The 140,379-nt window shown below is 36.5% G+C and overlaps 1 protein-coding gene and 1 non-coding gene across 7 annotated transcripts; both read left to right on the top strand.

The window, feature by feature from the left end:
- The first annotated feature begins 77,582 nt into the window (after positions 1–77,582).
- On the top strand, positions 77,583–77,744 carry LOC118580977. The gene has a single exon (XR_004944625.1). It is a non-coding gene; the product is annotated as a U1 spliceosomal RNA (small nuclear RNA).
- Positions 77,745–88,756: 11,012 nt separating this feature from the next.
- On the top strand, positions 88,757–140,179 carry Cd36 (CD36 molecule). 6 transcript variants are annotated; one of them, XM_036181358.1, is made up of 15 exons: positions 88,757–88,863; positions 109,071–109,159; positions 109,643–109,845; positions 121,013–121,173; positions 125,255–125,402; positions 125,814–125,993; positions 127,204–127,295; positions 129,201–129,247; positions 132,586–132,655; positions 133,656–133,843; positions 134,955–135,073; positions 136,088–136,161; positions 136,677–136,731; positions 137,479–137,643; positions 140,001–140,179. In XM_036181358.1, exons 3-14 carry the CDS (start codon positions 109,726–109,728, stop codon positions 137,641–137,643), a joined length of 1,419 nt encoding a protein of 472 aa, XP_036037251.1. In that variant the 5' UTR covers positions 88,757–88,863; positions 109,071–109,159; positions 109,643–109,725; the 3' UTR covers positions 140,001–140,179. The 6 variants fall into 6 exon arrangements, with proteins under 6 accessions (XP_036037251.1, XP_036037253.1, XP_036037256.1 ...); XM_036181360.1 differs by lacking the exon at positions 88,757–88,863 and adding an exon at positions 98,267–98,342; XM_036181363.1 differs by lacking the exon at positions 88,757–88,863 and adding an exon at positions 102,465–102,763 and having other exon boundaries at positions 109,639–109,845.
- Positions 140,180–140,379: the final 200 nt, after the last annotated feature.

Below are 140,379 nucleotides of genomic sequence, written 5' to 3'. Positions count from 1 at the left end.
ATGGGAAACATTTTGGGGAAAATATTCATCAGATAAATATTGTTTACACAAGTTAAGGGGGATGAAGGGTGAAGGAAGTGGAGTGAATGCATGCTAATATCAGTTACTTTTGTTAGAATGCCCATGGAGATTAATCTGCTTTCATGACTGCACCCATTTTCCCCCATTACTGTTCTGGAGAAGGAATACAATCCTATCTCAGCTAAACTATCTTTTCTCCGGTAAACCATCAAATGACCTCTTTTTACTTAGTCCCACTCATATATCTATTAATTTGAACCAACACTCACCAAAAAATGCTTCTTTGAGGGATATTCCTGAAGATTGAACAGCAGGGCAAGAGAATGAGTTTGTGCCACTAGCATATAGTGTGGAATATATTTTTATAATTATCAAATGAATCTCTCTCTTTATCTCCTCTATCCTGTTTCATGCACACAGGAGCAGGCACTCTTACACATGCACATGATTGAAGGAGAGCAGAGGGGAGACATTTACATGGGAATCAAGGTAATGAAGTTGTGGCTTTAGCTAGGCATTCAGGTATAGTTATAATTTCAAGTAGATAAATTTAGAGACATTTACAACATAGCCCAAGATAACTAGAAGTGTGTGGGATTTGTCAGCCACCCATCAGGCAGACACCATTCTCTTTATAGAGATGTAATATTGTGCAAACTTTATAATATTATTTGGCTTTGTTCTCTTATAAAGTGATAGAGGCCTATAGGCAGAAATTTCCACAGACACACAGGGGAGTGAGAGGCTGCAGTGAATTGCCATGGAGAACAGATTGGTATGAAGAGTCTTTGTCTGTGGAAATAAGAGAAGACAAGTACAGAAAAAATACATTTAAATGAAGTCTGTGGCATATTGAATTCCATGTTAAGTAAAGAGTTATTGCACAGTTTGGAAGGACTAATAATAAAAAGAATTATAAAATTATGGACAGGTCAGAAGACAGAAGAGCAACAGGATGCTACTGTAATACCAAAACATTCAAGCACAGGATGGAAGTTATTATGCTGGGTATGAGAATGTAATTTAAAAATAATCCCTAAGAACTAGGAGCAATACTGATAAAACATGCAGTTTACTTTTTGGCAAGAGGAACACAGGATGCAAACCTGTTGCATTTCATTCAAGTTATTTTATAAGTCAGCAAGCTTGGACTTAAATCTAGTCAGCATTTGAAGACTCATTCTTCCGGATCCTAAGCTGACTGTAGAGTATAATTAATGGTATTAGTGAATTTGGTACTAAAATGAGGCATTTTGAAATTTTGAGTTTGAGCAATGACAGCATACATGACATACATAAAAGAAGAATAAATATGAAAAGAAAGTGAGATGGCATTTCACTTGTTTAAATTGAAGCAACAGCAAGATTCCCTCAAGAAAGAGAGATTTGAAAGTCATGACCATACTCAAGAGAGAGGCTATTATTCAACTTGAAAATGGTGGATATTGTATCCATATAAGTAGGAAATCAAGGGATGGGTGACACATCACTGATAGGTTTGTAAGTATATAGCAGTCCTTCATCCCTGAGGTCAGACTATGACAAGCTCTGTCCATATGACAATGGCAGGTTCCCCTAGCTTGGTGTCCTTCACTCTTCATTCACAATAGGTTTAAACACATTGTGCTAAGCTCATTCAGTTTCTACAATAGGTTTAAACACATTGTGCTAAGCTCACTCAGTTTCTACGATAGGTTTAAACACATCGTGCTAAACTCAGTTTCTACGATAGGTAGAAACACATTGTGCTAAGCTCACTCAGTTTCTACAATAGGTTTAAACACATTGTGGTAAGCTCATTCAGTTTCTACAATAGGTTTAAACACATTGTGCTAAGCTCACTCAGTTTCTACGATAGGTTTAAACACATCGTGCTAAACTCAGTTTCTATGATAGGTAGAAACACATTGTGCTAAGCTCACTCAGTTTCTACAATAGGTTTAAACACATTGTGGTAAGCTCATTCAGTTTCTACAATAGGTTTAAACACATTGTGCTAAGCTCACTCAGTTTCTACAATAGGTTTGAACACATTGTACTAAGCTCAATCAGTTTCTAAAATAGGTTTAAACACATTGTGCTAAGTCCCAGAAGCTACTATGGACATTGGAGATTTGATTTTCTTATCTCTCTGGCTCCAATATTTTCATTACTTTTTTGTTTGTTTAAGTTAAAATCTTTGCCCAACTCCCAAGCCCCCCCTCAAAATCATTAAGTAGCATTCATCATAATAAATTCATTGCCTACAAAATCATAATGGTTTTGTGTATCTGATATGTGTCTCAGATACCAGCATACATCCACTTTAAAAAGGACCAGATTTGCTATGTAAACTAAATTTTTTTTTCAAGGAAGCAAGGACTTAAAAGTCAAGGTTTTAGATTCAGATCATATTATATTTTTGACTCAAACTATTTGCCTCAGATGCAAACTAGGTTCCAGATTTACTTCCTCTATCATAGCTTCAACAAATTTGGCAGTGTAACATTCTCCCATTATGAGGAACAGTGAGTCTTTGGCAGATATAGAGGGAAACTTTGAAGAGTGATTACCACAAACCTGAAACTGAAACTCTATAAAATAAAACATCAATTTGCCATATAAGATCTGCTCAACTGTGCAACAGTGGCACAATGTTCATAAGGAAACCAACCACTTTCTTACTGGATTTGAGGCCCATTTCTGAAGAGAACCCATTTCTAATACTATAAGTTCCAATCAAAACTTGATGACTTGGGAATCAATACATCTTATGAAGTGACTTGTCAGTGTTTATAACTAGTTTGACATAGCATGAAACTACATTTTAATTATTTACATTTATACCTACAGATAAAGGTTATTCTCAGGCTTAATCAAAGAAGTATTTCTTTGCAACGAAAGGCAGTGAATGTAGGTGCACATGAGTGTTCATGGTACTGAGGGAGAATGAAGATTGAGTGGGTAGCCATAAACAAGAAACTTATGTTGCCCCCTAAAAGATCTCAGAAGATGGTGATGAAATAATGTAAGAGGAGGAAGATTTGAAGAATGGCTACAAAATGCTACCTTTTGGGCATGAAGTGACTGTCTGTCAGGAGCTCTATAAAACTGCCACTGCTTTTGCCTCCACTGAGCCTGCTCAACACTGTGCTTTCCAATAGCCAATGACAGACAGGGTTGGGGCTCAAAGGGTTCCACTGCACCCCATCTGAACAGTTGCTCCTGATATTTCGTAAGAGATGGGTAGACACCACCATTAGCTGTGTGACCCTGATAAGCCCTGCATGCTCCAGTGGATAGTCCCAATCTCAGGGTCATACAGTTGGCCCAGTTTTTACTCATCGGGTCTCAAAACAAAATACAGCACTTAAATCTGAAAAGTAGGCTTGCAAAATAGAAAGGGAGATAGTAGGGGTTAAGGGGAGAGGGTTGAGGATTATTAGAATGAAATATATACACATATTAAAATATCAAAGAGAAAATTTAACTTAAAAAGAGAAAATATTAAAATCTGCCACAAATAAATGAACCAATGCCTTAGAAAATCTCAGTAGCATTTAGTATAGGACTTTTATTAAAACAGGCACCATTTCTCATTTTGTGCCCAACAGAGTTCTGACTGCACTCACTAATTAACTGGAAGTGATTGTTTTTCTTGCCTAACTTTTGAATAGCCTAGTAATATTTTCAGTGCTGGGCAAAGCCATTCAGCACTGAAGAGTTACTATCCTTTGCCAGAATGTAAGCCAAGTGGTGTTAGTTTTCTCCAGAAATTCCTTTCAACTGATAATGTGTGCCTCCTCAAAGGTTGCACACTGCTGGGGACAATTCTGTATGTCATGACAGGTCTCCCAATTAGACCTCCTTTATAGTTAAAATGCACTGTTGTGCATTATTCAGATTCATGTGCATTACTCTTTTCTTCTACAACTCATCTAAAGAGCCTTCTGATTTAGAATCATTTTAAGGAAAAAAGAGTGTTACACTGTTCTAAAATCACATCTTTTATAAAAAAAAAGAAGTGAAAATTTTCAGAACTATAAACTTCTTACTATATTTAAATTTCCTACCTTGTTGTATTGCCAGGAAATAAAGTAGTTGAGGTTTTACTTAGTGAATGAGCTGCAGAGATCCTGTTAAAATAAGACTTTGAGACAAATTAAAACAGAAGGCTAGGCTTGGGAGCATGGTTAGTTTGCAAGATACTTCTTGCACAGAAGTGATGTAAAAGAGTAATTGGGCATAATGGTTACATTGTGCAATCCTAGTGCTGGGGAGGCAAGAGAGGTATATTTGGGGAGTTTCGTGGCTGTATATAGACTTCTCCTGAGGAATAATAGTCAAGGGTGACTCATGAATACACACACACACACACACACACACACACACAATAAGAATGCACATATATAAACCTGCACACATACATGCATAGATATGCAGGGGGAGAAAAAAATCAGAAATTCATGAGAACTTGGAAGCACACTTTTTGCCAGGATGACACCAAAAGAAATTACATGGATGAAATAACAATTTTTAAAATACAGGAGGTCACAATAGTGACTGTACATTTCCATTTCTGCCAGAATAGCCTTGTAAATGCTTATTTTTCATCTAGCACCATTTGAGTTTTTAACAATAAATCACCTAATAAACAATCTAACAATAAATAATCTAACAATAACAATAATCTAAAAATAATAACAATAATCTAACAATAAATCACCTAGCATGTGCTAACAGTTATCCCAAAGAAGTCATATTAGTCAGCAGAAAGTGAGCCTTGCAAGTTCAGACATATGTTAGTTCTGGGGGAGAAAAGCACATGCATGTGTGTCACTGCAGCTGCTGGATATCACACTGTTCATGGACTTGCATTGCAACAAAAGTAGTTTGCTTGCTAGTACACAGGGCTTGGTGTGACACGTCCTTTCATTTCTCATCACTGCTCCACATCTCCAGTCCAGGCTTCAGTCTCTGAGCCCCTCAGTTATGATATTCTTATGTGTGGAATTTGAGATGTTGTACAAAGTGTTTCCTATGTCATGATTTATTTTTACTCCCTTAAGTTCCCAGTTGGGGTAACTCTTCCTAACATTTCACAAGTCAGTTCTCCTATTTTGTCCTGTTAAAATGAAATTAAAGAAATCCAAAGAGGGAAAAACCTTTTTACAATCCTTGAACAGTCTAAATGTTCTATATTTTCTCTGTGGCTTACTGTGGCTTGCCAGGGCATAGAGCTGAACTATTTCACTTTCAAATCCGTAAATTCAGGATCAAAAGAATTAGACTAAGGGACAATATGAAAAATTGTTCTTCACTGTAGTCTTCAAATTTGACATGAAGTCTGGCTTATAGCAGGTATAATTTTTGGTTAAAGAATAAGAGTTTTGGGGTGGCATTTTCTTCCAGCTTATTTGGTAGACTCCTTGCTTTCAATGCTGTTAAACAGTTCTGAGTTGTTGCCATTATGTAGGTGTGTATACCGTTTTCTCCTGAAGATAGTGACAGTAGAATATTGTAGCATATTATACCAGTTAAACGAACAAGTCACATTGTACTAAAATGCCAAAAACTTACTTGAAATAACAATTCTGTTTGCTTGGTCACTACTATACTCACCTTCCTTTCTCATAATGTTACAATAGTCCTCAGTGCTAGGCAATGAGATGTGAGAAGGGATAAAGATATTAGGACATAAATCTCTGAATGGACTTTTTTTTATTAAAGGAACCACAAAAACACCTTGCCTTTTCTCAAATGTGAGGATACTACAAGAAGGCCACATCATAAGCAAGTGGATTTGCCACAAGCAGATACATTAGGTCCTCAGCTTGTGATCCTCACCTTCCAGACCCGTGTGAAGCTCATCTTTGCATTTTCAAGATCTCCTCATTGTGTTATTTTGTTACAGCAGCCTGAGTGAACTTAGATATGCACATTTATGAGAGTCTTAGTATTTGAGATGAAGAGAACAGAATTCTGAAGATAAACTTCTGGGAAACATTTAACAAAGAGAAAATTTATGGGTTGCAGCACATGATGTCACAATTCTTATCAATTTCTGTGACCCATTGCATTCATGATTACCTATGTGAATATTCTCTGTAATAAGTAAACTTAAGTGTTTTACAAAGAAATCTGGTTGTTTATATTGTTTGAATATTCCTTTAATCAAAACATTCTTTACCATTATTCTTATTGAGCATTGCAAATACAGAGACAGATCCTTGGCCATCACATGATTGATAAGGTTTGAATTTTTTTTTTAATCTTCTCTTCAATTACACCCGTAATTTGCCACTTATCTGTCTCCCTTGCTCCAGGCTTTTGGATATTGACTAATTTTTACAACAAGCCAAAATTTTAAGGCAAACACAAAAGAAAAGGGCACAGCCAGCTTCTTCTACCTCCTAAGAAAGGCTTTCTGAGTACAAATTTATATTTTTATTTCTCTTATATAAAAGTCTCACAAAGGAGAGTTCACAGAATAAAAAATTTGAGAATTTTGGGTTTTGGAATGTTGGAAATCCTTTAAGTCTTCCTGAGAGTCTACCTCCTATGAAGACTTTCTCTTCTGATATTGCCACCTCCCTTCTGTGAGCTTCCTCTTCTTTTTCAAGACATTTTAAGTTTAAAATATAATTATATCATTTCTCCCTCACTACTCTTTCCAGTTTCTTCAATGTCCTTATCCCTTTCAAATTCATATTTCTACTCTTTTATTATTATTACATATGTTGTATGAATAAATGCATAAATGTAACCTGTTGAATCTTTTCAGTGTTCTTTGTATATACATTTCAGTGTTGTTTGTATATACATTATTTCAGTGTTGTTGTATATACATTTCAGGGTTGTTTGTATATACATTTCAGTGTTGTTTGTATATACATTTCAGTGTTGTTTGTATATACATTTCAGTGTTGTTTGTATATACATTTCAGTGTTGTTGTATATACATTTCAGTGTTGTTTGTATATACATTTCAGTGTTGTTTGTATATACATTTCAGTGTTGTTTGTTTGTATATACATTTCAGTGTTGTTGTATATATATTTCAGTGTTGTTTGTATATACATTTCAGTGTTGTTGTATATACATTTCAGTGTTGTTTGTATATACATTTCAGTGTTGTTTTATATACATTTCAGTGTTGTTTTATATACATTTCAGTGTTGTTGTATTTTAGGGCTGAATATTTGAGATTGGGTAACCATCTGAGTGCTCATTTCTATGAAGACTAATTTCCCCTCTCACATCATTTCTTAATTGCCTTAGCTCTTCATTTAGTGATGAAGTCTGTGAAGTTTCCCTCAATCACCTTGAAATGGCAAGAAGATTCAGTCTTTCAGCAGACTTGCAGAACCTCTGTTTCTTACAATCTTTCAGATCTCCTTTCCATGTTGTTCCTTTGGGTCTTAGGTGTAGAAGCTGTGTTGTAGATGTACTCAGTGGGCCTGGGATCCCCGTTCAGTTGTGAATTTTTGACTAGGGGTAACTTTCTATAGTGGTTTCTATCTGCTGTGAATAAAAACTTCTTAGGCAAAAGGAGAGAGCCACACTTATGTGTATTTAGAATGTATTTAGGAATTATACTAGTTTATGAAAGTAACAATAGTGGCTTCTCCTTGGATGTCTATGACCTCACTAGCTGTGGTGATTGTCTAATTTTTTAATATCAGGCATGGTTTCTCTTACGTTGAGCAGGACTTAAGTCTAATCAGACAATTTTTGGTTAGAGTCAAGATATATGCATCACTAGAATACCTGTAGACAGAGCTTGCTATACTAATCTATTGGTGAAATTATTAAGGCCATGCCACATAGTTAAAAGGGAGGTTTATTTTGTTGGGTAACTTACAAATGAAGGGATAGGTAGGTGGTAGAGCCTGGCAAAGGTGTGGTGCAGTCCGGCGGTGTTCTCTGGAGAACTCTGCTCAGTCTACCTCCAGCGTCCAGGGTCCAGGCACTAAAGAGATCCCTCCCATCTCGATCCTGGGTCTTCAGCATCCTCTCTCAGCACCCCCTTGTAGGTGTGACCATTACTGAAGCCTCAACGGGAGTTGGAACTTCCAGACCAAGGCTGGAATGGCTACCCACTACATCTCCCCCTTTTGTCTAAATAAGAAGGTTCTAACCTAATACAAGACTATATACAAAGAAATGGTTATCAAATATTGCCCAGGATTAATGAGGAATAATGACCTAGATAAGATGGACTACAATCAATATCAAGCAAAAAACACATACTAAAATCCAGGGAAGTCTAGAGTGTGGGTAGGTGGCATGTTACAAAGATCATTCCAAAACGTGTCCTATCCTAAGAGTCTAATACTTAATATATTCTATCTAAGGTTTTATATATATATATATATATATATAAAGTTGTAACTATAACTGCTCATCTTCACTCTCATCAAAGACCTGAGAAGGAATATAATAATACCTGAGAAATGGAAGATGGATGCAAGCAACTTTCAGGAATCTTGCAAGAGTAGACAGAGACAGCTGGCAGCCTGGACAGTCACCTAATGTTTCTCGGTATCATTGGTGCATTCAAGTTGGCTACAGGCCTAGAGTATCTGACAGACCATTTTCAGAAGCAGGAATTCTGAAAGACCATCTTACCCTGTCTTGGAAGAGTACAGTGGTTGCTTTCATTGTGTCCCGCTTGTCCAGAAAGGACAGCATTTGTACTGTCAGCAGTTGAGGCAAGGGCAGTTCTTTCCCAGTAGGCCATTTGGTGCCAAGAAGACAAACTTCCAAATGGAAATTTCTTAGAAGCCCAACATTCTCTTGGGTTCAAATTGGTGCTGCCAGGAGCAATTATGTCTCATGTCAACAGAATTCTAAGTTATTTAAAAGCCATATTCTCTAGGTCCATGTAGGGTTTGAAGATTACCTGTCCATCTGACCTATGTTTTTATAAATCTGGATAACCTAACTAACATAACTATAGAGATGACAAGCATAGGTGACAATAAATCTATAAGTCTTATCTACCTAAACAACCTAAGGACTAAGGCTTCATGTAAACAAGGCAAACAGTCTGTAAGCAAATGTACAGTAAAAGGACAATGACTTCAAAATTGTGACAATACACAAAATATCTTTAACAGAGGTAGGAATGTATAGTGCAACATGCAATATGACAATAATCCTAAATATGTACCAGTCTACAGAATATCTTAAACAGAAGTAGAACATACATACAGTATGACAGATATAAATTTATATTGGTATCAATATAAAAATATTTTAAATAAGAGTAAAAATACATTATAACAAACATAGTTCTGTATTTGTATCAATACAAATTATCTTAAACAGGAATATAAAAATAGTTTATATTTGTATCAACATATAAAAATCCATATCATAACAGAAAGGAAACTTAACTAGAAAATCTGAGCATGGGATGTCCTTTTCTTAAATATATATTTTTATCTTAGTCTTTCTAAGAGTGCTCTAAGTACAAAACTCCCTGGGATATATGAATTGGCTTTCTGACTGACTGACTGAGCACAGAGCCACACCAAAATAAATGAATGCATCCACAGCTATTGTTACAGGAAGTATTCAGTCTTTTAGCTGTCTTTTTCATTCAAGTTTCTTCAATATGACAGTTGTAATTTGCTATTTGCTTTGTCTTCATTGTATTTTGAATTTTTAAGTATAATTCTTAGCATTATTTGGATTTACAGCCCAAGAATAGTTAGTATTTTTAACTACCTAAATTCAAGTTTAAATTACTTGAAACCACTCTGCCTTTCTAAATAGTGGGAACAACGGGGTTTTTGTTGTTGTTGTTTATTTGTTTGTTTTTCTTTCCTTTTACCTTATTTTGCTTTGAAAACATTGGGTTTGAAAATAGTACAATATCTTCCAAACCAGATCATGTTTTCAAAGGAAATAGAGTCCACTTCCTTGTGAGTCCTTCTTTATATTATCTGACAGAGCTTTCAAAAGGCAATGCCCAGAAACTATTATCTTTGAGAAAATTGAGCAATTGAAAATTGAGTTGTAGAACTATTATGAAACAGAAGGAAAAGTTATCATTTTTATATCTATAGATAATAAAAAATGAAAGAAACTATAATGTATTTGTCAGTGGTACAAATAAAAACACAGGGAAGAAAGTTAAAAATAAAATGGAGTTTTTACTATAAAAAGAATAAACAAAATACAATAAGAACATTAGACAGAGATTATGTCAATGTGTTAGTGACAAATAGTTCAGAGAAGCATAGAAGTTTATGAAAGAGGAGACAGAGAAACCTAGAATCTTGTAGTTGGGTGATACTCAATGAACATGTAAAAATATACATTGTAAAGTTTTCACATTATGGATCAAAGATCTGAATGAATCTCTCAAAGAAATAAGCCAGTTTAGGGTCAAGATAGATTTAGAATCCAGAGTTCCTCCAAGTCTAGACTTAGAGAAGACGTGGTGTATTGAGAAACAACATTTTGTTATTGTTGTTGAGGCAATGCTTTCCTGGAAAATCAATGTAAGGACCAGAAGGACCTTAATAATGGTCACCAGTAAAGATGACTTTTCAGAGAAAGTTTATTTAATAAGGGGAAGAAGAAAAACTTCAGTCAGTAAATATTTCCCTTGATAATATGACCAAGAATCCAAAATCTAGAGAAAAACCAGATATATCAGAAATGTTTTCCAAGATTCTCACTTGATTCTTAACGACAATAATGAAGAAAGAGCCCATTGCTGAAGGGACAGTTGGGATAGTAACATTATGGCATCCTTTAGAATAAAGACAGTAAAAAGAGACACATTTCACTATTCCATGTCTTCCTCCAAAAATGCAGAAGAGTAAGAATTAATAGTTAGCAGTTAGTTAGTAGTGATACTCATTTGCTTCCCTGAAGTGATTAACGAGTACTTCTGGTCTCATCCCTCAGCAGATGAAGTCTTCCTCCTCTCAGGAAAACCAAGAGACATTTGGAGTCTTTTCCCTTTTTACCAGAGCCTGCTGTTCACTTGAAGTTGTGCTGCTAGTTCAGAAGACCCAACTGGAACTCTTCACACACTATACACACCTCTCTGAGCAAGTCTGGGCCCCATTAGTATGTATAAGAAATCTTTTAAAGCACTAGGTGGCACAAATCATAGGCTGTTTCCATGGCTTTACTAAGATAAAGGTGATCACCCCATTAAGAAGACAATAGTCCTACCTGGGAAGAATTCTTGTGCCTTCCCACACTTCTACTAATAATGATTTCTATTCTTTGAATATCTACTTTATTTTCCTCTTCAAGGAATTGAACTCAGGCCTCAATCAAGCTAAGTGGCAAGTACTTTAACAGTGACACATATCTCTAGTCCTCTTATTACTGGTTTTTTTTTTTTTTTGGAGGGGGGGCGTAAAACTGTCACATTAAAATTCCAAGGCTGTTTGTTCTTCAACTTACTCTGTAACACAGGTTTTAGACTTATGATCCTTCTTCCCAATCCTAATGACTACCTGAACTTACAAGCACATAACACTAGGATTCACTCCCTTACATCTTTTAAAGAAAATACAGAAACATGAGGTTCTGTTCGTGTATAGTGTAGCTTCATGTAGCAATCTGACATTTTGTGAGAAAAAAAAAACATTGGACCTCCATAAAATCTATTCCTGCCAAACAATCCTTTCTATAGAACAACCTGCTTAGTTTTTCCTCCTACCTGCTCTATAAGGATAGAATACTAAACCATTTGCTGTAGATTTGTAGGCTGATAGGGCTTCCATGAGTGGTAAATATTTATAAACCCAGTTGGGCATCAGTAAAAACTATGTCAAGAGAAGTAATGGCTACTCAAAAATGAGAAGACAAAAATACTCTTTTGTCGTGATGCCGAGAAGTGAGAGATGCACAAATACACTGAAGAGTATTTAAAGATCTGTGAAAGGAGCACTGAGGTTTGGTTTTCAATCTTCCCTTCCACTTCCTCAGAGCACCTACTAGGGAATGAAAGCAAAATGTTCAACTGATTTTTTGGATGTGGAAGATATTTTCTTGTTCTTTTCTTTTCTTTTTTTTCAAGACAGGGTTTCTCTGTAGCTTTGGAGCCTGTCCTGGACTATTTCTGTAGACCAGGCTGGCCTCAAACTCACAGAGATCCACCTGCCTCTGCCTCCCGAGTGCTGGGATTACAGGTGTGCGCCACCAGGGCCCGACAGAGGATATTTTCAAAAGTACATTATTTTAGATACTGGCTGAATTAAGTGACTTGTGTTCAGTGTTTGGCTTCCCTTCCCCAAAATGAACCAAATTAATAATATGTGAATTTTGAGTTGATTGAAGAGCACTGTAACATGGTGAGGGAGATTAGAAACTTTATTAAGACATGAGGACCTGGCCTTTTGGAATACAAATGTATAAAATACTATGGCAACTGTAATCTTGTTTTCCTGACTGGAAACATTTCCTAATTTAGGTAACAGCTGAGAGGGCCCCCTGGTTGCTGTCAAACAACTATAGAAAGGCTCCTCTGTTCTTGTGGATATCAGAATTTGAGTATTAGCTATCTCCCACAAACAAACAGTATTGGGTTGAAGGGTTGGTCCCAGCTGGTAACACTATGGAGGTTTTGGGCACTTCATTTGGTAAGGCCTAGCTAAAAGCATAGACATTTGGAAGATGTTTGAGTTACTATAACTTGTCTTTGGCTGGCCTCCCCTAACTTTCTCCCCTTCCTGCTCATTATGTTGTGAATTGTTCTGTACTCTAATGCCTTCCCTGACACTATGAACTTGGACCTCTGTAATCATCACCTAAAATAAGTAATCCCTTCCTGTGAGTTTTTTATGTCAGGTGTTTGAGCTAAGTGGTGAGTGAGATGAAACCAAAGGCTTGGACGTGCTTTGTAGAAGCTACTTGAAACCTGTATTAGAGTGTTGGATCAGAGAAAGAACTTGCACTATCCCTTTCCCAATGCTTGGTTCTGGCATACAGAGCTATAAAACCAAGGGGTTGTAGGTAGATAAAACTGAAAAGAAGAGAGGACATGTACTCAATGCCCCACTTGTTCCCCACTGCATTCATTGTTGCGGCAACTGACCCACATATGACTTCTGCATCCCCTGTGCCAAACTACACACATGGTGACTCTTGTCCTCCTTTCCATCCTTTAAGAAACTTCCCTTGTATTCTGCACTGCCAGAGCAGCCCATTTCCCCCTTTCCCAAAGTGGCCTTCAGAGAAAAGGGATTCTCTCAGCCACTGCTGCACACACTGTGTTCAAAGAAATTGATTATAGGCGAATAAGCTAAAGGAAGGGTAAAATGTGGCACACAACCAGAACACAGCACCCATAGCCTACAAGCCGGCACCATAAGACACATGCGTGACAAAGCCATTCACTAAGAAAAACACTTCATAAAACTAATAGGGACACTGGGTCTACCAAATGCATAGACATCAATATTGTGATGTAAGGTCATAAGAAGTATGAAAATCAAGGTCCTATGGTCTATAACAAAACATGGTAACTATAGCAACAGACTCCAAAGAAAGAAATAGAAACACATGCCTTGTAATTAATACAAAATCATGAGCATTAAATACACATGAACCTTATGAGAATACAGAAAAATAATTCAATAAAGTTATAGACATGATTAATATAAAAAAATGAACACACAGAGAGAGATCCTTAAACTAAACAGAAACCTAGAAAATGAATTAAATAGAAAAAAAATACGGACAAAGCTATATGTGGTGCTACACATGTGTAATCCCAACATGTGGGGGGAAATGATAAGGGAATCCTGAGGCTACACTGAAGACCCTGCTGCCTAAATGAACAAAAATACCCCACACTATGTTTGTGTGTGGTGGGGGGGTGCGGGGTGGGAGGGGGTCTAGATCAATCACAAGAAAACAAAATCTTTGAAGTATTCCAGAAAGCCTTATAAAATTTTATAAAAGTAAAAATGAATTGACAAACCATTGTTGAGATGCATGAGATTCCATTAAACAAACAGATATTAGAATTTTTTGAGTTCCTGAAGGCCAAAGGAAGGAGAAAGTAGCAACCCTGCATAAGGAAATATTTGCTGAAACTCTGAGTTGGGAGATGAATGGGCATCCAGATTCAGGGGCTTATAAGGCCTAAACTAAACTGGGCATATTGCAAATATAGAGGTATCATATTACACATGAACTATTAGAAATATCGAGCAAAGAGAATACTAAAAGCTGTAAGAGAGAACTGTCAACTACATTCAAAGGAACATTTATTAAATTAACAGTAAAACCAGGAAGGAATGGTATTACATATTTCTTATTTTGAAGAGAAAATAAAACTTGCAGCCAGGAACATGTACCCAGAAAAGTATTACCCAATTGTTCTGTCTATACACAGAAGAGGCAGTAACTGCCAGTGTTTGTGTGGAAGATTCCCAGAAAGGAAGGTTATGAATATAGCTCGTGTCTTAGTTAGGGGTTACTATTGCTGTGAAGAAACACCGTGACGGCATAACTCTTATAAAGGAAACATTTAATTGAGGGTAGTTTGCTTACAGTTTCAGAGGTTCTGTCCATTATGATCATGAAGGGGAGCGTGGCAGTGTGTAGGCAGATGTGCTGCTGGAGCAGCTGAGAGTGCCACCAGAAGGTCACACTGAGGGAAGCTTGAGCAACCCACAGTGACACACTTCTCCAACAAGGCCACACCTCCTACAGTGCTCCTTCCTTCAGTGGAAGAGCTTAATAGACAAAATGGAATGGTTGTCCCTGCACGTTTCCCCGTCATGAGCCTGATGCACTTGCTCATAGAATCCCTCCTCTCTCTCTCCAACTGGACTCCTGGAGCTCTGTGTAGTGATTGGCTGTGGATCTCTGCGTCTGCTTCCATCAGTCATTGGAGAAAAGCTCTGTGATGACAGTCAGGGTATTTACCAGTCTGATCTCTGGGGCAAGCCAGTTCAGTTCAGGAACCCTTTCCACTATTGCTAGTAGCCCAGGCTGGGGTCATCCTTGGAGATTCCCGGGAACTTCCCTAGCACCGGATTTTTCTCTATCCCCATGATGTCTCTCTCTATCATGTCCCCCTTTTGTCTAAATAAGAAGGTTCTAACCTAATACAAGACTATATACAAAGGAATGGTTATCAAATGTTGTCCAGGAGTAATGAGGGATAATGACCTAGATAAGATGGAACTACAGAAAGAGAAAGGCATGCAGGACTGGTTTCTGATCTTCCCTCACTCTCACACTCCTTTGGTGAATTTGAAGATGTATACTAGAGCTGCAGCTACAAGACTTGGAAATAGAGATGATTTCAAAGTAAGGCACCTGAATTATGTTTGAAATCTCTACAGTGTTTGAGGGGTGTTGGTTGTGCCTTTACCCTACCTACCAAAATTTGAAGTAAAAGTAAATATACAACCTTATCCCAACAAAATTATAGCGCATATATGGAAAGGTACTTTATAAACTAATATTTCTGCCTGAATTATAGTAAGGCCAATTCTAATCTCACTTTAAACCTGAAAAGACTTGGGTATTAATGAAGGGAGTATGGAATAGCTGAGGGTAAAGTAATGAATAAGTGAATTAAAAATAAAAGGAACACAATATTAACTTGAAATAGGCCCATTAACAATGACATTATTATGTAGCTCAACTGTACCAGATATCAGTTTTCTGAGAAATATGGTTAAGGAAACAGATGAAAAAAAATGAAAGACTGCATGCATCAGAGCTCACACACTGAAACAAGTTCACTGAGTATAATGGTAGATTGGACTAATTATTTATGACTGAACACAGCTCTAGAAATGGGAATAAAATTTTGACTTACACATTCTTTGATGCAAAACACTCATGTTTCTTCATAAAAGAAGCAACTAATGGTATCATGATATACTTACATCCTATGACTTACTGTCCTAGCAGTGGATCAGAAAATCTTATCCTTCTCATCCCAGGGAAATTTTGGCCAACAGCATACAAAAAATATGCTGCATAGAAAAAGCCAAGAAGTATCTGGACAGGCATTTTCCCATCAAGTCTATTAATAATTCTCCCAAAGGAGCAAGTATCTAGTGTCAGAAGTCATCTGCATTGTGAGTGTGTAGTAGAAGAAACAGTCAGTTTGGATTTGGGGTTTATTGGTTCGTTCAAATACATCAAGAGATTAGTCAAGAGAAAAATACAAACACAAAGAAATTGGAAAGGAAAATGATGTGATTCTATGTATATAAACCCCTGAAAATTTCACTTGATAGTTAGAAACAAATAACAGATTCTGTAAATATCAGAATACAAATCAATATGCAAAATCTAGCTGTACTTTTATAAATGAGTAACAATCTTGCTGAGAGATAAATCAAAAGTGAATTACATCCATTATAGCTCCAAACACACACACACACACACACACACACACACACACACACACACACACACACATTCACCCCCATGAATGAATTTTTATGCCTCAAGTTGAAATAATTAATAGTGTTTAAATGTTCATACTCTTCAACATTACTTGGAAATTCAGTTCAATTTCTACTGAAATGTCAATGGAATCCTTAAAACCTAGAAAAACAAACCAATTCTAAAATTGACATGGGAAATAAAGACTCCATATAATCAAGAAGGAAAAGAAGCAATTGGATGCATCCTGATTCCTAATTTCATGACACACTGCAGAGCTAATGTCATTAAAGAACATGGTTGAGTCCTAATAACAGACTTAAAGAGCAATGGAACAAAGAAAGGGCGGGGAAGTAAGGCCAGAGGCTACAGATAATTTATCCTTGAAAAAGGTGACAAAACATATGTTGGAGTATGAAGAGCTCCTTCACTAATTGTTGCAGAGAGAACAACTTGTTGATACGTTGAAGGTTGAAACTTGGCTCTTATCTCTTACTCTTTACAAAACTTAAAATGGATCAAAGGTCTCAATTAAGACCTGAAACTGTGAAATTGCTAAAAGAAAACATAGGAGAAAACATTTTGGGACATTGATATAGTTAGTAATCATTGCACAAGGCCACAAAAGCACAGCAAGCAATGTATAAAAAAGACAAAGGGGATTATAGCAACCTAAGAAGCTTGTGTATAACTAAGCAAAACATAGACTGAGGAGAGATACTCTAGAACAGGAGAAAACGCACATTTGTCATTGGTCAAATGATTAATATCCAGATTATGAAAAGAACTCAATAAACCCAGCTACAAAAAAATAGTCTACGTGAAAATGGAAAAGTGGCCTAAACAAATGCTTCTCAAAGAAGAAATGTAAGTGGTTAATAACAGTAGGAAAATGTATGATGCCCTTAGCACTTAGGAAATGCCTATCAAAAACACGCTGGGATATCATTTCATCTCGATTAGAATGACTATTATCAAAAGGTAATATTTATAAATAAATAAACAAATCCTGACAAGGGTGTGAAGATAAGGGTTCTCTTAAATGCTGTTAGTATTTTAAGCCTCTACAACCACAATGGAAAATAGTACAAGAGTTCCTCAGAAACCTAAAAGTGAACAACTACCACAGTAATAATCAATCTGTAGTATTACTATCTACAAGAAACGAAGTCAGTGTGTTAGCATAAGAGATGCCTGCATGCTCAAGTTTATTGTAGAATTTCTCACAGTAGATAAACATGGAATCTGCATGGGTTATTCAGTGAGGAATGCATGAAGAAAGTGCACTGTGTATGCACATGGCATATACTACACAGCAGTGCAAAAGAACCCTGTAATTTCAAGCAAAATATATGAGACTATAAGATAGTTTGTTGCATAAAGTAAGCCATACACTGGACGAAACGCACTGGATGTTCTTTCTTGTATGTGGAAGTGAATGGCAGGAGCCTTGGCAGCCGAACTTCAGCTGATGCTGGAGTGCCTATTGCATGGGAGGTACAGCAGAGGGTGAACTTGCTCCTGCGGGAGAGGAGAGTTTCAGGAAAGATTTTCCTGAATTGGTGGCACGTTATTTTGGATTGGTTTGGTTTATAGGTATTCTATACATGGGCATGGACTGAATGAGGGTCTGTGTCAATGTCCTTCTGTCTGTCTCCGACCTCGTCCCCTCCCCCTTCCTTACTCCTTTCCCCTCATACTTCATGCTTCCACCTTCAAAGGAAAGTTTGTCATGAATGTGACCAGCAGCTTCTCAACTGCCACTTGGGTCACTGTCAAGCCCTTAGCATTGGCAGAGAGCTTGAGTTCACCTTCAAGTGTCGGCCGGCTGGCTGTTTGCTTGGTAATTAATACCGTTTACTTCTGTGAGTTCTCTTCTTTGCCATGCACTTCTTTCAGCTCCCCAGGACTCTTCTGGAATTCCTGTTCTGTACTGAAGGGAGTTGGCTTTTGGAAGCATCCCAGAGCCTTTGACCTGTGATCTACATCATTTACTTAATGACACGAAAGAAAACAAACAAAAGAACATTTTGGAACATCCCCCAGAGACTTTCCCCACTGCCGTTTAATTTTAGAAGGTTTCAGTTCCTGCTGGTGGAGGTCCTGGAAACTGCTGCTTCGCACACTCCCATCAAGTTACAGAACATGTAGCCCATATGGGCCCACTGCTGTGTTTGTCATGCTCTGCAGTTTAACCTTTCCCTTTAAAACTTAATCGGCATGAGAGGAAATAAGCACTTTTGTCCCCATTGTACACTGGGAGTGACATCTTCCTCTATTTTCCCAATGATAACCAGGTTCCAGATGGCTGCCTTTACTGTGGAGAATCAGGTCGACTCCCAAAAGGAGCATGCCAATGATTTCTACCAGGCAGAAGGTGACAGCTTCTCAGCTCAAACCAAAGGCTGAGCCCTAATTTAGGACTATTTGTAGGATTCACAAGCCAGTTTAGGAATAAAATAACTCATGACAAAGAACTAGTAGTTGGTATATTAACTGAAATATAATTCAGAAGGAAAATGTTATTCTGAGAGGGAGAATTTTAGAATTTGTTTTGAACAATGTATGATGATACAGTTAGAGAAGAAGTGAACTAATTATCCCAACCTACTATTCTTGCAAAGCTTCCTTCTGTTCTATGTGCAAACAACAACCAAATGCTGTTCTTCTGGAAACAGCTTTGAGAAATTTCATGCCTTCTCTTTGCTCATTAAAGGAACCTAACATCACTAAATGACAATGACACTTCTCTATCCAGATTGCATATGAAATGACATTGTCCAGACATGTATTTAGTCTATATACTACACATGTTTATTGGATCTACATTTGGTGACAAGGGAACTCAAATCAGAAGTTTCCCTTATTAACCTAAGAGGAGAAATTAGCAGGAGAAAGTGATTGTTTCAAGGACTCTACTCTGTGCATGGATGGGTAATAATATCATATATTCTCTCCTCTCCTCCTCCTCCTCCTCCTCCTCCTCCTCCTCCTCCTCCTCCTCTTCCTCCTCCTTCTTCCTCCCTTTCTCTCTCTCTCTCTCTCTCTCTCTCTCTCTCTCTCTCTCTCTCTCTGAAATTCATATCAACACCTAGTTCAAAAAGGATCTCAACTAAGGCTGGTATAATTACTCTTTAATTATATGTGGAGATGTTTCTTTTAGATCCAAACTTTTTATCAATGACTAAATTCATTTTAAAGGAAGTTTAGCAAATGGGACACTCTATTCTTTAAGACTTATATTTAATCATATGTAAAATATTTGGGCAATTTTGTGCATAGCATTTTCATGGTTACTGAGTTTTATTCATGCATGTAGGAATACATTAAGTGTTTGCACATTAGAATCTTCAACAGAGATGTCTCAAATTTTCCTACTTGTTTTTTTGTGATGTGTCTGAAATAAAGAATTGGTGAATAAAAGTGCTTTGAAAATGTAATTGCTGACTACATACTAATCTATGAATGGATTCAATACTATTTAATATAATATTAAAATGATGTTTAATATGAAATTACTATATTAATATGTCACTTAACAAAATAGTCCTGTAAGGTAGCTTATTCTTAAAAATCAAATCCTGAAGTAATAAAACATTCTTGAGAAAATTTCACTAGAGTGTCCATTGTCATCTTTGCTACTATATTCTTATGACCAAGACAAGAGATGCCTCTGCCTTTTTAACAAATAGCCAGTGACCAAGGAATTGCTGGTATCCAAATCAGGAGGAAAGGTCAGTCATCCTGCTGTTTCCTGCCATTCAATGAAGTGTATAGGCAGACCTTCGTTACCTCTTCCTGCTCTCTCAGCAGAAACTGCTATCCTACTGGCCCAGAGACAACCTTTCCTGACAATGTTTCTTTATCAAGAATGAATCAATAAAGATTTCTTCTTCAGAGAGCCAAATTCTAAGAAAACAGGAACTATTTACATTGATTTTCCTCAATTGCCTATTTTAAAATGACTATTATGAGTATGGTCTTGTATTAAATAATCTCTCAGCACACATATTATATCCATAATATAAAAGTGAGCCACCAATGAAAACAGCTCCATGAGTAAATGTCCATTTTCCTTTCTTTTGCACATGCTGGTGTCAAGCTGATGTAGTCTGGCTAACTTGGGACTAACTGATGAAGTGCAAATTATTAGTTCAAGATGACAATGCTGATTTTTAAATTTAAATTTTAGAGAACTGGCTTTGAAATATCTTCCATGCTAAAAAATCTACAATTCAACCTCATTGCGTTCATTGCTCAGTAATAATTTATTTATGAATAAAACATATCATTATACCCTTCATTATTTATCTAAGGGGATGTAACTCAGTAATAAAACACTTGTCCAGCACACCTGAAGCTCTGGGTTCAATCCCTAATATCAGCCAAAGAATAAGTAAATAAGCAAAAAGGAACCACATATGTGCTGCATAATTTTTATCATGTGAGCAAAAACAGCAAAACATAAACATTCTAGTGTAGAGAGTTCTTTAAACTTGAGGATCACATTACATTTCAACAATAACAAATCAATAGTTACAGTGAACATATTTTCAACTCCTTATATTTAATTATTTTTAACTTTTTGACATATTTATTAAAATTTAGACTTGGATGGCAGAAATGATGGGTAACTATACAGATAAAATTGATTTTATACCAGAAAGAGGCTATTAATAAGAATGAAGGCATTTAGTAGAAATGAGGAATCAGATGAACTGATGATACTGGTATCTGGATCATTTGAACATGAGTCCAAATATAAGCATGGCTGAAGGGGCCAGGAAAGGTCTTTCTTTGTTTAAAATGGTACATCCTTTCTCTATCTTATTTCGTATAAGGTATCTTTGATTTTTTTCTATATGTGGAATATCTATGACTGTCAAGTGTCTTTTTGGAAGGAAATTCTAGCACGTTGGGTTACTTTTCTTCAGGAATGGGAGAGTGGGAGTGTAGAAGGTATTATGAAAGCTGGAATAACTCCAGTGGTATTAACAATGTAAATGTGTGAACAGGACATGGAAAAGAGTACGTATCAAGAGCCGACAGCAGACTTGCTTTGGATCAGGAGGGCAAAGGCAGTAGTCAATGTGCCAAATGACTGAGAACTGCATTCGTTCACGGGAAGCTTATAAACCTAAGTCAAATAACATTAATTGGCCTATTAATAAAAGAGAAAGAAACTGTATAATTAAGGCATTAGAAAATATTTATTCGGAGCTGGAGAGATGGCTCAGAGGTTAAGAGCACTGACTACCCTTCCAGAGGTCCCAAGTTCAATTCCCAGCAACCACATGGTGGCTCACAATCATCTGTAATGAGATCTGGCGCCCTCTTCTCTATACATAATAAATAAATAAATAAATTTAAAAAAAGAAAATATTTATTCATTAGAAAATCTTGCAAGTATAATACTGCATTCTGCGCCCAGTCTTATTTGACGTGATGACCTCTAATTTTCCTTTGTAACTTCCTCAGTTTTTTAAGAGTGGAGTAACAACTGCTGGTGAATAAAGGATAGCATAATGCTGTAGGTAGTGGTGACAAGGAGAGAAGCTGTTCATGAAGAATGCTAGTGTGCTTGGTTTGATGAGTCAAAGAAATTTCACTGTCCTTCCACCCATATTTCCCACAGTAAGTATCTTTCGATGTTAAAGAGTAAAGAATTGCCTGGAAACAAAAGAATGGTCTAGTAGTTTCTTCTGCACACAGAGGAAGCCGTGCAGATTCCAGCCAGTGGGAGTAGGTGAAGTGTTGAGGGTAGCATCCAAAGAATGTTCCTGAGGAACAATTTCCACTTCCTACCTGACAGATGGTAGGCAAAGGCCATCACTGTCTCTACAACAGGAAGCTTCGACCTCAAGCAAGAGAGACACCCATGGTCAGTACCACTGAAAGATCCTGGATTCTTTCCATGTGGGTAAAAAATGAAATACCTGTTTACATCATGATCATGTTGAGGTTCATGCCATGTGAAGTATGATCACATCCTACTTACTAGACACAAATATTCTGACTTTGATACATTCAGCATCTTAAAGTATTTGGTGATCTTTATTTAATTTTGTAAAATTTCATCCCTAAAATGTATGAATTCCTTTTTTTACAGTTTTAATTTTTTACCATCTCAGATACAATAGGTTATTATTGATTGTCTTTTACTATGGTAAATGTTTTGCACATTTGGGAAGGGCTTACATATTAAATACTATTTAGATTTTATTCTCACACTGAAGACTACAACTAGATACATAGTCAATCTTATTCAGTCTATCAGATTGTAAGTATTTTTTACTGAAAAGTAAAAATGATATCCATCTAAAATTTTGTAATAAAAATAAACACATGAATTAGTATTTTATAAAAATACTAAGCAAAATCTTGGTTTCCCTCTAAGTTGTAAATGAATTTGGCATACCAAAGATGTTGCTCACTGAATGAATTCCAGAGTTGTAGAAGAAATCCCAGAATTAATGTAGTTTAACTATGAAGTGAATACAATATTGTGTACATACACTAAGTACTGCCTTAGTTTAATACATAAGGGAAGACTGATTTGTATTGTTCATTGAAATGGCTCCAAAGAGAAGTTGGAGCTGGTTGGCAGTCCCCCAAAAGAGACAAAGAGTAGAAAACAAACAACAACCAAAGTATATTATATTTAAAAACACTACATGAAATGTCCTCAAATTCTAGAGTTCTTATACAATACAAAAGTAACATACACATTTGTCATTTGAATTTGATAAAATATAATACTCTTTAAGAATTCTAATTCTTGTTGAATTCCAGTGGGTATTATTGATCATGGGACACAGGACTAAGTCATAAAACTGTAACTTGTTTGCAGAGGGTTTGTTTCTCATCACAGATGGAACCTTGGGTTCCAGATCTAAAACTAGAAAAAGAGAGTCATTCATTTTAATTTTTAAAAAAAGTTTAAAAATAATTTTAGTTGTCGGATTTGTGTCACCATATAAACAATGCAAGTAAAGGAACAGTATACTAACAGGAAAGCCTTAATGAGAAATAATCAAGTTTGCAATTATCGTTGAGTTTTATGAGGATTTCCTTCCTTTGTTATTAAATTACTAGGTTAAATTTCCAGTATTTCTTTTGAGAATAAGCTGTTAAGAATCTCACTTATCACCAGAGGTGAGTGCCTGGGGTTATAGTCAGAGAGGCACCTGCCTCTAGGTCCCACACCTGGGCACCAGCCATCACAGGAAGACCTGTCCAACTTGGCCCCAGTTTCTGGCCATTAGGCAGGCCCTGCGAGAAGGCTCCCCTTTTCCAAGATTGCAGGCAGACCCTGAAATCTCCACACCCTGCCCACACACCCATCTGCCCCAGACCCCAGCCACTTCCTGAGACTCAGAGACCAGCTCCCAGCTCCCATCCTGCCCCAGAACTCCCATCTGGAACAGACAGCCTTCAGCTACCATCTGCCCCAGAACTACCATCTGGACCAGGGCTTCTATCTTGCCCCAGAACTCCCACCTGGACAAGAGGAGCTCCCATCTGGACAAGATAAGGAGACCCCAGGGACTTCCTGAGACTCAGAGTCCAGCCCCCAGCTCCCATTTGGCCAGCACTCTCATCACGACCAGAGCTCCCATCTGGCCCAGAGTTTCCATCTGGACCAGAGAGAGGCTCCCTAAATCTGTCAGCTCTGTCTAGACCAAGTGCACTGATAAGACCAAGAATGAATCCATGAGGAGATGGGCAGACGTCAAAGCAGAAGTACATACAACAAAATAAAGAGCAATACAGCATCAACAGAACCTAGCCCTTCTCCAACAGCTAGACCTGAACATCACAGAATGGAAGAAGCAGAAGAAAACAACCTTATAAGTAATATCATGAAGAGGCTACAGCCTTATATAGAAGAAATCAAAAATAAAGTGGAGAAACAGACAAACAAAAAATGGGAAGAACACTATAAAAAAGCTACATGAAAGGACAAATAAAGCAGAAGAAAACAATAAGTCCCTGAAAGAAAATCATGAAAAAGCAATGAAACAGATGAAGGAAACAGTCCAAGACCTGAAGAAGGAAATAGAAAAAATAAAGAAGACACTAGCAGAAGGAATGCTGGAAATAGAAAATCTGAGTAAACAAACAGGAACTTCAGATGCAAATATAACCAACAGAATGCAAGATATGGAAGAGAGGATCTCTGGTGTTGAAGATACGGTAGAAGAAATAGATTCATCAGTCAAAGAAAACACTAAAACCAACAAAGTCTTGACCCAAAATGTCCAAGTAATTTGGGACACCATGAAAAGACCAAACCTACGAATAATAGGGATAGAGGAAGGAGAAGAATACCAACTCAAAGGCACGGAAAATATATTTAACAAGCTCATAGAAGAAAATTTTCCCAACTTAAAGAAGGAAATGCCTATGAAGATACAAGAAGCCTATAGAACACCAAACAGACTAGACCCCCCCCCCCAAAACGCCCCTTGCCACATAATAATTAAACAACTAAACATACAGAATAAAGAAGGAATATTAAGGGCAGCAAAGGAAAAAGGCCAAGTTACTTATAAAGGCAAACCCATCAGAATAACACCCGCTTTCTCAATGGAGACTTTGAAAGCCAGAAGGACCTGGACAGATATAATGCAGACACTAAGAGACCATGGATGCCAGCCTAGACTAATATACCCAGCAAAACTTACAATCATAATAGATGGAGTGAACAAGACCTTCCAAGACAAAACCAGTTATAAACAATACTTATCCACAAACCCAGCCTTACAGAAAGCGCTAGAAGGAAAATTCGAACCTAGGAAGGCAGAAACACCCTCAAAAACACAGGCAAAAATAACACCACAGCAGTAAACACCAAAGAAGAGAAGTACACACACACTACCACCAAAAAATAAAAATAATAACAGGAATGAACAATCACTGGTCATTAATATCACTTAATATCAATGGACTTAATTCACCTATAAAAAGACACAGACTAACAGAATGGATAGGAAAACAGGACCCATCTTTCTGCTGCATACAAGGAACACACCTCAAATTCAAAGATAGACACCTCCTAAGAATAAAAGGCTGGGAAAAGACTTTGCAATCTAATGGTATTAAGAAGCAAGCTGGTGTAGCCATCCTAATATCCAGCAAAATAGACTTCAAACTAAAATCAGTCAGAAGAGACCATGAAGGAAATTACATACTCATCACAGGAAAGATCCACCAAGATGAGGTTTCAATTCTGAACATTTATGCCCCAAACACAAAGGCACCCACATATGTAAAAGAAACATTACTAAAGCTTAAATCACATATAAAACCCCACACATTAATAGTGGGAGACTTCAACACCCCACTTTCACCTCTGGACAGATCGGCCAAATTGAAACTTAACAGAGAAATAATGGACTTCTGATGCTATGACTCACATAAACTGAATCGATATCTACAGAACATTCCACCCGAACAAAAAAGAATATGCCTTCTTCTCAGCACCCCATGGAACCTTCTCTAAAATTGACCACATACTTGGCCACAAAGCAAATCTCAACAGATACAAAACAATTGGAATAACCTCCTACATTCTATCGGACAACCATGGTTTAAAGCTAGATGTCAACAACAAAAAACTACAGAAAACCTACAATCCCATGGAAACTGAATAATGCTCAACTGAATCACCAATAGGTTAAGGAAGGAATAAAGAAAGAAATTAAAGACTTCCTAGAGATCAATGAAAATGAATACACCACATACCCAAACTTATGGGACACTATGAAAGCAGTGCTAAGAGGGAAATTCATAGCACTGAATGCCCACATAAAGAAGCTGGAGAAATCTCACCCTAGTGACTTGACAGCACACCTGGAAGCTCTTTTTTTTCTGGTAAACACTTTGAACTTTATTTTTGTTTCAGTTACATGATACACTTTGCAGTCCACACCATTTTTGTTATCATATATCAACTGCTCTGAGTTAATTATCTCAAGAAAGATTCAATAATGATATTTCTATGCAGCAAATAATGCACTCTGATCACATCCACCACTTTGATACCCTTCCTTCTACACTCCTTTTCCTCCCCTCCTTGTCTTTCATATTCTATCTGTCACCCAATATTCTACATGTGACCGAAAGCATGGCTTCCTTCAATTTGAGAATTGGGCTTATTTCACTTAAGACCTCTCAAATTCTACCCATTTGACTGAATATGGGATGATTCTCTACTCTATGGCCAAATCAAATTTCACTGCACATATATACCATATTTTAAAATCAATTTATCTCAGTACCAAGATATTTTTATTACTATAGCTTTTTTTTTCTCTTTATTACTATGTGTTTTAAATTTTATACATCAGCCATGGGTTCCCCTGTCCTCCCACCTCCTGCACCCACCGCCACCTTCCCCCCAGCCCCTCCCCTCCATTCCCATGTCCTCCAGGGCCAAGACACCCCTGGGGATTCATTTAAACCTGGTGGATTCAGTACAGGCAGCTCCAGTCCCCTCCTTCCAGACTGAGCAAAGTGTCCCTGTATAAGCCCCAGGTTCCAAACAGCCAGCTCATGCACTAAGGACAGGTCCTGGTCCGCAGCCTGGATGCCTCCCAAACAGTTCAAGCTATTCAATTGTCTCACTTATCCAGAGGGCCTGATGCAGCTGGGGGATCTGCAGCCTTTGGTTCATAATTCATGTGCTTCCATTCGTTTGGCTATTTGTCCCTGTGCCTTTTGCAATCTTGGATTCAACAATTCACGCTCTTGCAGACCCTCCTCTTTCTTGACAGTTGGACACCTGGAGCTCCACCTGGGGCCTGGCTGAGGATCTCTGCATCCACTTCCATCAGTTATTGGATGAGAGTTCCAGCATGACAGTTAGGGTGTTTAGCCATCTGATCACCATACTAGATCAGTTCGGGCTTTCTCTCGACCATAGCCAGCAGTCTATAGAGGATGTATCATTGTGGATTTTTTGGGACCTCTCCAGTACTCTGCCTATTCCTGTTCTCATGTGGTCTTCATTTATCATGGTCTGGTATTCCTCATTCTCCCTTTCTGTTCTTGATCCAGCTGGGATCTCCTGCTCCCCTAAGCTTTCTTTCCCTCAAATCTTGCCCTTCATTACTCCCACTGTCGTCCAGGTTGTTCATGTAGATCTCATCCATTTCTCTGTCATTGGGTGATCCTTGGGTCTTTCCTAGGGTCCCATTTTCTAGGTAGCCTCCCTGGAGTTGTGTAGCAGTCTAGTCATCTTTGTTTTACATCTAGTATCCTCCTATGAGTGAGTACATACCGTGTTTGGCCTTCCAAGTCTGGGTTACCTTACTCAGGATGATTTTTTTAGACCCATCCATTTGCCTGCCAACCTCATGATGTCATTTTTCTCTGCTGAGTAATACTCCATTGTGGATATGTACCATATTTTCTTTATCCATTCTTCAGTTGAAGAGCATCTAGGTTGTTTCCAGGTTCTGGCTATTACAAACAAAGCTGATACGAACATAGTTGAGCAAATGACCTTGTGGTATGATTGAGCATTCCTTGGGTATATGCCCAAGAGTGCTATAGCTGGGTCTTGGGGGAGATGGATTCCCAATTTTCTAAGGAGGTGCCATAATGATTTCCAAAGTGGCTGTACAAGCTTGCATTCCCACCAGCAGTGGAGGAGAGTTCCCCTTGCTTCACATCCTCTCCAGCATAAGCTGTCTTCTGTGTTTTTGATCTTAGCCATTCTGACAGGTGTAAGGTGGTATCTCAGAGTCGTTTTGATTTGCATTTCCCAGATAATTAGGGATGTTGAACAATTCCTTAAATGTCTTTCAGCCATTTGAACTTCCTCTATTGAGAATTCTCTGTTTAGTTCTATAGCCCACTTCTTAATTGGACTGTTGGGCATTTTGATGTCTAATTTCTTGAGTTCTTTATATATTCTGGATATCAGCCCTCTGTCAGATGTGGGGTTGGTGAAGACCTTTTCCCATTCTGTAGGCTGTCGCTTTGTCTTGTTGACCGTGTCCTTTGCTCTACAAAAGCTTCTCAGTTTCAACAGGTCCCATTGATTGATTGTTTCTCTCAGTGTCTGTGCTACTGGTGTTATATTGAGAAAGTGATTGTTTCTCTCAGTGACTGTGCTACTGGTGTTATATTGAGAAAGTGATCTCCGGTGCCAATGCATTCTAGACTACTTCCTACTTTCTCTACTATCAGGTTTAGAGTAGCTGGATTTATGTTGAGGTCTTTGATCCACTTGGACTTAAGTTTTGTGCATGGTGACAGATATGTATCTATTTGCAGCCTTCTACACATTTACATCCAGGTATGCCAGCACCATTTGTTGAAGATGCTTTCTTTTTTCCATTGTATATTTTTGGCTTCTTTGTCAAAAATTATATGTTCATAGGTGTGCAGGTTAATGTCAGGGTCTTCAATTCAATTCCATTGGTCCACATGTTGGTTTTTATGCCAGTACCAAGCTGTTTTTATTACAGTAGCTCTATCGTAGAGCTTGAGGTCAGGGATTGTGATTCCTACAGAGGTTGTTTTATTGTACAGGATTCTTTTGGCTATCCTGGGTTTTTTGATTTTCCATATGAAGTTGAGTATTATTCTTTGCAGATCTGTGAAGAATTGTGTTGGTAATTTGATGAGTATTGCATTGAATCTGTAGATTGCTTTTGGTAAGTTTGCCATTTTTACTGTGTTAATCCTGCCTATCCATGAGCATGGGAGATCTTTCCATTTTCTGACATCTTCAATTTCTTTTTTCAGGGACTTAAAGTTCTTGTCATATAGGTCCTTTACATGCTTAGTTAGAGTAACCCCAAGGTATTTTATATCATTTGTGGCTATTGTAAAGGGTGATGTATCTCTGATTTCCTTCTCAGCCTGTTTGTCTATTGTATATAGGAGGGATACTGATTTTTTTGAGTTGATCTTGTATCCTGTTATGTTGCTGAAGGTGTTTATAAGCTGTATCAGTTCCTTGGCTGAATTTTTGGGGTCACTCATGTATATTATCCTGTCATCTGCAAATAGGGAAAGCTTGACTTCTTCCTTTCCAATTTGTATCCCCTTAATCTCCTTTTGTTGTCTTGTAGCTCTGGCTAGAACTTCAAGTACTATATTGAATAAGTATGGGGAGAGGGGACAGCCTTACCTTGTTCCTGATTTTAGTGGTATTTCTTTGAGTTTCTCTCCATTTAATTTGATGTTGGCTGTAGATTTGAGGTTGCTGTAGAATGCCTTTATTATGTTTAGGTTTGTTCCCTGTATTCCTGATCGCTCAAGACCTTTATCATGAAGGGGAGTTGGATTTTTTTCAAATGCCTTTTCTATATGTAGTGAGATGATCATGTGTTTTTTTTCTTACACAGCTTTTGTCTTTCCAACTTATTTTCTAAATAACTAATAAATATTAATTGTATGTATAGTAAACAATTAAATAGCAGTTTATGTATTGCTGATATTAGAAGATGGGAGAATGCAAAAGAAATTGTAATATCAGCATCTGGAATTGTATAACTGAGTCTATTTGGGATGTATTAGGGAAATTTAGTTAAAGATATGCATTGATTTGAATTACTTTGACTACCAGAGTATGTTTCTTTGAATCTGGCATGGAATGCTTGGTAGACTAGATTACATTGAGATTGTTATTTAGGTAGTATGGTTGTTTTAACATAGAAAATGGTTTAATTTCTGTATCACAGAAAGTAGTTTCTAACTATGTGTAAAGTAATGAAATTGTCTAGGTCAGCTTGTTCTTCAGTTCCACCTGTGAAGGAGGGTATGGAAGTTGTCACAGGTGACATGCTTGCTAGCAGGTTCTTTACAAGAACCAAGATGCAAAGACTGCAATGTGTACTCAGCAGCCAGCCTCAACCCCTCTGTGTAGTATTATTAGTAGCGTCCTCTAGGATATAAAGCAGTAACAATTACCCATAATAAAAGATGAGTGTTTGGGAATTTTGATAGGTATAAGTACTCCTCTATTGCTCTGTCATATGCAGACTTCTTTAACGGCCTTTAGTTCAGAAGTTAGCATGGGAAATAAATCCCTCACTGATTTGTTAAATGGATGAAACTGCAAATGTAAATTTAACTTATCACCCCACAGAGTATTCAAAGAGTGTCTTCTTTTCAGTCTTACATTTAGGATTAAAATGGTTTGGCATATATTCATATATGAACATAAATATGTATATGTATGTATACAAGAAGATGTATTATAACATGTTTGTGCACATATGTCTTCAAGCAAGTGGTAAAAACTGCAGTAACTTATACTAGCCAAATAACTTATACTAGCCAATTTAGCTTTTGAGTTAAGTGCCATCCAGGCATTATCTAACCTTGTGATTAATAACACATTGTTTCCATAAACTTTAAAAAAGTGTGTTGTAGAATATTATTTTAAGGTGTGTTACTTTTGTTTATGTTGCATTTGTTTAACTCTGTGAAGCTGTGTTACTGTGCCTTGTCTAAAACACCTGATGGTCAAAGAACTGAACGGCCAATAGCAAGAGAGGAGAAAAGATAGGCAGGCAGAGAGAATATAGAGAAGGAGAAATCTTGGGGGAAGAAGAAGTAACCAGAGAAGGAGGAGGACACCAAGAGCCAGCCATCCAGCTACACAGCTAGCCATGGAATAGTAGTGAGAATAAGATTTACAGACGTAAGAGAATGGGTAAAGCCCAGAGGCAAAAAGTAGATGGGATAAGTTGAATATAAGAAATCTGGCAAGAAACAAGCCAAGCTAAGGCTAAGCATTCATAATTAAGAATAAGTCTCCATGTATGATTTATTGGGAGCTGGTTGGCAGTCCCCCAAAAGAGACAAAGAGTAGAAAACAACAACCAAAGTATATACATTATGTCATCCAAAAAAAAAAAAAAACCCACATGTAATCTACAGTCATACAGTATTAGTACAAAACTTGAAACTATGTACATTTGAATTCAGTCTGCACTCTTTGTGTGTGTGGGCGTAAGGGAACAGGATGTCACTCTGTGACCCTGACTGTCCTCTGCCTCCCCAAATGCTGTTGACTAAAGGCTCAAGCCACTGCACCTGGCACAGTCTGTGCTTTTAATCAGCAAGTATATATTGATAAACATATCTACAATATAAAAGGATCATATTTTCCTGTTTTCTCCACAAATTTTCTCTTACAAATTTTTTTAAATTTTCACACCTCTGTGAAATTATCATACATTAACTAATGAAAACTAACTTCTTCAGTTCACTTGTACTACATTTTCTTGTTTTGTGTTACATCAAAGGTGCATGCCAATGCAATCTGTACTCTAGGAAAATATTTTGACTAAATTACGTTGCCATTTGCTGTGTTTTTGTAAGAAATCAGGGACCTGATATTTAATGGTATTATATTACCTGAAACTACTGAAACACAAAACAATATTATATAGACCACATATGTCTCATTATATAAAATATGAAAGATGAATTAATTTTCCTCCTCTATTATATTGGGTAGACTTGATTTCTCAGGAATCTCTGATCTGCTGCCCACAGCAGGTGTTTGGGTTTCAACATTGGATCCTTTAGAACTCTCCCTTGGTCTATTCTGTATTCAAATCTTGCAAGCTTCTACTTTATTGACAGAGCTCCAGCAGTATTCTGAAAAATAAGGCTGCTTCCAAATTCAAATTGAGCACCAGTTCCTTAAATGCAGCAGATTCAGGGTCAAGGAACTTGTCCTTCTCCTTTCAGGGTGTGTCCCTTTGAACTCATAAGGCCTTCAAGGCAACTTTCCTGTGAGCTGCTGATGGTGAATCTTCTCCTCCTTTCAAATGTTTCTTCAAATGAAATTCAACCTTTTCCACAATGAAGATGAATTTTCGACTCTTTAAACACTGCACTTCCAACATTATGTGTGTAATTTATTTTTCTTTCTTTTTTTTCTTACTCCAAGTAATTCTCCTTTTGGGCAGGGTGGAAGTATTACATTAGCATCCTATAATTTACTCAGTTCTGACACTATCAATCTCTATGCAGCATCAGACTTCAAGGCCTAGGGCTCAACCCCATAGGATTGCCCCCATTTCCCAGGCAAATTACAGCCCAGGGTGTCAGCTGTGCCTCTGGTTGACTGGCCATAATAAATAAATAAATAAATAAATAAATAAATAAATAAATAAATAAAAATGGTTCCCATGAACTCCTTTGAATTCAATGACTCACTTAAATGTCTCACAATAGTCACAAAATAGTTACTTACAATAATACTGGTTATCACAAAAGATGCAGTAAAGGACAGAAACATCTGGATATGATTTATAGCCAGGCAAAAAGATGCATAGGGCAAAGTCTTAGGTATCTAAAGCCCAGGCATATCTGCACTTTCAGAGTCTTTGTGTGCCGTAACTTACTGATATATGAATATATTCTGGCTCAATGTGATGGAGAGTTCTTTTAGCTTAACACATACCAGCACCATCTTGGAAAGGCCTATTGACAAACTGGAATTTGTGCATTTGGTGGAACATTGCATTGATTTCTAATTAACGTAGGACGTCTCAAACTACTTTAGGCATGCCATCCTTTGTCAGGTGGTCTGGGATGTCTAAGGAAGCTACAGTTTTCCTTTACTGCTCCTGTTCAAGCTCCTGTGTTGAGTTACTATTTTGGCTTCCTTCACTGATGTCTATAACCTGCTAGCTGAAATGAATCTTTTCTTCACCTAGTTACTTTTGGTTGTAACAGGAATCTTAAAAGGTCTTATTAATGAAATCAAACCTGAGGCCAGTTATTGGCGTAAATGCTGGAAGATCAGAGAAGCAGAACAAGCCACAGTTTCCTCACCTTGCTAGTTCCTCAGGTGATCCTGTTTCCTCAGGCTGGAAGCTTCTGAGTCCTCATCCCAATGGCTCTCAGCTGAACTGTGCTGCTCCAAAGCATGAATGCTAAACCAGCCGAATGCTTAATTAACAAAATGCTTAACTAACTCTGGTGCCTGATTTTCACATCTTATATATCTTTCTACTTTCTGCATCACTCCCTGGTATTAAAGGTTGGGTTTCTGGGATTAAAGGCATGGGTGACCATGTTTAGCTGTTTCTAAAGTGGCCTTGAACACATAGAGATCCACCTGGCTCTGTCTCCCAAGTGCTGGGATTAAAGGTATGCACCACCACCGCCCAACTTCTGTTATGGCTTGCTCTGACCCATTTTCTAGCCACCATTTTTGGCTTTGTTCTAGTGGCTGTCTGCTCTCTGACCCCAGATATGTTTATTTCGGGGAACACACAATATTTCAGACAACACAATACCCACCACATTTGGTCATGTTAGTTACTACAGCAAGAGAAAACAAACTAGAACACTCACAGACCCAGAGACTTTCTAGGCATGCATACCTTTTGAGTTTTTCTGGAGGCTTCATTATTAGGTGTGGTTACTTAGGCTGCTGGCCATCAGGAAATAGCTATGTTTGGGTTGAAAGTTTCAACCCAGTGATCATTTGGGGTTACTTCAGCAAACAGCCTCATGCTCTGAATACCTACGTGTTTTCCAACAGCTACCTCATAATGTAGGCTCAGATGTGCTTTTACACAGCCTGTCGTATTGTCCTGTCACTCTTACCACTTTTATTGATGTGAAAAGGAAAAGTGGACACAAACATCTCCATCCCTCATCCAAAAGCTATCTCCAGTTGATAACAAAAAAGGAACTCAATGGCATCTTTGGAGGTTCTGTCTCAGTGTTGAGTCAGGGCAGTCTTTAATTTTTTCCAGGTGTGTTTCATTCTATTCCAGGACTCTGGGCTGTTGAGACTCTGGTTCCTGGGTCAGGGTGAGCTCCCTCTCATGCCATGATTCTCAAGCAGGACTGACTCATTGGTTGGCCACTCCTACCATTTCTGGACCACCTTAACCTCAGCACATCTTGCAGCCAAAACAAATTGTATATTGAAGGGTTTTTGGCTGGGTTGGTGTCCCAGTCCCTCCACTGGTAGCCTTGCCTGCTTATAGGAGATGGCTAGTTAGTCTCTGATCCCCCACTACTAGGAGCATTAGCTAGGGTCACCCTCATAGATTCCTAGGAGTTTCCATTGCAATAGGTTTCGACCTTGCTCTGGAAGTGTCCCCCCAATTCCAGGCATCACTCCCCATATTCTCTTCTTCCATCCTCCCTCACCTACTCCCTCCTATTTCCATCCCTACCTGATTCAGGCAGAGTTCAGTGACTCCTGTGGAAGAGGGGAAGGAAGGATGGTAAGAAGCAAAGTAGTCAAGAACATTACAGGAGAACCCACAATTAACCTGGGCTCATAGGGATGGAACCAACAACCAAGGAGTCTGTGGTTCTTACCTAGGCCCTTTGCATATGTTATGGTTGTGTAGCTTCATCTTCTTGAGGGATTCCTAATAGTGGGGTGGGGACTGCCTCTGACTCTTTTTCTGGCTTTCAAAATCATATTCCTCATACTGGGTTGCCTTGTTGAGCCTTAATATGATAGGAGGGGCCTAGTATTTATATGTCATGTTTGGTTGACATCCCTGGGAGGCCAACCTTTTTCTGAAGAGAAATGGAGAACGAGGAATGGATGTGGTTGGAGCTGGCAGGAGAGGAGTGAGGGGAAACTCTGCGCAGAATGTAATAAATGAGAGATTTTTGTTTTGTTTTGTTTTGTTTTTGAGACAGGGTTTCTCTGTGTAGTTTTGGCGCCTGTCCTGGATCTCACTCTGCAGACCAGGCTGGCCTGGAACTCACCAAGATCCACCTAGCACTGCCTCCTGAGTGCTGGGATTAAAGGTGTGCACCCAGCTCTTTTTTTTTTTCCTGAGATAGGTTTCTCTGTGTAGTTTTGGTGTCTGTCCTGGATCTCGCTCTGTAGACCAGGCTGGCCTCAAACTCACAGAGATCCATCCACAATATGAGAGAATTCTTAAAAAAGAATATATTGTGTGAAAGAATCTATCTTCAAAACTAAAATAAATAAAAAGAGAATTCTAAAACTTTTAGGAGTGCTTTACAAGTGCTAATACAAAGATCAAATATTTACTGACTACAAATCATGTGAAGTGTCTGTGTAATCCATTCAAACACTTAGGCCTTGGGAATCCCCTAGTCTAAAATCTGCAGAATGTCATACTTTCTTTTTCTTTTGAAATAGATGACATTCTGCAGAATATGATGATAGTCAAGCACCCTGTGTACTATGCTGTAATAAAGACAAAGAGCTAGTAACTATTGCAGTTCCTATACAGGTGCAGACTGATTTTTAGATTGTCTTTATTGATAGAGGTTGAAAAATTGTATGTTGTTAGCTGTTTTTGCTCTTTTGGGGGGCCTTCCACCGAGCTCCCAAATAAATCACTCATGGAGACTTATCCCTAATTATAAACGCCTGGCCTTAGCTCGGGTTGTTTCTTGCCAGCTTTTTTAAAACTTATCCCATCTACATTTTGCTTCTGAGCTTTTGCCTTTATCTTCTGTGTATCTTACTTTCATGCTTACTCCGTGGCTGGCTGAGTGGCTGTGTGGCTGCGTGGCTGGCCCCTAGTGTCCTCCTCTCCTTGTTCTCTTGCTCTTTCTCTTTTCCTCTCAGATTTCTCTATTTATTCTCTCTGCCTGGAAGCCCCACCTATCCTTTTTCCTGCCTTGCCATTGGCTGTTCAGCTCTTTATTAGACCATCGGGTGTTTTAGACAGGCACAGTAACACAGATTCACAGAGTTAAACAAATGCAACATAAAAGAAAGCAACATATCGTTCATTATTAAACAAATATTCTACAGCAAAAACAAATGTAACATAAGGAAATGGGATGGTTGAGCTGGAACAGGGATGGAGTGTAAAACCACTAAGAGATACCATGATAAAACTAAGTTTTAAAGTCCCATTTTGATTGTATTTACCAGTCTTAATAAATTTATTAACTCTAATAAAACACATTCGCAGAGGACTGCATGGTTCATAAGTATGTAATACTTGTGTAGTATAGATAATTATCTTCCCCGATGTAATCGTATTCCCTCTTCCCAGGTCTCTCAGTCTTCTACGCAGTAAGGCCATTTATTCCTAGTGTCAAGTGTGTCACCTAATGGACTATTCTCTTCAGTTGTGTTCTAGAATCTAAGTCCATACAAGAAAGAGGACAGAAATCTTATAGCAGTTTGAACTATATAGATTCTGTAATTTTTTTGTTTCATTTCTTTAGGACTGAAATTTTTATCCTTGACATACTCACAAATAATGCGGGCATTGAAATAGAACCATTTAATGTTTGAAAATATAAAAGTCTGTTAATATATGGAGAATAGTTCTACATCTCAAAAAGGAAATTAAATAATATTTAACCTTTATAGCCTCACAATAGCAATTCTGAAAAAACAAACCCTCCAATATGCTCTCTGTTAGTGCAACCTGAAAAATATCCACTTGCTACTATCATTTAATGATTTTTGATTTCTGGTTTATATATGTTTAAATTTAAGAGATATTTATAAATGTTTAAAAGTTAGATTGCAAAAGTTAAAGTAAAAAAAAATTAAAAGAAAATGTGAAACCTCTAAAAGAAAAAGTATAATCTTTAGTTCATATTTGTCTCCCTAATCACTGTCACAGAACCTTTTTTAGCTGTTTCTATACACAAATATCAAAATAGTCATTTTGATATAAACTGACATAATGTGGTGTGGTGGGTATTGTGTTCCTTGAAATATTGTGTGTTCCCCAAAATAAATATATCTGGGGTCAGAGAACAGACAGCCACTAGAACAAAGCAAAAAATGGTGGCTAGAAAATGGGAAGAGTAAGCCATAGCAGACGTTGGGTGGTGGTGGTACACGCCTTTAATCCTAGCACTTGGGAGGCAGAGCCAGGTGGATCTCTGTGTGTTCAAGGCCACTTTAGAAACAGTTTAGCATGGTGACCCATGCCTTTAATCCCAGAAACCCAACCTTTAATCCCAGGGAGAAAGGTATATAAGGCATGAGGACCAGGAACTAAAAAGTAAAGTATGTAGTTAGTTAAGCATCTGGTTGATTAAGCGTTCAGGCTTTGGAGCAACACATTTCAGCTGAGATTCATGTGGAGGAGGACTCAGAAGCTGCCAGCCTGAGGAAACAGGATCACCTGAGGAACTAGCAAGGTGAGATAGCTGTGGCTTGTTCTTGACTCTGATCTTCCGGCAATCACCCCAATAACTGGCCTCGGGTTTGTTTTCATTAATAAGAACACTTAAGATTCATGCAACATTGTGGTGGTTAAATGTGTCATATATAAACTGACACAATGTGGTAGTTAAAAGGTGAGTCTAGAGCTGTAACCTGCTGTATGGAATTCTGAATTCACACTCTATCAGCTTGACTACCATGAATGTGATCTAGTGCATCTCCTTTTCCACACTTTTCCATACCTTTAAGGTAAAGATGAGAATACCGCCTTAAAAATTATGGTGTGCAAATATCGATTTAAAATGGTGGTTTTAGCAATGTGTAGACTATTAGCTATACTTAATACTTCTAAACCTTTATATGCTACACATGTCACTGAAAGAATGTTTGTGAATCAAGAACATACTGTAATTTTTAATTCACTCTACAATGATTTTTGAATCATTTAGAATATTTTCTATCTATTAAATACAGATTAAATTCAGGTAGAAAGCCTTTCAATACATTATTTCTACATATATTGCAGACCAGAATAATCTCCCTGTCTAGTTCATGTTCCCTCAACTCTTACTGGTTTCCCGAAATATGATGAAATACCCGTAAGATGAGAGGTTTCCTCCCATTCAATTAGGCTTATAGTTTATGCATCTTATGAGGTTTTGAACAATATGTCATATTGAAAATTAGCCTCTTCATGAAAATGGAAAGTAGTTAGTTTGGAGAGGATCACATGAGGAGGAGAGGGCAGGAGGAGATTTGGGGAAAGATTCAATGAAAGCAACATATGTAAAATATGTATAAAATCCCCAGTGAAACTATTATTTTGTATACTAATTTTAAAAACTAATAGAAAGAAATATGTATTGATATATTGACTTTAAAAGCCATAATTATTTTCTTCAGAAGTCAAGAGTAAGAAAGGTAAATTGTAATTATTTTAGTGAAATGAGAAGATAGACATGCATATACAAATTACTTTAGCGTTAACTAACTTTTTATGTAATGAAAAGAGAGCTCATGAATTTGAAAGAAAGCAAGGAGGGGTATATAGGAGGATCTGGAGGGAGGATAGGCAAGGAAGAAATTATGTGATTGTACTATAATCTCAAAAATAATAGAAATACAAAAGAATGTCATGAAACTAAATATAACTATGAACAATAAAATGATAGAGATAAAGTGAAGCAAAACTAAAACAGTTAGACAAGCTGACTTAGGAACTCCTCCCATTGCATTGCTTTATCTTCCTGGGGATTATCCATCTTCCTTTCTGTTGAATATGGCATGTTTAGCAGTGTCTATACCTACCTCCTTGTCCTTTGTGTCTCCACTGTGCTCATGTCTGCTTAGTAATTTTGAAAATAATGTAGATTCTTCCTGAGCAGGTCTCCTGGCTTGCCTGCCTTCACCTACATAGCCTTACTCCCTAATTGCTTCTCAATATACACTGCAGGAAATCAAAACCACTACCATGGCCCATAAGCCTTCTGAAATCTGACTTTCCCTCCTGTATCATTGTCTGTCACTCTTCTTCTTATTAAATATTATGTGCAAAACATGTTCCATGCTTTGAGTCTTAATGCTTGTCCTTTACTCTATTTGTATGATTCATGTGAAATCATGTGTATGGTTTCTATGTGTTTGTTTGGTGGTGGTGGTGGGTTTTTTGTTTTGTTTTTGCTTTTGTTTTTGTTATAGTTCCTATATCATCACTCCCTTTACAAGACAGGAACACTTGTTCCCATTTTAGAAAAAAATGTCCTGAACTCATATCAGCAAAGAAGGAATATTGAAAAATCTGACTAGATTTTTCTTGCTGGCAGAATTTCCCACTGTATCAGTGAGCATCTGAGTGTATCCTTTTTGTCTTATTATGAATCTGCTACTCAGGCTTCTGTTACACCCAGGCCCAGGGATGAATTTCTTCTTCTTCTTCTTCTTCTTCTTCTTCTTCTTCTTCTTCTTCTTCTTCTTCTTCTTCTTCTTCTTCTTCTTCTTCTTCTCCTCCTCCTCCTCCTCCTCCTCCTCCTCCTCCTCCTCCTCCTCCTCCTCCTCCTCCTTCTTCTTCTTCTTCTTCCTCTTCTTCTTCTTCTTCTTCTTCTTCTTCTTCTTCTTCTTCTTCTTCTCCTCCTCCTCCTCCTCCTCCTCCTCCTCCTCCTCCTCCTCCTTCTTCTTCTTCATCTTCTCCTTCTCTTTCTCCTTCTTCTTCCTCCTCCTCTTCCTCTTTCTCCTCCTCCTTCTTCTCCTCCTTCTCCTTCTTCTTTTCTTCTTTTTTCTTCTCCAACTCCTTCTCCTCCTCCTTCCTTCTCCTTCTCTTCTCCTTCTCCTCCTCCTCTTCTTCTTCTTCCTCCTCCTCCTCCTCCTCCTCCTCCTCCTCTTTCTCCTCCTCCTCCTCTTCTTTTTCTTCTCCTTCATCTCCATCATCACCACAAAAAGTAAAACCAGAGGTTCCTGAAACATTAATGCACAAAATAATAAATATATTAACTGGTTTTATTTAACTGTTCAACAATATATTAAGATATGGAAAGAAAACAATGTAGGTCATTGATTTTTTTTTAATACAACAAAACTCACGTCTGCCGCTCCTCTGCTCTATCTGTTGGCAAGAGATTCAGAGACTGGTTTTATCTCCCAAAAGGAAACAAACGTCCAGATTCTGTAGCTGTGCCTTGTTGACTGTCTGACTGTCACGTGTTCTTCCCCTCTGAATGCATTTCTTCTCTACTGCAGTTACTACTACTGTATTGCTCCCACTTTCCTGTCCTTTCCTTTTTTCCTAAGCAACCTCTCTTACAGTTTGCCCTTGTCATTGTATAAATTGTTCCCTCCTTATAAACAAACACTGTGAGAGTCCAAGAATAATTCCAGCCCTAAATATGTTGCCCAAGATGCAAGGAAAGTAGGAAGTATGCTAGCTGATTTCCTAAGTGTCTCCATCATGTCCAGAGATACTTTGTCAAGGAACAAAGTAAGCAGAGGCTTCTGAAGGAGCAGGGCTGAGTGAAGGGGGAAAAGAGAAGGCTACATTACACCAGAAGCAGAAGGGATGTCTTGCCTTTGAGCATCTATAGTGTTACAAAAACTTTATTTACTTCTAAGTCTAAGGAGAATACTCATAAAGATTGTGTGAAATGTTATGAGGTCACTTGCTTCATGTTGAAAGGATAGAAAATGTGTCAGTCATAGCACAGAACAAGTACCATGAATTGAGGACACACTAGGGGGGCTGGGATACCCATAATTTCACTGGGAGCTCTGGGTTAGGGCCTATTATTGAGAGTGCTGTGTGTTCTTTAATATTTACTCTAGGTTTTATTAAAAATACTTTCAGAAAATTAGTAACAATCTTAAAATTGTCTTGCATGCAACAGGACATATCACTTAATTTAATTTTTTAAAAGAGATGATTTGTCTGTTATTACTAATATTTTGAATTTAGACTTTATGGTCTAGATTATCTTCAAGAGAAACTCCAAGTTTCTTTGCAAATTTTTGACAAAATATGGGTGGTCAGTATAATTTAGTTTTATATACAATCATAATTAGAAAATGCTGGTAGGAAGAGAAACTTAGATAACGATAGCTTCTACCTGTTCCGGATATATGAGCCCCAAAGGTAACAATATTTTTAAGTAATCTTGTGTGAGTTCTGTGTCCTTCAACTTCAACATTATCAACTTTGCACACTGTCAGTAATGAAAATGAAACATCAGGAGTGGCATGAATAAGAGACATCTGGATGATGAAGAATGTAAGATATGAGCCTTTTAAGCTGAATTTCTCTAGAGAGGAAATATATTCCCTTCTCACTTACTAGATCTCCCAGATGGGAGATAGTTGTTCTTGGGCCATTTTGCTTGCTCTTTCAATCAAACTGTGAGTCTTGAAAATGGGATTTTCTTCAAGGTTATGTGTATTTAAGAGTTGGTATGCTCATTGTGGAGAGGAAGATACAGGACACAATAAACAGGGCAGTGTTTAGGAATGTAGTAACTTGGCTTGTCATCAGAGTATCACTAACCTATAACTGCAAACTCCATTTGTAATATACCTATGTCTTGATTGCCATCCTTGCTGATCGCTGGAATAATTCATCCACTCAGATAGTTAAAACACTTTGATATCTGTTACACAGATGAGTTTATCAAACTCACTAAAAAATGACCAGCAAAAGGCTAGGATGAAGTTCAAAGTCAATATTTCAGAAGCAATAAATTAAGTTCTCATTTGAGCTACCATTACAGACATGTTTTTGGATCCAGTTATTTACAAAACTGATCTCCTGGATACCTTAACACTACAACTCAGAGGCTTCTGGGTGGTAAGTTGAAATGCCTACAAGAATCACATTCAATACAGGGAATTTTTTCTCAATATCTCTTAACGTTATTCATTGCAATTGTAATATAAGTTCTGACTTAGTGCCCAACCTCTGTCTTTACACATCTGCTCATTGTTTTCTGTGGACCTCATGTTCCCTTTACTGTTGAAGGTCTTTTGTAGTAATCTAAAAGTGACTTGATGTCCACATGGTAAAATGCTGATAAATACTGATGTAGGCTCCACTTCTGGGGAAAAAAAAAATGTTTTTGATACAAGACAAAAGCCAATGACCTTCAACCACTGTTTTTGTGTATGTTGGGGTGGGGGGAACTACTGATGACATTGACTTTAACTTTACAGGAAGAAAATGATGTTTTCTAGAGAACCAAACAAGCCTAGCCATTTCCACTAGCCCTTTAAACACATAAACATTTTACCTTATGAATTCTGAGTGTGTTTTGGTGTTTGTGTGAAAGATAAAATCCTGTAAGTTCGAAATTTCCTAGAAGGAGCAATGTCAGATAAACCTTGGTTAAGTGAGAGACCCTGAAATCTTTAATGCTGAATTCACTCATTTGTATATTATAGGCATTGTTAGCTTAAATTTCATATTGTTAACGTAAGAGACCAGATGTTTCCTTTAGAATAAGGGGCAGATGCTTATGCACTTCCTTTTTTCCGCTCCTGGTTCATATTAACCAATATCTTCTTTGAAGGACGTTATAACATTGAAATTTTGAGCTGGATTGGGACTTCCTTGTCTGAATGAGAAGGAAGGAAGCTCTAAGTCTGAAAAAGAAGTGAGGGGGGGAGTAAGCACAGTGCATGGTTATACCAGATTAGGCTAAGGAAAAAATAGAAAGAACACTTGATTGAACATAAGTACAATCTAAAATAATTCTGTGGGAAAATGTTCCAATTTGATTGAAAGTATTAAGAAAGTTTATTTTAATGTTCAAAAAAAAACTAACAATTATCTTTAAACTGTGACTGATTATATCTCAGGCTTAATATCATTGTATAGTTAGCATTTTCATCATATACTGTTAAAGGGAAAAACAAAATCACTAAAAATATTATTAGCCATGTTAGTTTTTTATTTATTTCTTTTATTTTTGAGAATGTAATACAATCATATCTTCTCTCTCATCTCTTTCCTCATTCCAAAGCCTACCATATATCACACCTTACTGTCTTTTAAATTCATGGCCCTTTTTAAAAATTGTTGCCATGTGCACATGTATGTATGTATGACCCCAAATACAAGCTGCTCAAACAGTATAATGTTGTTTGTATGTATGCTTTCAAGGGCTATCCTTTTGGTACTAGATTGTGGAGGCCCACAAAGGTTTCCTAGTGAGATCTGAGCTTGCTTTACCAAGCAAAGCTGCAGTAAAGGATTGCTTGACCATGTATGTATGTACGTGGTTACCAGGTGATTGGAAAGGATCTGCATTTGACTGTGCTCTGGGGAGGTCTTTTGCTCTAACCCTAGGTATTCCTATAAATAGCCCTTTAGAAGAGACAGGAGAGGTCAATGGACAAGGATCCAGGCCCTCCTGAGGCGATCCTGTGTTGCTCTCTGTTTCTCTCTCCTTTACCCTTCTATCTAAATCTCTTATCCCTCTCTCCTCAAGAGTACCCTGGGGTGAAATGTGGGAGCCCTCACACAGCTGGGCTCCCACACTAGATAATCAAGTGGTGAGCGCCTCGTGGAGAAGACTGTTTCTCCCACTCTTAGCACGCCTTAGCGGCCTAGAATTCTTACTTTTTTGTTTGTTGTTTGTTTATTCTGTTTTAATGTAAGTTTGATCTATGTACTTAAATAGAGTCTACTGCCTTTCAAGGACTTTCAAGATTTTACTGTCATGCTAAAAACTCAGTTACTTTTAATTTACCATTTTCCAAATGACAATCTTACAATTTAGAGGAAGTTGCCTGTCTATCATCACAAACCTTGTAAATCCGGGAGTCAGCACTTAGTTTAGAAGTCGTGCATTTTTGAGAAGCCCTGTTCATAGCAAGGAAGTTTATCTTTTTTTTTTTTTTTAATTTTATAATTTAATTTAAATTTTTTTGTTTTGTTTTGTTTTGTTTTTCGAGACAGGGTTTCTTTGTGTAGCTTTGTGCCTTTCCTGGGACTCACTTGGTAGCCCAGGTTAGCCTTGAACTCATAGAGATCCGCCTGGCTCTGCATCCCAAGTGCTGGGATTAAAGGCATGCACCACCACCACAACCACCACCACCACCACCACCGCCCTCCCGGCTTAATTTAATTTAATTTTACATATCAGTCACATATTCCCCTGTCCTCCCTCCTTCCCCCCCCCCCCCCTCTTCCCCCGCCTTCCTCCCCAAGCCCATCCCCTATTCCCATCTCCTCCAGGGCAAGGACTCTATTCAGTCCAGGCAGGTCCAGTCCCCTCCTCCCAGGCTGAGCAAAGTGTCCCCACATAAGCCCCAGGTTCCAAAGAGCCAGCTCATGCACTAAGGACAGGTCTCAGTTCCACTGCTTGGACCCCTCCCAAACAGTCCAAGCTAATCAACTGTCTCACTTATCCAGAGGGCCTGGTCCAGCTGGGGGCTCCTCAGGTATTGCTGTCCTGCTAGAAATCTCATCCAATGACTGAGGGAAGCGGATGCAGAGATCCACGGCCAGCCCCCAGGTGGATCTCCAGGAGGGATTGTACGAGTGAGAATTGTTGAGACCAAGATTGAAAAAAGCACAGGGACAAATAGCCAAACTAATGGAAACACTTGAACTAGGAAGTTTATCTTAAAAAGCTCCTTCAGTTTTCTAGATCTTCTACATGTTTAATTGAATCTCAACTACATTTTATTTCCAACTATATATTATTGTTCTTAAGATTTATTTTATATTTCACTTAAAACTCTGCACAAGTCATCATAGATATTTTGCTTATAAAAATGAAATAACTTATCAATATTTAATTAATTTTGTAAATGTCATATTTTCAAAGAACAAAATAATTGTATAGCACTCTTTAAAAAGTGAATGAGATAGTTTATAGATGAAAGCCAACCATTAAAAATATCTTGAAAATTGTGATTTTTTTCAAGTATGTAGTATGTAAATAAATTCTTCACATGCTTTAATACCTCAATCATCAAATAAGTTTTAAGTGAGGAATAAATTGAAGAAGACAATGAGACTTGTTTTAATCTCCAAATGCTAAAATAAGCTAAACACTTGGGCCACAGTTTACTGACCAATATGATTTACTTTCCAAATTCTGAAATTTTTCTATTTAATAAATTCTGCTTGCTGATGCCCAAGGAATTAAAAAAAATTATGGAAAAAATGTTGAGATCTCTAGTCTAGGCAGGAGACTAATGGTAGGGCTAGAGGATACTTTATGAGAACTATGCAGAGTTAGAAGGAAAGTCAGAAATGTGAGGAACACATGAGAAATGATCAAGTAGACTCGGTTTCTGAGCTGTTTTATCCAAGGGAAAGAGTTCAGAGACTAGTGGATGCAGACTGATTCTGCCATATTTTTAATGGAAATCTGGGTGTAATTAGTTAAAGTGATTTAGAAAGATTCTCTTTCCTTCCTGCTGAAATAAAAAATAGTGCGTGCTGTCAGTGTTGGTCTCTGACCCTTCAACTTGATTTTGCAACACATAGACTCTATATATAGTATTTGAGTTATAAGCAAAAGGAAGATATTACACAATTGCATATTCAACAATTTCTTGGTGTCTGCTTGGTACTAGATTAATGACACAAACACTAAAAGCATCATAAAACTCACACTTTTTTATTCTTCCTCCACTGAAAATTGTATAATACTTCTCCCCTCACTCTTAGCAGATATTTAAAGAAAGATTAAATCACAAATTCCTAGTTTTCCATAGTCAAGTTATGTCTCAAAGAAAAAGGATACCCAAAAGTAAAGTGAGGGACTTGGGGTTAAAACTTTACTATCAATTCATGTCAAATGCACTCTTTTTTCCAATATATTTTTATTTATTATTTTGGAATTATGCATTATGCACCCCAATCATACTCACTTCCCAGTACTCTTAGGTTCTTTCCCAACCCTTGTGACTTCCTACCAAAAGAAGAAAGGAAAAAAGAATTGAGGAGGAGGAGGAGGAGGAAGAAGTAGAAGAAGAAGAAGAAGAAGAAGAAGAAGAAGAAGAAGAAGAAGAAGAAGAAGAAGAAGAAACAGCTCAATTTGTGTTGCCCATATACTCACTGAAACATGGTCAAACTCCCAGTGGTCAGCCCCTTAAAGAAAATTGAGTATTTCCTCACCTGTGCCCACACCAGAAGTCATCAGTTGTAGAGAGCTACACTTCAACATCCTTATCACAATTTTTAAGAGTTCTATGGATTTCTGTCTAGGCTGTTCCTTTTTTTGTTGGGGGTGGTTGGAGGTAGGGATAAGGGTTGTCACAGAGGCCTTCTATGTCTCTTTTTCTCAACTGTGAGTCCTGCAGGCATTGATATAATGTAAAAGTATTTTCCTTGTCCTTTACAATCAGTACAGGCATGGACCATGGACATTCACATCGTCTCTGGGGTCAGCACATGCCACAGACTTCACCGTGGTCTCCAGTATTAGTAGAGTCCAGGGATATCAACTAGGTGTTCTACTAAAACATCATAGCCCTCAGCTGAAGCACAGGCCAAGAATGTCAACAAAGCATCTGGGGCAATACAGGCCACAGACACTGATATGTTCCCCTGTGGCAGCCTGGTTCATGGACATCAATATGGTTTCAGTTGGCAGCATAAACTATGCTTACCACCAATGGTGATATGATGTCCATTAGCCTCGTTAGCACTGAAGGCCATATGGATGGCAAATGCACCACTGACTGAGCAGTCAGAGAATTAAGACACTAACTAAAGAGGTGAGATCAGGAAAATGCTTTGTCCATAATTACTTGCCCAAGGTGTGTCCATCCTATTTTCAGAATTTTTTTTTAGTCTATGTTCAAATAATGATCTATTTAGTCTCCTATGCCTCTAGCAACATTGCTTACCAATTAAATATCTCTCTTATGCAAAACAAATTGGACTCATTTTTTCTTGTTTTTGTGGGGGTGTGGATCTGGGAGGACTGGGAAGGGAGTGTGATCAGGGTGCATGATGTCCAATTCCCAAATAATCAATAAAAATATTATGTTGGAGAATATATATATTTGTACATGGCCTCTGCGTTACTCTGCATTGGCTACCAAGTCATTTTATATACCATTTTTTAGAGAAGCACACTGCTTTCCCTTCCTACAGGGTAAAATCCTATTTATTTTTTAAAACTTTGCATAGTAGCCATTTTGCTGAGCATTTAGTATTTTTTCCCAGATATTACTAATCAAATTATACATGCATCTCTTAGAGTATTGCAGCTTGCAATTTTATGTGTAACTGGTCATATACAAACTCTTGGGCAGAAACATTTATCAATCACTGGTTTCTAATATTCAGGAGTTAACAATGGTGAAGTTCCAGATGAATCTCCTTCCATTTCTGTTATACAACGATTTGGAACATAATTCTTAATTGAACAAAGCATTACCTTGGGATCTTCACAGTTGCTCTGAAATGAACACCACTCAATCAGGAGAACTTTTAGCATGAATTGAATTTAGATGCTCATCATTGCTGTCTAAAAATGTTCTATGGATCATGATTTAAAACACTGAAGTGAAAGGCTGCTGAAGAGCGCAGGCAGAGCCAGAACACTCCCACTGGGGATGTCGACATACTGAGTTGCACTTACACATGGCAACAGCACAGCCACTGTCTGATTTGAAGTCTGCATTCAGTTTACCAGCATCCTAATTCAGCAAAGAGTCGTCTTTAGCAATTCAAATCCTTTAGTAAATCAAATTGTACTAATAACTGTTGAAATTTTCATTTATTGTTCCAAACAACTATAGCTAAATGTAACTAATAATGCATTTTGTATTTCATGGACATCAACATGTTTTCCTAACTCACAATAAAAAATATGGATACAAAAGCAATTTAATAGATTTTAAGTATGAAACAAAAGATAAACAGCAATAAATTAAGAAAATATTTGTATATAGCTAATATCAAAAGCTCAATTTCAGTTTATTTTTTTCAGTATATACTTAGTAATAAAGTATATAGTAATAAAGTAATAGGATGATTAAAATTTTAGTATATACTCTAATAAAAACATTTTAACATTTTATTGTCCAATTATTTCAAAGTAAAATTTTCTTGTTAGCTTAAAAAAACAAATTTAGTTCTCTGTTAATACTATTCTTAAATGCATGATTATTATTAATTAAACAAATACCATAATGTTGAAGATGAATACCATTGTGTATACATTATTTGTTTATTTGGTGTGTGTATCTGTGAATGAGTGTATATGTGTGGTGTGTACACATGGATACAGCCCCCATGTGCATGGCTGTAGAGACTAGAGAAGGACATTAGGTGTCCAATGCTCTCCATCCTATTCCCCGGACACAGTTTATTTGTCTAACCTAAACCTGGAACTTGCCGTTTATCAGCTAGGCTGGCTAGCCAGTAAGTTCTAGCCATCCTCCTGTCCCCATCCACCTCAGCACTGGGTTACAGGTATATAGGGTTTCACCAAGCTTTTAAGTGCGTGGAACTCAGGTCCTCAGGCTTGTACAGCAAGTGCTCTTATCAATTATCCATCTCCCCATGCCCTTAACACTGGTTTTTAAACACCAGAGGATTTAAATGTAGCTCTAAAAATGAACAACAAATCAAAAATGATTAGAAATGTTAGTTGATAAATAAAAGCAACCAAACCTGAAAATTAAGTGAATGCTTTTCATTGACTAAAAACTCTACTGTATGAATGTGCTTTTATAAATAAGTAGATTTAAAATGCATGAGGTAGGAACCTTGAGAGAAGACTCAATGATTAAGAGTACCTGCTGGCCCTGCAGATGTCCCAAGTTAAGTTCCCAACACTCACATCAGGTAGTTCACAACTGCCCAGAACTCCAGGTGCACATGAACTAAAGTCTTCTTCTGGCCTCCATGTGAAACTCTCCCATACATGGCAAACACTCACTTGGACACAGAAACATAAATAAAGCTAAAAGTGAATCTATAAATACATGCAGTAAGAGAATTCAGTAGCAAGATTCACTTGATGAGAAATTATTGGCAAAACCAAAAACACTTAGTTTGAATACTAATTCCACCACTTACAAGTTGTAAGATCTGGAGGAAAACATTTAATCAAATAAATTTTAGGCACACAAATGTTTAGTACAGAACATGTCATTATTATAATACTCTATGAAATAATATTTATAACATGCTTACCTATGTGCTACTGTTTTCTTAGGCTCCGCCCTGCTCTGTTCAGTGCAGCTTTAGCCTGAGTGTGATGCACATGTGGCTACACTCTGTGTTGAAATGTTGGAGAGGAAGGTCTATTTTCAAATACAAGAATTCACACTAACATCTTGGAAGTTGGTTAATCTTTCTGCCTCGCTGTGTATAATCTTCATTTGTCCAGAACTAATTGCTCCATTTCCCAGTATCACTTAATATTTGTTATTGTCTTTCCCACTAAGCAGTTAGTCATCCACCATTTCATACATGTTTGTTTGTTTGCTGTTGTTGTTTTGATACAAGTCCTCAAGTATCACAAACTTGCCTTTAACTCACTTACCTAAGGATGAACTTGAGCTTCTGATTAAAGCTCAAGGATTACAGCAATGTACCACTGTGCTGTTATGTGGTGATAAGGATCTAGAGGATAGAGTGATGTGAGATTGTTGTGGTATACAGTGGTCCCTGCAGATACGATGTTTGAGCTGAGATGCTGAATAAGAGTGAAGTAACTTGGAAGCAAGCATATGAGGAAGTTATCAGACATCAGAACTGCCAGGAAGATGTCAAAGGCAGAATATAGTTTTAGCATTCTTCAGGAAGCCAGCAAACCATGAGATATGATGTGAGCATCGGAAGGGGCTGAATCAAGTTTGGTGTCATCCATTCTTAGCCTTTGAAGACCTATTTTTGTATGGAACCCTTTCTGAGCTCATTCTAATTTTAAGGTATGTTCTTGATGAAGATCTACGTAACCAGATTGTCGTTGAGTTAGGGAGTAAGGAGACTTGAACACTCCAGAAGAACTGTTCCTATTCATTTTCCCTGTTTTTTTTTCCCTTTTATTAAGAAATTTTTAATTCATTTTACATACCAAACACAGATCATCTCCTAACTCCTTCTGCCCTGATCCAGCCTTGCCCCAGCAACTCACCCCTTCATTCCCTCCTGCAAAAATGTAAGACCTCCCATGGGACAAATCCTCATACATTCACTTGAGGCAGGTCCAAGCCCCTCCCCCTGCATCAAGGCTATGTAAGGTGTCCCATTATAGATAGTGAGTTCCAAAAAGCCAGCTCATGCACCAGGGATAGATCCTGATTCTACTGCCAGGGGGTTTCTTAAACAGACTAAGCTACACAACTGTCTAGCTTATACAGAGGGCCTAGTCCAGTCCCATGCAGGCTCCATAACTGTTGGTCTAAAGTTCATTACTTCCCACTAGGCAAATGGATGGAACTAGAAGATATCAAACTGAGTGAGGTAACCCATACTCAGAAAGACAACCATGGTATACACTCACTCATAAGTGGACACTAGATACAAAGCAAAGGATGACTAGACTACAAGCCACAGCTCCAGAGAAGTCAATGAACAAGGGGGACACTAAGAGGGACGCATGGATCTCCTCGGGAAGGGGAAATAGATGAGATCTCCTGAGTAAACTGGGGGTGAGTGGGAGCAATAGAGGGTAGGGGGTGGGGGATGTTCCTATTATTTTATTTGACAATGATTTAGACAATAGCAGCCCCTTTGTGTTTCTGGCCTCCAGGAGGCAAGAAAGGCCTCAAATGAGTCAACAGGCCTTAGCTGAGGAATTGAGGTAAATCTATTCCTTTAGTTCTCATGTATTTTCTATGCCATTTGTTTAATTCTCCATCACTTTTGTGTTCTATACTACTATTTGTACATTTTTTTTTTTATATAGGAATCATAAAAAAACCCACATCTGAGATACTAGGATCCATTTTTTTTACAATGACTTATATTAAACACAATATTTAAGAAATTCTTAATGTAGGGCAGAGTGGCACACACATTTAATCTCATAACTCAGGAGGTAGATCAAGGCAGACCTCTGTAAGTCCCAGAACAGCAAGGGACACAGAGAAATCCTGTACCAAAACAAATAAACAATTATTTAATATATTTTGATTGTAGATTAAATTAAAATAAATAAATGTTCAACTCTTCACTCTTCCAATGCTATTAAAAGATATATGCTAAATTTTACAAAATAAGGATATAAATTTGTAGGAAAACTGACCATATTTTAACATTATACAAAATTATCCCCAAGGGAATTTTTCTGGATTATGGAATTCAAGAAGACATTAAAGAGGGGGTGCTTTCACTGAATATTTTTTGTTTTGTTTTGTTGTATTCTATTCTCATACAATAAATCCTATCTACTGTTTCACCTCCCTCCACTCCTCCCAGTTCCCACCACCAGATCCACTGCTCCTTCATTTCCCTTCAGAAACAAGTAGGCCTCTGAGGGATATTGGCTGAACACAACATGAAAAGATACCATAAGACTTGGCACAAATCTTCATATCAAGGCTGGGATAAGAAACACAGTAGGAGAAAAGGGGTTCCAAAAGCAGGCAAAAGAGTCAGAGACACCTCTGCAACCATTAAGACTCCTACAAGAACACCAACCTAATAACCATAACACATATGCAGAAGTCATAGTAAATATGATACTAAATACATCAATGCTTGCTGTCTACTTCACAAAACTGCAGGGTGAAAATCATATTTAACAAATACTGTACATGGTAAATTATATATAATATGCATTGCAGATAATGCATATTGTAGAAATAAATTATGGCAACAATCTTATAGATTAAATTGAAATGTTTTTAAGATATTTTCACATTAGCATCTGGCTTATGATAGTAATGACAATACCTTTTAACATGGAAGTGTCCATTAAATCAAGTACAACAGTAGAGGGCTGAGAATTGGATATAGTATTTTCTTTCCAACTATCATTGAATTTAGACAGTAACTGTATGTGGACTTTGCTGTTCCACAAGCCAATTCCAAAATAACAACACAGATACTTATTATTAATTATAAATGCTTGGCCAATAGTTTAGGCTTGTTTTTAGCTAGCTCTTGTAACTTAAATTAACCCATTTCTATTCATCTACATACTGCCCTAAGGCTTGTTTAGCTCATGTATGTACTTCCCATCCTGTTTGTTCTGCATCTCATGGCATCTCCTCCAACTCTTCCTCCTTCTTCCCAGCATTCTCTGAGTCTGGTTCTCCCACCTAACCTTTTCCTGCCTAGCCATCAGCCAATCAACTCTTTATTCACCAATGAGAGTAATACATATTTATAGTGTACAAACATTGTCCCACAGTATTTCCTCCTTTTGTTTAATTTAAAAGAAAAGTTTTAATTTTATCATAGTAAAATTATATACAACAAAAACAGTTATCAAGTAAGAATTACAGTTACAATATCCAGTCCATTTGTATTTAGAAAAATTAGAGAAAATACTCTACTAATAATCTTATTTTTGTGAGTCTCAAATTTTATGCCTAATTTACCTTTTATCACAACTAAGGAAAATTTTGTCTAGTTATTTATCCTTTAGTTTTCCTTCCATCAAAGATCCCAGAAGGGTGTAATATTACCTAATGACAGGGACATCTGGCTGCCTGGACAGTCACCCAAAGTTCTTCTGTAATTTTGGATCATCCAGTTTTGGCCTACAGGCGTAATATATTTGACAGACATTTTTGAGAAGCAGGAAATTTTGAAGGACTGTCCTACCTTCTCTTGGAAAAGTTTGACAATTTCTCTCTCTCTCAATCTCTCTCTCTCTCTCTCTCTCTCTCTCTCTCTCTCTCTTTCTCTCTTTTTCATCCTGCTGATCCAGTTTGGACAATATACTGTCTGCAATTGAGCCAAGAACAGTTTTTTTTCTTTTTTTTCCCCCCAAATGACTAGCTTTTGCCAAAAAGAAAGCAAATTTCATATGGAGATTCTCTGATGCCCATCATCTTCTCTGGAAGCAAATTGGTGCTGTCAGAGGCATTTTGAGATGCTGGATCACCTGGGCCATTCATTTCTGTTTTTTTGTTGTTGTTGTTGTTCTGAAAATACATACATTATAAAGGTAACATACATGTCTGCACTAATGCAAGTATAGACTATGCATTGTACTCACGTTACCCAAAGATGATTTTTTTTGTTTTATGTTAAAGCAAGTAAAATATATATTACATGCTTTGTAATTTTTCTAACTTTTTTTGTCTGTAGCCAAGATTTTCAAGAGGGTCTTCCCCAATCAAACCTTATCCATATCCACCTGGAATGAATCCATAACCTTTCATTTCCTGTGGAAACAAAAACATAAATTCTCCCCTAAAGCAACATACCCTTTGACTTCAATTTTCAATTTTAAAATATATAGGTTGATTTAATCTAGCAGGTTTCATAATCACATGTCTCTCAGCATCTCTTTAATCAGCAATCAAAAAATTTAAAGACAACACAGTAATATATGGGATCCAGACTCTGTATTTTTCATCTTTATGTGGTTTATTGTATTTTTATTACTCTATTCCTTTTTTAAGAACTTTATAATTTTTAAACTATTTTTTAATCTATGACTGTATATAAAATATCTTTTTTCTCTTCCAAGCCTCTGTATATTGTTTACCACATTGTAAGCCATTTAGAGGTTTCTTTTGTCTGGATCTGTCCTTACTATGTATTTGTAACCTTTTTTTTTTTTTTTTTTGTCTGTATGAACCAAACTTAAACTGCTGTGTAACTAAGATCCTGGCATGTGAGCTCCTCCCCCCTCAGCTCCCTGAGAGCTCAGACTCATGGCAGAGGTATTGGGGGGCCATGTTCACCACCCCAACTCTGGGACCCTTTGGGTCCACACTGCTATTGAGCAGTGTGTTACTCACAAACCTCATATAAGTATTTTGTAGTAAGGCCTCTTGAGCTGTGTCCATGTTTGACATTAGCACCAAGCCAAGAAGAAGCCTCTTAAAGGAGCCACTCTGTTTTCTGTTAGCTTCGAACCTACCCAAGAAACAGTGGTTACTAGGAAGCTGTTTTGTTTTGTTTTGCTCTGTTTTTGTGTGTTTAGAACTTATATAAGCTTTCTCGGGTCTGATGTGGATGTAGGTGCCTGATTGGCCAATCAGCTTTTTTTTTTTTTTTTTTAACAATGAAAGTAATACAAATTTACAATGTACAAAGATTGTTCCACAGCAAATACATTTAGCTAGAAAATTCAACAATCCAAATAATGGAAATTTCTGAACAGTGAATGATGCTGTAGGCATTACTATAAACAGAGTAGCAATCAGCATGAGTAGAAAACAAGTATCGCACTAGTAGGAGATGGCTCTTTTGGTGGGTATGACCAGGACCGGTAGAACTGAATTGGTGACAGACTACTGTTAGGTTGGGGGAGCCTCAAACTCTATGTGGATTGCTCTAGTGTCTATGCTAGTTTGCACTCTCACCGGTAGGAGATGCGCCCCCTTCTCCCTATTTCCACACCTAGTTGTTACCATTTACACTCTTGGGAACAGATTAATATGCAATGTCATCCCAAAAGAGTGCTGCATAGTTCTAACCTGAATCTTGGGCTTTTAGGACAAGTCTTCCCACAATGAATACCGAGTCAATAAAATCAATCACTTAATTTTTGTTTTGTTTTGTTTTGTATTGAGACAGTCTTTTGGTTGTAGTCCCGATTGGCTTGAAACTTGGCAGCTTCTCATGCTTGAATTACATTTGTGTGTTCTCATGCCTGGATTTTGTTCTTAATTTGTAAAATGATACATATTTATATTTTCACAAAAGATTAAATAATATACAATGTTATCAGGGCATAAAAATTCTCAAAACCAAATTTTACAATTAGAATATAATTTGTAGATCAAAAAATGAATTTTTAATCATTTAGAAATGCAAAAGAAGCTGAGAGAGAAAAAAGAGAGAGAATATTAAAGATACCAGAAGAAAAATGAAAGTGTAAGCCTAGACATTAATAGACATTACATTTAGAATGCACTTAAAGTAAAAAAAACCCCAACAGGAGACTGAGAAAGGACAGCTAAGAAACTGGAATGAACTTTACAAGGAGCAGAAGAACAATATAAAAAACACACTATAACAGCTAGACATCTCAGTTCTAGAGATTTACTGTGGGCCTTAAGTCTGTCCTACTTTATTTCCCTGTAACTCTCTAAAAGAGAAGAGACTGGTGCTTTGCATTATTGCTCACAGAGCAAATATATTAGAAGCATTTATTATTATTATTATTATTATTATTATTATTATTAATAAATTACCTGAACACTTCGAAGCAATTTTATAAATAGAAAGTGCTCACAGAATGAAAGCAATAATTGTAACAAACCCATGCTCTGAGTTTGATTTAAAAACCAGTGGGACATCTGTTTGGCTGCTACCATAATTGGCTACAAGCCTGTTGTTTTGTTCTGCTAGAAGAGAGACCTTATGTCCTGTGGATATTATTTGCTCTTGGTCCAGGGGGACCTAAGTTTCCATTAGATTACAAGCTCTGTACACATAGCCAAATGTGTGTAAAGCTCTTGCAACATTTCTTTAAATCATTCTTTGTGTTTTTCTTGGTGTTGTTCAAGTACTAGGTTTCTTGACTTCCCTGTGGTTCTTGGTCTACAAGATTTAGCTTCTTGGTGCTCTCTTTAAGGTGCTGTTTAGTGTGGTGTATGTTATGAAGGCTTTCTATGAGAACCCCAAACCCTTCCACAGTCCTCTGCAGTACTGCCAAGGGGTATATTGGTACTGAGTATTCTACAGCCAGGAACCTATGCTGAAAACATTAGCTTATAGGCTATAAAAATTCCCTCATATACCTCAAATTATCTCTAGATTACTCATACTATTTATTATAATGAGAATAAAAAGTAAATTTCTGAATTACTTAGAGGTAATGACAAGAAAAATTCTGTATATTTTTGAGACAGATTCAATTATTATTCAAATGCTTTTTATGTGGTGTTGGTTTAGTTGCCAACTGAAGTTAGAAGCCAATAGCACCAAGAATTGATGCTCTCCTGTTTCAACACCCCTATACACTTGTGTTCTCATCTGACTCCATTCGACTTACTTGCTTCTTCATTTATCCTCATCTCCATCCATAAAGCAGTGTTTCAGTGCTTGATCTGGGCCAGCTCAATGTATTTTCATGGTTACCCAAGGAAAAAAACTTCTACAATTCCATCTAAGACTTCTGAAATTAACCTCAGAGTTTACTCATACATACCAGCACACAATTGAAAACCTATTTTATCTTCAAAATGCATTTTTGAGAAAAAAATCTGTATATGTTTTCTGTTGTTCTTGGACCCACTTTTGGCCAAGTCACCGTTCCCTTCATCAACAGCTGCTTTTCTGGCTTCTTTCCACCCATTTCTACCTCTCCATATCCACCAGCTTTGCTATTATAGACTTTTTCAGTGCAACTGAGGTTTCATTATGCATTTTTCAGAGTACTTCACAAGTCTAGATTACTTCAGAAGCTTCTTCTTCTAGGGTAGGAATAGTCCCTACAGACCCCTGTGCCATCTCTTCTTCCTCCTTCCTGTTCTCTCCCATCCTCATTTTCCTTTCTGCTTTAGGTGTTTGCATCTGCCATACTCCTTTCGCTCTGTGGTTCACTATAGTTTCTGGCCTTTGTTTTTAAATACTTTTTTAATTGTTTGATCATTAATACCTATTTACTTTTATACTTCAGTTTATCTCATTCCTGTGTACACAAATACAAAATATCCATATAGATGTGCATTCACTAAATAATAAAATAGATGCACAAATTTTGACACCTAATTTATCACATAAAGTAATACATTCATGTGTATAGAATCTTAATGTAGCTTGCTACTGAGTCAAGGAATAAATGACCACCCATTTATAAAAAGGAAAATGTTTCTTTGGATTTTGCTGTGTTATGATAATTGTTGGGGAGCCTTTAGTATCAGTGAAGATAAAAAAGGAAGGGAGGATTAAATGGATTATGAAAGTTATTGTCAATTTTAAGTTTCTTGAAAATACTTAAGAGAACTTAATAGAAATTTATCTTAGTAGTATGGATTTCCTTCAGGTTTCATTCTTAATAGTTAGCAAATAGGAAGCAATTTCTTCTAAATTCAATACTTTACAAACATGTTACTGTAATTTTTTAATGTAAGCATAAGTTGTATGTTAATCATAGTGTGATTCATACAACACATGTGTTTTGTAGAATGACTAGATCTACCTATTTAATATGCTACCATGTGTGTAGGGAAAATATTTAACTTCTCTTTTGAAAATGAGACAAGAGAATTTCTAAGTTTGAGACAAACCCGGTTAACATAGTGAGCTCTGGCTATCATGAGCTATAGTATGAGGTACTGTTTCCAAATTATGCCCTTCCAACCAAGAAAAAAATTAAGTTTGTTGAGGGAGTCAAAACAAGACCTTCACTTTAATTTTATGTTTAGAAAAAAAGACATTGTACATGGTAGATTTGAGAACAAGTTAAGCAGAGAAATGTAAAGCAAAACATTCATCACAGTTCTCCTTTAAGAAACTGATCATTTGAAAGGATGGCTTGGAGTGACAGACACCATTTATTCCATGTTAACATGGAAAAAAGAACTACAGAAAATCCCAGGAAGAATTTAGTGATTCACTTAGTTATAAGTTGTGGTCAAGCTAAGCAAGCTGATAGTTATAAAAGGATGTTTCCCAAAAATGTTTTTCTGAAACTTAAGTTAGCAAGGTTAATGTTTAAGTGTTTCAGTGACAATTAGCCATTGTTTTCAAGTGGGTCAAGGAGTTTATGCCAATTTTTCCCTAGAAGGCCACATACTGTTCCTTCCCTGTTACTTTCCTGAGCCAAGGATTCAAAACAGTTCACCATGAACTCTCAAACAATGTGCAAGGAAATACAAAGGATTTTTATAATTTAAAATTTTGGCTTATCTGAAATGATTTTGAAAATGATTTTATTATAAATTTATATATTCTAAATATATCCAGTCTGATAAATTGATTAATGACCAAGTTAACTTCATTAATTATTGATGCTGGCCTAGTGGAAGAAGAATGCATCGAAAAGAAAGAAAATCACTAGGGGGTAGGAAAGAGAACATAAATGCTATTGCAATTTCAAAACTGGAGTGACATTTTAGAGGCCTGATGAATTTCATTGCTTCCTTGGGGTAAGATTTTTTTTCAGACAGAAATGAAAATGTCTTATAAGGAATGTTCTCTCAGCAGCTGTTATTAGTGGGATTATTGTTAACTGAACTTTAAAACTGAATGCCTAGCAGCTATTAAGAATTGCTGCAAGGCTTACTAGATTATTCTCAACTGTCTTCTTCAATTGAAAAAAAAAAGAGCAAAGTAGCTTTTTGGTAGGCATTTATACCCAAAATCATATTTTCTATAGTAATGAAAGAGCCATATTGTGTTATATTTGAGAATATATGGTTCAAATTTCATGTAGCAGGTTCTTCCTGGTATTGAGCAAGAAAGTAAGCCACTGCAGTCATTCCCACTTGTTACCCTCCCATCTGTCACCTGTGAGAACTCAGATAGCACTGGAGCTGCTGCTGCCAGAACTGCCCCTTCACGTCCTAGGTCAGAGTCTTACACACGCTATCAGGAGGAAAGACACACAAATCAAAGATTACCCTGGTCAGCTGGGAATTACAGTCTGTCTTTGTGTGAGTGTTCAGACACAATGCTTCTGGAGATTTCCCACTGTTTGAGTAATTCTCCCTGGGGGACTTTTCTATGTTTTCCCTAATTTTGCCTAAACAAAAATAAGTAAATAAATAAGTAAGTAAATAAATAAATATAAATATTCAAACCTTGGAATTGCTCATAGAATGGCTACAAATTAATGGTTGACCTGTAACTATGATATAGTCAAAATTATATAGGTTGGACATTCAGATGAACCCCCTTTTAGCACTGTCAATATTTATATACTTCGGTTTATTTTCTTTTCTGTAGAATGGGCTTATACCTATTAAGTTGATTAGAAGGGCTCATTTGGGACAAAGAACCAAAATAATTGTATCCACACACAGCAAAGTGCCAGGCACATGGATGTCTCCACTCATGACAGCTGTCACTGAAATATCACAGGGAGTACTGTTATTGATGATTTGACAAAGTGGAGGGTAAGTGCTATTTGTTACAGGAGAGTTTTGCAGAACATGGAACTATGCCCTGTCTTTCCCCTTAGTACCTTTCTAGGATAGAGCTGTCACATGAAAAACCTTGCCATCTAAAAAGAAACAGCAGTGTCCTGTTTGATTTTGTTGGTCTTTCTTGGTCTCTCTGTTTGTTTAACTATGGAGAAATTCTTAATACAGGGGTTATTTATGAAACCAGTGATGTGTTGCTAAAAACATGCCACTGATTATCAGAATTTAACTTTAATCACAGAATTTACTCAGGTTGAGGGTCTAGCTTTATTCATGTACCTACCAATAGTATTAAGCTAAATTCATTCTAAACCAACTGCAGAAAGCAACCATTCAAAAGATTTATTTTCTTTATTAAGAATTTTTTTATTCATTTTACATACCAACCACAGATCTCCTTCTCTTCCCTCCTCCTGCTCCCCATACCCAGCCTACTCCCAGCCCCCAACCACCTCTCATTACCTCCTCCAAAAAGGTAAGGCCTCCTATGGGGAGTCAGCAAAGCCTGGTACATTCTGTTGAGGCAGGACGAAGCCCCTCACCCTGCATCAAGATTTTAAATAACAGTAATTTAAACCTAAACACCACAGTAATGTGTGGCACACTCTGACTCACTAAGTTAAACAAGAATGACCAAACTATAACTGAAAACAAGGAAAAACTTACTCAGAAAGCCGGCCACACAGACATTCACAGTTTAGACTGATATGTAATAGCTTCCACAAGTGACTGGAGCAAAACTCGTTGATGAAACCGTAGTGAACTAGTGTTGTGCTGCTTCACACTTGCTCAGGAAGGGGGCCCAAGACTATCTGTATCGGAGCAAATGATAATCACGAGACGAGAACTGACTAGTAATCACAGATCATTTTGAATTTATGTGTTTCATAAGCACAGCAACTATTTCTTCAGGGGCATAACAAGGTTTCAGCAGGAAGAGGATTAAGGGTTTTATTTACCTCTACTGAGGCACAAAATGAGGGCGATTTTTCACATTAGCTTTCATTTCATTTGGCTCAGGTGTCAGAGTCCTATATTTATCTCCTCTTAGGCATGAGTCTGAAGTGCTGGAATGCTCGGGATGTCATGGCCGTCAGATGTCAGGATAGCCTAGAAGACAAATGAACGGCTGAGCCCCTGGGTCTCCTCCCAGAGTTCGGCTGCTGGGCTGTGCAATTGGTATGTTTACTTTGTGTGTCTCCTTCAACGGTCTCCCTGAAGCAAGGTTTAAAATGCTGTGACTGGGCAAGCACGCTCTTCTAGAAGCTGGTGAGCAGAATTATTTTTATTTAGGAGTGTAACTGTCTGTATCTCTGTAGTTGACGTACTGTTTTCTATGAATCAATTATGTGAATCTCTGAGAAGGTGTATGCTGTCTGATACCATAATTTAATCTGTAATGATTCTGTTAAGAAGTCTATTTGCAACATTTTATTTTGAACCCTTAAATTCTAGATTGCCAAATGTCCCAACTCATTCTGTAAGACTTCCCCTATTGAATTTCATATCTCATTTAATAGATTATTTGAGGAAGCAAAGTTTTCATCAAATTTTAGTTGAAATTTTATGTTTATGCCTAAATCTTATTTCATATCTTAGTGAAATTTGTTTATCTTTTAGACCTTTTTAATATTAATCTTTTGGTTATACTACTCTAAATATGAATTAGTTTTTTGCTTCAAGGTTACAAAAATAGTTTTTAAAAATCAGAGTGGAGGCTGAATGGACTTAGTGTACAGGCTCTGAAAATATTTTCTGGCTTCTAATCACTACTGATTTAATGCACAAAAAATAACTGGAAAGATTCCTACTCTTAGCTGGTTAACTCCTAGGAAGAGTAGAAACGAAGTTTTCTACACATTAAAGTATGGATCATTGGTGTCTTATACTGATCAGTATCCCCCAGTTTAGTTCTTTGAGGGTAAGTGGATGATTTGATAGCCCATATTTTTTCTAAAGGTGTGTTTCACATACAGCAATGCAAATAATTGTAGGGTAGCAACTTGTCATAAAGCAAATTTATCAGGATAGTTACTGAGTGACTGACTCAACAGCTGCTGCTAGAACTAAAATGGTGACTGATTCTGATGTTCTGCTCTGTCTCCAAACACTTAGGACTGAATTAAATGAGTGTCTTTACTGGGAAAGTTCACTGACTTCTTATCTCTGTTTGGGATGAGGCTTACTTCTGTCTAAGGAATTCTGGCTGATTCTTACAAAGGTGTAGACGCTTTGTCCCTCTCTGGGAGGGAACTCAAAACTAGGAAGGAATCTGGATCAAATGAAGACAAACAGGCCACCTGCCTTCTTCTCAGGTGAACCTAAACAACAAAAGTGGATTTGTGGATCAGCGAGACTTCTGTGAGCCTGAGAGGAAGAAGGAGAAATATCCCCAAATGATGAACTACACAAGCACTAATTATGTGGAATTGGATCCACTCATAAAAGGCAACAATGGCTTTGCCATGGACTGATTTGAGAGTTTAGGAAAGAAATCAGGCATCCAAGGAGAGTAAAACAATTTCACCTGGGAAAAAGCAGAATGACAGAGAACTCAAGAGACGGTTGTTAGGGAGAAAAAGCAGAATGACAGAGCTCAAGAGACGGTTGTTAGGGAGAAAAAGGATTTGAGTGCCAGACATCAGAGTTGGGCCATTCAGTGAGTGACAGTCAAAACAAAATAACCCCAGATGACTTCTGTCACTGTGGGTCCCTGTCTCCTGGAGCCATTCTCCATTAAGATGACAACTTGGAAATTCAATCAGACATCCCTAGTATTCGTACATTAACTTCATAGGTATTTCTGTTTGCTGGAAAAAGTTACAACATTTAAAATTAAGATTTCCTGAAAACTGAGGTTACACCAGGTCCTTTGTGTATCTGCTGTAGCTTCTATGGCTTCCATCAGAATAGTTATGAGGTTCCTGAGCATGCAGTGAGAGGACCTGCTTTGTGGGCCTTATCGTTGGTGACTTTCTCTCTGCTTGTTGGCTTTGTTCAGTTCCAATGTGTTACTTTTTGTTTTTTCTTTGAACTGTAATATATTAATTACATTATATTTTAATTATTATTCCTTAGAATCTTGTTTGTTTTCTAACAAGCAACAGAAAGGGAGTAGATCTTGATTGGAGTGGAGGTGGGGCGGAATAGGGAAGAGTAGAAGAAATGGAAACTGTAATCAGGATATATTATGTGAGAAAAAAATCTATTTCATTAAAAGGGAAAATGTTAAGAAAAAATCATTTCTGTAAATTGAAATAGAAAAATGTTTTTGTGGGTTACTGTGTTTTTAATGATGAGCATTGTTGGGAGAGAAGTTATAGTGTACATTACTCTTTACACTAGGGGATCTTAAACAGTGTTTAGTCCTGGAAATCCTTCTTACAAACAGTTTGTGAAACAGGAAATAGTCAAGGATCTAAGTGCACAGGGAATGTAGAAGGAATTATATGTTCAGTAAATAGTTCCACTTTTTCAGTTGTTCTGTGTAGAAGTACAGAAAGTAGTTAAGACACTGAGAGCATGTGTGCAGAGCAGTCTGCTACAGTTTGTAGCCATCTTTCTTTGCTTGTTTGGAGACAAAATCTCCAATATCCAAGACTGGCTTCCAACTAATTAGGTAGGTAAGGTAGGATTACCTTGAATTTATCATCCTCTTTCTCTGTCTCCCAACTGCTGGGATTACAGATATGAGTTTCCAAGCCCTTTACATGGTTTTGGTGAACCAACCCAGGGCTTCATGCATAAATTCCCTAAGTAATCAATCTACCAAGTGACCCTCGGCTCCATCAATTTTTTTAAGGAGAAGAATAGGGCAAACTATACTTTATGTCTTTTACAAAATGGGCCATGTACAAAAATATGTAGAATTTTTACTTAGGTGCTTTGTAATTCTCTACTAAATAGTTGAAGATGTTTTGTAGTTTGCCCAGAGACCTTTGACACAGAAGCATTGGCACAGGAAAGAAGAAAAGTCAGGAAATTGGCCAAAATGACAGAAGGGACATACAAGACAACTTGGCTGCATTCACCAAAGACCAGAGCATGATCTACTAGGAAAAGACCATTTGCCCTCCAGTGCTTCTAAGGTTTAAAAGTAGAATAAGGACAACTATTATTATTTCTATCCTTGTTTTGTCTTTTCTTCAAATATGTCAAGTATAAATTTTATACTCATGTTAAATTTTTGTAGCAAATTAAAAAAGATATCAGGGCATAGTGGGCAAGTTGTTATTTGCACTCCCATCAGGAGACTAGGGCAGAAGGATCACTATTACAGGCCACATATCCTGGGTTACATAGTGAAACTGTCTGAACAAAAGAGAGCTACCATCATCACAAAATAGACTATTAATCATCTTGTCATTTTTAAGATGTGATTTAATTAAGATCATCTCAATTAGAGACCCATTTTGTCCTTTCTGGAAAGTTAGTACCACTCTATACGGAATGTAGACAATGCCATCATAAAGTGCATTTGCTTCATCTCATCCAGTGAAGTGGAGAAATGATGTAATAAAATCAGCTTATTGGGTACAGTAGTTCCATCGCATAGAACCCCAAGCATTAAATGAGTAAAATAGCCTTTCTGAGATGTGACTTTGTGAGGGAAGCATAAAACATCAATACTTGGTGGAATTATTGTCTTTTAGATTCACTCGTTCATTAAATGAGTACTTACTGTCTCTTCTAGACAGCAGGGAACACTATTAGACTGTTTTGGCCTCGTAGAAGAAAGCGGTATTTTTTTTAGAAGTTCTCAGTTTTGTTCATATAGAATAAAACCTTCTGAGGTAATCAATAAACAAAAACAAAGTATTAATTATGAAAACAGGAAGCATTTGCAAGGATTTCTTCTATGGCTCCCCTAGACAGTGGAAGAATCTGCTGAAGGAAAACGTGGATCCAACCAGCACTAGTGATGAAAGGAGGGAAGGATTCGGTCGTCTGCCTCCCTGCCTGTTCAGATGTACGCGTGTTAGGCAGCTTTGCACAGCAAGGGAAGAGACACAGCTTCATCTAAATAATGCACCCACTGAGACCTGGTCACTGGTTGGTATCAGAGAATTACATGCACACACATACAAAGATGTGGAGTACTGCTCAGAGTAGGACTTCTGGCTGAATTAAAAGATCCATAAAGGCAAGGTCCTTTGCAGTCTCACTTGTAAGAATCAGCAGCATTTCAGTGGCAAGCACCCACTGAATAGATTCTTAATTATTTAAAAACATTATAACTAAAAGCTTTCTAGTCTAAATGTTCACTGAGGACTATGACCATAAAGTAATCATTTGAATAATCTAAAAACTGGATTCTTCCACCTCATGTTTCACACATGAGATATTTTCATTCACAACACCCATAAAGCCCAGAGATCTGTGAAATATTTTTAAATAAAATATGGAGTTAGGTGTTGTTAAAGATTGTTATTACCCACGTCACTACTCTTAGCTACAGTTTTTGTTTCTAATATGCTGATTTCTTGTGTTAATGTTTATTCTTTTGCTTTTCAAAATAAAACAAATCATCCACTCACAAATTAGTTCTAAGATATACTAGAAGAATACTCTAGAATTTTCTCTGTGATTCTTATTGGGAACTCAGTTACCAAAAATTCTCCATTGACTCAATCCACAAAGCTCATTCATTTTGCCCAGTAATAATGTCTGACTCTTTTTCTCCACTTGAATGAAAGACCTAGACTCTCTTCTGTGTTCAGTTTCCTAGACTAATTTTGCTACGTGTGCCTTCCTCAGGATAAAAATCAATGGAAACACTGAGCACAATACTTCTCATTATTTGTCCAAAGATTTTCTTGAGAATTTATTAACTTTCCTCATGCCTGGTTGTCATTTTTCTTGCTTTTATTTTGGGAGTGACCATAGTTTGTACAGTTAATGCTCTTTCTGGCCTGGCCACATTTTCTTTGAACATTTTCTGGGTCTAGTGGATGTGGCTGCCTAATTAAAAGGCTTCAGCTATCACCTATTTATTTAACTTCTTGTTTCCTCATCACTCTATTGAAAAAGAACAGAAAATTTACCCCTCCTGTCCTCTATGCTCCTGTATGTAGCAACCTCACTTTGTAGCCTATGACAGAGGAGAGCAAAACATTCTTTTTTGCCAACAACCACCAGGAAATAAGCAAGGCAAAAAAAAAGATTTCTGCATTGGAGGACAAGCAAAAAAATAGTTGGCCATAGTTATCCCATTATCTTCTTCAACCCATTAATATTCCTCTTAAGTGTCCAGGATGCCATTCTGCCTTCTCAATTCTGCCATGCACAGCTTCTGCACATAGTAACGGGGAGCATTTCTGAAGGTGAAGGTCTGTAGAGTAAACAAAAGCAATTGAATAGTTTGAATGGTCTTTTATTAAAAAAGAAGAATGTTTAGGGGATATTTTCCATGGCACAGCATCAAATCTGGGTTTGTTTTTAAGATTTAGTGATAGAAATCTACTTTTGGCTATTCCCACTAGTGTTCACATTTTATTTTCCTGCAAAGCCATTGGACATTAGAAGTGGGAATGGTTCTTCACAGAATTTTAAATCAAGGGCTCCTGACTTTTGCAATGGACTTGGACTAACAGACATTTAATGTGCATTTATAGACTTGTTTCCACTTTTCAGATTATCTGGGTCTACCTCTCTATACCAACCCATATCATAAGGGACCTTAACCAAGTTCGTAGTTTGATCTATATCTTCAAGCTCTATTCTAATGTCAGACTCATGTATCTCTGTGTCTAGTAGATGCTGACACTCTACACGTTGACTTAAAACTGCCTAAACCCTTGGGCTTACACAGGGACACTTTGCTCAGTCTGGAAGGAGGGGACTGGACCTGCCTGTACTGAATCCACCAGGTTTAAATGAATCCCCAGGGGAGTCTTGGTCCTGGAGGACATGGGAATGGAGGGGAGGGACTGGGGGGAAGGTGGGGGCGGCGACGGAGGGGGAGGACAGGGGAACCCATGGCTGATGTGTAAAATTAAAACACAAATATAGTAAATAACAAAAAAAGAAAAAAACTGTCTAAACCCTTTCAACATATGTGCTTGCCACTCTGCTGTTTCATAGTGACCATGCTTTCATTAAAAAATACATGAAAAATAATACCCTCCCCAAAATATGTGTGTCTTATTTTATTTAAATCTGTCCAGGCTTCAGTAAAATATCTGCATATCATATAAATTATATTCTGTAAATTCTTTTATTATAAATAAATAGGTGAAATATTCTTATTTGCCCACATTGGATAACCACATAGGACTCTGATAACAATTTTGCAAAGGATTAGTTTTTAATGGAACTCATTATAAATTATTGGTTAAGGTACCCTTTTTATATACATCATATGTATATTTAAGCAGAAGTCTTCCATAGTCCCAGGTCTGTGATTTCGGGCAAGTTAGTAAAACCCTTAGTGTCTCTGCTTCTTTACAGTAAAATGTGGGCACATATTTCATAGGATAGTTGTAGAAAATTAGTAAGTTAATTAAAATATGTAATGTGCCTATGTCAGTGACTTTCATGTAGTAAGTGATTTTAATAGCCTAAGTATACATTTTTACACTGATTTAAAGGCATTGTATACTATTACTATTTTAAATGACTAAACAGGGATCAAGAGACTGACCCAGGGTCCTGCAGCTAGAAAAGAAGTATCCATCTTAAACTCAGACAGTACTAACCTTAAGCTCTCTCCCAATGTTTCCTCTCTATGTCAGTGGTACCTCCTTTCATCTCGTTACTCAGTCCTAACTCCTGGGTCTCATCCTTGATAGGTCCCCCAATGAACTAATGACTTGCCATGGCCCAGCTGTCTAGTTCACTGTCTTAGAGTCTCATGACTTGTCCATATTTCTGAAATATTTCACAATGCCTTCTTCCCTTACCCACTGGCTAAGTCAGCTATGTGTTTCCTTCCTAGATTCTTTAGAGCTTCCTATGGCCTTACCTCCAACTGCTCCCCTCAAAGGATGTTCTATCACTGTAACTTAAATATGAGAGAATGAACGCCTGTTTATTGAAGGAAGTGTGCTGTATTGTATGCTATTGTAAGCCTTACGATAGCTTTTATGCCCACTCTCTTAATGATTTATGCTTCTAAAACTCATACATCAAACTAAAACCTTACCCTAAACCTGTTTTTCCTGTTATATCGTCTCCTATGTATATTCTCTCATGTATCTAACTGAAAACCACCTCTCCCATACCTGGACTTGCTTTCCACACCCTCAAATACACTTTGGCTTCCTCCATCAACACTGCCACAGCACCGCCCTCTTCTCCCTCTGGTACTCACTCTCAGCACTTTGGAGTAGCTGTCACATTTTAGTACAATCAATGGTTTAGGATTTTGTTCTCCTAATTACCTGTGATCCACTTGAGGAAGATACCAGTGTTGTGGTTAGTTGTACACAATTTAAAAGTCTCGAGTTATCTGAGTGCAATCTCTCATTTCTGTAAACCCAGCAGTGGGAAAACCAAGAAAGGCAGATTGCCATGTAGTTTGGGTGTAAACTACAGAATGAGACTATATGTTTAAAAAGTAGTTCAGCGGGTAGAAAGAGTCACTCTTTTAGTGTCCTTGTTGCTCTTCAGGGGGCCTGGGTTTAATTGCCAGCATCTACATGGTGGCACACAACTGTCTGTTACTTCAACTCCAGGGGATCCAATGCCCTCTTCTGGACTGTGTGGGCTCCATGCACACACATAGTGCATGGGCATATATATATAGGTAAACCTTCATTCACATAAAATACTAAATAAATAAATGGTATTGTTTTTACCAAGAAAATGGAGTGAAGTATATGGTAGGAGAGTAAGTTCATATATATTCTGCCAATTTAAAGAAGAAACAATTTGAAAGGAATATAAAAGCCTCAGAACCAGAAAATAAAAATAAAATAAAAAGGTTTGAAACAGAATTTGCCCCGGTTCTTGGTGTTAATCTGCCAGGTAGATTAACAGAAGGGAGACACATTGGAATTTGGTTTGGGTTGCAAGCATGACTGGCCAGCAGGTGCTTGCAATGTAGGCAAAGGGTTGAGGGCAAGATAAGATTAAGGAAGGACGTAGCCGGCACAGGGAGAGCTATGCTCAGAGTCTCAGTTAGCTCTAAGTGCTTCCAAGAAGTTAAAGACTGAAAAACAAGCATAGCAAAGCAGGCAGTGAGAGTACACAGCTTGCTTTAACAGGCGAGGCTCACTACAGTACTTGTTGGAAATCAGTGAGCATTACAGTGCTGAAGTTGGTATCTTGATGCCTGCTTTAAAAAATTCATTATATTTATATTGTTGTAATAATCCTTACTTTTAAACATAAATTTGTACCTGTGTTTACTGTGACACAGGTTACTTAAGATTTTAATTTCTTCTAAATAGAGACTCTGTCTATTTCTTCCTAAAATGCTATTCAAAATTCATCCACTATTATTTTGCTAGTTATTAGCTGGAAGAATTTATGTTGTCAAATCACATTATACTTTTCTAATGGACTTTTCTATAAGGGTAATAGAATATTTTAATATTGTGACTACGCTTTCTCTATTTGAATGATTCCCTGCTGATGTGGATGTGCAGATCTTGGCCTTCTTTTGAAACAGAACTATGACAAAGCTCTAAGGTGCTACATGATCCCTGTGTACGTAAACACTCTCCTCGTGACTTCTAATTCTGCTCTTTTTCTTAGCCTCATGTTTTTTCTTGTCATTCTCCTTCTTTACAAATCTATTTAGTCTTCTTGAAAATTCTAAGAGTTCCTGCTTCCAAACATATCAGTACATTTGGAGTCAAATATTCTTAGGTTCCCTATTACTGCCACTGTCTTCAGTCAGTGACCAATGGAAACATCTGTGCATAGACTTCTTACTTATTACAAACAGGTAACCTATATTACAGGGAACTGAGGGCGAGCTAGTGAGAAGATGTTTTAAATGGTTTTCCATTACTGTGAAATGATACCTGAGAATATCAGGTTGAAATGGGAATGATTTCTTTTGACTGATGCTTTCAAAAGTTTTAGTTCATTGTCACTTAGCTCCATTATTTCTGGACTTGTGGTGAGACAGAGCCTTATAGAAGAATTCATTTTGTAAAGCAAAGATAGAAAGAAATAGGCATAGAAAATGGAGAAGAAGAAACCGGTTCCCTTACTCTTACCAATTCCATATTCTAAAGTTTCTATCACTTCACAGTATTCCTTAGAATTATGAATGCATGAATGGATTAATTCATTCGTGAATGTAAGGCCCTCACATGCCCGTCACTTCTCAAATGCCCCAACTGGAACAGGGCTTCAGATGATGCTGTTTTCAGCACATGAGCTTTGGGGTCTCATTAACACCCAAACAATAACAGAAGCTCTGTAATAAAGAAAAATGATAGAATTTGTATTTTGGTGGGATTATAAAATGAACAGGAGCTAAGACAGAGGGTCAGATAAGTCAATTTTATGATTGTCTTATCTGCTCCAGGCAGAGGGAAGTCTAGAATAATGCTGGAGCTGTAATGGATAAAGGAGGAGCTGCTTCACTGTGCAGGAAAGCAGTTATGGTTTCTGTGGCTTCAATGTTGTTCACAATTTTCCAGTGTTCACATATGATTGTAGAGTGGTTTTCTGTTGTCTTTATTAATTATTATCTCAGATAGCTATTATCTAAAGAAGAACACGAGAGTCCAGCTGTGAATGTCACACAAGTGTCTACTCATAGTATGTGATCACCTCCCACAGGTTGGGCTGTTTTCTGTATTTCACAGCACACTTACTTTATGAAGACTGTATATAAAACACAATTTTCTACAACTTTGGGATAGGATTAGAATGAAGTCCACTTTGTAAGCTCCACCCTAACCATAAGATAGGCAAAACACACTGATACTTAAACAGGAAATTTCATTGTTCTGCTACTAGTTTGATCAGTAAGAAGCTCAAGAAATGATCAGCTGCTATATAACTCTAATTTGCACACAATGTTTAGCAATATAATAAAGCTGGTATAAAAGAAACAGTATTTTGTTTTCTACTTATAGTGATATTTTATTTGTATTGAAACATGATTTTATTTGTATGTTAATAAAGTTGCCTTGGGGTCAGAGCAAGCCATAGCAGAAGCCGGGTGGTGGTGGTGCACGCCTTTAATCCCAGCACTTGGGAGGCAGAGCTAGGCAGATCTCTGTGTGTTCAAGGATACAATTAGCATGGCAACACACCCCTTAAATCTCAATACCAACCATAGAAGACCTGGAGGTCTGTACAAACAGTCAGTGACGAGGAGGTCATGTGGCTGGGTTTATGACCAGTGAGAAAGCAGAACAGAAAGTCTATAAAAAAGAAAAAACACACAGAAGTAGCTCTCGGGCAGAGAGGAAAGACAGAGCATCAGTGAAGGGTAAGGTTTTTAGCTCTCAGCTATTGCTCTGACCTCTTGGCTTTTAACTCTGCAATTGGGTCTGTGTTTCTTATTTAATACGACAGTTACATCTACATATACTTCTGTATTTATTGTGTTATATAAAAAACTGATTTGATTTCCTAGTTTGCCCTTTAATTTTTCTTGATGAAAACCTCTAAACAAAGACTGCTTATTCTTTCTCTTCAAGTTTTATCATTTCACAGGGTGATATTTCATCACTTCTGTTTTCAAGTAAAACATGACTCTATTTCATGTAGCCCAAATTAACTATTTACTGAACACAGAACTGGAGTTGTGATCTTTAAATATTACTTTTTTATTGTAACTTAAAAAATAAAAACATCTTTGAACCATTTCCCTTTCCCCCTTCTTCCCCCCAGTGCTCCTCATGTCTTCTCCCCCCAAGCTCTCCCCCTGCCTATTACAACTATCAAATTCATGGCTCCTTTTTGTTTGATTATTATTGTCTCACACACACACACACACACACACACACACACACACACACACACACACAATTTCATAAGCAAGCCTACTGAACATTCTTAGTGTTCCTAATATATAATATATAATTTCAGAGATGTCTATTTGGTAGGATAAACAATTAAATGGCCTCATATTTGGGAAAAGCAAATTCTTCTTGTCTCAGGATTCATTAGTTGCCCCTAACCCTTTGTCCAGGTATGAGGCTCCCATAATATTTAGGTAAGAGGTTGTGCTGCAGATGTTTCTGTTGGGTTTAGATATAGCTTGTGTAGATGAAATACTTTCAAGTATTAGAGATGTCTTTTAGGGGTTAAGCTGTGGGTTTATTCATGTCCAACATAACCTATAGTTGCCCTTTTAATTTTTCACTCCAATTATACCAAGACTAGATTGAAGAATGATGTATTGGTTACAGAGTTGATTTTTTGCTAATTGTCATATAAAGCATATATTGCAAATGAATGTAAATATCCATTAGTTATTTGGGAAAGCAAAATATTTCTCTTGGAGTCCTTTTTCTTCAGCATCAGATTTACAGAGTTAACATGAGTTGGATATATACATTGGCTAATGTATTACTAACTTTCCACGTGGTCAAAATTATTCTGTATGCCTAGTTTTGAAATAGATTTTTACTTGAACTGAAAAAAAGACAATATTAATTCCCTTAACAGAAATAGCTCTACAGTTGAGTTTGTAATACTTTAAATATCACAGGCATTTTAAAATAGCTATGGAAATTATGCTAGAATAATTTCTTTGCTTATATCTACCCTTAATTTCCATGGTGTCTTAACAGCCTTTGTCTTCAATTATAGTGGCATTTTTTAGCAGGAAGATTAACCTAGTCATTTTTTGGAGAATCTCCTTGTTTTCATTTGGATTAGTTGCTTGTTATCTTTCCCCTGTATCTTTCTCCTTCATCCTGTATCTTTAAATAATCATGATATATTTACATATCATATGCCCTTTATCCAGTAAGATGGTCTATACATTTACTACCAAGCCATTCACAACTTTCCCTTTATGAAATTAGAGAAGGTTTGAGTCTATTTCCAGGTCCCAGATGATGTAGATAAAATGACTTGTATCTCCTATTTATTGATCTCTGGCCTTGAAGAAGGGCTCTTCTTCTTGACCTTTGCTTCTGACTCTTACCTCCTCTATCTCCCATTCAAAATTCCCACCCCTAATGTTATATTTGAGACACTAAACTTCTGTCCTTGTTCTACAACACATCAAAATTAAGCTTTGTACCTAAATCTCCTATCCTTGGACTCTAACTTGTTATCCAAACTGATAAAAAAAGAAAGTTAGGGTGCTATTCATTTCACAACACTAACTGAAGATGTTAAGTCACCTTTCCTCACCTCTGCTGTGTGTTAGCTCTGTCCACCATTTCACATAAAGCTGGTTTACAGAAGTGCTAAGATCTTGGTTTCCTTTGACCTTTAGTGTTGTATCTACTTTTCCTGAGACTATTGCTCTTTTGCTGATCCAGTTCCCATTTCTCCTCTTTCCTCTACCCCTGTTTTTATGTCCCCAAATGTCGACAGAAATGATGAGTAAAAGCACATATCTTATGCATTATGATGACTCTTCCAGTTTGTTTTTTGGTTTTGCTGCTCTCTCTGTTGCCATGTTGAACCTCAAGCACATCACCAGGTAATTCACACCCTGTTTAGACTGAACACAATGTATCTTTCTCATAGTGTATACATGTTTCCATCCAGGGCCTCCTGGTGGATAGCCATCCCAATTTATCCCTTTCCACATAACCTTTTAGAAATGTAAACCCTTATCCTGTTGTTTTTCTTTGCTTAGAATTACTTAATAGCACTATTCTGATTTCAGTATAAAGTGCAAACTCCTTACAATGTTACACAAGGGGCACACAGTCCTGGTCTATTCACTTTGCTTGCTTCTACACATTCTGCCCACTAATGTCTTTTCTTCCTTTTGCATTACAAGAAAGTGTGTGTTCATCTATTGAATCAAATTCATTATTTTATAGTCTTGCTTCTCTCATTAATCCAGTGTTTTTTAAAGACTATTTTCTTTGCATTCTAGAGCCAGTTCCTTAAGAAATTTCCTTCTTCTTAATGTGAAGCTGGACATTTTTTCTTTATAAATTCCACTTTTAAAGGTTTTATGAAATTGCATTATGAAAATTCTTGGAGGTTCCCCAATAGATTTTTCCAAAGGTAAAATTTGTACATATGTGGCATGGGCTGTCTTTGAATTCAAACAGTATTTCTGCTAAACATTTGTTTCATAAAATTATGTAACTTCTGCATCTCCTTTGAAAATGGACATGAAACTATTCTGTGTTAAGGTTTGAATAACCAAGCAAGATATTAGCAATTTGCAACATTCCTCACCTGAAAATGCAAAAAATTGTGATCAAATGGCTGTGGCATTGAGATACAATTATTTTTATTTATGTCTGTTCTCTTGGTTCATAACTCCCCCTCTAAGGCCTGCCATATAAACTAGAATTCTTCTGCTACAAGAAAAGTCACAGAAATTCTAATATTGCCTCACCTTTCTGTATTTGTGTTGGCTTTAAACAATTCTCTGTCATGCCTTTAGCTAATAGTAATAAGACCCTCCTCATTTCAGGGAGTTGCTGCATTTGTCTTCCAGGATAATTTGTACAGACACACCCAGCTCTATTCTCCTGGTTTGTTAGTATTATCCCACCCTTTGTATTTAGCCATAATGGTGTCTATTCACCAAATATATCCATGCAACTTGTGGTCTCTGCAACTCATCTGAGGGGACAATATTAATGCAATTTACAGCTAGTTAGCAAAAAACATATCTTTAAAAAGGCCATGACTATGTACTAGCATGAATAGCTTGGGAGGGTGTGTTTCTTGAGGACAGAGCATTCTTTATAAAGAATTTGAGGTCCTCTCCACATAGGTAGTGGTACCAAACTAAGCTTATTTGGCCCATAATATAGTGTGTCAATCACTGAAATGTTGAGTTTGTTGAAGGAGAATTCACAAGGTAGTCACAGAAAAAGAAATCTTAAATCCATTACCAGATAGAAGTGTTTAGAGGCGTTTATAGGATAATGTACCAGGGTTATATAAGGTACAAGTAAAGGGTTTTAGAGGTGAGGAAAAATAATGTAATGTATATCTGTACATAGACTCAAACTCCATGGCTTCCACTAGGAACATACTCAGAAGGTGGAAGTTTTAGCAAGCTCTAAGGATTGAAATTACATCAAAAAGACACCCATCCATCTGATACTTTCTCAGACCCAACTGTATGATCAGTCACTTGAAATAGACAAAAGCAGCCCACGAGATCCTAAGATGCAACTTAGGCAAGTATTTGCCACTGTGACTGGTGTGTCAAAGGGTCAACTACATCAGAGCCAGCAGAAGGACAAGACACTGCCTAGCTATAAAACCTCCAGAACTGGTGACCTTTAATCACTTAAATTGACTGACATAACCTAAATCCAGATTTACTCAAGATCCTCTTCCTTTTCAATAGTGTCAGAACTGAACTGAATCATAAGATAGCAAATTATTGTCTGCTACTGAAATGCCAGGTTGCTTGTGTGTAGGAAAATAGAAATCTTGGGTCAACACTGATTGTGGTATGAAAACAGAGGAAATCTAGTCATTAGTTAGACCCTGACACAGTAACTTTTAGTACCTCTCATATTACAGAGTCAGGAAGCGTGATCTTATTTCTTATTCTTTTACTATCTGTTAATACTGAGAAAGCAACTTCTAATGTTATATTTCTACTTCTTAATTAAAGTGAGACAAGCATGCTAGATGCTACATGAATAATGCCCTAATGGTGTGGCTCTTTGCTTTGTTATGGTTCAAATCAATGAATTTCTGTTTCTATTTTGTATATACAATTACAGTGATGTTTCCTATATTTCAAAATGTACTTGTTTTAAAACTTATTCTTTGGAAAGTTTATATATTTTTTTATTTTAAATTTACCATATGCTCCCTTGAGCTATATACATACACACATAACACCCATACACAACCTAGAACATAAAAAATACATTTGACGGTAGTTATAGCAAAGCAGAGAAATCCCACCTAAAATCCTATTTGAAAAACTCCAATACATCTCTCTCCTAAATTAATGCCCCCTTTTGGTTTAACTAATAATGCACTTTTCGTCAATTAGAACCACTGATTTGTACATGAGACTTGGTCATCTACTTGAGCATGCATAACCTACCAGGGGCTACAATCTGAGGAAATTCATGTTGGTCATTTATATGTCAACTTGAAACAAGCTAGAGACATTAGGAAGAGAGAAGTTATTAGCAGTTCCTTAACTAGGGATTGGTCCCTTGAAGCCAGTGCCATTTGGGATGATTTAATTGCCTTGGTCTTGTGCAAGAAACCACTGCTGCTGTGAGCTTGTGTGTGCAAAGGTTCTCTCATGTCTGGAAGACCTTTCACAGCACTCCTCCTTTTAGCCTGACTCTTCCATTCATTCTAGACCCTCTACTATAATGTTTCCTAAGCCCTCTGTGGTGATTTATCAACACTAATTTTGTTTTCAATGTCATTGACAAAGATAAATTTAAAAGGGGAAAATTATCTAGACTTATAAAGTTGTTGACTGGGAAATAGAAAAAATTATACAAAAAAAGAACTTTTAGGGATTTATTTTCATAATTATAGAATAATGTAGAAATTATATGAATTATATGTAAATATCTCAATAATTTTTATGTATAATATACAACTAATATATAACTTTTAACAACATTTACTTTCTAATGGCCATTAGAAGTACAGAAGAGTAACAAAATATTTGCAACTAATAATTTAAACTCAAATAAAATTCAATATTGTACATTAATTTTTAAAATATATAGTTAGGAATTCCAAAGCCATGGGGCACATTGTTTCTTCCTTCTGAAGATCCAGAACCTGGTTCAGTCTTGTAAAATCACAGAAGTGTTGCCAGTTCAAGGAGATACACATCTCTGCCATTCTAGGGTCTTATAGTTAATACACCATAAATCTGTTTATGTGTTGATACTCATCTAAGAGCAATAAATCTTACACTTTCTTCTCTTTAAATTTTAGTTTTCTAAATGATTTATGCTAAAATCTTTATTTTTTCAAGTGCTGAGTTTCATTATTTCATATTACTTTTGTGATTAAGAAAATTTTATTCTCTGATGTATAAAAATTATACTGAATTATGTTACTAGAGAAAATTAATTGAGTTTCAAATAGACTATAAAAGGAATTTAGACACTATCTTTTTAAGAGAATATTATTAGATAATCCCATTGACATCACAGTCATTGGCAAGAACAATATTTTATAATCTTTGTTACAGAGAAAGCAATGTTCATGTGGGCGACTTTTATCCATATAATATGTATTACTTGACAAAGTAAATTATTAGACAGTTAATCTGCTAAGGTTTAGAAATTTAACTTCCTAAAGTGCATTCCCAGATAAAAAGAGTTAACTTTAATATTATGGGGCAAATATATTCAGTTTGGAGCTTTAGGGAAGTTACTAAAGGTGAATACATGGAATATACACATGTAGTACAGCCTCTTCTGTGCCAGGCAATATTCCCAGCTACTGGATACCTGTGTCTCTATGCTATTGTATTCTATCAAAGTAGAAACAACTCTTTGTCTTCATTCCCCATTCAAAAACTGGTGAGACATAGGAATAGCTCCATATACTCCAAATGTTCACCACAGGTCAATAAAACATGACCATGAGCAGTCAAAGTCATTGGAGGGCAGATTCAAGAAGAGCCCAGACCAAAGCCATCACAGTGCCCAGAAGGGAAAACCACAGTGAAAGAAGTTGGCCCTAGACAAACGGTCACTGCTTCTGCACCTCACCAATAGAATCCCATGTTGTAAAACTGGTTCTTCTCTCCTAGTATACTGCTATCCTAAGAGTTCAGTTAATCGCTACTGGATTAGTTACACAACCACTAACTTTATTTGCATCTTTTATGGTGTCATAGTTTTCTATTTCACCAATTCTATGTCGATAACGTGTATTTTTGTTTTGTGTTTTGGTTTTCTGAAGGCAATAATCATAAAATATTTCATTCTTTAAAATATCTTTTTATTTTAAGCCTTATTAGTTATTTGTTTTTAAAATTCATCTATATGTTTTTATCAGGTTATTGATTTTTATGTCTTTATATTTAATATTGTAGGGAATGAATACAGGTTTTACTTGGGAGCTATAGCACAAAGATCAATGAATAGTCATTATACACACATGACAGCACAGAATTCAAAATGCTAATAAACCAAACTTAGAAATGCTATAAAAGTAAACACTGAGGGTTGGGAATTTAGCTCAGTGGTAGAGCGCTCGCCTAGCAAGTGCAAGGCCCTGGGTTCCATCCTCAGCTCAAAAAAAAAAAAAAGAAAGAAAAAGAAAAAGAAAAAGAAAAAGAAAAAGAAAAACAATGCAAAAATTACTTACCTGGCAGGGAAGATACCATGATCATGAAGGTGGTTTTCCCAGGGCGAGGCTTATCCATTGCACTCCAGATGTGCTGACCCCTGCGATTTCCCCAAATGCAGGAAACTCCACTGCATAATTTGTGGTAGTGGGGAACTGCATTCGCATATTTAAAAAAAAAAGGAAACACTGGATTTTGAAAACATTTCTTCAAAAATTTGTGTTATACATTTATTATTTTTTACATTGAATATATGTTGAAATGATGTCATCTTTATATTGGGATAAGTAACATTATTATCAATATCACCTGTTTATTTTCAATGTTTAATGTAGCTATTGGACATTTCACAGTATGTGCATATTTGTACTTATCCCCTTGGACAATGCTGTGTAATGTAATGTGATCTGATGAGGCCCCAGTCATTTTTCCTGCCTTTTCCCATTTCTTCTACCTCCACTGATAGTACCAACCTGAAGGGTGCTCAGCTACAAATGAGACCCCTGTATCACACTCAACTTCCCGAAGCTCAGGGAACATTCGAAAGAATGGAGAAGGAAGAGACTGTAAGAGCTAGATATCGGGAAGGCCTTCAGTAAAAAGATGCCTTCTGAACAAGACAGGACTGATGCACTCATGAACAGACAGCAACAGTTAACTTCCCAGAGTGGACAGAGAAGCAACATATGAGTCATCACCTCTAGCTGAGGAGTGTTGTAGAATATTAATTTAAGATGTGCTACATTTATTTATGCTATGGAATATTTGTTTAATGATGCAAAGATTTGTTGCATTCTTTTAATGTTGCATTTGTTTAACTCTGTGAAGCTGTGTTACTGTACCTGTCTAAAATATCTGATTGGTCTAATGAAAAATTGAATGGCCAATAGCTAGGCAGGAGAAAGGGTAGGAGGGGCATCCAGGTAGTGAAAATAAATGAGAGAAAGAAGGAGGAGTGAGAGAAGGAGAGCAGGACACCAGGGGCCAGCCACCAAGCTACACAAACAGCCATGATGTAAGAATGAAAGAAAGGAATTACAGAATAGATAAACACCCAAAGGCAAAAAGGAGATGGGATAATTTAACTTAAGAAAAGCTTGTAAGAAACAAGTCAAGCTAAGGCTGGGCATTCATAAGAAGGGTAAGTATCTGTGTATTTATTTAGGAGCTGAGTGGCAGGCCCGCAAAGAGCAAAAACTAACTAAAAATTAACTGCAGAGGAGCTAGTGAAACTAATGGCTTCTGGGAAAGGAAGAGTCAGTTCTCTTTAAGAGTCTTTCTCGACAATTGGACACCTGGAGCTCCACCTGGGACTTGGCCTAGGATCTCTGCATCCACTTCCATCAGTTATTGGATGAGAGTTCTAACACGACAGTTAGGGTGTTTGGCCATCCAATCACCAGACTAGGTCAGTTCGGGCTTTCTCTCGACCATTACCAGTAGTATACAGTGGATGCATCATTGTGGATTTCTGGGGACCTCTCTAGTACTTTGCTTCTTCCTGTTCTTATGTGGTCTTCATTTATCATGGTCTGTTTTTCCTTGTTCTCCCTTCCTGTTCTTGATCCAGCTGGGATCTCCTGCTCCCCTAAGCTCCCTTTCTCTCGAACCTTGCCCTTCATTACCTCCACTCATGTCCCGTTGTTCATGTAGATCTCATCCATTTCTCTGTCATTGAGTGATCCCTGGGTCTTTCCTAGGGTCCCATTTTCTAGGTAGCCTCCCTGGAGTTGTGTAGCAGTCTAGTCATCTTTGTTTTACATCTAGTATCCACCTATGAGTGAGTACATACTATGTTTGTCTTTCTGAGTCTGGGTTACCTCACTCAGCATATCCATTTCTGCAAACCTCATGATGTCATTTTTTTTTCTGCTGAGTAGTACTCCATTGTGTATATGTACCACATTTTCTTTATCCATTCTTCAATTGATGGGCATCTAGGTTGTGTCCAGGTTCTGGCTATTATAAGCAATGCTGATATGAACATAGCTGAGCAAATGTCCTTGTGGTATGATTGAGCATTCCTTGTGTATATGCCCCAGAGTGGTATAGCTGGGTCTAATTGTTGAGACCAAGATCAGAAAAAGCACAGGAACAAATAGCCAAACTAATGGAAACACATGAATTATGAACCAAAAGCTGTGGAGCCCCCAACTGGATCAGGCCCTCTGGATAAGTGATTCAATTGAATAGCCTGAACTGTTTGGGAGACACCCAGGCAGTAGAACCGGGACCTGTCCTTAGTGCATGAATTGGCTGTTTGGAACCTGGGGCTTATGTGGGGACACTTTGCTCAGCCTGGAAGGAGGGGACTGGACCTGCCTGTACTGAATCTACCAGGTTCACCTGAATCCCCAGGGGAGTCTTTGCCCTGGAGGAGATGGAAATGAGGGGAAGGGACTGGGGGAAGGTGGGGGCAGTGATAGGAGGGGGAGGACAGGGGAACCCATGGCTGATATGTAAAATTAAAACACAAATATCCATATGAAAAAAATAAAATAAATATATTTTAAAAAAAGAAATATTTCTTAACATCAAGGACAAACATTACCTCAGAGTAAAGGTTTAGAAAAAGATATTTGAAGCAAATGGACCTAAGAAACAAGCAGATGTTAAATATTTTAATACCTGACAAAACATACTTCAACTCAAACCTCATCAAGAGATAGGTAAGGACACTACATAGTCATCAAAGGAAAAATTCACAATGATGATATTTCAGTTCTTAACATCTATGCCCCAAACACAAAATAAAATAAAATAATAAAATAAAATAAAATAAAAAGAGTCTTTTATTCTCCAGTAGATGGCTACACAAGTGTGTGGATAATACAGATTGGAATTGGTAATTTACAACAAATAAATAGGTAAAAAGAAATAAAATTTGGAAAGTTGTAAAAAGGTTGAATCTTAGAAGAATTAGAAGACAGTGGGGTGAATGTGATCAAGGTATATTCTGTGCATATGTAAAATTCTCAAAGAATAATACCATTATATTTTTTAAAATTAAAAAATGCAACAACTATTGTTTTCTCTTGTACCACCCCACTTCTCCACAAAGCAGTACTATAATGAACATTTTGCCAGAACCCAGGAGCTAGCACTGAAGGAGTCAGTGTGAGGAATTGTGCTTGTATTTTTTTTTTTTTTTTGACATGATTCCATAACACTGTCTAGCTTAGCCTCTTGTTCTTATGTCAGTGTCTGGTTCAAAAAGGAAATACCCGACATTTTGGTAAGGTGCAGAAGGGTAATAGACAGACCATGATGACAAGTGAACAGGATCTAGAGTTTAAGAGTTCCCCTAAAGATCATTAACTTTGACCCTGATCTCCATGGCTCCCCTTGCCACTAGTTCATTGTGTTTGATAAGATTATTTGTCACATTCTTTTGGCATCTGTCCTAGGTGAAGGGATTGAAATTTGATACCTTTGGGTCGATCTGCTTTCTGAATATTTTCTTAGCTTTTGTCCTGTGTCATTTACATTTTTTGCAAATTTATGTTAGTCTTTCTATAGATTGCATTTTAGTGAGAATTTCAGGCAAAAATGAACATAAATGCTATATTAAGCAGGCAGTGTTAATCAGAAGTCTTGGTCGTAATTTTCAATTTTGGAACTATCCAGTCATCACTTTTGTTTTTTCAGTACATGATCCATGTTGGATTATAGCCAGGCCTCCATGTGTCCTGTGATTGATCTCATCCACTTTCTTATACCATATATGTGAGCTGTCTCAGTCTATTTCCCTGTCCCCATAGATAGGAGCTTTTAAGTCAAACAAAACTTCAGTGCTTCACCTGCCTTTTCTAATCCCATCATCAACTGCTAATACAATCACAGAAGGTTTTATTTAAGCACTTTCCATTATTTATTCATAATTTTACTTCCTTCTATGTGGGTCCAACTAATCTTCTAGGACAAATTAAGGCTTTAATTATTCTCTGGATGTATTTATCAGATCACTGTCCTTGTTGATCTCTCAACTAACTTCTAAGTCACATGTTTACTTCCTACAATTTCAAATAGGTTACTGTGTGGTATTAACTGAAAAGTTGGTCTCTCCTACTCTTCTTTCTCTATGGACTGAATATATATGAATCTGAAAATTGGGGAAAGGAGTTGGGGGAGTAGCAAGGAAATGGCCTTATGCTACTATTCAGTTTTATTATTATTATTATTATTATTATTATTATTATTATTATATTTGTGTTTTAATTTTACACATCAGCCATGGGGTCCCCTGTCCTCCCCCCTCCTGCACCCACCCCCACCTCCCTTCATCTCCTCCCCTCCATTCCCATCTCCTCCAGGGCCAAGACTCCCCTGGGGATTCATTTAAACCTGGTGGATTCAGTACAGGCAGGTCCAGTCCCCTCCTTCCAGGCTGAGCAAAGTGTCCCTGTGTAAGCCCCAGGTTCCAAACAGCCAGCTCATGCACTAAGGACAGGTCCTGGTCCCACAACCTGGATGCCTCCCAAGCAGTTCAAGCTATTCAATTGTCTCACTTACCCAAAGGGCCTGATCCAGCTGGGGGCTCCACAGCCTTTGGTTCATAATTCATGTGCTTGATTTGTCTGGCTATTTTTCCCTGTGCTTTTTCCAATCTTGGTCTCAACAATTCACACTCTTACAGTCCCTCCTCGTTCTCGACAATTGGACAGCTGGAGCTCCACCTGGGGCCTGGCTGAGGATCTCTGCATCCACTTCCATCAGTTATTGGATGAGAGTTCCAGCACGGCCATTAGGGTGTTTAGTCATCTGATCACCAGACTAGGTCAGATCAGGCTTTCTCTCCACCATTGCCAGTAGTCTACAGAGGATGTATCATTGTGAATTTCTGGGGACCTCTCGAGCACTCTGCCTATTCCTGTTCTCATGTGGTCTTCATTTATCATGGTCTGTTATTCCTTGTTCTCCCTTTCTGTTCTTGATCCAGCTGGGATCTCCTACTCCCCTAAGCTTTCTTTCCCTCAAACCTTGCCCTTCATTACTCCCCTTCTCGTCCAAGTTGTTCATGTAGATCTCATCCATTTTTCTGTCATTGGGTGACCCCTGTGTCTTTCCTAGGGTCCCGTTTTCAGAAATTAGACAACAAAGTGCCCAATAGTCCAATTAAGAAATGGGCGATAGAACGAAACAGAGAATTCTCAACAGAGGAAGTTCAAATGGCTGAAAGATATTTAAGGAATTGCTCAACATCCCTAATTATCTGGGAAATGCAAATCAAAACGACTCTGAGATACCTCCTTACACCTGTCAGAATGGCTAAGATCAAAAACACAGAAGACAGCTTATGCTGGAGAGGATGTGGAGCAAGGGGAACTCTCCTCCACTGCTGGTGGGAATGCAAACTTGTACAGCCACTTTGGAAATCAATATGGCGCTCCCTTAGAAAATTGGGAATCCATCTCCCCCAACACCCAGCTATAGCACTCTTGGGCATATTCTCAAGGAATGTTCAATCATACCACAAGGGCATTTGGTCAGCTATATTCATATCAGCATTGTTTGTAGTAGCCAGAACCTGGACACAACCTGGATGCTCTTCAACTGAAGAATGGATAAAGAAAATATGGTACATATACACAATGGAGTACTACTCAGCAGAGAAAAACAATGACATCATGAGGTTTGCAGGCAAATGGATGGATGTAGAAAAAATCATCCTGAGTGAGGTAACCCAGACTCAGAAGGACAAACATGGTATGTACTCACTGATAGGAGGATACCAGATGTAAAACAAAGATGATTAGACTGCTACATAACTCCAGGGAGGCTACTATTCAGTTTTTAAAAAGAGAAAGCCATTATAATTCTGCCTGAACACTAATTTGCCTTGCCTTTCATCTAGTGTATGGCTATGGGGATCTCAAAGCAGAAATATTTCACCGAAACTACAAAACATTGAGGTACCATTGGCTTAGTAAAGAGTGCAGGCATCTGTGCTAGATGTTGATTCGTAGTACTTCTAGATCTCAAAATTGTAATCAATGCTCTGGAAAAGTGTAATTATGTCAAGGGGAAAAATGGCTACTATTTACAAAGTACCCATAATGATGACAAAGAAATACCATAACACCAAATTTATGAGAGGTTTCCTATCTTTATTAATGTAATGCCTGTTGCAGAAAATAGGCTATGAGTTATAAAGACAATATAAGTAAAACTCTCCATATTTTAAAGTTTCTTGCCAATGATAATAGAAAACACCCTGGATCTTACAGAATGGAGGTGTGGGGTAAAAATGAAATGTAGAAGAGTATTGTAGACCTGAGCTTGTAACTCTGAAATTTCTTTCAGTTTATATGACAAATAGTCATCACAAAGTCTCATCTTGACAATTCTATCCTGCCCAAAACAATAAGGACACTTTCCTGCATCCATAACAGTTGGTCCAAGTAAATTTGCTGTTTCACATTCCCTTGGTGAGGAGGACCATTCTGTATCTCCAAGTAATGGAAACATGGAAATAATCCATTTTTTGAATTTTCCTGTCAGTTAAAAATCTTTTTAACACAGAAAAATTATTTCCTTTACAACAACATGTTTTGAAAAGTACAAACACAAAGGCTTGGAAATGTATTAGTCATACAAAAATGACCTCAATTTAGACAGCATTTTATTTTCCTATTATAAGTAGGATTACTTGTTTTTTTTTAAAATCATGTATAGTACCATTTCATGAGTCATGTAACGAGAAATACAAATTTAAAGACTGCTTTCCTGTGTTTTTCTGTGTTGTTTCAGGTTGATAGTATTAGATAACAGTGTGATATAAGGGAGAGAGTCTGAACCAAACAACAAACATTTAACTTGGCATTCAATTCCACTTAAACTTTAGTAAGTTTCCCAACCTCAGAGTATCACTTTTGCCACTTGTATTATTGGGAAAATAGTACTACCTCCCAGCACTCACAGCAAGACTGTTTATATGACACATCTGTTTCTGGAATGCTCTCTAACATGGGGAAAGCACTCTCTTGGCTAACCATTGGTATAACATAAAACAACTTAGTTCTCTTAAAGGTGCTTCTGAAAGAATTACCAGTTTGCAAGTTAGTTAGGCATATAGGTGTAAGGCTGATGTTGTTATTTGAAAGGTCAGTCAGTACACTACACAATTGTGCCACCCACTTTCCAATCAGATTTTGTCCCTGTGCACAGAGACTTTTAAAGCCCTCATGACAATATCCTTAATTTTATTTACCCACATAAAAGGAAGGCTACAAGACAACATTTAGGTGGAATTTACTGTTTTATTACAATGTTATTTTCCTAGTTGTCTTATTCTGAAATTTTGCTCAGGTATCTAAATATTTAGCTGTTGACATAAAGTATAGCTCAATTAAGTTCAAGGTAAAGGAGCTCAGTCCTTCTTTTAGGATGGTAAGCATCCCTTATATGACCGGGTAAGCCACCTGCTCTTTCTTGTTGCCTAATCAAGTTGAGCAATAGGAGCAAAGACTCCAGGACAAACTGTGGACAAAGGCCAGGAAGTAGTTTCCACATGAGAAAGAGTTCTGTCCTTACACTGCCCCATGCTAGCCTGACTTCTGGGAAGGTCACTCGAACTTATAAATGTCTGATATGAAAAAAGCCTTCTGTTTATGTGGTGTGTCTGAATAATTTAGAAATGAGGAAACTATGGGAACTAAAAAGGTATTAAAAGGAAAGGAGTGAAGAAACTAGGAGACTATGTTAGAACTTTTGGAAAAGTATCATTGTAGAGACCCAGAACACAGGCTACCCTGAGATTAGGAGTGGAGTTAGGAAAACCAGAAGAATAAGGACATTTGTTTGAGTATTTTTTTTCCTCCTGAGATTTTAAATACTTACAAGAAGTCCTATGTGGCATTCAATTTTTAACATTATTATAATAATTATCATCTGCTTTATTTGCTTTCATCTATCTTTAGTTCTTCATTCTTTGTTTCCATAGGCCTAATCATGAGTGTTGGTTTTCTATCACTTTGCCATTCACTGTGAGATGATATGATTTTAGCTACAGTAACGCATATAGAAATATGCTAAGATCTTTATAAACATTGCATTACCTAAGAAGAGCACAGATTTTAATCTGCATAAATACCTATAGACATTTTTAGTTTAAAATGTTTTAATTTTAAAAATAATTAAGGTGCTTTCAGTTATTTATATTCTCCTTTAATTTTGGCCTCATAATTTTAAATTCAAGTTGGTATATTTTTATCACAATACATCATATTTTCCCTCAGGTTCTAAATTCAAATGGATTTTCTTTAGAACTTTAAGATACAAAGTTATCAAAATAAAAGGTTTTTAAATGCATTCAGTGTGTTCTCTATTTACCCTTAACTACGAATTTTGAGATTTTTTTTTTTGTAGAAAGATAGCATCCCTAGCAGATCAATATTAATTACTTCAAAATTCTAAGGTGAAGTACACATGTCATTTCTAACAATATGTGAATTGGGTGCTCAGCTAATTTAGAATGACCAGCCTCTTGTTTCTGCAAGCACTCTTTCTTTCTTTCTTTCTTTCTTTCTTTCTTTCTTTCTTTCTTTCTTTCTTTCTTTTTTTGGGGGGGTTCAAAACAGGGTTTCTTTGTGTAGCTTTGTGCCTTTCCTGGTACTCATTTCATAGCCCAGGTTGGCCTTGAACTCACAGAGATCAGCCTGGCTCTGCCTCCCGAGTGCTGGGATTAAAGGCATGCACCACCACCATCCGGCTGCAAGCACTTTCTAAATCCATCTAGAGATGGCAAAATGCTGTCTTCCTCCTTCCTCCTCTGCACTAGCTGACCCCCAACTTTTTCTAGGAAAGGGGCCAAGCACCCCTGCCCTGTGTTGTGTACTCTTTCTCCTGAATGTTCTAATATTTATTTGGAATTCAGTTGTCTCATATAAGGAGGATAAAACAGAGTATATCAATTGAAGCAGATTCATTTCAAATATTTGAAAGTACTTTCTAAATTAAAAAATATTTTTTAAATGCCACTGAAATGAGAAAGTTTAAGCTAATTAATGCCTTGCTAGCAACAGAGAACAGTTGGCAATGCAAAGAAATCCTAAAGAGAGATAAATTATCCTGGAGGTATGGATAAAGTGAATTTGTGTTGCCAAAATGAAATAATAACACATACAGAAAATGAGAGCAATACTTTATCAAAACTTGACGCAGAAACTTGGATACAGACAATGAAAAAGAGAACAAGAGGAGAATGTGGCACCATGGCATCAAGGCAACATATTCTGCTTGTGAGCATTCAGCATCATTAGGCCACTTTGAAGTACGTCTTAATCCTTGGACTTCTGAAGCCTCCTTTATTAAATGCTTGGGATTAGATATTGAGTACTCACAGCTTTATCACCTCCTGTAGTATGAGGATAATGGAAGGAGAAGAAATTCATCACAGGTAGAGTAGATGAGAAGGGCTGTAGGCTGGAGTATCAAGTAATCATGTCTGTACAAATGTGGATTTCTTGACAATCAAGATACCTCATATTCTTTAATACTTCATGTTCTTCATTTTGTCAATAGTTGTTTGTTTGTTTGTTTTGAGACAGCATTGCCCATACTCCATACTGTCACTGATTTCACTATAGAGCTATGAATTACCTGGAGGTCTGATTCTGGTAATACTGCCTCCACCTCCACTGTGCTAGAACTACAGACATGCACCACCATGCACATTTTATGTCATGTCATTTTATGTCATGTATTGGTAAGTAAGAATACAACCTATTGAGCCTCATCCCCTGAGCCCATTTCCAGCAAATCTTCAGGAACAGTCTTCCAGTCATAAGATTCATCTCTAGAAAGCGAGCTACTGAGAACTTTGTAAGCAAAGCAAATTTTGACAGAAACTGTTAATACCTTGGTTTGTCTGTGTTAGCAGATTCAATAAAGGGCATGTACTTAATGTGCTAACTATAGATAACTGACCAATCACAGGCAGCATGGCTGCCATAAAATCAACAACCAGATAACAAGTGGAGCCACAGCTGGAGCTTTTGACAACTCTGGTTGAATTTTCTTAACCCTGTTATGTGAGGGTGGGGTTTAACACTATTTCTATTCATTTAATAAAGCTTTGAAATCATTTTCCCAGTGAAATTTTCATGTTCCATATCATAATATCAATCTCATGAGGAGATGACAAGAAGTTGTGAACTATTAAATGCTAGTTAACCAGTTCTAGGCTGAATGCTCCATACTAGGGAAAATGCACACATCCTGAGGTCCTACTGGATCCTTCTGCAGCTCTTGGAGAACTGTAGTGAAACTTACTACAGAACAACTTGCAGTAGGTATCTGTTTTCTTCCTCTTTGTGGTGATGTTCCGAGCACAAAGGGCTCACATGGTAAATTAACTCACAAAAGAATATTATCAACATTGAGCCTTAGAGATTCATAGCCTTAAATGATTAGGGAGAAAATTCATGACTACTTGGTCTTACTTAGCATATACTAAAATGATTTTGTATTTTAGAGTATCTTTATTTTTTGTATTTATTTGTATATAACAATATATTATTTGATACATATATATTTATATACATATATTCATGCAGATTAGACTCACCAAATATTATCATCTTTAGTCTCATGTGTGACAAAAGATAATCTAAATTATTTTCAATCTGAGCTTGGTCATTTGTAGGGTTTTCTCCATTGCTGTCCTCACAAACAATACTATCCATGAATGTAGAGTTCTTCATCTCAAAGACAAGTACAAAAATCTTTCTGAGATAAATATTATGATTATAATGTCCTACATATTGCTAAGACATAGGATGCAGTCAAGGGAATTGCTGTGAGGATGTATGTGGGGTTTTCCATGGAGAGGGATCTGATGCTCTGCTCTTTTAAACGTCATAGAGTAATTCTTTTCTTTCTTTCTTTCATTTTTTCTTCCTTCCTTCCTTCCTTCCTTCCTTCTTTCCTCTTTTTCTTCTTCTATCCCTCCCTTTCTCCCCTTCCTTCCTTTCTTCTTCCTTCCTTCCTTCCTTTCTTCCTTTTTCTTTCTTTGATTTAAAAGAGCAGCTCATTTTCAAGCTGGACAGGCTAACAAACTCTGGGTGTTGAGCTTTCTTTGGTTTGCAAGCTTCACTGCCTCACTGGTGTGTCAATCAAAATTCCACAGCCATTCTTGGATACTTGGAGGTGGGGCTATATAGCAAGCAGTAGTGATTTGACCCGGCACTTGGAGCAAACAGGACCGGAGCTGTCTTTGTGACACTGTAACCTTGCGACTGCATTTTGACAGTTCCACTTGTGGCCATGTACTCTGTCATCAGACTTCTAACTGGTAATTACTTCTGTGAACATTACCTAGCCTAAAGATTTGATGGTCAAGATTCGTGCCTGCAAAACTAAACGCTCTTGCTTTGATGGGATTATTTGCTTTGCTCTTATACAGTTTAGAGTATCATAGTGTTTTTCTCTTCTCACAGAGAGGGGAATAGTGGGAAATATTATATGCATTCAGGCATCCTACTTAAACTTTTTATTAAGAAAGAAAGTAAAAAATTTGGTCAACTCTACTATTTTTACTCTAATCTTGCCAGTGTTTTTTGTTACTCAGTGAGAAAATATTCAGAAATATTTAAAATTATTCAAGCCCTCTAATATGTATGTATATATATACCTACTTCATTAGTGGGTTAAAGGTACAAATTGATATATACCTCTCTATCATCTATTTGCTATCTATCTATCTATGTATCTATGTATCTATCTATCTACCTACCTACCTACTTACCTATCTATTAGCTATCCTAAGAAGACAAATTGCAGATCATCATTTTCTTTCTAAAGATAGAATAATAATAAATATTATTACTAAGGATTTAGCCTATTAAAATTTTGCAGCAGAGTGGTTGTCTTTGGAATCTTTCAGGAAGAAGTGTGTCCTTTGCTGCTTCTGGTAGCCGATAATAATAAACAGAGGTCGCAGGCAGTCACCCTGTTGCTGGCTTTCCTGGCATGGTGCAAGTCAATAGGTCTGTGAACTATTTGAGAGGTGATTTTGCAACTTTTTTTATCTTCTCAAGTTAGATGTTTCATCAGTGCAATATAATTCAGTTAACATAAGCTGCTGAAACATTGATGAAATGTTCAATAGAGTACTTAAGCAACACTAAACTATTAAACTTAAAGTGGTTTTCACTTTGCAAATCACTATTAAGATGTTTTCATGGTAACAATTTGCTGATAATAGAAAGTAAACAAAATCAAGTATTAGAATTAGGAAAAATTTCAGGCACGGTTGCTTTATTGGTCACATACCATCATTTCACTAATGATGCTTAATGCTATGACTTGCATTGTGATGCAATGATCCACAGCAACATTTGTACAACTTTACTGTGGTTATAATAAATGGTTGGCAATGTGGCCTTGGGAATTTGAATAGAGGGCAGCAGGAATAATTAGCCTCAGTGGGCGCTGGAGGAATGCAGGGCTCAATGTATTTGTAGACTGGAGGAGAAAATGCTAATACAATCATCTTCCAAAAATCATAGCTTCACTTGCATCTAAATCTTTGAATATTTCCAGTGCTGAGCATAGCTTGTGCCTTGGGCAACTAATATCATTATTTACAAACTGTAGACAAGCTATACTTAAGGAGTGTACAATCCCAGATAATTTTACTTTATATGATCCAGATTACCTAAAACTATAATTATTAAATACAAATTGAAATGTTTTCATGTATAGTAATGCTACAAAACACATTTTTTATCAAATTACAACATCATTAATTCCAGCATTATGCAAATGAATATCTCTGAAGAGTTTGAAATTGTGTTTCATCTTGTTTGTTGAATTATTAGTACTTATCTGCCCAATACATACTAGGGACTGATTATTTTCTATACTTTATTTTATGCACTTAGCACCGTAAATATTCAATAAATTCCCAGTGCAAATACTGTTTCATAAACTGCAAGGCTATCCAAACAGGGACCTTTGAGGCTCTGCTGGATGAGCAAGGAAACCTTCATTGAGTTTGGTAGCACAACAGAAATATTTGTTCTCTAAAGATGATGAAAGACCAGTGGCATCCTAAGTATATGCAGTCTATGGAGCCTTAGGTTGCTTAGAAACTCAGTGACTATGGGCTTGCTATGGCAACCCAAGTTATCAGTGAATGCAAACTTAGCTGGCATTCTGTTAAATCTCCATATTTTGCAGGTAAGAATATTCAGAAAATCCCTTCTGTACTCTGAGTATTTTCATTACTTATGCAACCAGGATAAATGGTATTTCAATAAACTCAAATATGAAAATAACTATCTATAATAGATTATACCTATATGAAATTGATTTTTAACCCTGTGTTTTATTTCAAATTCGTAATGTCTCCTGTTTGCTATCTTATTGTCTTCTCTTTCTCTCTCTCTCTCTCTCTCTATATATATATATATAGATAGATAGATAGATAGATAGATAGATAGAAAGAAGATGATAAGTTAGATAGAGATATACAGATATTTAGAGAGAACTAGGTATGGTGCATTAAACCTGTGAGAAAGCAAAGTTGAGACAGTATATTATTTAGATGCTATATCAAGGGTTTTTATAAATTTAACTCCTTAATTGTTCTATTTAAATATTCTACAAATGTGTTTTTACATTACAAACTCATTTGCAGACCATACATATGTATATTGCTATATAATTTCTTCTTAAGATCTTTAATAACTATGCAATACACTATTTTAGAAACCAAATTCATTTGGAAAGCACATTTTGGAGGTCATTGCAAAGGCACCTGGAGACTGTTGCTCTTAATTTGTGTAGCCCTCAAGGTAGCATGTTTTAGTTTATGCAGCTCCTCACTCCTGAGCCTTTCTGTGACTAGCTCCACTGTTAGGTTCCAGGAGTAGATTTGCTTTTTTCCCACAGTTACACCATAAGGGGCTGTGCTTTTCCTTGCACCTCTTCCCCGGTGGATGCTGTGCTTCCCTTATCTCTGTATTACTTCGTGTTTATCACTACCAATAGCAGAGGCAGAGGAGGAGGCTCTCCTGAGACAGACAACACAGGGCTCTACTTATTGTTCTTTTCTCCTGGGCATCATCATTTATGCGTTTTGTTTTGATATTTAAGATTTCACCCTATTAGCATGTCTCTTGAGAGAAGAAGCAGCAGTTTGACTCAGGTTTTCACAGAAAACACCACAATTAATACCTTCACTGTTAATTTTATGTATTTTTTGTATTTATGATTCCTCAAATGGTCAACATCTGTGAATTGCTTAGGGTGCCAGCTCAGCTAGATGATGTCTCTGCAGATGGTAATAAGCCTCAACTCATAGAGGGAGACAAGCGTAAACATAGAACTTGGGGGTGTTTTCCTGAGGTAACTGTCCTTTGAAAGCCTAATGCAGGGCTCTATAAGATACCAATGAATGTTCACTAAGCAGATCATACATTATGTAAGTATTTTCCCCTTTTATAAAAAATCATTTCCTAGCTGGGCGGTGGTGGCTGGCACATTTAATTCCAGCACTTAGAAAGCAGAGGCAGGTGGATCACTGTGTTCAAGACCATCCTGGTTTATAGAGTTAGTTCCAGGACAGTCGGGGCTACACAGAGGAACCCTGTCTTGAAAAAAATAAAAAATAAAAAAAAAACAAAGAAAACAAACAAACCAAAACTAAAGATTCTTTTCTCATACAACTCATATGCTGTATCCTGATTACAGTTCTCCCTCCCTCCACTCCTCCTAGTTCCTCCCAAACATCCCCTCCCACTCCCTTCACAGTCCATGTTGAGATGGCTAGAGTTTACAATGAGGTTCAAAGAGCTAGCTGATATTGCTGCCACCTTTGGCATGCATCAAAAGTTTCAGAAGACTGCCCAACATCATGTAGCTCATTTTCACTCCCACCATTTTATACACTGCTTTTTGGTAAGTATACTTTCTATAACAAATATAAGGATCAACGTATTTATTTATTTATTTATTATTTTTTAAGGATTCCAGTGAACAGGCTATAGTGATGCCTTCCCTTTGTAGAAGAGTATTTGGTAGCTAATGTCTCATTGTTTTTCTCGAAATCACTATCAGTTCAGAGTGCTTGCCACTCTAAAAGTTTCCACCTGTTCTTGAAAGGTCATGCATGTGTATGCCAGTCTATATGGAGACAGAAAATTAGCTTTTAGAATCAGGCCATTCAGGAAACAAAGGACTTGCAATAGGCCAAAATAAAGCAATGTGTACAACAACTTACTAATGATATTCATTTAAGTTTTATTTAGTTAATTAACAAATTTCAGAAAACTTCCTTTAATCCAAGATATGATGATTGATACATAAACAGAATTTGCACACAGGATCATTTAAAATATTTAGGGAAAGCATATTTTATAGGAGTATGTCATTCACTGTGCATTGTATACATAACAATATATACAAAATATAACAATTATATTATAGAATAGAAAATTTTAAGCTATGCATATAAATATTTCCTAATATGGAGTAACCATATGATATATATTTAACACATTCAGTTTTGTTTAATCCAAACTATACCTGTATATAGTAGACATGGCATGCTTAATATCTACTAAACCAAAAACCTTACATCTGGAAAACTACCACTCTTTTAAATTTTGTATAAGAGAGTTGAAAAAGGCCAGCATTTAACAAAATCATGCTTTTCTAAATATATAACTTCATACTGAGGCTATTTAGCATTCATTCAGTACATGACTGGGCAAAAATAGGTTCTGGTTACTGTTTTACACTGGGATATATGGTACAAATTAGAAAAATAATTACCAGCAAATATGTTGAAGAAACTTGTTGTGTGACCTTCTACCTTGATACTCATAAATTGAACTTGGGAATATATAATTTCTGTGGCAGAGACACTAAAGTGTTCTGAAAATACACAAAATTTTACAATATTTTCATATGGTATCTACTGTATATTGAAGCCTATAGATTATGTATATGATAGAATTTATTATGTTTACAAATATTTTTCTCTTTTTATTCTGTTCTTAAAAGAGAGAACCATTATTTCAAAGCTTCTTGACCACACATGGGGAATTAAATGATTGCTTACAAATTACTTGTATTTTGTTTGTTTCTTTATTTTAAGTATATATTATCAGGCTAAGGAAGTTCTTTTGTGCAAGCAGGAGGACCAGGCTTCAGATCCCCAGTGCCCGTGCAAAGCCAGCACAGTGGTCCCCATTTGCAATCTCAATACTAGTGAATAATAAATAGCAGATCCTTGCAGCTTTCTATACAGCCAGACCAGCAGAATCCACGAGCTCTGGCTCAAGGGGAGACCTCCCCCCAAAACTGATGTGGAGAGCATTTGAGAAGGACACACATCAACTTCTGGCTAACTATCACATGAAGGGGCATCTGCATGCACACATGCACTTATACACATGCATATTTTTTAAAGTAATGGTTTTTTGTTTGGTTTGTTTGATTTTGTTTTTTTGTTTTGTTTTGCTTTGTTTTGTTTTGCTTTGTTTGAGACACAGTTTCTCTGTAGCTCTGGCTGTCCTGGAACTTGTAGACCAGGCTGGCTTTGAATTTATAGAGATCTGCCTGCCTCTGCCTCCCAAATGCTGAGATTAAAGGTGTGTGCCACCACTTCCAAAAAAAAGTAAATTTTTGACACTGCTTCTCCACACAGTGTCAAAAGTCATCTCTGCAAGATAACCAGTGGCACATGACTTTTAGAACAGAAAGTTCTCCTTACTTTGTGAAAGATCTGAGGATATTAAGCTGGAAAAATGTTATTACCTTTCTTTTATCTAGAAAAATCTTAAAATATTGAGGTCCTTTTTTTATAGGAATCTAGATTGACTTTATTAAGGATTTCATGGGCAAATTGCTTTTTTTCTCCTTTTTTATATATTATATTTGTGTTTTAATTTTACACATCAGCCGTGGGTTCCCCTGTCCTCCCCCCTCCCGCCCCCACCTCCTCCTTCCAGGGTCTTGGCCCTGGAGGAGATGGGAATGGAGGATAGGGGCTGAGGTCCTTTTTAAAGGTCATGACTTACTGAATTGTGATGGATTAACTTGGGCAAATGTATTGATTAAATTTTATCTTTATATATTAAAGCAAATGTTTGAAACACATTCATGCATTATATTCTTCTAAAGTAGATTATATGCTATTGTTTTATTTTAATTTTATTCACATAGAATTAGATGAAAATTGAATGTGTGATACAGTCATGGACAGTCATTTTATAAACAGAAAGAAAGGTTCTTCATGTCATTAATTTGCCCCAAAATACACCAAAGAAAAAATTACCACAGTGGTTTCCCTTCACCCAAATGACATACCAGATGAGTAAAATAACACAAATTTAATTCCATGTTCAATGTTAAATTTTTGACCATTTAAAGAATTTCATATTCTTTTAGAATACAGTGACATGTATGAGGTCAAGACAGGTAGCAACAAAGCAAGGGGCAATTTTGGCTAAACGTGTTTCACACTATTTAGATGTGGTGAGCTATCACTGGAAGTCAGAGACCAGTAAAAGAAACATCTGTTAAATAGATAAAAGGAGTATGTCTATAAAAGGAGTCAAGGACTACAGGAACTTACAGTTTCCTCTAACTTAAGAACTCGTGCTTGTGTATGTGGAATTGTAATATAATGTTTTGGACACAATTCCAAATTCACATGCTTTAAAGCAGATGTCATTTTTGAAAGAAAATTAAATTCAAAACAAGATATCAAATAGTCAAAATAACACAGTGAACATAGGCAACTAAGGAGAAAAAGGACAAGGAGTAAGACCATTCTGGAAACTATGGATAATGTCTTCTGGGATACTCATCTTCACGGCTTTTAATAGGTTTGCATAAAATGTAAGTATCATGTGTCTACAGACTTATTTTACTTCAAATTTTTACTTATCTCATCCTCTTCTCTTTAACTAGTGTTATTATCAAAATTTCCCCCAAGGAGTTATAGAAAATGAGAGGAAAACAGGCGCTGTAACAATATTGAGTCCCATCCAGAAAGTATGTTTAGTTCTTAGAACACATGGAGGATGGTGCTATCAGCCTTATACATAAAGCTTGGAAAGACATTTGACATCCTTAACATATTCAAAGCATTATGTTGCTAACAAAGACAGTATTGACAGTATTACAGAGCACCACAAGGTATATTCTGAGTCCATGAGCATCTTACTTAATGCTTTCACCTGTGAGCTGCAGGCAATAGAGAACAGAATGGCTACTAGGGTGGTATGCTAACTTGTAGTTAGCTAAAAGACTGCAAGCTTCCAGATGCTAAAAACAGCTACATCCTGAAAGTCTCACATGAACTTTCTTCTCCTCATGTAGTACAAAACTTGTTCACTAGTGGAGTCATTTGAAGGTGACATTCCACAGCTCATAAAGTTCCACAGCCTACAGCTGTTTACTTAAGTTATAGCCAGGAACAAAAGAGAAAAGTTACATGTAGGAGTATGGAAGGAAATAGTCACAATGAGGTTCACAGACACTGGAACACTGGTGTACAAATAAGATTCATGATGACTAAACCTACCCCAAAGAGACAGAAAGGTGATTCTTTCTCTGTGGCCCACAAGGTGAAATGCCCAATTCATTGTCATTGCTCAATAATGTGAAGCAAACATTAATGTTGCTGCTATGGAGTCAGGGCCAAAACAAGGATGAATGAATTAGTTAAACTTCTGTTATCCACTGTTTAATTGTGGAGATTTCAAAATGAACATTGCCTCATATTCACCAAGTTTGAAATTCTTTCATCTAAACTACATCCACTGCAAAGAACACACAGGCAATGGGGGGCTTCTGTATTTTAGGATGGTTCTGAACCATCTGTGTGTCATGTGGATCATATACTGGTAGCCTCCACTTCTTAGTCTTCTGGAGTCTAATGTTTCCCAGGGTATATTTATAAAAATATGAAACAGACATCTAAATAATTCATAGCATTCCAAGAAAAACATTTTGTTCTGAAGGTTTTATGACATACTATTCTATACATTTTATATGTTTGTGCAACATTATCAGTATAACATATATGCCTATATAGTTTGCAAAGTATTTGATTATGCTTTGTTGACACTGAAAAAAAATTCTTAAAGTAGAAGATGTTCCCGATTTTAATGTGATGGATAATTAAAAATCCTAAGCACATTGTTTTTCTAAGATTTATGTATTTTGTGTATATGACTGTTTTGCTTGCATGTATGTATTGCACCATGTGTGCCTGGTGCACATGGAGGTAGAAGAAGGTAACTGATCCCTTGGAACTAGAGTTTCGGATGGCTGGGAACTGCCATTGTAGGTGCTAGTAACCAACCCTGGATCCTCTGCAAGAGAAGCAAGTGCTCTTAACTGCTGAATCAACCCTCTAGTCCCCTAAGCATATTATTTAAACATCTCTGGGGTTTGGTTTAGAAGTAGCAGTTTCTTGAAAGACAAAAGTAATTGGTTTTTCTAAGAACAGATCTTTGAGAGCCAACCTGGAGAAATGAGGCTTTATTTCACTGACAGGTTGCTCTACATATAAAACCACCACCTGAAGCTGCCGCGTCACTCAGGGGCAGCATGCATGCCAAGTGGTTCTGTGAATGGCAGAGCAGGAGGATCACACTTCTTCATTCAACAGCAGCAAAAAGCATCAAAGACATATTATTTTCTATGTGGTGAAATGTGAAATGAGCTATTGTTATGTCAGATGCTTCTTGGAATACATCTCCCTTGGCTTTACAAAGAAATCTAATTAAGTTTCCATCCATGGCCTTGGGAACAGTCAGTGACTCTGCTTGTGTGCCTGTATATGTATTTAACTCCTTCAGGAACTGAATGCTGATCTTGAGTCTTTAAACATAAGACACAAATATCTATGCCATTTATGCATTTTTCTTTTCTTTTCTTTCTTTCTTTCTTTCTTTTTTTTTTCTTTTTTCTTTTTTTTTTTGTAACACAGACTAGTCAGTCTCACTAAGGACACTTAATAAATGGAACCAAGTCACCATCTAATGTTTAATCAAATGTGCAGATCTTTCTGTTTGAATGCATTTATCATGTGCTTCAATTCTATTACTGTTTAAACAACATAAAAATTATGATGTTATTCTAGAATCACAAAGCATATTATTTGTACAGCCCAAGGGCCAGTGCAGAGGAAACCATGAATTTTTTTCAAATGTATGTTTTATTAACTTCCTTTACAACACCCCACTTCAGGAACTCTGCTGTAGCCTAGGTCTGCCACAAAACACCTCAGCATGAACATTTGTTTGTCCACAATCACAATAAACGTTTTGACTTTCTGCCATGTAAATCTTCAAGTTAACTAAGTGAATGAAATGTTCCTTGCTTTCCATTCATTACATACTCAATGCTTTGTTTAACTGTTAACTGGGGCTATGTTCTTCTATTTCAACATATTCTGCTGAGAAATAGTTGTTATACCGGAATTTTTTTATTTTCTCGTGATGGTCTCCCATGTAGCATATGAACAAATATGGCATCCTGACAAATTATGTTGAAATTAATCCTTAGTTGTTTTCTTTTTAAGCCATAGCTTAAACATTGACTTTCCTTTTCTTCTCCTCAGAGAGTTAAGTCATATTAGCAAACTGTTCACGTAAGAGTTGGGTCTGCCAATACTTTTCATTGCTTCATGAGATTTGCATATTGACTTAGCCATGCCCACAAGAGACGTTTCTCCAAATACAGAGGTGATATCTGTTCATTTGTTCTCATTTAGGCACAGGTCCTGCTATGGCTTCTAGTAAGCATGTAAGTAAGGTTATTTTGTGTTTTTAATGTGGGATGCTCTGTCACACTCTCTTTTGATTCATTTGGGTCATGTGATATAAATTTACAGCTTGCCTTTATAGTCTCATTTTATATTTGAGGGGACCCTTGGAATTTTCTTTTGAAAGTAATAGCAATCTCATTTATGTTTTCAACATTTTATTAGAATTGCACCACAACATATTAATGTTCTGTTTATTAATGAAAAGTGTTCAATACCAATGAAATATATGTTCAATATTCCTATTAAGTAAACAAAAAAGTTGAAAAACATAGGTGTATGTTCATATTATACATATGTATGCATATAATACACTTGCACAAAATATGTCTACATGAATGTTCTTCATTATTATTTGAATATTAAGTAATAAATGGTTTCCTTAGTATTACTTTGTTAATCAATATTTTGATATAATTTATAGAACATTAGAATGCAGTTTCATCCTATTTGATTATTAGTTACTACCTGTTCATTGTTTCTAATGTCCATACATAATTTTCCTCCTAATATAATATCAGATCATTTTGATCTTATTCAATTTCTAAACATGTAATTTAGTAGAATATATAAAGCTAGCTATTAAGAACATTTTTATCACTTATTTGATTTAATGTATTATCATTGTGTATGACCAGGGTGGGGCATGTGTGCCATGGCTCATATGTAGAGGTCAGAGGGCAGCGTCTGGCCGTCTGCTTCCAACATCCACCATAGTTTCCAGGGATTAAACTCATACTCTTGGGTTTGCATTGTAAGTGCTTTTGCCCATAAGCCATCTAGCTGGACTATTCACCATTTCTTCCACAGAAAAACAAGGATTTAAGCTTTAACAAACATCACTGTGGAAACCTTAAAGTTTTCTGAAGAGTCTAGTGAGGTGGCTTGGTGGGCACCTGAAGTGATCCAAATGAAGTAGATCAGTGTCTAGCAGGCAATAAATGCCCAATGTGTCAATACTGTCAGTTAATGACTATCTTAATATTAACAGTTTTTATTACCTATGCAATCTAAAATTATAATCCAAGTTACATGAAGATGCTGCTTTTCGTTTGCTGAAGTGTCAGAGAAAACAACTCCAATTCCAAAAACAGTTATCAACGATTCTGACTCACCAAGAACCTGGATTTCATATAACCATACATTATAAGTATTGTATCCAACATATGATCTTCATTCAGCTTGCGAGTGTAGGTGTGTGGGCTTCCTCTTCCATTGAAAAAGGACATCAGCACCACAGTGACTATGTCTTGCTTGGTTTCAGATCCTATTGTGAATAAAGTGGGGCTCAGACACAAGTCATGTGACCACTCTTCTAGAATTATTGTAATTCATCTGTCATCTGCCTCTCAAATGTGGCCCAATATTTGTTTTACTGAACTTGTTGCACTTCCTCTTTTCACAAGAGTCTTCAAGTGCATGAATCAGCTGTCTAAAGTGCTGCATGAAGGATTTTAAAAAGTCATAGGGTGTTGAGTAAAGCATATTATTTCCATAAGCTTAAAGCAAAGAGAAACATTGTAACCATGACATAACCTTTAAAAGCAAATGACAGGAAGTTAATGAATCAAATACTAAATTCTGTAGTTTAAATAAATTTCTTTAAACAGGTAACCTTTTTAGTTAAACATTTTTTAAATCTTAAATGTCAAAAAGTTTTCTGCTTCCCTACTGTATATAGCTTTGGATTTTCACGTACAACTTGACAAAACTGCAGAACAAAACTAACAAAAACAGACCATAGCCATTGTTACTTAGTACTCAATGCACATTCAGGATAATTCTTCTCTATCAGGAACAAGACGCAAACATGTCTGACTAGGTTCTCTTAGCAATAAGACTTAAAGAATTGGACCTGAAATGACTTTCGTCCACTGATGCTTCTGTTCTGCCATTTATATCTGTTTATTGCTATAGTGGATATCTATAAGGCTCAGTGTACTTAATCTAGAGCACATCAGTTACAAATACTATTAAATGATCTTAAAGAATGAAAACCTGGGCCTGGTGAGACAGCTCAGCCAGGAAAGTGTTTGAAGATCTGAGTCCTCTGCTCAGAATCCATGTAAAAAGCCCAGGCCTGATGTTTCTGCTACCAATTCTGGGGAGGTGGCAAAGGGCAGATACCTGAGGCTTTATGGCCAGTCATTCTAGCCTAGACAATGAGTCCCCAATGCAAGTGAAAGATCTTGCTAGTCTCAAGAAACAAACAAAGTAGGAAGCAGACAGCATCTAAAGATGGCTAATACCCAGGGTTGTCCTCTAATCTCCATAGACATTCACATATATGGACACATACACCTGCATGGATATGTTCGTGTCCATACATGAGCACACACACACACACACACACACACACACACACACGTATGCACACATACTCTTTCTCTCCATAAATACACACACACACATAAATAACCCGAGTCTTTACTTTTAAATGGACATACATACTTTTAAATGACTTATTGCTCAGGTTGTATTTTTTGACATTCATATTGTGGATTTGATTCCACTGTGTGATTTTTGATTATTGAATAGCAAGTTCTTTGATCACTGTTGACTGTGGAGCTGAACACTCACCAGATGCCTCTCAGAGTGTAAATTTGACTCTTTAGCTTAGTCAATGGAATATGTAACATTTTGCTCTCCAGAGACAGCCAGAAGAGGACATTGAACTGCTGATTAAAAAACAATCCAAGTGAATGCAGTGTTCACTTAGGCATCTATTGTCAGGAAATATCTTTTCTGTTAGTGTTCATATTCTGCTAGTATTCAATTTTGTCTTTAAGACTGGCCTTATCTGCCTTTGTGTTGAAAAGCTACTTCTAGATAGTCATGTTGGTATTTATATGCATGAGAATTAAATTTGATAAAAAATTATTTATATCAAACAGAATGGAGTCCATAATAGATATTTTAAAAGTATATAATCTCAATCAAAATATTTTTAAGATAGTCTTTGTCCTCCCTTGTCATAGCAAGCAATGGCAATAGAATGGTCACAGTTGTAAGAGGATTGCCTACGGCTTCCTTTCCTGGAATCTCTATGTAACTCTTTTAAAATGAAGAGGATAATTCATTTATATTGAGGTTACGCAAGATGGTTTCAGCTTTCTTCCCAAGTAAGTGGTCTGAAATCAAAGTCCAATACATCGGAATGGCCTCTTGTTAATAGTTAAATGAATGTATCGGTACAGTCTCCCTGGAAAACTTGGCAAAGCTTAATATGAACAAGGAGTTTGAGGGCTTTCTCCAGTGATATTTCACCCCAGTATATGAGACAGGCCCACAGGAGACAGCAGGCACAATATAAGGCCAAGGACTGGCTTACACCCGAGCCTGTCTGCTAAATATATCCCTGCCCGTGCCTCTTAGGTAGCTAATTTCAGGAGAGACTTGCAAATAGTTTTCTAGTGAGCTTGCCAGCTTGCGGCCAGAGTAACGCTCTGGAGGTGTTGCCGGTCTGAGCCTTGGGTCTTGTGAGAGTACTGTTCCTTTTGAGAGTCTTGCTTGTCCCAAGTGCAAGGGCTTCTGTTTGGTTAGGCACACATGATTAGTTCCACTTAGGGTGACTTAGGTGCTTATACTTTTTGCACTGAGATACCATGCTCAGTAGTAATTAGATTTGTGTGGTTTTTGCTAGTTCTATTTTGGATGAAGATCTTTAGGTTTTGTTTTTTTCATTTTTGGTTTTTGAGAATCGTTTTACCATCCTCATGAATGTCAGCAACTTTAACAACAACAACAACGAAAAAATGATAAATAGTTAAGAACTTCCAGGTAGAACAATGGGCCATTTCCTTTCTATAAAGTCTGTTTGTCATCCCTGTTGATTGACAGAGTTTCCAATTGTTTTCCAAATTATCAGTATGACCATACTTTCAGGTTCCTCCTCTGTAGTATAGAAAAGTAATCTTTTTTGTATTTTATGAGCTGAGATTTGCAACTTAGTTGTGACAGACCAGTGAGTTCCCTAATTTAGTTTCTACCCTGTTTCAGTCCAGCATCTGGAAGACCGATTGCATTGGAAAACAAAGTGTAGAAGGGGTGGCGCACTTAATCAGTTCCGTTCACTTGGCTGGCCTCTGACTTACTTGGATGGGAACATGGCCAAGAAAAAAAAAGATGTAGGTGATGGGTCTTCACCAGAAATAGACCCTTGTGAGCTTAACTATCAGTGTAATGCATTGCTTTTTTTTTCTTTTTTTTTTTTCTCAATTCCGCTGGCAATAAACCACAAACTGAGCTCTGACATTGAGTTTTTTTAAGCTTATTTCAACTCTCACACACATAAGTAATGAAGAGTTGAAGCTAGGGGTTTTGTGCTGAGGACTTCTCTTCTTACCAGCTGCTTTCTGAAATGATTGGAGCAATTGGTGGATGGTTCCTTAGCCTTCCAAAGGTAAGTTGGATGTTTTTTTCCTTTAAATTAAAAAAAAAAAAAAAGTTTTTCTATCTTTCAAATGATAGGAGATGGTAGTATTTAAAATCAACTTTTATACCAAAAAAATAAAAATGACTAAGCAAACTCAGTGCTGCCTTAAAGTTCCTAGGCTTTATTTCAAGATGATTATGTGTTGTTTGCCAGTCTTCCTACATTTCTGCTTAATAGTATTAAAATTATTTCCAGTGGCCAATGATATTTTATATATGATTCTTAATATCAAATGTATTTGTCAACATTCATTTCTCAATATTTAAATTTAAAATCAAATTTGAGTTTTATTTAAACTTGTCTATTTAAATATGATATTTAAATTATGATGAGGAACATTTTTAATGAGGATTGATACAGTGAGACTGGTTTTTATAAATGACTTGTAAATCTTATACCAACAGTGTGTCTTGGGTGCAATTTGTTAACTATTTGTTACTTTTCATTGTTATTAGCTTGTTGTTGAATTTTCAGTCTACAATTTTTGATGAACTTGGTTTTACTCTGTATGGTTAGGAGCAATACATTTATTAAATATACATTTACCCAGCACTTTTCTTTAATGAACAAAGATATTGTATTTGCTACAAGAACTGAGTTACTTCAAACAATGACCTAAAATTTAATTAGTGTATATTGGTATACAACTTAGTATTAAATGTAAAAATAAAAAGGAAAATTAATGACTTTGAAAATTCAAAAATTTGTTTCAAATATTAGTAAGTTATTTCCCTAAATTGTAATGCTGAGTTTAAAGAATAGAAAACTCTTCTAGATAAATTAACTATCTAATTAAAGTAACTTTATAAATAACTATTAATGAAATAAATAATTTATAATAAAATTGAATTATTTTTGAAAATGTGAGGATTCGAAGATTTCTCAGTCCTTTCTTAAATGACTTTAAGTTGGTAATGTCTTTTAAAAATGTAAGAAAGCATTTCTATAAATACTGTTTTTTGAATAAGTGAGAATAAAATCTCCAAACAATTTTTACTAGTTGGTTTTCCAGGGGTCATTTAGAGTCTATAAATGAACAATAAAGTAAAAACACTTTCTACCAACATCATTATTAAACCAGAACAATAAACCAAATTCAGATTATCAGATAACAGGGTAGCCTGAGAAAAATATTAAAGTTAACAATGGAATGGGTATTTGTACAGAGTGTACTAAAAACTTTGAAATTTATTTTGAAAGTAATTAGTTGCTGCTCTTACTTTTAATGAAAGTTGTGGTTATTTTTAATCAATTTGAATAAATTTGTATTTTTTTGCCTATTTTGCTCCTGATTTCATAAAGAAACCATGTTACTATTTTGTGATTTGACCCAAGGTGTTATAGTTAACTTATTAAAACTTTCAAGTAGCATGGTCTAAGGGCATGACTAGCCCACACATGCATTTTATTGAAATTTGAAAACATTGATGCCATTTTTATATAATCATATTTAGTGGAATTTCCCAAATCATGTCATTAGGCAACATGAAATAATAGTTATTGCTACATTATAGTTGCTTAAAATAATATTGCATAATAGTCCAAATTCATTAAGTGTAAAACAACTCTTTATAGTGGGATTGTTATTATTAAAATCATGTTTGATTTTACTGAACACTTGCAATCTTGCTTAAATTAATCTTTTACAAACTCAGAGAAAAACAGAACTACAAACTAATTTATGAAAACCTAGAACTAAATACATTTATCCTAATTTCAGATTTTAAAGTCTGAAGATCTTGAAGAAATATTCTAACTAGAGTTGAATTTGGGGTAGAGAAAGAAACACTAATAACATTCCTACCTAGGGTTAAATGATTAAAATATTTTTACCACTAGGTGGTGGTGGCACATGCCTTTAATCCCAGCACTCGGGATGCAGAGGCAGGTGGATCTCTGTGAGTTCGAGGCCAGCCTGGGCTACAGAGTGAGTTCTAGGAAAGGTGCAAAGCTACACAGAGAAACCCTGTCTCGAAAAATAAAAATAAAAAACAAAAAAAAGCACGGACACAGACACATACACACACACACACACACACACACACACACACACATTTTAACAGTAGCTTCTTTCACAGTCTCGCTTCATTTCTTAGGTTAAAGCAGACAGAGTCCAGGTCATTGCTAGGTCTATCCATTGCTAACAATTTAGGGACTCGGTTTACAGAAGTCATAAAAATTGATTCCCAGGCTTAGGAATGCACGAGACGTTCTTAGATTTTATTGCTCATTGAAGAATCTTCCTTTTGTTAAGTTTAAGCCAATAAGTGATTCTAAAGGAATCACTTGAAGCCTGTAGTACTCCCTGGTTATGCCTCTAAAAGACAGACTTACTTTTGCAGGATTTGGGGTATCATGTGTAACACAATCTCTTTATTATTTACTTAAGATTATCACCAAGACTAGTTTTTATTGTGATTTGATAAGTTTAATTAGGTGAAATGATTCATTAACATTACAAATGCTAGTTTGTTTGTTTACATATTTGCTGAAATGTTTGCCTGCATATAATCTATTAGGATGAAAATGGGCATATGAGAAAGACAAAAGATTCTGGCAACTTAAATGGGACAAGATTTTGGAAATCGCCTTATCAAGATAGTCCTAAATTTTCTGCCGAACCCTTGAGTTCTCCAATGGTGGTTTAGAGCCACTGTGAGGCCATAGTTTTTCCTTTCTTCTCCCAGTTAGTTCTTCTCTGAGCTTTTGTTTAACGCCAAAATATATGTGCAGTTTAACCTGAGAGTTAAAGGTTGGCTTTAGGTCTTTTGTTTCAGCATGATCAAGTATTATCAGATAACCGAACTCCTCTGTATTAGTTTGGATTGAATGCATGTGTTGTGTTTATAGAATAATGACTTTGCAAATGCCATTGGACATGGTGGAGGGTAAATGTGTGAAAATGGCAAAAGAAAATTTGAAAAGCACTGTACTCACACTCAACCTGTTATTTCATATCAGGTTATCATGGGTAGGTGCTGCTCTTTTCTTGGGTAGGAAAATTCTCCATGAAAAAATTGACAGTTTTTGCAGTTATGTGGCTTTGTTTCCTACATTAAAAAATGGAAGGAGTTTTACTTGTAGAACAGGAGTTTTTAACTCTCAGTAGATGGTAAAAACAATAAAACTCTGTGTCCCGGTCTCATTTTGAAACATTTTCACGTTCGCTGTTCACATCTGAGGAAGTGTTACCTGTGGGCCATGCCTTTTCTGGGTGGAGTTTCCGAGGGAACACAGCTTGAAGTACATGTGGGAGTAATTAGAGATTCTCAGGAGAATTTGCTGTACTGTTTGGCCTATTTGCCAGGGAAGACACTTATAGTTCATCCTGCCTCAGGCGCTGCCCAGTCTCTGTTTCTACTAACTTCCCAATGTAGTGGAAGGGCCTTGTGTTTCAAAGTCCATGTGAGAAGCACTCTGTCAGTCTGACAACTGGAAGAGAAAAAGAAGACCACTTACCGTGTTTCTTTTAAAAACATTGAAAACTATAGAATCCACTCATATGTCTGGAAAAAGGGATCTGTACATATTTTATTCACCAGATAGGACATAGCAGCTGATCTACCCTGGAATCAAGACAGGTATGTAACTCTTACCATTTTAAAGCCTGCCTGACCTTCCTCTTTTAGATTAGTCCAAGGAGTTCTCTGCTCCTGGTTATTCTTTGACTCCTAAATTTCAGTATTTTAAGCCATAAACAACTTATTGCAAATAATATCTTCACTAAAGAATGAATCTTAGTAAAATTAATCTAAAGATAGAAAATAAAATGACCTATGATAAACTATGAGCAGCTGTGCTATTGAGAAAATGTGATTTCATGAGACCCAACTTTTGTATTCTTTAATAGCTAAATTCACAGAAAGTTGTTTTTAAAAAAAGTCTATGCTTTCCTCTGAAGATAAATATGGATGGCCAAGCTGATGACTAGAATGTGCTAACCTGACCATTTATGTCCTCAGATCAATGAAACAGTTTCTGTTTAATTTCATGTACCATGAGAAAAATATATGATTATACTATGAATTCCTCATTACTCATAATGTCAAGGCACTAACTGATAATTAGTGAACCCAAGGAACATGTATTTTTCCCATTTTTTAGGACAAATTCAGAACCTTTATTATGACACAATGCAATGATAATGAATCAATCACTAAAAATGTGAACCTGTGAACAATCTAACCTCTTCCACTCTTTCAAATATCAGCACATGGTTGAAAGCATGTTAGATAAATAATTACATTAATATTTAACCATGATCCAACAAAATACACTTCTTGATACTTCTGTTTTCTAAGAAATCTGACTCAATGTTGGTGGGTTGTCTGCACTTTCTTACTTCAGTTTGAAGCAGACAGAACTTACACCATACCCACATCTGTCTATTGCTGAACCTCCTGATGCAGAGGCCCTAAGGTTGATTTCTAGGCATTGCAGAGTAGGCTCTGTTTCTTGGATGCTACAATCGATGCTGGAAAGCTTTCTATCTTATATAGAAATGCTTTCCTGTCATGCATTAGGATACTTCAATAAGGAAGAATGATTCTGAAAATGGATATTCACAAGTGCATTTAACATAGAATGGAACAAGAAGTGTACACCAAGTTCAGAAGCAGTAACATCGTAATTTTAAGGTCATTTTATACTCTATTTGTCAGAATTGGAAGTGATTTTACTGAATAATTTCTAGCATTTATTTACTATATAAATGTGTGTGTGTGTGTGTGTGTGTGTGTGTGTGTAAAACTTGCAGGGTTCAGTTCTCTGTTTCTGCCTTGTAGGTACCAAGGATTAGCTTGTAAGATGTGGCAGCTAGTGCACTTACACACTGAGCCTTTTCACTGCCCCTAATGAATAATTAAATGACGTTCATATGAGGCATTAAATAACTTTCCAAAGGCAGTAACTCACTATGTGTTTTTACTTAGATTTAATTTATACTTGCCAAACTTCTATAGCACACAGGATTTCCTGTCCCAGAGTTATGAACATGGGTCACACTGTTAGAGGCACACTTTCTTAAAGAATTAAACATTTCTAAGAAGTGTTAGACAGATGAGAGTCTGTCTGGAGCCAAGGTCTCTGGATTATCACACTGCCACGTAATCGGAGTCACTGTACTTTTCAGTCTCCCAGGCAACAGCTGGAGAAGAACCAGCAGAGGCTGAAGGAACACTCCTGCTGCTCACACAGGAAACGCTGCTTTCACTTCATATCTTATTTGGAGTAGTAGAGAAGTCAAGATACAGAGAAAATGAAACTTTTCTTCGTTGTTACCTGGAAGGAGGGTAAAAAGTCGGGTTTTATTTCATCTGCGGTCTTATCTTGGCTGTGCCAGCTGGGTCCCTCTCTGCAGTGATTGCTGCTCCTTCGATAGTATTCTTGGTTTACAGCAGGGACTCCAGCATGGTGTAGTCTCCTTACAAGATTCTTCGGAGCCTTGAAGGAAGATTGTGTGTCAAGAAAAGACTCAGACTTTACAGTTTCCTGAAGTAGGGAGCGTAAACGTCAAGGGAAGCACAGGGTCACAGAAGAGTGAAGCAGTGTGGGGGAATCTGTACCATTCCTGCTCCTTCATCTTTCTGAAATATGTCAGTATACCGAGTGCTGTCAGAATGTGCTCTGTGTGCCTCAACTTTCCTGCTTCTGCTGATGTCTGTGGTCCTCTTGGCCATGGACATTTTAGTGTGAACAAAACTGTTATAAGGTACAAACCACGGGAGACAGCCTGCTAAGGAAGGTGAAAAATCAGCATCACATTCTCCTTGAATCCCAGCCTACTCTTCAAATACTGATAAGAAGTGACATGACTGAATTAATTTTATTGCAGGAGGATCCAGTGGTTCTATTTATTATTTTCTTCTAATGTTACATAATAACAACATAAAATACAGTATTGCAAATTAAGCTGACTACATGATGTACATATTAGCAATACTTAAAATAATTGACAAGAATCCCTAATAGGAAAGAAATGAATGGTACTATAGTAGGTTATAAAAGAATCTTTTAAGAATAACAAAACAAAAGTCAAATCTATACACTTACAAAATATGTGTATTCATCAAATTCCTTAAGCTACATTCTATCAAAAACCATTAGTGATTAAAATTATAAACTATACACACTTTTACAAGTCTATTGAATGTTTTCATAAACTGAAACACCAGAAAAGAAATAAAATTTTCTAACATTTACAAATACATTAACAAAATATACTAGTATTAATTTTTTGATAAAGGCTTGTTCCTCTGCTTTCTTGTATTGACAGGTAGCTTACAAATGATTTGAAGTATTGATTCTTTCTGAGCCTCACCAGACTATTCTTGCAAAATTCATTGCTGTTGGTTCGTGAATAAGGTATGTTACCATTGCCATGATGGCTTAGTAGACAGGGCATGCCAGCCCAGCCAGATGTGGTTTGCAGGATAATTCCTGACAGAGTGCTTATGGTTCTGAATGGGTGGAGAAGATAGGTAGGGAGCGAGAGTATAAAGGAGTATCCCATGCTAGGGTAGGGAGGATGAGAATGAATATGTGTATATATGGTTCTGCTTAGATAAGATTACAGCATGTTAATCACCCAAGGAGGAAAATTCAAAACAGAAGAATTTAAAGGGGGTAGAGCGGTCTCTTGGATATCTTCTGCTTCTGGTAGGTTTTTAGGAGCAAGAGGAGGGAGAAGCATATAGAAAACCAGCTTGGTGAGCCAAACAAAAAATAGTTGTTTATTGTTAGCTGGCAAAATCATCTGATTCAGGGACATGTTCTCTTTGTACTTTGATCTTTTTGTACTGATATTTAAGCTTCTGGTTTATGACCTCTTTCTCATGGTGGAGTCAGGTCACATAAGAAACACTGTAAGAACACTGCGGAGTTGGTGAGAAGCAAGTGCTCCACTGTGATTCTTGTCCTGCACGAGGAAAATGGGCTGTGATCGGAACTGTGGGCTCATTGCTGGAGCTGTCATTGGTGCAGTCTTGGCTGTGTTTGGGGGCATTCTCATGCCAGTTGGAGACATGCTCATTGAGAAGACAATCAAAAAGGTACTAGCAACCAAGAAAACCTGTTGTTCATTTACTGATTCTATCATGCCTCTTGTCATTGTTGTTCTGGATGCTTGTTTTATGCTACCTGGTAATTTTGTGCTTTGAATAGGAAGGTGATTGTGAATCACTGCAACCCTACACAATGAAGTAAGCCTGTGTGAAACATCACAGTGTAATGCAGAAGAAACCCACAAATACTCTTATGAGTATGATGTAAATTGGACATGAATATGTTACTATTTTTAAATACATCAAATTTTGATAAAACTTTAGGTTATAGTCATGCAGTTTAGCAGAAATAATTGTCTTAATGTTTGGAGAGTACACTGGCATGCTTTTGAATAGAAATGGTATATTTTGTAAGGATATGTTTATAAAAACAAGTTGTATTTTCATTAACAATGAAAAATGCATGTATCTATGTGGGTGTACATGTTAAAAAGTATTTATTATTGAGTGAAGACCCCTGGAGAACCCCTGTTCTAAGTAGGTGTAATAGTTATTACTATTATGTATTCAGTTTTTACTTACCTTGGGATTTGGTTTTGTCTAAATTTCAGGGAAAAGGTTATATAGGACATATCTTGGCATACTTTAATAAATTGGAACTTTAAATCAAATTGAAATGATTTAAGAAGATGGAGATGCTCATAATCATGTCTCACCCTATTTTAATCCTTCACATTCAAAGAAATTTTAATGAAGTGATAGATACATTGTGGGAAGCTTATCTACTGTCCTCCTAAAGGATAATTAAAATGGTGTCAGCAGTTTGGAAAAAGAGGTCACAAATGAAATAAAGCTGTCCAGAACAACATGAAGGGTGAGGAATGAACTGTTGTAAACTTGAGGGTTTCAGCCCTGCCCAGAGGCACACATGTTCAGTTGAGAAGTTATCAATTGTAGACAAGTGCCATAGTCAGGAGCACTGGTCTCAGCTCCCAGATTGGCTTTGATTCTAGCAACCTAGACAGATAGTAACTGTACTGCAGCAAAGAGATATGAACAAATGTTATTCACATTCACAGGAACATTGGCTTAAAGGAATTAACATAAAAAATTAACTTCAAATACAGTTTTTCACAAATAGAAGTTACTACTTTGTGGTTTTATTTTCTTTTGTTACAAATGCTAAGTCTTTAAGTTGAAATACACTCTCACTGAGCTATGTTACTGCCATCTCACTATGTAGAGTATTGAAGGCGAGAATTCCTATACACACGTGCACACAATGTTGCTCGGCAATTATATAATCATCTCTTGCATTACATTTCTCCAATTGTTTGCATTTAATGAAAATATATGTTACATTGTGCAATACAAGCATGAAAATATACATACTATTTACATATTATGTGTACTTTTCAAAAATTGAAACATAGCCCCTTCAATGGACTGGCCGATTTTCCTCGAGAGTATTATTGATGAAGGATGAGAGAAGGGTGTGGGCGGGGAGGAGAAGACTTGCTTCACTGTGGAAGATGGAGCTGCCACCGCTCCAGCCCTTCCTGTGTTGTCACTTGAAATTTCCACCTGGATCATTGCAGAGCACTGTCTGTGTTAATGCATGAACTGGAACTGTCTTTTGAACAAAACAAAGTCACAATCTTCCAGGACATGGCATTATAGAATAGCATGAGCAATGGCTGCATACTGATTAGTTAATCTTTTCTTTATGTAACCAAATTTGTTCACATAAACGTTCTTGAGTGGTGTGTGAGTGCTAACACCATTTTGTATAAAATCTTTAATAATTTGAGATCATAATGAGAACTCATAAAAAGAGAATTTTATATAATCTGTAGAATGAATAATTGGGAGCAAAATAAAATTTTTCTCAGTATGTGTAAGAAATATCTAAGAAAGTGTGTATCATGTAGAAAAAAATAGAGAGACCTGTGAGAAAATAGGATAAAATTTTGTATACTATGAAAAATAAATGTTGTATAGGAAGAAAATATAGATTACTCATGGAAACTCAGGAAAACACGGTAAAATTTTGTTTTATTTTGAAGAACTGTATAATTTGTAAGGCCTATAAAGGATTGTATTGAAAATTTCAAAGGGACTAGTTAACAATAAGGGCAAAGCTGTGGGATGCAGCTAAATGCAATAAAGAGGGAAAGGCTGGAGATCTATGTGGAAGACAAGGTAGAAAGTTTGTAAAATCAAGTTGTAGATGACTCCAAGGAAACAGTGTCTTCAGACGCAACAGGGCACATGTGCATAGAAACTCACAGAGACTGGGGGATTATGAGGAAGACTTACAAAAGTTGAAACTAAACACAAACTACAGCCCAGAGAAGAGGGAGTGGACAAAGTCCCACTTCTAACCAAAAAGCTACTTACAATTGATATCTGCTGGGGAAGAAAATAAAAATCAATTTTCTCCAATGGAGTTTACTGAGCATTTAAACTACACACCAGGACGGGTCCTATGCCAAGAAGGCATTGCCCAACAAAAAATGGGCTCCATGTTTCATTGTGCACTTTTTATTTGGCTTGATTTGATTTAGGTTTTTTCTTTTGTTTGCCTTATAGATTTTAGTTTGTTTCTTTGTTTTAATTTTCACTTTTGAGAGAGAGAGAGAGAGGGAGAGAAGGAACTTGGGTGGACAGGGTGGTGGATAGGAGGGTAGGATCTGGGAGGAGCTGGAATTGGGAGAGATGAAAACAATTAAAATTTATTATAGAATATTAAAAGATAAAGAACAGCAGGATTATGAGAATAATAAGAGAGATAGGTATGAAGCAATGTGTGCTTAGATTTGAGAAGTTTTAAACACTATGAAGGAGAATAACTAATTGGTGATGTAAAAATTCCAGTTTGTATATTGTCTTCACTAAGATATAAAGAACACACATTTCAAGATCAATGCCATCAAATAACTAATGGTATTATTAAGATCTTCCTATATAAAATTAATTTAATTTTCATAAACAAACATGATATTATTTGATCCATTTTATAATGTCAAGACATTGAATCAGCATTCCATCTTAAGTAGCCAATAGGAAAAATTGGAGACTAATTGATGTAAACTTGAATACTATGATCCTAAAATGGATGTGGTTAGGCAGCGAAGACATGAAATCTGCAAAAGAATAAGCATTGTGGGAGAGAACCTTTACAGAAAAGAGCTTAAAATTATGCTTATAGAAATACCTTTGTTTACAGGCCCATTATATATCAAAAGGACAAAAATGGTGAAGCTTTAGAAAAACTGATGGATTTCCAGATACATTAGTGTTTTAGATAGAAGGATGAAATTGGGGGGGGGGGGATAAATGTGACATACCATAAGATGTCCAACTGGCTTGTTGATGTAAATACATACCCAAAGAAGTGAAAGACAGACACAGAAGTTTTGTAACTGGCTTGATGTGAATGTCAGTCTATATTCAAAGGTCAGAGTTCAGATACATTTAGTGATTGCTGGGAAGTTACAGATAAAACTAAACAAACATGCTGCCTTCTAGGGGTTGAGTATCCAGAGGAGCAGGATTGCATACTACAGAATTGTGCATAGTCAGAGGCGGGGAGAAACAGAAAGGAAAAGAAGCAGGTTTTTATGAAGAAACAGGAAGAAAGAGTATAATTCCTTAGAGGTCAGACAGAAAACAGATATAAAGAAAAATGAAATGAAATGCTCCCTGGCTGATTAACATTAAATTAGTAGTGGTTAGGGATTATTCAAAGAGCTCAGTTAGTGATCTGTTGGCCAGCAGACATGAGGATCTAAGCTCAATGCCCAGTACCCATGTGATGCCTGCCATGGTACTTTATACTTGTAATCTCAGCCATGGAGAGACAGACAGATGTTTAGGGAGTTCTGGCCAGCCAGCCTAACCTGAAGTCCAGGTCAATGCCTCAAAAAGGACTGTGGAATGAAGGGCTCCTGAAAAATGATAGTTGAGATTGATGTCAGGATATCGCATGAACACTGTTCTAAAATGAGAGTTATGTGTGTAACCTTTTACAAAATGAAATGGAGCAATATGGAACCAGAGTCAAGACAGAGGAAGCATAAAAGCGAAGATGGAGGGGAAAATGGATTCTACCTGGGGGCGAATCAATAGTTGATGCTGCACACCACATGTGTCCGCATCTGGAGACAAAACACCCAACCCCAGAACCTGTGTGGTATATTTAAGGCAAAATGATGTGGGATTTTTTTTTCATACAAACACTCTACCCATCTCAATTTTAGTTATTTAAAGAAGATGTTGAGCTGGGATTCATCAGAGTAGGACAAATGGTTAGCATGAATGATGCCTGAGCTCAATCCTGATCACCAAAGAACAAAATGAAACTATGACTTTCACTTTATTTATAAAAGATTCTTTCTTTTAGTTTATAAAGCTGTTTGTGAAATGATACTGATGATGCTGTGAAGTGTCTCAGTGGGTAAATGCAACTGTCAGCAAGCTTGAAGTCCTGCATTCAATCCCCAAGACCCTGTGGTGGAAGGAGAGTACTGGCATTTTCAAGTTATCTGCTGACCTCCACAAGCACACCAAAGTATGCATACACACATGCACACATGCGTGCATGCGCGCGCACGCGCGCACACACACACACACACACACACACACACACACACACACACATACACACACACACACACACGCACGCATGAATGTAAGCCATGTAATAATTTTAAAATGATGCAGGATGTACTTTTTTTTGGTATACCACAAGATTAAAGTCTCTGTTATGTCTCTTGCCTTTCACCCAGGAACATTCCAAGTGCTTTTACTTCCCAAACACAAGGGTTTGCATACTGACATTGAAATTGTTGAAATTTATTAGCTTTCATTTCATTTAATTTAATAATAGAAAATTTGGAAATCTATTGCTTATTTATAGATGTATCACTTTGAAGATTCAAAATACTTTCTCATTTATAAAGCATAGAGTTATGTGTTATGACACTCTCTCATTCCAAAAGATGGTGCCAAGCCACTCCTATTTGCAATGATCTAAAGCGGTCCAGAAATTTTTATTTAAAATTCAGCTTATTCTTTATGCTTATTTCCAAGATATATTTTGTAGAGACTTCAATTTTTTGTAGATTAAAACTATAGTCTCTGGCTGATTTTTAGAATCTTTTTCAGTCTGTGTGAGACTGACATGTTTATACTCTCTTGTTAAATAGCATAGATACAATATCATGAGCTGCCAGAAATGTACTGCTGGCCAAATTACTGTACAGAGTCAAAGTTCTATTCAACTTGCAAGTGATGCTTTGATATTTGGTACTGTTGGTGTCCCCCAGCAAAATGTTTGGTAGCTTTTATAGTATAGGTTACTTTAAATAAATGACACTTTCTCTGTGATATACAAAAATAGAATTAAAGTTCATTTTGTCCTATTAAAAGATTAATGTCTGGTAATTACACAGTTCAGCCATGGTACCTTTTCTTTTAATCATTCTTGGAGAGAATTTTCCTTGGGTACCTTTGAAAATGATGTCATATTTAACAGGATTTATAATTATTTTTTAAATTGATAAATTTTGAACAATAGTCTACATTTGGATAATATATGGTTGTAGTATTCTTATAAAATATGAAATAATTCACACTTTCTCATAGTACTTAAAGCCTAATAAAAGTACCTTTAGCCACTAAATATGTAAGAATTATTTTTCTATATAATGGCATGAGATTAAGGAATAAGCAAATAACTAAGTTAAAATAACAACATGCATACCACATATAGTTCCATCTGGCTATAAAATAAATGGCTCACAATCAATGATATAGAAACAGAATTTAACACATGTGGGGTTCTCTTTCTTTCCAAGGTTAATATCATGTAGTTGACTCCTCAACTAGGATGAAAATCTCCCATTTTAGGTTCTTATATAAATACTGAAAGGCTAATTTTTGAACCTCTAAAATATTAAGTCTTAATGCTCCAATATGCATCTATACATTTTTCTCCATATTTTAATTGTTTATAACCTAATACTAAAGCCATTTATTCTTAATATAACTGTCACCAATAATCTATTGAATTCTCTTTATCTCTACAGACATAATGCATAAATATGAGAAATTTTATTGGCTTATATTAGTTGTACATGCTAATGAATTTCTTTATGGTATTTTCCTACATGCATAGAATATATTTTGATCATGGTCTTCTTTGTTTCTCTCAGTGATATCTTTTCTCAAGCACTTCTACCTGGTTTTCTTTTTTGGTGGCAAGATGAGCTCAAATGGTGTTGTTTACACGAGGAGAGGTGGGATTCAATCACCATCCCCAAATCCCTAGTAAAATGCTGCTGGACCCAACCTTGTGTGCATCAGCTACTAAAATCTCTGATGAGTTCATGAGCAAAACAGCCATGCCATGTCTGGGAGACAGCATAGTATACCATATTCCTTCCTTTCCTCCAGCTCCTACATTTTTTCTACCCCTTCTTCTGTTCATGATGTTCCCTGAGATTTAAAGGGAGTGATAGAGATGCCTCTTTCAAGGCTGAGCCAGCACTGAGCATTCACTCATTCTCAGCACTCTCGCCAGCCATGAGTCTCTGCAGAAGCAAGCTTCTATGACCACAGTGCAGCACAATGCTTGCCTATGAGGATGGAGGTCAATATTAAGAAGGCAGTTGGAAGGGCACAAGTCCATTCAGCAAAAGGAAAACAGTTGTTAGTACCTATGACCTCCACAGCCATGAACATTTGGCCAGATATACTGTACCAAAAAAGAATTCCCTCCTGTAGAGTGGAGTCTCAGATGTAGGCAGAATGAGGCTGGCCACCCCCACCACAGTCATCATACTTCTGAGCATACCGTCTCACTTAGAACCAGTACAGTTTCAATTGGAAGTGTGGCGAGGAAGACAAAAGTCTACCTTTGAAGGAAGGGTTTTAATGCAGAAGAAATAAAAACAACTGATTATGTAACAGGAAAAGAAGTACCATGTAATATTGTGATTTACTCTTATCTGACTGTATTAGATAGCTAAGACCTGAAGGAACACTGGGAGCAGTGGGGGAAGGAAATGATATCACAGTTTTCACTCTGACATGGGGAGTCTATTTCTAAAATACTAACAGTGAGCACTTGCTGAATGGTTTCTGTGTGTCCACACCATTCAAACTCACATTTCTTAGTTGTTATAATTCACGAGGTAAAGACAAACCATATTAAAATGTCATTGATATGTTTTTACCTATGAATGAGCTAAATTCATATGGCTCAAAATATCTAATCTTTACATTATGAGGAAACTAAGGAATAAATAAATTAAATAACCTGTCCAAATCACACAAATTTATAGTATCTAGTTTCTAGCATAGTATCTAGTTTCTCTGTATACTGAATGTTCTATATGTAATACTCAGTTTTCATGTGGTCTATGGTGGATGAAGCAATTCTTTTAAAATTTTTGTGCTCCCCCTACTCCAATACAAAAAAATATATAAGGGTGTCTTAATTATTACTAACTTACTAACTTTGACAGTTATGTGACTGAGACACAAGCACACTTGGTTTTGCTATTACATTAAAAGAGAGCTCACCCACATAGCTGTCAAAGTCAGTGTGCACATCTCAGTCATTGAGTGATGGTGCTCTTTCTACCACACATGAAGTCTAGTGGCTTCTCTGTTCATACAAAACAATATGTATGGTCAGAAACGATTTCTAATTCCGTAAGAATATACTGACTTATTTTCTTTCAATGAGGACTGAAATAAATTTGTACTTTAAGAGATATAAAATAAATAATAGCTATTATGTATTTTTTGTAATTTCCCCTAATACTAGACTAGTGTGGAAGTAAACATCTTGGCAGAGTATCTTTTTTAAGGATACTTTAAAAAGCAATAGAAATCTGAACAACATATGAGCAGCTCTTATTCCCATGTACGTGGGTTACACCACTCCAGAATTTTCAAACACACCCTACCTAGCCTGCTGCCTCCTTCTTCTCTAAGGACTTCCATTATCCTTTGCATTAGGCAATCTAGTTCCCAAAGATGTGAAACTTTATTTCACATCTACCAACTAAGAGCAGAGGCTGACCAGGGTGAGTGTAAGACAGGGAAATTCAGTAGCAGTATGAAGCAACAGGATGGTGTAAGGGTCAACGATGCAGATTGCCTCAACCGCTCTGTTACTCTTTGCCTGGGCTGCACTGGCAACAGCCACCTGCTTTCTTAGAAACTGTGTGCTCAACCTCAAAGAGCATGCTACTGCTCCTACCCTTCCTGACCCTGTCATTCAGTGAATTGACATTTCCAGGTGAGGAGGAGAAAAGTGGGTTATGTTGTTCCTGTGCTCATCGACTCCATTAGGCTAAATTTCTGTGAAATATGTTTCTTCCTTCTCCCCTTAAACACTCTTCGACCTGGTCATTCTTCCCAAATCACTTGATTGGAAGTTTTACCAGCTTGCTAAAAACTCTTTGTGTTTGCACTAGTTGCTATGACTTTACAGACTTCCTGTTCAGAGAGGGAAAGCCCTGGAAAGAAGCTGGCCCATCATCTATGGTAACTCTCTTACCTGGCAGACAATGAAACGGACCCTCAGGGTTCTGTGGCTTTCCATGTGGTCCCAAAGCTCCTAAACAGGAGGCACTTCCTAAGAGGTGTCTCAGTTCTGCTGCTGTATACTTTCTTTCTTTCTTTCGTGTTTTTTTTTTCAATGCAACTGGTATACATGATTTCTAATGTGTATAATGTCACACACACACACACACACACACACACACACACACACGGACAGACACACATACACACACACACCATACTACTTCTTAATTTTGCTCTTTTCTTTGAAAATCAATACTGCAATGACAAATTAAGCAGTAGTTTTTGGAAACATAGCGTCTGGTATTCCTGAAAACATACTAAGATTTACAGAGGTCATGTTGAATGGGATTCCAAAGAGGAAAATTCATACTTATGTAATTTATCCATAAGCATGTGTGGCCTTCATTTATTAAAGATTAGTCATAATCCCTTGAATTGCCCAAGTTTGGAAGAAAAGGGTTTTGTTGTTGCTGCTGTTTAAAGCTCCCAATAGTACTCAAGTTGTCTCTCAACTTTTTTCTTTTGCCTAACCAACACAGCTTCTCAGAAGAGGAGATTCCACCTGGCAAAAACATCTTTTGTGTGATAACTTTTAGAGTTAGCTTGACTCGCAGTTTTGTTGCCTAAGGGACTGTTGCCACTGGTTCACTTGAAAGCTTCCTTTAAAAAGCAGCAAGGACTCCTGGAGCTCTACCTGGGGCCTGCCTGAGGATCTCTGCATCCACTTCCATCAGTTACTGGATGAGAGTTCCAGCACAACAGTTAGGGTGTTTGGCCATCTGATCACCAGACTAGGTCAAATCAGGCTTTCTCTCGACCATTGCCAGCAGTCTACAGAGGATGTATCATTGTGGATTTCTGGAGACCTCTCCATCACTCTGCCTATTCCTGTTCTCATGTGGTCATCACTTATTGTGGTCTGTTATTCCTTGTTCTCCCTTCCTGTTCTTGATCCAGCTGGGATCTCCTGCTCCCCTAAGCTTTCTTTCCCTTGAACCTTGCCCTTCATTACTCCCACTGTCGTCCAGGTTGTTCATGTAGATCTCATCCATTTCACTGTCATTGGGTGATTCCTGGGTCTTTTCTAGGGTCCCATTTTCTAGGTAGCTGCCCTGGAGTTGTGTAGCAGTCTAGTCATCTTTGTTTTACATCTAGTATCCTACTATGAGTGAGTACATACCATGTTTGTCCTTCTGAGTCTAGATTACCTCACTCAGGATGATTTTTTTTCTAGATCCATCCATTTATTTGCCTGCAAACCTCATGATGTCATTGTTTTTCTCTGCTGAGTAGTACTCCATTGTGTATATGTACCATATTTTCTTTATCCATTCTTCAGTTGAAGGGCATCTAGGTTGTTTCCAGGTTCTGGCTATTACAAACAATGCTGATATGAACATAGCTGAGCAAATGTCCTTGTGGTATGATTGAGCATTCCTTGGGTATATGCCCAAGAGTGCTACAGCTGGGTCTTGGGGGAGATGGATTCCCAATTTTCTAAGGAAGTGCCATATTGATTTCCAAAGTGGCTGTACAAGCTTGCATTCCCAGCAGCAGTGGAGGAGAGTTCCCCTTGCTCCAAATCCTCTCCAGCATAAGCTGTCTTCTGTGCTTTTGATCTTAGCCATCCTGACAGGTGGTATCTCAGAGTCATTTTGATTTGCATTTCCCAGATAATTAGGGATGTTGAACAATTCCTTAAATGTCTTTCAGCCATTTGAACTTCCTCTGTTGAGAATTCTCTGTTTAGTTCTATCGCCCATTTCTTAATTGGACTGTTGGGCATTTTAATGTCTAATTTCTTGAGTTCTTTATATATTCTGGATATCAGCCCTCTGTCAGATGTGGGGTTGGTGAAGACCTTTTCCCATTCTGTAGGCTGTTGCTTTGTCTTATTGACTGTGTCCTTTGCTCTACAAAAGCTTCTCAGTTTCAATAGGTCCCATTGATTGATTGTTTCTCTCAGTGTCTGTGCTACTGGTGTTACATTTAGAAAGTGATCTCCAGTGCCAATGTGTTCAAGACTACTTCCTACCTTCTCTTCTATCAGGTTCAGAGTAACTGGATTTATGTTGAGGATAGCTTGAACTGTTTGGGAGGCACCCAGGCTGTGGGACCCGGACCTGTCCTTAGTGCATGAGCTTGCTGTTTGGAACCTGGGGCTTACACAGGGACACTTTGGTCAGCCTGGAAGGAGGGAACTGGACCTGCCTGTACTGAATCCACCAGGTTTAAATGAATCCCCAGGGGAGTCTTGGCCCTGGAGGAGATGGGAATGGAGGGGAGGGGCTGGGGGAACGTGGGGGCAGGTATGGGAGTGGGGAGGACAGGGGAACCCATGGCTGATGTGTAAAATTAAAACACAAATATAATAAATAACAAACAAACAAACAAAAAGCAACGAGGATGGCTTCAGTATTTACACACTGCCTTCCTTCACAGACTAACTAGAGAGGGTGCTGTATGGGGACAACATTCCTGCTTCAAGTGTGTGACAAAGTTCCACAAGTTCTCACAAGTTGTTCCCTTTAGTCTACTAAAGCTAACAAAATCTTGGAAGTGTCCATGTTCATTGTAAAGAAACAATCCAAACTTGTTTTATTTTCTACAGGAAGTTGTCCTTGAAGAAGGAACAATTGCTTTCAAAAACTGGGTTAAAACAGGCACCAATGTGTACAGACAGTTTTGGATCTTTGATGTGCAGAACCCAGATGAAGTGGCATTGAACAGTAGCAAAATCAAAGTTAAGCAGAGAGGTCCTTACACATACAGGTGAGCGAGTTCTTGAGAATGAGTAGTGTCTCACCTCATTTCCGAGAAGTTTTCCTCCCAAGGAGTTCCATTGTATTAAAATGCACTGATTTTTTTGCCACTAACTTACAGTTTTTGTTACCTCTAGAGAGTCTTAATCTATAGATTTAATAACTCTTCATGTTCTTATACATATATGGTATTTAAATGTTATCACATACTATGTAGAAAAGAAATACAGAATGTATGATCTATATAAAGCTAACAAATAACTCCCCTACTCAACAGCTTCTGTCATGTTCCTAACTCCACAGTGGGCATGCTGAGGGTTTTATGTATACATGATTAACACCTTAAACTGAAACAGGAATCTTATATCTGTGATTATCTGTGTGGCTTCTGGGCCAGGAACAATAGTAACACCTAAAACCTCTATGCCAAGTGGGTCAAAGACTCTACCTGTACATTTTAAACTCCGCTGTGTGATTTAGATACATAGTCCATTTTGAGAACCACAAAGCTAAAATGATTTTTTATAATGGCAGTTCCTGCTAAAGTTCTGAAATCATCTAGGTGTTGAGATTTACATAGAAATTTAAACATATTTTCTCATTATGCTGTACTTTTAAGTGCTCTAATAGTTTACTTAATGCAGTTATGAATAGAATCTTAAGTGAATGCATCTAAGAGAAATAATCAGAACCTTTCATTGTATGAAGAAGAAGAAAACAAAACAAAAACAGACCATCAAATAAGAAGACACTTGTCCACGTTCACATAGAGATAGGGACTGGTAATCCTATTTCTTCATATATTTTCTTCTATTTAAATTATAGATCATCTTCTTTTCAACTCTCACAGCAGTCAAAGGCACTGAAAAAAACCTGTGGATTAGGAAGAGCTTTATTTTCTGATGAAAATAGAGTTGAGTCTTTTATATCTTTCTTTATGCACTTATATGAATTTCTCTCAAGATGAAACACAACAATTTATACAACATGATTAATTTATATCACAGATTATTATATAATCCATAGTTCTAGTTCCTAAGCATTTTGAATATTATATGACTGTTCACTGTTTATCCTCCATAAAGCTTGTTTCTGGATTAACATTTAGCATTCCAAATTATGAAGTAATAACAAGAGTTGCTATAAAGATCATATCTGCAATATCAGTAGACAATTCATGGATTATCATGTTTTAATAGTCTTCTCTTTACTGAAAATACTGCTAACAACTGACAATTTTGCCAAAGAAGACTGTTTTTATAACTGCAAGAAAAAATTTTTTTCATGATATTATAGTACTTATTAGCAAAGTATTCTGTGATATCTTATTTCTAAGAAATATAACGGTATAGTCTGTGTCTATTAAATCTTATCCATTATAAGACACAAGAAATAAAGTAAAAAATATATGCCTAAAAGGTAAAGCATGAATAAAATGATCAAGTGTGAAAAGAAAGGAATACCTATTAGAATTTAAGAACCTTTCATGTCTTTTTTGTTATTGTTGTTGTTGTTGTTGTTGTTTAGGGATAATGATTCTCTGCTTTGGGGGTTTTGTTCTATTTTTATTTTTTGTTTGTTTAGCAATAATGATTTTCACCTTTAAGGATTTTGTGGAAGTGTAAACATAGCAATTAAGCCTAGTTATATTCTCCTATAAAGCATATACATATATATAAATCTTATAGGATTCATTCCTACAACCTATAGCCTATCTCCATGCAGAATTAAAAGGGGTAAGTTAGATGCATCTATTTTGCTTGTCAAAGCAGCAGAGGAAGGTGGTAAAAAGCAGGGTTTACAGGTACACCTTACAGACAGCTAGCTCTCCTTTGTATGGCAATTTCAGCCGCCCTAGCTGAAGTGTCAATCATCTTGTCTCATGACATCACCAAACTAGAATGTCTTTAGCTTGTCTGGAAACTGTAAATAAATGGAGGACAATCAACTGCCTTTTAAAAGGTGTTACTATTTTGAAGATTTTCTATGTGTTAGGTGAAAGCATGCCTAGCCATTGAGGATGCTCTAACTGTATTTTAAATTGAAGCTGTAGAAAGGGATGCCTCCTGAAACAGAACTGCTCGTTGATTTAGCCTCCGGCTGCTGGAATGATGTTGATGAAGCATTGGCAGACGATAGGAGACATGGTCAAAACATAAAATTACCTGCTTTAAATCATAATTATATCCCAACCTATAGTGACTCTGATTACTACAGTCCTTTTGGATATTTTAGATTATGAAATTTATCTTTGCTTTGGCAAGAATACTAACGAAGGTGTCAAGTATACCTCTGTGGTAACTTACTTCCCTCGGTCTTATTAACCGATACATCGCAAGGCTTCCTTTTAAAAAAAAAAAAAGAAAAAAAAATTTAAAAGGTGAGTGATTATGTTCTTTCAAAAGAACTTTCCTAAGAGGGGAATCTCATTTTACTGATTTTTCTCTTACTGGGTGCCATCTACTGGTTTGAGGTTGTAAGTGCCATTTAAGGGAAAAATGGATCCAAATTATTGAGCATTTATTTCACTTAGTCCTAACTGCATCAAAGTTTCTGAAAGTGCTGCAACCCTATGTGACTCATTATTAATGGGTACCTTAATTTAAAAATAGTTATTTTATGAGAAAGACATTAATAGGAATTTAGTGCCTTGAGTTATTTCAGATTTTTTCAAGTTGCTTAAATATCTCACTCAATAGAGAATAAATAATAAAGCTTTGTACAGCATCTATTAAAATAGTGTTCCTGTTTATATTTTAAACATGTTTTGAAATGATATGGCCACGAACTAGCTTATTAATGGAGAAGTGAGAGTCAGGTGTGATGGTCTGCCTTTGTAATTACAGCATGTGGGAGCTTGTCACGTAGCAAATTTGTGACCAACCTGGCCTGCATAGTTCAAGCATAATCTGAGCTAAAGCAGGCCAAGAAGTAAGAAAATACTGAAAATACACAAAACTCATCATGTGTATGGGGAACCCATAATCTTTACTCCACAGGAATTCACATTTCATATCAAACTTGTAGGCCCATGCTTTTTTCAGTCTATATAATAGTTATTCAGCTTGAATACTTGACATCCAGATATAGAAGAGTGTACTGAGTGATAGCTACCTCATTTCATTTCAATGGATAACTTGTACAAACTGTTTTTATACAAAACAATCATCTTTTATCACAGGCATGAAGTATTGCAAATGTTAAGCCAAGAGATTAGAAGTAAGAACTCAAGAGACAAAATGAAGGAATAGAGTTAGCTCTGGACCCCTTTAAATGGGAAATGAGTCTCTGTTGCTTAATGCTGGTTTCATTAACAAACTTATAGCAGGGATGCTGGCTGGACTACACACTTTGAGAGGTCTTTCTTTTCCTTTTTCTTTCTTTCTTTCTTTTTTTTTTTGTTTGTTTGTTTCTCAAGACACGGTTTCTCTGTGTAGTTTTACACCTTTCCTGGAACTCACTTTGGGAACCAGGCTGGCCTCAAACTCAGAGATGCTCCTGCCTCTGCCTCCCAAGTGCTGGGATTAAAGGTGTGTGCCACCACCGCCCAACAAGAGGTCTTTCTAATATGAAAAATATACTCTCTGACCCTCCTTACCTTCAAGATAAAGACCATTGTTTAGTTATATAGCCTTTTATGTTTAAAATCTCACTTTGTGCCTTTTATTCCCACTAACTGTTTTCCCATCACTTAATTAAACACTTGTATTGCTCAAACAACATCATTTTCTTCTTTAGTATTTTGTACTTGCTACTTTTTGTCTTTTCTACATACATTGCTATTTACTTGGACCATCACATGGAATTGCTAGGGGCCTATTCCACTTGGATGCCCAAGCCCAGCATCTAATTCTCTCATTTAGTCCTAGTCCACTTTCCTCTTCCCAGGCTTAAGGGCCTTTCTGACTAGACTGCCAGAGCTGTAGCAATAGCTAGTTATTTAGCATTGTAATTCTGTGAGTTAATGAAAACTGTAACTTATTCAGAGTTAAAATAGTATTTGTTGGATGAATGGAGACATTTGCTATCTAGTGGTTACACAAGACATTTATTTTTTTTCTCCTCATTTTGTTGGCTTCTCTTTGTTTCAGAGTTCGTTATCTAGCCAAGGAGAATATAACTCAGGACCCTGAGGACCACACTGTCTCTTTTGTACAGCCCAATGGAGCAATCTTTGAGCCTTCCCTGTCTGTCGGGACCGAGAATGACAGCTTCACCGTTCTCAATCTGGCTGTGGCAGTGAGTGGATAACAGCTACTGTGTGCAACAATTCAGAGCCTGTCTCAATTAATCTTATAATTACCCTCATCATTTCACTTTAGTTATCTTACCAGTCATGAAAAACATGTATTTATGTTATTTTTGTCATCAGAAAGACAGCATAGTAATGATAATCATTTGACTTAAGTATCATTTAACAATAGCTCTTCAACTTGAATGTCTTCTTGTGGCTAGAAATGCTTCAGAAAAATGTAATTGTTGAAGGGATTAGGAAAAAGTGACACAAACTGTAATTTTAGTCTGAACAGAATTTGGCAGATTTTGAAGGTTTAGTTTGATTTTAATTAAACTCAATTGTTCTCTTTAATCCATTTATTCAAGAAATGGGATAAATTGATTTCTCAGAGTGGTTTTTTTTTTTTTTTGTAGGCTGCACCACATATATACACAAACTCATTTGTTCAATCTGTGCTCAATTCACTTATCAAAAAGTCCAAGTCTTCTATGTTCCAAACAAGAACTTTGAAAGAGCTGCTGTGGGGTTACAAGGATCCGTTCTTGAGTTTGGTTCCATATCCTATTTCCACCACGGTTGGAGTGTTTTATCCTGTAAGTACAAATGACTACACTGTTATATTTAATTATGGAAATAAAATGTCATTGGGAAAAATTTATTGTTTTGCATATTAGCCATATTAATTAATCTGAGGATATATAATTCATTATTTTTAAAGTCTGAATCTTACATGCTAGTGAAAAATTACTTAATGAGTTTGACTAAACTCATCTTAATTTAAAAGTTAATCAAATTTTGGTTCTTATAGACAATTGAGAATTCATTTGTAAATCTGTAAATCTTTGCATGTTGTATTTAATTTTGATTTTTGTTCTAATGAATCAAGGTTAATATTATATTTTTGTATTAAAAAATCAAACATATTGATCATCTCTTTCCTTGTTTCCTAGACCTTTAAATTTTAAAGTATCAATTAAAAAGCTACTGTGAATTTCTTCTTGAGACATTCAGCAAGCTTCAATTACTGAGGCTTGCAACTCGATTTCACAGAATGGTGGTTTGGCGATTAAGAAGGTGTAGATTTCCTGCTATGTGTGTTTACAGCTCTAAGTTCTGAGCTCCAAATGGGCTAAGATGCTCAAACCAAATCTCTGTTATAACTGTTATATTATTGGATACTGTATAGGAATATTACTTGTGTTTTCCAGTTCTTTATTGCTAGTGTTTCAGATTGTACAGTTATACATTAGTTAAATATTAATTGGGAAGCCTGAAGAAATTAGAGTCAATTATTATTTGAACCAGATTATCACAACTATTTCTTTGGCTATGGAATTTTTTATTTTGTTTGTATAATCTTTTTCATTTTAGTAAACACTATTAAGAATTTGAAAATTTAGAATACCGTTGGAAATCTGTTGTCATTCTCATAAGTTTAGATCAGTGTGTCCTCACTTGAACATAATAGGAACAAGTGAAGAACATTGACTCTGGTTAATTCCTAGCAGTGTTGGAGCTGGTGCCCATCAGCCTCTGTTAGTTATTTTCTTATATTTATTATAATTAATAAATATAGTAAATATATAACAAATAATTACATTCACTATATTTATTATATTTTATCTCAGCACCTAGCAGTTATTTCTAGGCAACTTTTATATTCTACCATTAAATTATTTAATGATAGAAAATGATTGTGAATAGCTCCTATTTGAAAAATGTGAAAGAAAGTTAGTTGCACATGCTATGACACAGTAAACAAGGCTTGATATCTATGAGTAATTTTTGTTTATTTTTTTTCAGTACAATAATACTGTAGATGGAGTTTATAAAGTTTTCAATGGAAAGGATAACATAAGCAATGTTGCCATAATTGAGTCCTATAAAGGAAAAAGGTCAGTAACTTTGTGGTTGGGGAGGGGAGGGGGGGTCTAGGCTATTCTACAGTGCTATCAGTATTATATTACTACTACTTCCAAGGCATGTGTACCATTCTGTGAAACAGACATGGCTATAGTGCATTCTTGGCAATGGCTGTTTTTCCAGGCATTCAACCCCTCTTCTTGCCACTCTCTTGTTCAGAACAATCTGACTGACATTCAGCAGCACAAACATTTGAAAGGTTTGCCTTTATTCCTTCCCTCTCTTAGTCAAAGAAATACAGTGTTAATTTTTATCTTATTAGTATATCTAACATTACAGTGAATCCATACAATTAAGTGGTAACAAATTAAAACATCAATATGATTTATGAATTATGCAAATAGATCTTATTTTGTCTTTTAAAATGAGCATATGAAATAAAATGTGTACATTGTAGTGATGTGTTCTAAATGAGTCTAAACAGGAAAATGTTTAATGAACCCAAGCATTTTTACAATTTCCCTGCCATGCCAATTTTTTTCTACCAATGGAAAATGGAATTAGCATTTCAAAGACAGTAATAAATTTACCCAATGCACAATATATCTATCACCTTTGGACAAACAAAAGAACAGAATAGGTTCATGAACCCATACTTTTCTTTCTCACAATTCCTCACAGTTCATCTGAGAGATTCCTAATTATTTATATCTGTAAAATATAGAGAAGCCAAATAAGTACCAGGAGGGAAAAAAAGCTTTCTTTTTTTCTAAACCACTAAAGATAGCAGAATTAAATGTGTAAGTGATTTTCTTAACCTTTGTAACTACTACTTACATAGTTCTAACATTCAATGAATAAATGTTTACTGTTGTACACTTTTGCTTCTAAAGAAGAAGTTCACATTCACATGTTTTTATAGAGAAATCTAGTGGACAAAAGTAATTCTGTGTGTTTATTTCTGTGGATGTAATATCAAAACTTGCATATTGAGCACTGCACATATTCCTGGAGTTTTAGATTGTAGGGTGGTGTTGAAAGGGAGTGTCAATCACTGAGTTGGTTAGAACTGAACATGGTTGACCCATGAGATTGTCATAGTATGCAGTTGATTTAACTCTGTGTGCTCAGGCTGCGTGTGATTAGCAGCACTTCCTTTAAAAACTTGAGCAACAGTATTTGATATCCTAGTAGACTAGCTGTATTTTAGGAGTGGACAGCAATAGTTTTTCTCTCACTCAGAATGGTTAAAGAGCATTCACAGGAATTTAATTCTATTCTTCTTAATCATTTCCATATATAAAAATATATTAGATTAATTAGATAATAAAAGAAAATAAATTCTGTCCTATTTTAATACTAGTCCCTGATAATGCTAAAATGGGAAAAATGTAAAACCTGCAGAAAGTACAATGTGGAAAAGGTAAACATTAAATATTAACATATTTTGAACTATATGAATCAAAACACCAGCTACTCAGTTTTCTTCCTTTTTTCTCCCCTTCTATATCAGGATGAGCTTCTGTCAGGAGCTTCTTCAAGACTTTTATTCTATCAGTATGAATGCTGAACAAATTACCACATAATTCATTTCTGTGAAGGAAATGAATTCCTGAATAGACAACTACATTCCTCTCATTTACTTCCAGAGTTCTGTCTGAGTGGTTACTAATGAACTGGGCACTTAGAGGCTTGTGGTTTATAATCTGTCCTGTTAAGGCTTCCAGTACTTTGTTCATTGCAATAAGATTAGAGGATCAAGCAATTGTGGATTGAATGATGTGGAATTAAATTAAATTAAATTCTAGCTGTCATCGCCTGTATTTTTCATTATGTTGATAAAAGTAGTGTTTAAAAATTGAAAGAGTAATGTGAATATTATGGAAAATATTCTTGAAACGGGAGTATTTGTTCATCTTATTTCTTATATTCCTAAGGAATTTGTCCTACTGGCCAAGTTATTGTGACATGATTAATGGCACAGGTAAGAATCTTTGTTGTGATAACCACAATGAGTCTATCTCACCGTCTCTCACAAGTCTACTTCCCTCCCAGCCAAAGGGATTCTGAAGGTTGAGGGGCAGTGCTAACCAGTCAGCATAATTGGACATGTAGGTTCAGGAAGGGGCTATCTCCTTAAGATGACAGGATTTTTAGATTAACCCCAGAAAATCAACCTTGTTGCATTGCTAGAAAAGTTCTGCTTTATAAAAATATCTCCCTTAGTGAGTGGCATCCAATAAGAGCTTAAAAACAGAGGTGTAATTACTAGTCAGTTCTCCTCAATATTAGACTGACAACTTACATGTGAAGAGGTACAATTTCAAAAAGGAAAACATATCCCCAAGTGAGATGCAGAGCTGAGATGGAGGCAGCAAGATTGCTCAGAAGGGGTGAAAAGCAAAAGTAAAACAAGGTTAGATGTCTCCTATCAGTGGAGAATGTGTGCTAAAGTGTGTGCTCTAAATTAGATTTGAGATGCAAAGAATCAGCTCTTATCTTTGATTTGGGGTATAGTTAGGTTGTGCTTGTAATTGTCCTTAAAGAAAAGCACAGCACGCACAGTCCATCAATGTGAGAACTATGATTGTATAGCACAATGCTAAACAAATATGAAGAAGTAATTTAAGTCAAAGATAAGCTTTTAATTACTAAGAAGCACATGGATAATGTTGACGAAAGCGACATAATGAAGATAATGAAAGTTAAATAAAAAGGAGCCACGGGAGCTGTTTGCCTTTTCAAAGGCAAAATTGAGAAGTGCAGGTTTATTTAGTTAAATAAAAAGGAGGCACAGGAGCTGTTTGCCTTTTCAAAGGCATAATTGAGACGTGCAGGTTTGTTTAGTTTTGCTCTGTCTTGTAGGAAAAGCAGGAGCAACAGCATTAATGTTTTCTAAGGGTACTTCTCCAAATAAATTTTCGAGTATTTCAACACTTTAGTAGTTACATAAGCCTAATAATCCTTAGATGAAGACAAATGTACTGTGCTATTCCTAAACAGTAAGGAATGCTTTGTGTACAAGGGAAAAATCATTAAAAACTCTGTTTGAAACTAGAATTGCTTTAACTAAAGATGACAGAGCTTTGGGATTTTCTTAGTGTCAATGACAAAAACATCAGGCATGAAGCTGAGAATATAGAGGCAGTCTAAAGAAGGAAAAGGAGTAGAGAGAGAGATGAGTAGAAAGGGAAAGATCCTTGTGAGGGGGTACCTTGCTATGGGACTAGGGGGAGAAAATGGCCACTGAAACAAAGGTGCCAATGTGTGACTATCATAATCTAAAAGTGCATCTTCCTACTATTTGAAACACATCCACTGAAAGGTCTGGTACACATTTAGAATGTTTCTTTTCACTGGAAATGGAGAGATACTTTAGTTAGTAGACAGTGTGACATCCAAGTACAAGAACTTGAGTTAGATCCTCAGGAACCATGGGAAAATACACAAACAACAACATTTGAAATGGTGAAGTGTACTTGTAATTCTACAGCTGGGAAGGCTGAGATGGGTGGATCTCTGGAGCTCATTGCCTGCCCTGCCCAGCCTGTTCAGTGAGCTTCAAGTCCCTACAAGAGACCCAGCTCAGAAGTGAAGATGGACAGCCTCTTCCAAAATATAACAAGAATGGTCTCTACCCTCTTTAGCCAGGCTCCACCGTACAAATCATTCTCAGCACTGTCTTCCAATCTCCTATTAATATGGCCCATTAAGCCCTGCTTAAAGCATTCCACTGCTTTTCTACGCCCAAGTCCCAAAGTCTACATTCAGAAAACAAGTAGCATGGTCAGGCCTGTCATAGCAACACCTACTCCCTGATAGCAGCTTCTGTCTTAGTTATTGTTTCATTGCTATGATGAGACACTATGGCCACAGCAACTCTTATGAAGGAAACATTTAATTGAAGCTTGTTTATAGTTTCAGAGGATTACTACATTGTCATCAGGGAAGGGATGACTGCATATAGGTAGATATGATGCTAAAGAAATTAGAATTCTACATAATGAACTACAAGGAGCAGAAGTGGGACACTAGGCATGGTTTGGGTTCTTGAAACCTGAAAGCCCACCTTCAGTGATATACATTCTCCAACAAGCTAACACCTATTCCAAAAAGGCCCTACCTCCAAATCCTTCCCAAGTAGAACCACTCCCTGATGACTAGGCATTCAAATTTGAGCATATGGGAGCCTTTTTTATTTGTTTGGTTTTGGTTTTGGTTGGTTTGTTTGACATAGGGTTTCTCTGTGTAGTCTTGCCTGTCCTGGAACTCACTCTTTAGACCAAGCTGGCCTCAAATTCACAGAGATTTTCCTGTGAGTGCTGGGATTAAAGGCGTGTGACACTGTTGTAGTATATTATTTTAAGATGTGCTACATTAAACAATGCTGTGGAACATTTGTTTAATGATGCAAAGATGTGTTGCATTCTTTTAATGTTGCATTTGTTTAACTCTGTGAAGCTGTGTGACTGTGCCTGTCTAAAATACCTGATTGGTCTAATAAAAAACTAAAGTACCAATAGCAAGGCAGGATAAAGGGTAGGTGGGTTTGGCAGGCAGAGAGAATTAATAGTAGGAAGAATATGGGAAAAAAGAAAAAAGAGCAAGAGAGCAAGGAGAGGAGAATGCTATGGACCAGCCACCCAGCCATACAGCCAGTCATGCAGTAAGATTAAACGTAAGATACACAGAAGTAAGAAAAGGAAAAAGCCCAAAGGCAAATGGTAAATGGGATAGTTTAAAGTTAAGAAAAGCTGGCAAGAAACAATCCAAGCTAAGGCCAGGTGTTTATAATTAAGAATAAGCCTCCATATGTGATTTATTTGGTGGGTCCCCCAAAAGAGCAAAAACAAACAACAGTTTGGCATTTCATTGTGGGAGCAAAGAAAGCTGAACAACATGCCACCACTACCCAGTTATGGGTCCATTTTTATTCACACCATCACTCCCTTACAGATATGCTCATGGGCCAATTTGATCTTGGCAACTTTTCAATGGAAGTTTACCACTCAGATCACTCTAGGATACATCAAATTGGTAAAGATAGCTAGGGCATCTGTTGTGACTGAAATGTGCTATAAGTATATGTATACTTTGACAATGAAAGATATTTGATTATATATTGAAAACAATAACTTTCATATACTTAATAAATGAAATATACTTTTTTATTTTCTGAAAGTAACTGTGCCACTGGTAACTTTAAAATCATATGCACAAACCATGTTTTATTTCTACTGACTACACTGGAAAGGGAGATTTCTAGACTTTACTAGGGTTCACCTCACACAAAAACACTTGTCACTGGTTGATCTTTGGCAGATGCAGCCTCTTTCCCACCTTTTGTTGAGAAGTCTCGGATACTGAGGTTCTTTTCCTCTGACATTTGCAGGTAAGTTTCTGGAATGTAAACATTAGACTTTTTCCATTCCAGTCTTAAAGCAAAGAATGGGAAGCCTAATTATTTACATTATTTGAAAAAATAGAGAAATATTTCTCTTGATTTCTTAAGAATGAATGTGATGATATGGAATTAACATTTCTGTTTTTTCAAAGTAGCCTATGCATTTCAACATTTTATACTGTAAGCCATTTTTTTTTGTCATTTCTGAGTACTATTTATCATGTCTCCTGATAAACTTTCATGATACATCAATCAAGTGTAAAGGGAATGCCTAGTCTTTCTGAAGATGTTTAGAGAAGATAAAACATTTGTTACAGAGCTATGCAACAAAATTTTTTCAAACTGTTGGGCTTCAGAATATACCCATGAGTACTGAACCCACACAACTACTCATGGTCCTCAGTCCTGTCCCTAAAGATGATACTTTAGATACCTTAGAATTATTGCTGTGTGTATAAAACTTCTGAGAACAGTGTTTCTTCACATGGAGTTCACTGAAGGTCAGAGAAAATATTAATTGAGCTGTGACACACTGAAATGGGCATGGTGGACATGGGATAAATGGTATTGATCTGTTCCATGCACACACCCCACCAGGTGAGCGGCTCTTTCTTTAAGCTCTTTTCAAAAGATGGAAATTTCATTTAAATTGAGTACAAATAAAGAATTTGAATAAGTTATATAAATATTTGTTACATAGAAGAATTTAACTATGAGGAGCATTCCTGACTTTTATTCCCCATTACAGTTCACATGTAAACTTGACATTAGAAGGTTTTTAATGACTAAAGAATTCATATTTCATACTCATGTTTTAATCATGGTATGTTGTAAATTGTAAAAATAACAACATCAATAGGTTTCCTAAGAAGTTGACTATTTTGTACATTAAATCAAGACTATAAACTAGGTTTAACTAAAAGAATCAGGTCTCTAGAATAGGATTCAGGCTCCTAGTATGAAGCTCTTTCTTCAAATGTCCATGTAGGTCCATCTATGCTGTGTTTGGATCTGATGTTGACCTTAAAGGAATCCCTGTGTACAGATTTATTCTTCCATCCAAGGCCTTTGCCTCACCACTGCAGAATCCAGACAACCACTGCTTCTGCACTGAAAAGATCATCTCAAAGAACTGTACATCATATGGTGTGCTAGACATCGGCAAATGCAAAGAAGGTGTGTAGATATGCTCATTACCAAATTTCACGTACATTTTTTATTTAATAATGTTTGGGAGTTTTATTCTTTAAACTGTAACATAAAAATTAGATTGGTCTAGAAAACATTGTATTATGAAAAATAAGCCATATTCAGAAAGATAAATATCACAAATTTTCCCTTACATGCAGAACGTAGAGTTAAATCTCACCCTCGTGTGTGTGTGTGTGTGTGTGTGTGTGTGTGTGTGTTTGAAACTGTAATGGGGACCACACTAGGGAAGGATAAAGTCTTAAAGCGTGGAAGAGACACCAATAAAATTCAAGTGACAAGAAAGCTTAGATGAAGGCTGCTAGTGAGGCTGAAGAATCCAAAAGAAAGAGGAGACGGTGGATAAGAGTGTGTCATGACATATAATGTAATATTTACCCATAATTCTTTTTTATTGAACATGTAAAATTAAAGGAAGGTAACAGAAGGTAACCTTTGGTGGCAGCGAATCTTGTGGTGCTTTTATATGCTCTTTTTGTTTTTAGGTGTCTGTTGTGTTTTAGTATTGCAAAATTGAGTTATTGGGAAAATCACTGGTATTATGCCATGTTGTTTTGATGGTTCGGGAAAAAGGAAAATTCCCAGGATACAATGAATTTCCTAACCTTCTTCCATGGTTGTAGCCTTTTCTACTTAGAAAATGGAGAATAAAATTAAATAAGTGTACATTATGTCCCTAAAGTGAGAAGTGAAGAGCAAAGCGCTCCAAGCCATCCTCGTCTTATTTACATACAGTGAAAATACAGAAAACACATTACTGAGACTTCAGTGCTTTCATAGCGCCAGCTGGAGCGTAAGAACATGTTTCAAGCCCATATGTATGTTTTTTCTAATTTGTTTAGAGTTGAACATTTGTATTCTGGAAATTAGTGTGAAGAAACAGACATCAACTGGCTGTTTAATAAAACGTCACAGAGTTTTATGTTGTTTTGCACAATATTAAGCAGATGATGCTCTTGCCTCAGAATTTCAAGAACAACTATATTTTCATGTATGAAAGCTTTATCCTCCAGCGAGTATTTGAAATGATATATGAAATGTAATCTATGTCCACTTGTCTCTTAAAATGTATCTTCAGGAAAGCCTGTGTACATCTCCCTTCCACATTTCCTACATGCAAGTCCTGATGTTTCAGAACCTATTGAAGGCTTAAACCCAAATGAGGAAGAGCATAGGACATACTTGGATGTGGAGCCTGTAAGCCATCATCTTATTGATCTGATTTGGTTAATATTCTCCTAAAAATTACAGAAAATAATTTTATCATGATCTTGGATAATATGCTTAAAATCACTGAATAAGATTATCACTAATCTGGATAAGCACTTATTTTTTCCTATTCTGATGTATAAATGGCATGAAATTCAATTTTGTTTTCAACATGTGGGACTTTGCAGGGCTTTTACTGGCCCATGGATCAGGCATTCTAATGATAAAAGTTAGTGCAATTACCTTACAGTTTTATACATATAATCATCATTATTATTACACTTAACTGGCATTGCTTTTATGAGGAATCACTGCTATCAGAGATCAGAGATATTATGATTATATGTAAATTTAAGACAAAAAATCTATAATGAGAATAATGTATAACAGTTGCTATAGTACTACTATTAACATTTAAATTATCTTGATATTCTTTTTGAAACCAGAAGGAAGATTATGGTTGCAGCTCAGTGATCTAACATTTGCCAGGAATGCATGCTCTGGGACTAGCTTTCAGCATCTAAGAACTGCAGGAGACACATTTCTGCTAAAATAGTAGAAGTCTGTAACATTGCTTTTTACTGATATGTGGACTAACCTAATATTTGGACATACATTTCAGGAACTAAAGTATCTGAGCTTGCCTTTTTATATTCTTTTTTTACTAATGTTAATTTCTTCGAAACCAAATTATGTAGATTTCACAATTTGAAGATGACTTTGTTAGCTAAGGCAAGAAAACTCCCTCTCCCTCTCTGTTTCTCTCTCTCTCTTCATATATATGTATTATATATATGCACAAGATTGCATGTATTTAAGTACAAAGTTTAATAGATTGTAATTTCCCAGCCTTAAAAAGTCTTCCATTTTAAATGCAAAGAGACTCTCCTGTGTCACAGAAAAAGGTAAAATTTGACTATTAAAAAGAATATTTAGAAGCTTGTAATTACTTAACATTGGTTTTTTTTGTTGTTGTTGTTTTGTTTGTTTGTTTGTTTTTAGATAACTGGATTCACTCTACAATTTGCAAAACGACTGCAGGTCAACATACTGGTCAAGCCAGCCAAAAAAATCGAGTGAGTCTCCTTAACATTGTTGTTTTTGTACAATTAGTAGCATTTTGTTATAAGTATGTGAGTAGATTAGTGAAAATGCAAAGAATGACTTATGACTTTTCATCATTATGCCATTATGCAATTATTAAATGCCTAGGACACATTTTACAAAAATCAGATCTGGTGCTTATTGAAATGGCATTTAGATATTTTAAGCACTGTTAGTTTCATGTCATTGGGGTCACCTCTTATGTACACTATATCCAACTAATTCTACTATAATAACTTCTAGGTCATATACTTTCCTAGATTAGAATTTGTACCTATAAGCCAATAATATAATTAGAAATCTACATTAGATATATGAATGGAGAATCTGAAAAACATATGTGTTAAAATTAATTCACTGAATAGAACAAAATCAAAGAATTTGAGCAACATTGCAAGACTAATTGAATTCTAGAAAATGTATTTATTCTAAATGTCTTTTACATTTGTATAAATATACCAATAATTATTTTTGATGTGTATTATAGAGCATTAAAGCATCTGAAGAGAAATTATATGGTACCTATACTTTGGCTTAATGAGGTTAGTATTTTATTATTCTCTAATAACAATTTTATGTAAAAGCTTTTGGTATTTAAAAATGATGTATATATTATAATATTTGAGGGTGAGTTTACATTACTTATACATATGACCTTACACTTTGATATAACTATTAGAAAAACAACTAAATTACATAGAAGTATTTGTTAAGTTTTATGTTTTTTTCAGACAAACAAATAACTTTATATATTTTACTTATCATACAATTAAAGAAAGAGACATGCATACATGCCACATCACAGAACTCAAGACTCATTGACTATACCAGTGGTAATAAAATCCCTATTATTCCTAAACAGGACATATTAATGTAGACTGACAATCCTATTGACTGATAAACTATTTTACTGTAAACTTCTAAATTGATTAATCACAGAATCAGAAAATACATTGCATAAAGCATCAAAGCAAGTACAGCTGTTGACATTTGCAATTTCTCCCTGACACCGGAAAGCAGCATTTGGAAAGCTGTGAAATGTTTAAAAGAATTCCAAAATCAAATGAATGCCAGGAAACTGCTGAGTTCTGTACAGCATGACCAAAGTGGGAAGGGAGTCATTACTGCACACTGGCATGGGAAGAATATTTACTGTTGGATGCAAAGTGAATTTTACTGACTTTCTGAGACAGCTGCCACCTATGCACATGTTTAAAGAAGAGGATTGTATAGACTTATTTTGTTTCATTAATTTACTCAAATAATGTTAATTGTTAACTTGATTACAGACTGGAACTATTGGTGATGAGAAAGCAGAAATGTTCAGAAGTCAAGTGACTGGAAAAATAAAGCTTCTTGGCCTGGTAGAAATGGTCTTGCTTGGGCTAGGAGTGGTGATGTTTGTTGCTTTTATGATTTCATACTGTGCTTGCAGATCCAAGAATGGAAAATAAGTAAGTGCTATAGCAAAGTATGTATTCTTTAACTATTTTCATCTTATCAAAAATGGTTATAAATTAAGGCAAAAATATTTCTAGACATGTTTAGCCAACTATAATATGTTAATGTATATCCCAATTTAAGATATGTTTGTAAATTTAGGAACAAATGATGACTGAAATCATGACCATTGTAAAATTAGCAGAAATACAACTTTTGTCCAAATTTAGACTTACTTATTTCTTTTATTTTATGTCAATTATTGAAAATTACAAATAGTTTATGAAAATTATAATTGCAAAATTTTAGTAGATTGAAATTCATAAGAGCAAGTCAAAAAGATGAAGATCCAGAAATATATAGATTTTGATGAAATACAGACTTTAACAAAATATCATCATAAAACTTGGATGGCTGCTTGTACATGTTAGGCATGTATTTTCCCAATCATGGGATAATGACATGACACTCTGATGATGAACTAAAAATCACTATGTGAAAATTAGAATATAAAATTACAAGAAAATCAATTAATACATTAATTGACTTGGCTACTTTAAACAAAAAGTAGTTAATTGTTGCTAATACTTACAAGACTTGGCAAAATTGTAGAGTATGTTCAATGCACTGTGATCTAGATATTAAGTGTCCATGATTTTCTACATAAACAGAAATGAAAGCTCAAACTACTTACCCTGGCCTAAAAGTGAACTAACTTTGAATGAACATTCCCAACCTCTGTCCTCCCCCACCAAATGGAGCATGAGTAGGAAATACTTGGCTTAAAAAGTCACAAATTCAAAATAAATCACTTTATTCTACCTAAGCCAAAGATTGACCATAAACTGTCTTATGTAGAAAATTTTGATTTTTATCTCAATAATTGATATTGGACAAATACTGATCATGCTTAACATTTTACATAAATTATCACATCATCTGTAATTGAATTTTATGTTTCCAAAAAGCAGAATTAAACACTATGCTAGATCTTCTGGAGACATTCTTAAAAATTATAACAAATGCCAAATTGTCTATGTTGAAGTCTAAGTTAATCATATTAATGTTTTCAAAAATAGTATAGAAGTTAATTACCAATATTTATTTTATGGGAAATTGAACAATTTTATTGGGGAAAGCAACTCAATATTGTTTTCTGGGTCATTTCTGCCACTATTTCTAAAATTTGTTTGCACATGTGTTTAAAGTGCTAACCTAACATATACACATTTTAATAGTTAAAACAGATGCTGGAGAGATGCTTGGGCAATTAAAAGCATCCTTGCTCTTTCAGAGGACCCAGAAGACAGCTGCTAACTCAAATTTCAGGGGGTTGATGCCCTCTCCTGGCCTCCACAGTCATTGCATGCACATGATGATACACAGATAAATATGCAGGCAAAATACCCAGACACATGAAATGAAAACAGCTAACTCTATTGCATGAAAAACATTATTTTCAATAAAAAATGAGAAAAATAAATACCATCCTCCCAAATTAATACTTTAATTTTCCCATTTGCCTGACATCAAGTTATGATGTATATTCATATGTCTATAATAGACTAAAGACAACTAAAATTGATCAAATCCCTGCTCAAGTACGAAAGCATGTCTATACAAGTTATAATTTTTCTTTCTTAATTACGTGAATAACTTCATCATTGCTTTAAAATCCTTTGATATATGGTTGTTTAGGTTCATATGTGGCTAATCGATAAAAAGAATTAAAAGCTCTTAATGTCTTCATCACTAAGTGTCTGTTTTATTAATACTTTCCACGGTTATAAAGAAAGAAATATTGCCTTTTAGAAAGCATTTTCCACAGAAAACAGACTTTTCTTTGGCAATAACTTGACTGTGCTAGGCTTACAACTATGAGGGGCAAGTTGCTGAAATAATCATTTTTGAACACTCAAAAAATTATGTCTCTGATGAAATCTGTGAACAATTGTAAAAGGAGATAGTTATATAGAAAGGACTATAGTAAAGGGTTAAAGAGAATGTGGTTTACTGCATATATTGTGAGAACACACCAATCTAAGTTTGAATGTAGTGACATAAATGCCTCTTCATGGAAGATTGTCTTAGTGTATTGTGATGCATGGCAGTAGATTTAATTAGCTTTCCTCCCTGGTCTTCTTATGCTCAGCTCCTGGGAGTTAGGCTTCAGCTTTTGCTGTGTCATTCTTGAATGGCAACATGTGTCCCCTTAATGATGAAACTCTTAATGGACTTCTCTCTTTAGCTTGAGATATTGGGCTGCATAATTGAAAGTGTCATATCTTGAATATATATATATAAAAAGAATATATTAGATTTTTCATTATCCCACTGCTTTCTGATTGGTAATGTTTCTTCTACTTTACAGGTAGTAAATGAGCCTACATTTATGCACCAGCTACATAAAGATCTTTGAAAGAACCAATCTACAAATGGAGACTTAATATATGCTTTGTTTTTATAAAACACATCTATCTTTAGTTGAAGAAATGGTGGTGTTCTCTCTCTCTCTCTCTCTTTCTCTCTCTCTCTCTCTCTCTCTCTCTCTCTCTCTCTCTCTCCATATATATATGTATATATACATATATAAGAACTAAGCCAAATCATATTTCAAAAGGATTAATAGTCACTATAGCCTATCTTTAAAAAAATCCAGCACTTTATAAAGTCCATTCGTAACACTGAGTGGACTTCAGTCTCTGTAGAACCAATTATTCTTGTTTTGTTCTGATTTATTGATGTGCTCC

This window comes from Onychomys torridus, chromosome 3, assembly GCF_903995425.1.
Source record: "Onychomys torridus chromosome 3, mOncTor1.1, whole genome shotgun sequence".
Classification (NCBI taxonomy): Eukaryota; Metazoa; Chordata; class Mammalia; order Rodentia; family Cricetidae; genus Onychomys; species Onychomys torridus.
This window is presented reverse-complemented; position numbering and strand designations above follow the sequence as displayed.

What these genes read in the sequence shown, in the direction of transcription:
- Cd36 (XM_036181358.1), top strand. Translation starts at nt 109,726, where the DNA reads ATGGGCTGTGATCGGAACTGTGGGCTCATTGCTGGAGCTGTCATTGGT. An exon ending in GAGTCCTATAAAGGAAAAAG is followed by an intron (nt 127,296 to 129,200) that starts GTCAGTAACTTT and finishes TATATTCCTAAG; the next exon opens with GAATTTGTCCTACTGGCCAA. An exon ending in CTATACTTTGGCTTAATGAG is followed by an intron (nt 136,732 to 137,478) that starts GTTAGTATTTTA and finishes ACTTGATTACAG; the next exon opens with ACTGGAACTATTGGTGATGA.